This window comes from Miscanthus floridulus, chromosome 12 (genome assembly GCF_019320115.1).
Source record: "Miscanthus floridulus cultivar M001 chromosome 12, ASM1932011v1, whole genome shotgun sequence".
Classification (NCBI taxonomy): domain Eukaryota; kingdom Viridiplantae; phylum Streptophyta; class Magnoliopsida; order Poales; family Poaceae; genus Miscanthus; species Miscanthus floridulus.
The window spans coordinates 49,067,278-49,211,456 of NC_089591.1; the positions used below are offsets into that span (position 1 = coordinate 49,067,278).

Sequence of the window (144,179 nt, forward strand, 5' to 3'; positions counted from 1 at the left end):
TATCAGCAGGAGCCTAGCAAGTCCCTATGGGATTACATCCATAGGTTCTCCCAATGATGCAACTCCCTCCTTGATATCGTTGATGCGGACGTCATCAGCGCATTCCTCTCTGAAATAACCTGCGAGTCCTTATTCCACAAGCTTGGCTACCTAAAGTCCCATACCACCTGCGACCTGCTCGACGTCGCCACAAACCACGCCTCCGGTGAGGTGGCGGTTGGAGCGGTCTTCAACGAAGGCCGGGACAAAGGCAAGGCCAAGCGCGAGGACCAAGATGAGGGCCCCTCCATGTAGAGGGGCAAGAAGAATAAAAAGGATCTACACTGACTGGCCAACACCATGTTGGTCGCCACAGCTGATCATGCGGGCAAGCAGCCCTAGCAGGGCTTGCCTGACCACTTCAACAAGCTTATGGATAGCCCATGCACCAACCACGCCTGCCCTATCAAGCACCTCTATAAGGACTATAAGCTCCTCAAACATTTCCTACGATAGGCCGGTGGGCCGAAAGAAGGAGACAACAAAAAGGCGGTAGCCAAGAAAGGAGGCATGGCGAGCAAGGATGGGGACAACTTCCCCGACCCCGAGGAATGCAACATGATCTTCGGGGGATCCGACGCCATCTGCTCCAAGCACCAGCACAAGGTACACTATAGAGAGGCATGCGCCACCGAGATGACCGTCCCCTCCTTCCTTAGCTGGTCGGAATCTCTGATCACCTTCGATCAGAGGGACCATCCTTCCCATGTCGCCAAACCAAGACTCTACCCGCTCGTTGTCAACCCCATCGTTTGTAGGAAGCGCCTCACCAAGGTGCTGATGGACGGAGGCAGCGACCTCAACATCCTCTATATCGACACCCTCAACGCCATGCGCATCCCCTGGTTGGAACTCCTCCCAATAGGCTCTCCCTTCCACGGCATGATCCTGGGAGTGCAAGTGTACCTGCTCGGGCAGATCAACCTACCCATCACGTTTGGCAACCGAGCCAACTTTCGCTCAGAGGTCCTCACCTTTGAAGTGATGGACTTCCCATGGTCCTACCACACCTTCTTGGGGTGGCCATGCTATGCCAAATTCATGGCGATCCCCAACTACACCTACCTCAAGCTGAAGATGCTAGGAGCAAACAACGTCATCACCATGGATAGCGCCTTCTCACATGCCTTCACGTGCGACCACGAGCATTTTGAGCTCACCACCATGGTCATCAACTCATCCGAGCTCCCGCAGCTCAGGGAGTCATCGACCCTAGCAGTCCCGGACTGCAACAAACCAACCTCCTTGATGGCCTTGCGCCCACTCAATGAAACCAAGGCAGTGGGGATTGACCCCACTAACACAACCAAGATGGTGCGGATCGGGACCTAGCTCCTGGCCAAATAGGAATGCAAACTCGTCGACTTCCTATGCACTAATCACGATGTCTTCGCATGGAAGCCATCTAACATGATGGGCATATCGTAGGATGTTGCTGAGCATGCACTGCACCTCATCCTAGGCTTGAAGCCTGCTAAGCAATGCCTGTGTTGCTTCGACAATGAGAGGCGTAGGGCCATAGGTGAAGAGATCACCAAACTTCTGAAAGCTGGATTCATTAGAGAGGTATTCCACTCCAACTGGCTTGCCAATCCTGTTCTTATTATAAAGAAGACGGGGAAATAGAGAATGTGCATTGATTATACTGGCCTCAACAAAGCATGTCCAAAGGATCACTTTTCTTTGCCACATATAGACCAGATAGTCGACTCCACCTCAGGATGTGAGATCCTCTCCTTTCTAGATGCCTATTCTAGCTATCACCAGATTGCGATGAAAGAGTCTGATCAACTCACAACCTCATTCATCACCCTATATGGTTCATACTATTACGTAACCATGCTTTTTGGTCTAAAGAATGCTGGCATCACCTACCAAAGGTGCATGTAGCAATGCTTCGTCGACCAAATAGACCTGCTCGATCAGCCTGATCAAGCCGAGTAGCCGAAACCAACAATCACCATGTATGTTGATGACATAGTGGTAAAAAATACTCAAGCTTGCAACCTGATCGCAAACTTGGCCGCAACATTCATGAACCTCCAAAGGTTCAACATCAGATTGAATCCTGAGAAATGTGTTTTTGGGGTTCTAAAGGGAAAGCTGCTTGGATACATTGTGTCCGAGCGTGGCATCGACGCCAACCCCAAAAAGATCATGGCCATCTCCAACATGGGCCCTATATGCAACATCAAGGGTGTACAAAGGCTCACTGGCTGTCTACCCTGAGCCGATTCATCTCCCAGCTCGGCAAACAGGGGATGCCACTCTACAAGCTCCTCAAAAAGATGGACGACTTTGTTTGGACTAAGGAAGCTCAGCAGGCTCTAGAGAGCCTCAAAGCGCCACTGACATCGGCCTCAATCCTCATCACTTCTGAATAGGGAGAACCCCTCCTCCTCTACATCGCAGCAAGCAACCATGTGGTGAGCGCCACCCTAGTCATCGAAAGGGAAGAGCTAGGACACCACCTTAAGGTCCAGCGACCCGTATACTTCGTTGGAGAGGTACTCACCGACCCCAAGGTCTGGTACCCCTAGGTGCATACACTCCTATATGCTATGCTGATGGTAACCCAGAAGCTCTTGCACTAATTCACAGACCACGAAGTCGCGGTCGTCACTTCATACCCGCTCAAGGACATCGTCTACAACCGCGATGCCATGAGATGGATCTCCAAGTGGGCACTCAAACTCATGGGCCATGACATTAGGTATATTCCCCATACCGCTATTAAATCTCAGGCTCTCTGAAAGGTCCTAATGGCTAGAGGGGGGTGAATAGCCTAATAAAAATTTCTACAACAACACTTAACAAAATGGTTAGACAATTATGAGGCGAAGCAAGTATAGCGCTAGCCTACTCAAAATGCAAGCCACCTACCACAATTCTAGTTTGGATAGTATCTATTCACACAATAGCTATGACACTACCCTATGTTAGTGTGCTCTCAAAGGCTTACTAAAGAGCCACACCAACCAAGTAAGCAAGCTCTCAGAACTAGCTACACTAAAGAGCTTGACAACTAGTTTGCGGTAATGTAAAGAGAGTGATCAAGAAGATTATACCACCGTTTAGATGAAAGAACCAATCAATCACAAGGATCGATAACAATGAAGACCAATCCACCTTAGAATCAATGATGAACACAATGATTTTTACTGAGGTTCACTTGCTTGCCGGCAAGCTAGTCCTCGTTGTGATGATTCACTCACTTGGAGGTTCACACGCTAATTGGCTTCACACGCCAAACCCTCAATAGGGTGCCGCACAACCAACACAAGATGAGAATCACACAAGCCACGAGCAATCCACCTGAGTACCTTTTGACGCTCCACCAGGGAAAGGTTAAGAACCCCTCACAATCACCACGATCGGAGCCGAAGACAATCACCAACCTTCGCTCAACGATCCTCGCTACTCCAAGCCATCTAGGTGGCGGCAACCACCAAGAGTAACAAGCGAAATCCATAGTGAAACACTAACACCAAGTGTCTCTAGATGCAAACACTCAAGCAATGCACTTGGATTCACTCCCAATCTCACTATGATGATGAATCAATGATGGAGATGAGTGGGAGGGCTTTGGCTAAGCTCACAAGGTTGCTATGTCAATGAAAATGGCCAAAGGTGTGAGCTTCAATCGGCCATGGGGCGTAAATAGAAGCCCCCATGAAATAGAGCCGTTATACCCCTTCATTGGGCATAATGCGGGGTGACCGGACGCTTCAGTCCAACTAACCAGACGCAGCACCAGACACACCGATCGTGAATACCGGACGCGTCCGGTCAGCATACCAGATGTGTCTGGTAGCTCCCAGACTGCCATGCGTCCAGTTCAAAACAACATAGCCATTGCTGCATACTTTCATGTGATCGGACGCTCAGACCGAACGCAGAACTACAAATGACCGGACACTGAGCCACTGAGTCCGATCGAGTCCAGTAAGCCACCAGGCTGACCGGATGTGTCTGTTAGAAAATGACCGGACGCTGAGCCTCAGCATCCGGTGGAGTACAGTAAGCATCCATGCTCAACCGAACGCGTCCGGTGATACCGGACCGGACACTGCCAGCATCCGATCGACTGCTCTGCCGAACATGATGTTTTCTAATTCACACCGGACGTGTCTGGTGTGGCGACCGGATGCGTCCGGTCGCTGAGTTTGTCGCCAAAATACCGGACATGTCCGGTCACCATACCAGACGCGTCTGGTCACTCTATAACCAGCGCAACTAACTCTTTTTCAACTCTATCTTGTTCACCCTTGCTCAAATGTGCCAACCACCAAGTGTATCACCTTGTGCACATGTGTTAGCATATTTTCACAAACATTTTCAAGGGTGTTAGCACTCCACTAGATCCTAAATGCATATGCAATGAGTTAGAGCATCTAGTGGCACTTTGATAACCGCATTCCGATACGAGTTTCACCCCTCTTGATAGTACGGCTATCAAACCTAAATGTGATCACAATCTCTAAGTGTCTTGATCACCAAAACAAAATAGCTCCTATGGTTTATACCTTTGCCTTGAGCTTTTTGTTTTTCTCTTTCTTCTTTCCAAGTCCAAGCACTTGATCATCATCATGGCATCATCATCATGTTATGATCTTCATTTGCTTCACCACTTAGAATGTGCTACCTATCTCATGATCACTTGATAAACTAGGTTAGCACTTAGGGTTTCATCAATTCACCAAAACCAAACTAGAGCTTTCAATCTCCCCCTTTTTGGTAATTGATGACAACCCTTATACAAAGATATGAAATAAAATTCAATTGAATCCATGTTGCCTGCCTAAGCATATTTACCATGTGTAAAAGGATATGGATAAATTTCATGAACTCCAAATGGTAGCAATTGCTCCCCCTATATATGTGCTAAGAGTTTGGATTGTAGCTTGCACATATGCTTAGATAGGAAATATAGGAGACAATGTCTACCAAATGATGCTAAGGTATAAAAGATGGACCTTTAAAGCGTGATACCAATCAGAGTGCACCAATATACCATCCTTAGCACCATGGTTAGCTCAATACCACTTGGAAATATTTGGAAATGAAAGTTATCTAGTGATTTCATTTCATCATTCACTCTAACAACTAGCATACATCACACAAGGATGGATATTTTAAATTTAGAACTTATGCCATGCAAGCGAACATATGAAATGCACATTCAAATGCACCATACTAGTTCATGAGCTTGGTCCCCCTACTTGTGTGCTCAAAATTTTAATTGATCCCTTTCCTTTTTCACTTTTCTCCCCCTATGTCATATATCAAGATATCTTTATGTTTATCTCCTTTTATGATATTTCTTCCCCTTTTTCACTATCTTTACTACTATCTTTGTTTCTCTCCCCCTTTGTCATCAATGACCACAAAGGTTCTAAATATAGATAGTATTACTTGTAGGGTCGAGATTATCAATGTCAATTAATGGGGTGAGGATCATTTCCCTAAATTTGGCCCAATCTAGATCATTTGCCAAAGATATTTAACTCGGTTTGATCCAAGGACAAGCTTCTTCACACCTCCAAATAAGGGTTATCTTGTACCATGTTGAGTTAAACACTTAGAGCTCATTTTCTAGATCAAACACTAGGTTTACAAGCCCATAAACATGTCATGTGCTGCCACTAGATCAAGTCAAGCATAGAAGCAATAGTGATACCATATAGACATCAAAATTATTTGATTTTCATGAATGAGCCTAATAAAATAGAATCACTTGAAAGGTCCTAATAAAATTAAAAATGTGACTAGATGCACTAACCATGTCCTTAGCAAAGATGTATGTCATGCCAATCAACTTTTACCTTGGATTGCTCGAAGGAGATGCATGTCATGTAAATGGGAGGGGGGTGCATCAACACATATTTGAGAAATCTAATATGTTCAACTCATTCCTTAGCTTGCAAAACCTTTTCTCATCCAATGGCTTGGTGAATATGTTGGCAAGTTGATCTTCGGTGCCTACACTCTCAATGCAAATGTCCCTTTTTTGTTGGTGATCTCTTATGAAATGGTGGTGGACATCAATGTGCTTTGTTCTTGCATGTTGAACCGGATTGTTGGTTAGCTTGATTGCACTCTCGTTGTCACATAGCAATGGCACTTTCTTGAACTTGATTCTAAAGTCACTCAAAGTGGCCTTCATCCATGTGCAATAACTCAAATGATTTACTAGTGCTCATCATGCTTTTCTTAGGATGGGTGTTTCCAACTTGTTTGCCGGCTTGACAAGAGCTACAAAGCTTATCCTTTTCAAACACATCTTTTAAGCCTCTAACCAAGTCATGCTTGACCAATATATTCAATTATTTCATTCCAACATGACCAAGCCTTCTATACCATAACCAACCCATGCTAGACTTAGTGAACAAGCATGTAGATAATTTAGCTTCACTAGCATTGAAATCAACCAAATATAGATTTTCATATCTAAAACCTTTGAAGATCAAGTTAGAGCCATCTACACTTATGATCTCTACATCATCTACCCCAAATATGCATTTGAATCCAAGATCACACAATTGAGCCACGGATAGCAAATTGAAGTTCAAGCTCTCTACTAGCAACACATTGGAAATGCTCATGTCATTGGATATTGCAATCTTACCAAGCCCTTTGACCTTGCCTTTTCCATTGTCACCAAATGTGATACTATCATATCCATCATTGTCATTTGTGTTGATTGAGTTGAACATTCTTACATCTCCGGTCATGTGTTGAGTGCACCCACTATCAAGAACCCAATACCTTCCTCTGGCTTTGTAATTGACTTACAAAAGAAGATCAATTCTTTTTAGGTACCCAAACTTGCTTGGGTCCTTGAAGGTTAGTCACTAAGCTCTTTGGAACCCAAATGGCTTTCTTCTTTGAGCCCATCCATGGTTTACCAATGAACTTAGCCTTTACACCATTTGTACCCTTAGTAAGGATATAACATAAATCAAGCTTAAGGGAGGATACATTAGCATTTTTGCTCTTGTTGGTGCATTCATGCTCTTTATGACCAACTTGCTTGCAACTAGTGTAAAACCGACCATTATTCTTCACAAAACTAGTCTTGTGAGGAGTAAAGGCCGCCTTGCCTTTCTTAGGGGTATAGCCCAATCCCTCTTTATAGAGAGAAGATCTTTGGCTACCCAAGCACATAAGCAAGCGGTCCTCACCACCATAAGCCTTAGCTAAGGTGTGAGTGAGCTTAGTGACCTCCTTCTTGAGGTTCTCATTCTCAACCACTAGTGAGGCATCACAAGTGAGACCATCACTACTAGATGAGGTAGAAGTGGAAGTGCTACAAGAAGGGTTAGTAGGAGCAACAATGATAGGCATAGATAGTGATTCATCAATTATGTCACAAGTTAAACCTATATTGCAAGTTTCAACATACTTCTTTTTATTTTGCTCATCAAGAAAAGAGGAATGAGCATTTTCAAGCTTTTTGTGAGCTTTGCCAAGCTTCTCATGGGCTTCCTCTAGCCTCTCATGAGATGCATTGAGCTCATCAAAGGCTTGCTTAAGGTCTTTTAGTTCCTTACACAAGCTTTTGCATTCCCTTCTTTTGATGTCAAAGTGTTCTCTAGCATCTTCTAACATGTCAAATAATTCATCTTTAGTGGGTTCATCATTATCACTATCACTATCATTTTCATTTTCATGTTCATTTTCATCATCATGTTCTTCATCACTTTCATCATCACAAGATTGTACCTTAGTGGCCTTAGCCATGAAGCATGATGAAGATTCAAAGAGAAAAGGCTTCTCATTGATGGCAATGCTTGCAAGAACCTTCTTCTTGGTGGTCTTATTATCATCACTATCATCATCATCACTTGAGGAGGCATCACTATCCCAAGTGACTACATATGAACCACCTTTCTTCTTCTTAAATGCCATCTTGTCCTTCTTCTCTTTCTTTTCTTTCTTGTCCTTCTTCTTGTTCTTCTTGTTATCATCATCATTGTCACTATTGTATGGGCATTGAGCAACAAGATGATCTTTGCTTCCACACTTGAAGCACCTTCTTGACTCTTCTTTGTTCTTGGATGAAGACTTCTTTCTTCTAGCATGGTAGCCCTTCTTCACCATGAACTTGCCAAATCTCTTGACAAAGAGAGCCATCTTCTCATCATCATCATCATCATCCCAAGATTCATCTTCTTCACTTAATGTTTCTTGCTTAGCTTTGCCCTTGGATGATGTGGCTTTGAATGCCATGCTCTTCTTCTTGTCATCTTTCTTCTCCTTCTTTTCTTCCTTCTCATCATCATCTCTATAAGTATCATCGGTCATTATATCTCCCAACACTTGGTTTGGTGTCATGGTGTCCAAACTGCTTCTCACTAGAATGGTGACCAATGTACCAAATCTTGAAGGCAAGCATCTCAAGAACTTGTGGGAGAAGTTCTTGTCCTTCACCTCTTCTCCAAGTGATTTGAGATCATTGACAAGCACTTGAAGCCTATGGAACATCTCCAGCACACTCTCATCCTCCTTCATCTTGAAGCTTGCAAACTTCTCCTTGAGAATGTAAGCCTTTGCACCCTTCACGGCTTGAGTGCCCTCAAATGATTCTTTCAACTTCTTCCAAGCCTCATGAGCCATCTCAATATTCTTGATTTGCTCAAATGTTCTCTCATCAATTGCATCATGAATAGCACTTAGAGCAATGTTATTGTTTTGGAGAAGTACTTCTTCGGCCGCGGTGGGATTCTCCGGATCACCAATCTCAATTTTAGTTTCTACCACCTTCCACACCTTTCTATTGATTGACTTGATATGTGTGGTCATCTTTGACTTTCAATAAGGATAATTTGTGCTATCAAATTAGGGTGGCTTCTTGGTGTTGTTGATTTGAGCCATTTTTACACCGAAGGTTGTTAAGCCTCAAATCCCGATGACCTCGGCTCTGATACCACTTGAAAGGTCCTAATGGCTAGAGGGGGGGTGAATAGCCTAATAAAAATTTCTACAACAACACTTAACAAAATGGTTAGACAATTATGAGGCGAAGCAAGTGTAGCACTAGCCTACTCAAAATGCAAGCCACCTACCACAATTCTAGTTTGAATAGTATCTATTCACACAATAGCTATGACACTACCCTATGTTAGTGTGCTCTCAAAGGCTAACTAAAGAGCCACACCAACCAAGCAAGCAAGCTCTCACAACTAGCTACACTAAAGAGCTTGACAACTAGTTTGCGGTAATGTAAAGAGAGTGATCAAGAAGATTATACCGCCATGTAGATGAAGGAACCAATCAATTACAAGGATGAATAACAATGAAGACCAATCACCTTGAAATCAATGATGAACACAATGATTTTTTTACCGAGGTTCACTTGCTTGCCAGCAAGGTAGTCCTCATTGTGGCAATTCACTCACTTGGAGGTTTACGCGCTAATTGGCTTCACACGCTAAATCCTCAATAGGGTGCCACACAACCAACACAAGATGAGAATCACATAAGCCACGAGCAATCCACTAGAGTACCTTTTGGCGCTCCACCAGGGAAAGGTCAAGAACCCCTCACAATCATCATGATCAGAGCCGGAGACAATCACCAACCTCTGCTCAATGATCCTCGCTGCTCCAAGCTGTCTAGGTGGCGGCAACCACCAAGAGTAACAAGCAAAATCCACAGCGAAACACGAACACCAAGTGCCTCTAGATGCAAACACTCAAGCAATGCACTTGGATTCACTCACAATCTCACTATGATAATGAATCAATGATGGAGATGAGTGGGAGGGCTTTGGCTAAGCTCACAAGGTTGCTATGTCAATGAAAATGGCCAAAGGTGTAAGCTTCAACCAGCCATGGGGCTTAAATAGAAGCCCCATGAAATAGAGCCGTTATACCCCTTCATTGGGCATAATGCGGGGTGACCGGACGCTCTAGTCCAACTAACCGGACGCACCGGTCGTGAATACCGGACGCGTCCAGTTGGCATACCAGACGTGTCTGGTAGCTCCTAGACTGCCACGCGTCCAGTTCAAAATAACATAGCCATTGCTGCATACTTTCATGCGATCGGATGCTCAGACCGGACGTAGAACTACGAATGACCGGACGCTGAGCCACTGAGTTCGATTGAGTCCAATAAGCCACTAGGCTGACCGGACATGTCTGTTAGAAAATGACCGGATGCTGAGCCTTAGCGTCTGGTGGAGTACAGTAAGCATCCTTGCTCAACCGGACGCGTCCGGTGATACCGAACCGGACGCTGCCAGCATTCGATCGACTACTCTGCTGAACATGGTGTTTTCTGAGTCACACTGGACGTGTTCGATGTGGCGACCGGATGCGTCCGGTCGCTGAGTTTGTCGCCAAAATACCGGACATGTCTGGTCACCATACCAGACGCGTCCGGTCACTCTGTAACCAGCCCGACTAACTCTTTTTCAACTCTATCTTGTTCACCCTTGCTCAAATGTGCCAACCACCAAGTGTATCACCTTGTGCACATGTGTTAGCATATTTTCACAAACATTTTCAAGGGTGTTAGCACTCCACTAGATCCTAAATGCATATGCAATGAGTTAGAGCATCTAGTGGCACTTTGATAACCGCATTCCGATACGAGTTTCACCCCTCTTGATAGTACGGCTATCAAACCTAAATGTGATCACATTCTCTAAGTGTCTTGATCACCAAAACAAAATAGCTCCTATGGTTTATACCTTTGCCTTGAGCTTTTTGTTTTTCTCTTTCTTCTTTCTAAGTCCAAGCACTTGATCATCATCATGGCATCATCATCATGTTATGATCTTCATTTGCTTCACCACTTGGAATGTGCTACCTATCTCATGATCACTTGATAAACTAGGTTAGCACTTAGGGTTTCATCAATTCACCAAAACAAAACTAGAGCTTTCACTCTCGCGCATTTTGTCGCCGAATTGATGGAGGTCCATCTACCGACCCCGGACATCACCCACGAGTACTGGACAATGTACTTTGAGGGGTCCATAATGGAGCTCAGCGCTATGTGACACTGTCCGTGGCAACTCGGAGTTGGTCGTTGACCAAGTCATGAAGGTGTCCTCCTGTAAAAACCCCCTCATGGCAGCGTACTGCCAAGAGGTGCGTAAGCTTGAGGACAAATTCTAGGAGATCGAGCTACATCATGCCCCCCTTAAGGACAACGATGCCACTGATTTTCTCATAAAATTGGCTGCTAGGAGGGATCCATCTCTAAGCGGGATCTTCATCAACGGTCTCCATGAGCCGTCCGCTCACATCCTAGAAGGTCCAAGCCAGACACACCCTAATGCCAACCTAGCGCTCGGGGGCTTTGACCCCGATGCCAAGTCAATGCTTGGGGGCTCCGACCCAGTGCCTCCATGATGACATCGCCCGTCGACGTCACCATGTTGCCACTCGATCAAACCGATTGGAGAGCACCACTACTCGCCTACCTCCTCGAGGAGGTTCTCCCACCTAAAAGGACTGAAGCTCGATAGATCACTCGATGCTCCATGACCTTCATCGTGCTCGGTGACAAACTCTACAAATGGAGTCCAACAGGGGTGCTCAAGAAGTGCATCCCTACCAACCAGGGGAAGCAGAGCCTCCTCGAGCTCCATGCTAAGATCTACAGACATCACGTGGCCCCGAGGTTGTTGGTTGGAAAAGCCTTTCGCTAAGGTTTTTATTGACCCACCGCATTATGAGATGCAGAGGTGGTTGTCCACAAGTGTGAGGGATGCCAATTCTATGCTCAGCAAACTCATTTGCCGGCACAGGAGCTTCAAACCATCCCCATCACTTGGCTGTTCGCGGTCTAGGGTCTTGTCATGGTAGGACCCCTCAAAAAGGGCCTGAGCGGCTTCACTCACCTACTCATAGCGGTCGACAAGTTCACCAAGTGGATAGAGGCCAAGCCCATCACCAACATCCGCTCAGAAGAGGCAGTCAAATTCTTCCTCGACATCATCTACCGGTTCGGCGTTCCTAACTATATCATCACTGACCATGGGACTAACTTCACCGGGAAGAAGTTCCTAGACTTCAGTGATGGATACGACATCAGGATCGACTGGGCCTCGGTCGAACATCCATGTACTTACGGTTAGGTTGAGCATGCCAATGGCATGGTCCTCCAAGGACTTAAGCCATGCATCTTTGACCGACTCAACAAGTACATAGGGCGATGGGTTGTAGAGGTCCCAGTGATCCTCTAGAGCCTGAGAACAACCCCGAACCGATCCATAGGATTCACACCCTTCTTCCTGGTCTACGAAGCTGAAGCAGTGCGACCCTCCGACCTCGACAACGATGCCCAAGAGTGAAGGATTTTGACCACGATCGAGCCACAAAGGCTCAACAAGACACAATCGACCTACTTAAGGAGGCCTGTGAGACGACCGTCGTCCGCTCTGCTCGCTACCAGCAAACTCTCCACAGGTACCACGAAAGGAAGATTAGGGGGAAGATCCTTGAAGTCAGTGATCTCGTACTCTAGAGGACCCAATCAACGAAGGAGAAGCACAAACTCTCTCCATCATGGGAAGGTCCCCATATGGTGACTGAGGTGATCCGACCGGGCACCTACTGACTGAAGGACGATAACAGTAACATTCTCACCAACACCTAGAACATTGAACGGCTACATCATTTTTTCCCTAAATTTGATCTTACTGCTTTTATTCAACACTTGCTCCTGTAAAGCACCCTAGCCTGAACACTTTTAGCCTGGGTCGCTCGGGGGCTCCATGAGGGTACAATACTCCATGAGGGTATAATACTAAATACTACCTCTCTTTTTAGTATCACATGGTAAAAACTTTCTACCCGAACAAAGGGGCGTTGCCCAAGCAAAAGGGCATTCCATTCCTTTGATTACCCGATGTGACTTTGTTTTTACTCCTGACCGAGCGCACCCTGCCATGACCTATGGTTATGAGTAGCCAAGCCTCACGGGCCATGCCTAGGTTCTTAAAGTTGAAGCCTACAGAACAAACGGGCAGGTGCGAAAAAAGGATAAAAACAAAGCTATGCTAGGAACGGATAGTGATTCTATCACAAAGCAGAACTAATGTATTCATTGATACAAAAACTATTCACATAGGGGCTCCCCCACAAACTTAACAGTTACATTTGCTGACTACTTCTACTCCAAATACTACTATGGCCGCTCGGCGGCATCGGCTGATACCAAAGGTAAGGGCACGATACATGCCACCGGACATAACCACCACCGCAAGGGCCCCGCCTGGTTCTGCTCCCTCAACTTCGGTGAGCGCAATGGGTACCTCAAGGGTGTCGCACCCATAGATGCTCAGCAGAAGAACATGGAGCTCCGGGCCTTCTCATGCTATCGAGGCAGCTCCTGGACAGGGACGCTACCCGCCAAAGTATGGCCACTGTGGCTAAAGGATGCCTCATCAAACTTGATGAACTAGCCGACCTGAGCAACTGCAAGGGCAAAACCCCCCACCAGCGTAGTCCTAAGCGGTTTCCCCTCTAACAAAACTTGCCTAGAGAAGATTTGTTGGAAGGAGTCCACGTGTGGCTCCATCCCAATGAAAGCCTCATAGATGGTGACGAAGCCAGCGATGTGTAGTACCCTCCAGCACACCACCTCCTTCAGCAGTAGCAGCCCCTTCTCGGTGAAGGCGGCCAGCACCACCTCATCTATGCTGGATGACCTCTAGCTTGACATCGCACTCCAAAATCATGAATGGGTCTATGAGTTCTCCTTTCCCTCTCCCTTCCCCTATTTAAAGAAGAAGCAGAGCAGTTGAGGAAAGGCGAAAGGATTAGGGCAAGAAACCCACTCCCTTTCCCCATTCAATGCGGATGGGAAATGACAGGACGCATCCTAACCGATGGAAAGCACCCTGCCTGGTCAAACAGGATGTGGCCTGGGTATGGCCCACCACTACCGCACATCGGGCGCAAGAAACAAAGTGCTACCATGCGCAAATGGCCCCTTGCCTTCCCAGGTGGGACTTGGAAAGTCCCAACTACGAGATCTCTGCCCAGGAGAGACCATCGGGCTTCCTAAGTCGATCGGACAGCTCAGACAAACACCGAGAGATAGGTGAGGAGCAGAGGGACGCCCTATGTGGGCCATGCTGACTCTATCACGAACGACAAGCGTAGATCTCGGTCAGACATTTCTGAATGAAGATCCTCAAACCCCATCACTCGAGTCATCAAGGTAACATTATCAACCCCCACTGTTTCTTTATATAATCATTCATTCATCTGTTGTCATTCACTCATCTATACATGTATTCATTCATTCCATACATCTTAGGCATCGCATATGCAGTTAAATGCATCATAACGCTCTATGTTGCGTCATGAAGCAGTAGTTGTCTCATTCAAAAATGAGTAACGACTGACCAGGGTTTGAAGGCTGGCCCACGAAGGGCTTGAGGCCGCCTCGAGTGAAACAGAGCTAGAGGAGAAAACACAGATGAGCCCCAAGTGGCCCTCGCCTAGTCTGCCCTAAAGCAGATAGGGTCATCTCAATCTTCTTGTTCGATCCTAACCTCGAGCCAAACTCATAGAATCTCCATCGAGGGGAGGCCAGCGGGCCACCTGGGTCAGTCTCCGGAATGACCCAGGCATCTACCGAGTTGTGGGTTAAGGAGCAGTGGAATGTCATATGAGGGCTATGCTGACCCCGTCATGAACGATGGACCCGTATTTCACTCGAACATGCCTGTTAGTGAGCTCACCGAGCACATCACTTGAGCCATCGAGGCAAGTGATGTTAGCCTAGCCCCTCTGGTTGAAAAAAAACCATGGACAGGGTAACGCACGAAAACTCCCACTCAAACCTGACTCCTATCAAACCCAATAGGGCTTGGGGCTCAGAACGCCTAGCACCTCTAAAAATGCCTTAGCTGCGCCCGACACCAGGCTCTGCGACTCCATCTCGCTCGATCCCTAAAACGGCCTCGGCTACGCCTGACGCTAGGATCCGTGACTCCATCTCGCCCGATCCCTAAACTGCCTCGTCTATGCCCAACACTAGGATCTGTGACTCTATCTCGCCTAATGCCTAAAACTGCCTCGGCTATGCCCGATGCTAGGATCCACGACTTCATCTCACCCGATCCCTAAACTGCCACGGCTATGCCCGACGCTAGGATCCGCAACTCCATCTCGCCCGATCCCTAAACTGCCATGGCTGCGCTCGACGCTAGGATCTGCGACTGTCTCGCTCAATCCTTAAACTGCCTTGGTTGCGCCCGATGCTAGGATCCGCGACTCCATCTCACCCAATCCCTAAACTACCTCGGCAACGCCTAACACTAGGATGTATACTCTCTCCCTCTCGCTTGTAAGACCGTTCCCTTCATCTATAAAAGGGGATGCGCTCTCTCCCAATAGATAGATCCTAGAGTTCACTCACACACAACAGCAGAACCACTAGGTTCAAACCTCGAGCACACGCTCAAACACTTAGCACATAGCGGAGCTCCCATCACTCTCGGCCCTTCAGACCAGAGTCCGACCGGACCTCTTGTACCCCCCATCTTTATCCCTTCTGTTTATAACTCCACAACAAACTTTGAGCACCTGGGCTTAGGAATAAAGTCATCGACCGACTCATACTAAACGTAGGGCACGTTGCTTGAACCAGTATAAACCATGTGTCATTGAGTGCTAGGCCACATCCGATCACAACGTATGGCAAAACTATAAATATTTACGTGTTGGTCACTTTCTGCACCGACACAAAAAGACTAATTAATACCATTTACTTACATTACAAAGCATTAATATTATATATAAAAGGACCAGTAGTTACCTATGTTTGTCTGGTTTGTCAAGTCTTTAAATAGTGTGCGGCAACCATGATTTTCAACGGGTTACATGTACCTAAGAATGACTAAAACATAAAAAGATGAATCAGGTCTAAAGCTTCTCGATATCTTAAGAAACTTTTCCAACCCTGAAACTTTGAGATATGCAGCATGCCTGTCTTTTAACTATTTTTGGTAGCAACAGAAGTACATCAAAACATAAATATAAAATCATCTATGAGTTTTTGGTAGCAACAGGAATATCTGGAATGAAGTCATTTCCTATTAAGAAACAAATAAATATGAAATCATCTATAAGCTTCTCGATATCTATTTTGACAACTGGGTTTGGTATCCTCAAATTAAGCTCCAGGTACTCCCTTTGAACCCATATTATGATAAAAAACTGCAAGAAGGTGGTGTTATAAAAAATTCAAAAATAGAAAGACCCTGTTATCATCTCAGAGGAACAAACTTGATAAGGTTTCTTGGGAGACTGTCCCTAGGAGTTGTTTCAGTTACTCGTGGGAACCATCCTCTACATTTTCTTGAGGAATCTACATTTTTTAACGGTTCACACTTGTTCAAGTTAACAAAAGGAGTATCTTGAACTCAATATTTACAAAATTCTGCAACTACATTTAACATCAATACACTATTGCTTGCTAAATGCAGTTAAATAAATGTGGTTTGCCAAAAACCATCATAGTATGGATGAATCCATGAGTTGACAATGAGGATGGATTAATAGACTTCACGCAAAATCGAAAAGTGAAGTTCATTTGATGCCAAAGCGAGCATTATTAGGTACGCATCCTGTACTAATATTCAGTGTGTAAAAGAGACACAAAAAAGAGAACAATTAGAAGATCAGTGATGTAGAAAATTATTCAAATATTTAGTTAGTCCGTATACCAATCCATACAAGCAGTGCCTTGTGTTTGGATCATAGTTCTCCCACTGCACATTGCACTCTTGTAGCGCATTAGTAGATATCTAGTGTAAGCAGCTGGCATCACGCATAAGCTAACTTCAATAATAAGCATATCAGTTAGAAATATAATTGCATAGCTTCGAAAGACCTTAACATTTCATGGCTTTATTTCAGGAAGCTATGAAGATAGTAAAATTCCTGACAATACTATATTCAAAACTGAAACAATGTCTGATTAAGAATTTAAGAAGATGAGATCACACTGGCAAATTTTTCAAAAAAAATATGCTACCATTATAGATACCCATGTCTGATTAATCTCTATGAAAAAAGATCGTGCACATCAAAATAGTAATTGATAAGATAATATGGCTTGACTGGAACTTACATAAAATAAAAAGTCTACATAAACATTCATTTAATTAGAACCACATATAATTTTCCCTTGCTTTCTTAGTTCTCTAGAATTTTAAAAATTGAGTAACATAAATTGCCCGTGCTAACAAAAATTGAGTAACACAATATTTTAACCAAATTGGATCAAGGTACATTGAAAATGCAAAGTGCTTCTTACAGTTTAGATCTTACTTTCGAACTAATTGGTCGTCCCTAAGTTCGTAGGCTCCAAGAAAGTATCAGAATGCTTTTTCAGACATGAATGGTTGAAAAAAACAAAGTTAAATATATTTTCTTTAAATACATCTATGCATAGTGCTCGCAGTTTCTAACAAACTAATTCTGCAATGTTATGTCTCCCACATTGTCACACCCAATTTTAAGGATAAAATTGAATGCACTAAACTCGTGTGTGCCCAGGATTCAATCACACACACAAGCTGACAAATTACAATAGTATCATCACAGTGTCACATACATCAGAGTTATAATCGAACTTAGTCTCATACATCACAGCGGAATAATAAAAATAGAATAAACTCTCATGGCAGTCATCACAGGGAAGGTCAACTGGTTGACCACAAGCCTAATAATCCTCCGGGAAATCCTCATACCCGTTGTCATCTGTTACCCATCCGGGATTTTTATCCAAGTAAAGAAAATAAACAAGTGTAAGTACATTCCGTACTTAGCAAGCTAACATGGGGTTATGAAGCTCAAAAGGATAGACTCTGGTTTACTGCAGTTAGCATTTTTAGTAGGTCAAACTTTTATTCTCAAGTATTATCAAGTTATGCTTAAGCTCCCAATTAATTCCCATAAGAACATATAGCGGGGTCAAGATTACCATAATTCATCATAGAACAACTTAATTGATCGTCATCAAGCATCCAATTATTCTGTGAGTTTTCCGGGCCGCTCGTAACCGTGAGCACGGCTGTTATAACAGTTTGTTACCCTCTGCAGAGGTGGTGCACATTCACCGCGAGTCGTGATCCCCATATGCCCGGGTTAATTACTCCCATGTCACTTCCAAGGTGAACGGGCAGGGTACACTATGAAGCCATTTCATAGGTTTCCCTAACAAGTTAGGGCCGCTAGGTTTCCTTGGCAGGCAGATGTAGGGACCCCCCTTTCCTATGGCACAAATCCATCGCGGCTATACTCATAGGAACAGAGGCAGCCCTATACCCAAAGTGGCAAGCCCCATTTGCGCCAAAAAGGTAACCTCTAACTAGTTAGGAAAGATCCTATTACTGAGCTAAAGTCAGAGCCATATGACTCTCCCGGTTGCACTGTCAGTCCCAGCTTTTGCCGACAGATAAGTCCTTATGGAGGGCCGGGAGCAACATGAACAAAGGTCATTTGCACTTTCGCCCTATGGAACAGTTGTTATAATTCATGTTACTCACTTTGTTCCATAGTATCATTCATCAATATGTATATCATGTTCAGTTAGAGCACTAGCCATCTACCCATATGCATTTAACCCATAGGAGACAAGAAATAGGATAACAATCACTAGGATGTCCTTACGGGTATCAAATTTAGACACATGCAATGGGTAATTGATTAAAGTGAAATAGGACATCAAGGAAGGCCCATGTTATACTTGCCTTGGTTCACAAACTCGTGCTGGTCCTGCTGGTCGTCGAAGAGTTCTTGGTCTCCAACGTTTTCCTCACCGTCTGAACGCGACCAACACGGCAACATACAACATTCCAAAAGCATTCATGCAAGGCAAACACTCCTATCATTAGAACAGTACACCAACAGTATTGAAATCAAAATAAAATGTTTGTAAAACTAATCTACGTTTCGCTACGATCACGTCAACGCGAAGTTCACGAAAAACGGAGCTAAAATGCGAAAGTTATGATTAAAACGGTTTTTTTCCAAAAGCCCTATATTTAATTAATTCTAATCATGAAATTAAAAAGTTCCAAACTTGACTAACAGTAGCTCCAACATGTAGCTTATGAAATTACGAAGCTAACGCGATTTGAATGGATCAATTCGGAGTTAAAACGACAATTCTATAAGCGAAACAGTTCGAATGGCATTTCTGTAAATACTGAAAGCGTACTTTTGACTTAAACAGTGAAGTTTACGCTTTCTAAACGGGTTTGCGCATTCGGAGAAATACGCTAAGGACGGCGGGTTAGGACTTAGAAAAATCCAGGGACTCTTTAGCAAATTTACCCCCGAAGGGGTATCTTCTATTTCCGGCCGTTGATCGCGCGATGGACGGTTCGGATTAGCCTGGGGGTTTCGGCCGGCCGGAACAGTGACTCCGGCGAGGCAAGCCATGGCCGGCGGCGTGAAGCTCACTGGCGCGCGCGGTAAGGGCGCTAAAAAGCCACGAAACTCAAAAAGAAATGCATGGGGAGAGAGAGGGGACCACGGTGAGCTCACCACGGGCGAAAAACGGAGGCGGTGACGGCTCGGAGACGACGACGACGCGGACGGCGAGGACGGTGGTCGGCGGGGCTCCTCCGTGCGGCAGTTACGGCCGGGACGAGGCGAAAATGGAGCGGGGGCAGCAGGAGGGCGCGCGAGGGGGGCTCGGCTGCCTTTTAACGAGGCCGAGGGAGCGGGGGCGCGCCCACGACGCGCGTCATGGCGACGGTTCCGCCTTGACCGGGAGCGGGCGCTGGATGCGGGAGGTTGGGGGCGGCACCGACAGATGGGGCCCTAGCGTCAGCGGCTGGGCGCGGCAGTTGCCGGGCCGGCGCGGAGCGCGCGGCTGCTGGGCTGGGCTGAGCGCGTGGCTGGGCCGAGCGGGGAAGGGAAGGTGAGCTGGGCTGCTGGCTGCGGTGCTAGGCCGCGGGAAGGAGAAAAGCCAGCGGGCCGAATCTGAGGAAGGGAGGAATGGAAGGAAATTTTCCTTTTTCTTTTTATAAATAACATTTTCAAACTCAATTTCAAAAGGTTTTTAAAATCTTTTAGCATTTGAATAAAACACCCGTCACAGAAATAAATACGCAATAGCATGAATGCATCACATGTTTCTATTCTTGCATTTTCTTTAATTTTATAAAAGAAATATTACTTCCTAATTTGAATTGCACATATAATTGCATATTTAAATCAAATTTACTATTTTTAAAAGAATTCAAATTTTAGGGTGTTACAATTCTACCCCCCTTAAGATGAATCTCGTCCTCGAGATTCGGGTGATTGCTTACTCAAACAGTTGGGGATAGGTCTTCCTCAGATCCTCTTCTCTTTCCCAAGTAGCCTCATCCTCTGTGTAACGATTCCACTGCACCTTGCACATCTTTACTGTTCGGCTTCTCGTAACTCTTTCGGCAGTTTCCAAGATCTTTATCGGATACTCCTCATAAGTAAGATCTTCCTTGACAACAAGTTCTTCCAAAGGAATTTGTTCTTCTGGTACCCTCAGACACTTTTTCAACTGGGAAACATGGAACACGTCGTGCACACCAGACAAGCTCTCAGGCAGTTCCAACTGATAAGCTACTTCTCCACGTCTCTCTAGGATCTTAAAAGGTCCTATATACCTTGGGGCTAACTTTCCTTTCATATTGAATCTTCTCACACTTCTCATTGGTGACACTTTCAGGTACACATAATCACCAATCTCGAAAGTCAGCTCTCTTCTGTGGTTATCAGCGTAACTCTTCTGTCGAGACTGAGCTACTCTCAAATTGTCTCTAATCATTCTCACTTGTTCTTCCGCGTCTCTAAGGACATCGGGACCAAACACTTGAGTTTCTCCAGTCTGATTCCAGAACAAAGGCGTTCTACACTTACGTCCATACAATGCCTCGAAAGGTGCCATCTTGAGGCTCTTTTGATAACTGTTGTTGTACGAGAACTCTGCGTAAGGCAGACTCTTATCCCAACTATCACCATACTGAAGTGCACAGGCTCTCAACATATCTTCCAAAATCTGGTTGATCCTTTCCGTCTGTCCATCAGTTTGCGGGTGGTAAGCAGAACTGAAATTCAACTTTGTTCCCAAAGATCTATGTACTTTATGCCAGAATTGCGATGTAAATTGGGTGCCTCTATCCGACACAATTTTCTTGGGAACACCATGCAAGCACACTATTCGTTCCATGTATAACTCTGCTAATCTTGCACCATTATAAGTAGTCTTGACTGGTAAAAAGTGAGCGACCTTGGTGAGTCGATCCACTATTACCCATATTGAATCATAACCTCTTTGAGTGCGGGGTAATCCTACAATAAAATCCATGCCCACTTCTTCCCATTTCCATTCAGGGATCTTCATTGGTTGTAGTAACCCTGCAGGTCTTTGATGCTCAGCTTTCACTCTTTGGCAAGTGTCACACAAAGCCACATATTCTGCCACATCTCTCTTCAAACCATACCACCAATACTTTTCTTTGAGAGCCAAGTACATTTTGGTACTTCCGGGATGTATAGAATAAGCAGACTCATGGGCCTCTTGCAGAATTGCATCTCGGATAGCTTTCACTTCCGGTACACATATCCTTTTCCCAAACCAAAGGGTTCCATTCTCATCCATTCTGAATCCGGGTGCCTTTCCAAGCACTACATTCTCTGCTATCTCTTTAAGTTTTTCATCCTCCAATTGACCTTTGCGTATCTCCTGCTCTAGAGTAGGCTCTATCACCAATTCCATTGCATTAGTGACCAGACTCAAGTTGAGATACTCCATTTCAGCACACAACTCTACTGACATAGATGTTGTCTGAATACCATTGGCATAACTCTTTCTGCTAAGTGCATCAGCTACGACGTTTGCCTTTCCTGGGTGATAATGCACTTCCAAATCATAGTCTTTGATCAATTCCAACCAACGACGTTGTCTTAGATTCAGATCTGATTGGGTGAATATATACTTCAAACTCTTATGATCAGTATAGATATCACTCTTATGTCCAATCAGATAATGTCTCCAGATCTTCAAAGCATGAACCACCGCTGCCAATTCCAAGTCATGAGTAGGATAATTCAACTCATGCTTCCTTAGTTGTCTAGATGCATATGCAACCACTCTTCCTTCTTGCATAAGCACACATCCAAGACCCAAACGGGATGCATCACAATATATAGAGAAGTTCTTGTTTAAATCGGGCAAAATTAATACTGGAGCTGTAGTCAATCTCTTCTTTAGCTCTTCAAAGTTTGCCTGGCATTTATCCGACCATACATACTTAGCATTCTTTTCCAACAGAGCTGTCATAGGCTTGGCTAGCTTAGAAAAGCCTTCAATGAACCTTCGGTAATAACCAGCCAATCCCAAAAAGCTTCGAATCTCACTTACAGTAGTTGGTGGTTTCCAATTCAGTACATCTTGCACTTTGCCTGGATCCACTGCTATTCCACCGTTGGAGACAACATGACCTAGAAAAGAGACTTCCTTTAACCAAAACTCACACTTGCTCCGTTTAGCGTACAACTTATGTTCTCTAAGCTTTTGCAAAACCATCCTTATGTGTTCCACATGTTCTTCTTCAGTCTTGGAGAATATTAGTATGTCATCTATGAATACTACCACAAATTTATCCAGAAACTCCATGAACACCTTATTCATCAAATACATGAAGTATGCAGGTGCATTGGTCAATCCAAAAGACATAACGGTGTACTCATATAATCCATACCGTGTTGTAAATGCTGTCTTGGGTATATCCGAGTTCCGAATCTTAAGCTGATGATAACCAGATCGGAGATCAATCTTGGAGAACACATGAGCTCCTCTCAACTGATCAAACAAATCATCTATCCTAGGCAAAGGGTATTTATTCTTGATGGTAACCTCATTAAGTGAGCGGTAATCCACACACATCCGTTGACTACCATCCTTCTTATCCACAAAGATCACAGGTGCCCCCCACAGGGAAGAACTGGGGCGTATGAAACCTTTTTCTTGCAACTCTTTTAGTTGTTTCTTAAGCTCTTCTAATTCATTAACTCCCATTCTATATGGACGTTTAGCTATTGGTGCAGTTCCAGGTAATAATTCAATAATGAATTCAATGTCTCGGTCAGGTGGCATACCTGGCAAGTCATCGGGGAAGACATCCGGAAATTCCTCCACGACACGATCTTGTTCATTGATTTCACCATCTAGCTGATTCACTGTGGCTGTAGGCTGAGCTTGCACTACTACTTCTACACAGATTCTATCCCCATTGAGTGATGTCACAACCACAGATTTCTCCTGACACTGTATCACTGCCCGGTGTTGTTTCATCCAATCCATTCCCAGGATAAGGTCAATTCCCGCCGTTCTCAAAACAATAGGCTTCACCTTGAAGTCTACCCCCCTTAAGGAAATGCTAGTTGAGGGGCTCCAATAAGAAGCGGGCATACTACCTCCCGGGGAATTCACTAGTATTGGGTTTTTCATGGCACACAAAGGTATGCTATGCATTCTAACAAAAGCTTGGGAGATAAAAGAATGCGAAGCACCAGAATCAAAAAGTACGGTAGCAGAAATAGAGTTGACACTGAACGTACCCAACATGACCTCAGGCGTCTCCTGAGCTGCATCAGATGACACATAGTTCACCTTCGCTGTGAGAGGTGGTCGGGCGTTGAACTTCTGATTGTTGGCCTGGTTCTGAGGTGCTTGTTGGTTCTGCTTCTTAGGACACTAATGAGCATAGTGACCTACTTCTCCACATCGGTAACAGGCATTGGGATTGTTGGGTGCACCACTCTTCACAGGAGCATTGTTAGGCACTCCCTGGCATGTTGCAGGATTGCCAGTCTATTGCGGGGGACGCTGATTTCCAAACTGTTGCTGAAACTGAGGGCATTGCTGGAACTGGTTCCGCTGAGGATACTGACCATGGTTTCCCTGATGAGTTGGTCCTTGATTCCTCTGCTGGAAACCTTGCTGGGGATAAGCACGCGGGCGAGTGTTGCTTCCAGAAGCTTGCCCTTGGAGCCTTCTCTTCTTAGCTTCCATCTCCTTGCGCTTATCATCAATCACGATTGCGCGATTCACCAAAGACTGGAAGTTAGGATAAGTATTAGACATCAGCTGGAGCTGCAGTCCATCATAGAGTCCCTTGAGGAAACGGCGCTGCTTATCCTTGTCATCTGCCACATCATTAGGAGCGTAGCGAGATAGTTGTGCAAACTTGTCCCGATATTCCGCCACAGTCATTGATCCTTGCTTGAGAGATCTGAATTCTTCCTGCTTCAGTTCCACTAGTCCATCAGAAATATGGTATGATCGGAAACTGTCCTTAAATTCCTGCCAAGTGATATCAGGAGCATTGTTGGGATGTCCAAACTGAAATGATTCCCACCAATCCTGAGCAGCTCCTTGGAGTTGCCCGGAAGCATACAACACTTTCTCCAGGTCATTGCATTGTGCTATGTTCAGTTGTTTCTCCACAGCACGCAACTAGTCATCGGCCTCCATAGGGTCTGTGGCATGTGTGAACACCGGTGGACGACCTTTCATAAACTCTCCACGCTTATCTCTAACCTGGACAGACGGTGGACCTCTTGCAGGTTCATTGTCCAAGCGCTGCATCATAGCTTGCATCAGCTGCGCTTGCATTCCCAAAATCTGCTCCATGGTCACAGGTGGCGGTGGTGGATTCATAAGAGCATCACGCCCACGACCACGGCCTCTGCCCCTTCCTCCTCTTGCGGCCATCTGTTTTCCAACAAATGTGCAAAATTTAGGGATTTTTCCAATTATAGAGAACTTACAAGAGATAAGAAACAATGCTGAAAATTTTCTGGGCAAGATTCAAACTCAGCAGTTCAGTAAAACTGTTATAACTCGAGTTTCAGAGATCCAACAGAGGTGCACCAAGATTCGTTAGAAAGCTTAGGACATCAGCTACAACTTTCATTTAGACCATTTTTACAGATTCGAACTCACACATAGTCAAAAATAGAGCTAAACCGAAACTGTTCTGAGTTCCAGACAGCGCAGGAACATCAACTTGTGCCAATTATATCTCCCAAACCTGAATAGCTATTGACGTGATTCCAAAGACACTTGAGAGATACAGAGGTCTAGTTATCTCCACAAAAATTTCAGAATTTTTATCATCCCAGATTTCGAGTTACCAGATAAAGAACACAGGCTGCTCCAGAAGTCAGCACAGCAGAGATAAGATAAAATGATACTTCTGCATTAAGATTTCATTCTAAAATTTAAAGTTCCAATCTAAGGAAGTTGTGGACATGCCCACAAACTTCCAGCAATCAAGCAAAATACCAACTCAACCAAGTTCACAAATCAAACATCTAAACAACCAAGTTCACAAGACCAACAAGACTAAATAAGGACACGAACTAACGACGTGATAATCTAGATCAAGGCACCTAACACCTATGGAGCGGTGTCAATCATGGTGAAAGAACGGCGCTTCTTCTTGTAGATTGAAGGCTGTCCCAGCTGTGCTCGAAGTTCATCCACTTGTTTCTGAAGACGTCTCTGCGCCCTCTGAGATGCACATAGTTCTCCTTTGACCTCATCATCCACTCCCTGCATAGCGTGGACATGCTGCACCGTTGCCTCCAAAGTGGGGTCATTCTCTGGTGGAGCCAAAACTTGCCAAACACCCTCATGATCATTTCGAGGAAGGAACCTGAAGCGATCCTCCCTCATGGCCTCGAAGCGACGACCATGGTAGTGGATGTAGGCATTCTGTGCTGCATCCTCCATGCCATCCAAAGCATGGGCTCTCCTGGCAGGGGCACTGTGGACAGTCTCCACCTCATGTCCATTGATGATATCATTCCATGTGGTGACCACTAGCTCTACCTTCCAGAAGGTAGCCTCCAGTGGGTGCTTGTACTCGGCGCAGTGATAGCTGATGGAGGCGTGCAAGTCGGGGAAGTAGTCGTCCAGCACGTGGGTGAGAAGAGTGTGGTAGTAGGCTGTCTTTGGAGCTGGCTTGAAGTAGTACTTGCACTTCCAGCCAATCTCCTCGTCCTCCACGGGGGCAGCTGGGGCGGGTGCAGGTGTGGGGGAAGTAGCCGTCGACTCCTCAGGTGTAGCTACCACGGGGTAGATGGGCACAGCGACTGGTGTAGGAGTAGGTGTAGGCGTCGGTGTAGCCATCTCCTCATCGTCGGAGATGATCACAATCTCCCTCTCCGCTGGTGGGGCACGTGGGGTGAACATGGCACGATAGCCGGCGGTGCTGAGTCGAGCAGTCTTTGGATTATGAGACATCTATAGATTTAAAGTGAGATAGAAATTAGAATCAACAATTTTAAATAATAGATTAAGGTATGAAAAACATAAATGTTTTAATCAAATAGCAAGGATAAGTCAGTAAGCAAGAAACCAGAGGAGCAAAGCTGCTAAAACGACCATTTTCTAACTAGGCTTGCGTCCTACAGTCAACACGGCTCTGATACCAATTTGTCACACCCAATTTTAAGGATAAAATTGAATGCACTAAACTCGTGTGTGCCCAGGATTCAATCACACACACAAGCTGACAAATTACAATAGTATCATCACAGTGTCACATACATCAGAGTTATAATCGAACTTAGTCTCATACATCACAGCAGAATAATAAAAATAGAATAAACTCTCATGGCAGTCATCACAGGGAAGGTCAACTGGTTGACCACAAGCCTAATAATCCTCTGGGAAATCCTCATACCCGTTGTCATCTGTTACCCATCCGGGATTTTTATCCAAGTAAAGAAAATAAACAAGTGTAAGTACATTCCGTACTTAGCAAGCTAACATGGGGTTATGAAGCTCAAAAGGATAGACTCTGGTTTACTGCAGTTAGCATTTTTAGTAGGTCAAACTTTTATTCTCAAGTATTATCAAGTTATGCTTAAGCTCCCAATTAATTCCCATAAGAACATATAACGGGGTCAAGATTACCATAATTCATCATAGAACAACTTAATTGATCGTCATCAAGCATCCAATTATTCTGTGAGTTTTCCGGGCCGCTCGTAACCGTGAGCACGGCTGTTATAACAGTTTGTTACCCTCTGCAGAGGTGGTGCACATTCATCGCGAGTCGTGATCCCCATATGCCCGGGTTAATTACTCCCATGTCACTTCCAAGGTGAACGGGCAGGGTACACTATGAAGCCATTTCATAGGTTTCCCTAACAAGTTAGGGCCGCTAGGTTTCCTTGGTAGGCAGATGTAGGGACCCCCCCTTTCCTATGGCACAAATCCATCGCGGCTATACTCATAGGAACAGAGGCAGCCCTATACCCAAAGTGGCAAGCCCCATTTGCGCCAAAAAGGTAACCTCTAACTAGTTAGGAAAGATCCTATTACTGAGCTAAAGTCAGAGCCATATGACTCTCCCGGTTGCACTGTCAGTCCCAGCTTTTGCCGACAGATAAGTCCTTATGGAGGGCCGGGAGCAACATGAACAAAGGTCATTTGCACTTTCGCCCTATGGAACAGTTGTTATAATTCATGTTACTCACTTTGTTCCATAGTATCATTCATCAATATGTATATCATGTTCAGTTAGAGCACTAGCCATCTACCCATATGCATTTAACCCATAGGAGACAAGAAACAGGATAACAATCACTAGGATGTCCTTACGGGTATCAAATTTAGACACATGCAATGGGTAATTGATTAAAGTGAAATAGGACATCAAGGAAGGCCCATGTTATACTTGCCTTGGTTCACAAACTCGTGCTGGTCCTGCTGGTCGTCGAAGAGTTCTTGGTCTCCAACGTTTTCCTCACCGTCTGAACGCGACCAACACGGCAACATACAACATTCCAAAAGCATTCATGCAAGGCAAACACTCCTATCATTAGAACAGTACACCAACAGTATTGAAATCAAAATAAAATGTTTGTAAAACTGATCTACGTTTCGCTACGATCACGTCAACGCGAAGTTCACAAAAAACGGAGCTAAAATGCGAAAGTTATGATTAAAACGGTTTTTCCAAAAGCCCTATATTTAATTAATTCTAATCATGAAATTAAAAAGTTCCAAACTTGACTAACAGTAGCTCCAACATGTAGCTTATGAAATTACGAAGCTAACGCGATTTGAATGGATCAATTCGGAGTTAAAACGACAATTCTATAAGCGAAACAGTTCGAATGGCATTTCTGTAAATACTGAAAGCGTACTTTTGACTTAAACAGCGAAGTTTACGCTTTCTAAACGGGTTTGCGCATTCGGAGAAATACGCTAAGGACGGCGGGTTAGGACTTAGAAAAATCCAGGGACTCTTTAGCAAATTTACCCCCGAAGGGGTATCTTCTATTTCCGGCCGTTGATCGCGCGATGGACGGTTCGGATTAGCCTGGGGGTTTCGGCCGGCCGGAACAGTGACTCCGGCGAGGCAAGCCATGGCCGGCGGCGTGAAGCTCACTGGCGCGCGCGGTAAGGGCGCTAAAAAGCCACGAAACTCGAAAAGAAATGCATGGGGAGAGAGAGGGGACCACGACGAGCTCACCACGGGCGAAAAACGGAGGCGGTGACGGCTCGGAGACGACGGCGACGCGGACGGCGAGGACGGTGGTCGGCGGGGCTCCTCCGTGCGGCAGTTACGGCCGGGACGAGGCGAAAATGGAGCGGGGGCAGCAGGAGGGCGCGCGAGGGGGGCTCGGCTGCCTTTTAACGAGGCCGAGGGAGCGGGGGCGCGCCCACGACGCGCGTCATGGCGATGGTTCCGCCTTGACCGGGAGCGGGCGCTGGATGCGGGAGGTTGGGGGCGGCGCCGACAGATGGGGCCCTGGCGTCAGCGGCTGGGCGCGGCAGTTGCCGGGCCGGCGCGGCAGTTGCCGGGCCGGCGCGGAGCGCGCGGCTGCTGGGCTGGGCTGAGCGCGTGGCTGGGCCGAGCGGGGAAGGGAAGGTGAGCTGGGCTGCTGGCTGCGGTGCTGGGCCGCGGGAAGGAGAAAAGCCAGCGGGCCGAATCTGAGGAAGGGAGGAATGGAAGGAAATTTTCCTTTTTCTTTTTATAAATAACATTTTCAAACTCAATTTCAAAAGGTTTTTAAAATCTTTTAGCATTTGAATAAAACACCCGTCACAGAAATAAATACGCAATAGCATGAATGCATCACATGTTTCTATTCTTGCATTTTCTTTTAATTTTATAAAAGAAATATTACTTCCTAATTTGAATTGCACATATAATTGTATATTTAAATCAAATTTACTATTTTTAAAAGAATTCAAATTTTAGGGTGTTACACACATGCAATTGCATTAGTTAAAAGAACTGCAAAGGTGCCAATTAAGAATAGTAAGTTGATCTCCAGGTGATCTAAATGGGTTTAAAATAAAATTAATTTCTCCAGTACCTTTTACCTGTAATTTCACAGTGACTCTTTCTAGTGCTTATGCGCCAAGGCCATCTCCAATCTGTTGTGCTTTGCCTTTCATTTCGTCCATATATGTATTTGATTCCACGCCACCCAAGCACCCGCAGTTCCGCACAATCCAATCAGGCTCCATCCATCCAAGCATATTCTTTATATGGAAGCAGCAATTAATTAACTATAAGCCACCAGGGCAACAAATCAGAAGCAAAATGAATGAATAGAAAACCGACAGATTGGATTAGATTTTCGTCCATGGAGAAATCAACTACACCCTAAGCGGACGGATTTAGGAGCTACGGGGAGGGAGGGAGAGAGAACGGACCTGGATCTAGATCGCACAACAGGGATGGAGAGCCGCGGCGACGGGGATGTCGTGCACGATTGCGTCCGTCGCGCTCCGAGCCCACACCACGCTCCCCGTCCCACGCGCCTCCGGGTGTGGTCGCGCGCCCTCCCGCACGCCGCTAGGGTGTGGCCGCACGCGCGCAGGGGCTCCCATGTTGTGCCACCGTTTTTCGCTCTCCTTCTCATGGATGATTGAAACCCTAGCTCCTGTGCCTTCGTATCGGTGGGGGTTGGATCTGAGGCGGAGGCGCTCCATCGCCTGGTGGTCTCGGGGCCGACGGCCCGGCGTCGCCCTCGCTTGGGTGGCCGGCGGCGGCCTGGAAGGTGCCCTTGCCCCGCCTGTTGGCCGACGCCCTCGCCCTGGTGGCTTGCCTCGCTTGCGTTGTACTTGCTGGCCTTCTCGGAGCTCCTGCCTACGGCAAGCGCCTCCACCTCGGCTATGCCGACCCGTCGACGGTGGCGTGAGCGTGGAAGCGCACGAGGGGAGAGGGCGACAGTGGTGCGGGGTGCAGGGATGGGGATGGGGAGCGGCACGCGCAGCGGCGGCCCGTGGGATCCAGCGGGGTGTGGGATCAGCGAGGACGACGGCGTCGAGGTAGGGTGGGGATGGATCCATCGCGGGGGGAGGGGGTGCGTTGATTGCGGCTTTTCATTTTTAAAGCGACTTGCGCGTGAACAGGAGGTGGGGATCGCTGGGGAGAGACAGACCTGAAATAAATATCACACTAAAAAATATCTATATTTTATTCTTTTTAATTGTAGGAGATATGAGACGACTGAAATATAACGCCTCCCTTATTAAATATCGAAATTTCTCGTCGTGGTTGAGACAAGGGCTACGCTGCGCACCTTCACGACATTCAATGGTTCTTGCATGCAAGTTCGTGGCCTCACGTCCTCGCCCATACGGTGGCGTTAATCCAAGCGGACAGCGGCGCACACGGTGCAGACTGGGGATCGAGTCAGCAGGCCACCTGTTCGAAGCTTGTCACAGAGCAGAGGAGTAACACAGCACTGAAAGCAAGCAACAAACCATGGAATTCAGGGCAGGGCGTGGTAGTATTCACCTTCACCACATCACATGACACGTACGACGCGGTTACATTCACTGGTCCTCACGTACCCATGGGGAAAAAAAAGAAAGACTGCGATACTAGTACACACACATGCCCGTCTCTATTAACGTTACGTACGGTACATGCACTGCTGCATGGTCGGCTGCACGCGGCGCTCCGGCAGACCAACAGATCAACGCAGCGTGCCCGGCGTGTATGCAATGCATGCATCTTCATCCTCCAGCTCGATGCTGGTTCACTTCGCACTGACAAACGCCGCGATCCTGCCGAGGAGCTCCTTGGCCTCCTCCATCTCGGGATCCAGCAGGAAGAAGACGTGACCGACCCCCTCCGACTCCAACACCTCCACAGCCGCCGCCGGCGACTCGCCAACCTTCTTCGCCCGCGCCACGGCGTCCGCGTACGCCTTACCGCGCCACCGGAGGTGGTCTCCCTCGGCCACGCACACCATCACCTTCTCGCACGCCAGGCTCTCCAGCGCCGGCGCGCCCGGCGCCGTCGGGTTCATCCGGGGGTCGTCCACGCCGTCGACCGCGCCGGGGCACACGAACTCCCACATGTGCTTCTTCCTCCCGTGGCCCTCCGCCTCGGCGCGCTTCGCCCGGGGCCTCCGGTGCTCCTGCTCCCCGCCGATGGGCTCCTTGCCCCAGAACCACGGGTGGATGAGCACGATGCCCTTTAGGCCGCCCGACGCGCCCTGCTTGACGTCCGGGTGCATGGCCAGGTGGTGGCAGATGTTGCCGCCGGCGCTGTCGCCGACCAGGAACACGCGGGCGAGGTCGCCGTGCGTCGCCAGCCACGTGTCCGCTGCAGAGAGCACCCACTTGAGAGCCGCCAGGGAGTCCTCGTACGCGGCGGGGAGCATGTGCTCCGGCGCGAGGCGGTAGTCGACAGAGACGGCCACGGCGGGGCAGGCGGCGACGAGGTCGTTGACGAAGTGGTGGTACACGCAGGAGCCCGCCGAACCCATCACGAAGCCGCCGCCGTGGAAGTAGACGACGACGGGGAGCTTGGTGGCCTTCTTCTTCTCAACGTCGTCGTCGCCTGAGCTAGTGGCTTCGGGCGGGAGGTACAGCCGCACGAAGGTGGAGGGCGAGAGGGGCACGTCCTTGGACTCCACGCCTGTGGCGGCGTCGTGGCCGGGCTGGTCGAACGGCATGATGAGGGGCCGCTCGAGGCGGCCGCTCTTGTAAACCAGGAGGAGCGGGGAGAAGTCGTGGACTACCTCGTTGTCGCCGTTGGTTCCCGTGGCGCCCGGCATTGTGTGTGCAAGGGTGACAACTCGCCGGAGTGTCTGCTGGTTTGTTTCGTGGCTTCAGACTTTCTCCAGTAACCGCTACGTACTTGTAAGCTCAGAAGCGATATGGACCTTCATGGCGACGCATGTGCTGGGTGGGCAGGCCGCAGGCGGCTGTTGTGGGATTGGTGAGCCATGAATGTCCTCAATTCGTCGGTTCCATTTCCATGTCAGGCTGCTGTCAGCCCCGAGCGGACGATATCAATATACATCCTGTTCGGGCTTATACGGTCGTATACGATCATTTTTCTCTTACACCAAACCAGCCATCTATTACACTAAATCAACCAAACCAACCAGCAGTAAATAATCTACGATCATTTACGACGAAACGAACATGCTGATAATGTTTGAGACTAGATATTGTTTGTCTTGTAATAATGTATATATTCTGATTTGGTTGTTATTTGCATTTTATTGCTGGATGTACATATAACATGCTACATCCTTACAAACATATACACGTACTCCCTTGTACTCCCTTCGTCTAAAAAAAAGTTATTCTCGCTTCCCGAAAAGTCAATAACTTTTAACATTGACCAATATATTTAACAAAATATTAATATCTATAGCACATAATTAGTATCATTACGTAGATTGTTGAATATATTTTCGTAATAAATTTATTTGGAGATATAAATGTTGCATTTATTTTCTATAAACCTAGTCAAAGTTGAGAAAGTTTGGCCAGCGTGATTTCCATAGCGACTCTTTTTAGGGAAGGAGGGAGTACACTATATGCACATACACTATACCTATATTTCAGAGTTGGGCCAAAAGTTTTGAAATGGGCGTGTTTGGGACTGCTTCATGAACTCTGCTCCACAAATTACATCGTGGAGTAGCTCCATAAAAACCTAGAGTTTGTGAAGCATCACTTTAGGTGCTCGCACAGCTTCATCTTTTTTTTCAGCAGAGCTACGTAGCACACTGGAGCTGAACCTGTTTGGCTAAAAAACATAGAGTGGGGCAATCCCAAACACCCCCTAACGAAGTTAACACAAGTGTCTTGCTATTGAAGGATCAGCTCTACTACTAGAAAGATTCCATTTAACATGGGTTTTCGCTTTGTTATTGAATTCCATGTTTACAAATATAAATATTTATTATGAGCTTGTTTTAAGTCAAGGTATTGCAATTGTAACCTTCTAAGCTAAACTATTCTAAAGGCTGGCTTCGGCTCCTCCGAAAAAGGCTTCGCTCTAGAAGTTTTGTCAAATGAGCCCCAATTTTAGCAAAATTCATATAGAACAATCATAGCATCTAGCACATCAAAGAAACTAAACTACGAAAGTCCTTTTCATGTAGTTCTAATGACGACGCTTTGTTTAATTTTACTCAAACTTGGATTGTTTGACGTAGAAGTTAGAACTTACTTTGAGCTTGTATATAGACCTCAAAAAATACATGGACGACACCGTGCTCGAATCTTGGTACAGTCCCACAGTGGCGTCCAGGAGTTGGTAACTTCGTTCTCAATGCTAAACGATCGTGGATTATTTATTGCTGGTTGGTTTGGTGTAAGAAAAAAACACTATTCCTAGCTAGAAATTTACGATCGTTTACGAGCAAACGAACAGGCTGATAACGGTTACGATCCTTTCACAAGGACACAACCTCTGGGCTCTGCCTGCTCGTCAATTCGTATGCATGTTATGTGATGTCACTGTCACCCACTACCTAAAAAATGATTTTTAGCAACGATTTGAATTTTTTGTAGGGGCGGCTAGTGATAGAGCCGCCCCTATATTGGCGTGTTCGGGTGTCCAGACACTAGCCGCCCCTACAAATAGAACAGCAGGGGCAACTGGTGATACGAGCCGCCCCTGTAAATAGGGTTTGATTTGTAGGGACGACTCAATCACCAGCTACCTCCGGAGTTGTTATTTGTAGGGGCGGCTGGTGATTGAGCCTCCCCTACAAATACCCCTTATAAATAGCTCCGATTTGTAGGGGCGGCTCAATCATCAGCCGTCCCTACAAATGACCCACATATAAAATAACTGCAACACATTCTTTCTCCTCGAGTCACTCACTTCAACCCGTGAAAGAAAGGTGTGGAGGTCTTGGGCACCTCCAAAAATTATTCTACTAAGAGGGGAGGGTTTTCGTCTCAAATCCTTTGGTGGAGAGGTTGTAGAAGGTAAAAAAATGCTATTCCACACTTTTTTTTTAAGTTTTAATGGTTGGTTAGTGAGTAATTAGAGTTTTGTTTTTCTCTCTCTTCTATGGTGCTTTAGCTACTTATGAACAAATTAGATCCAAGTTTTAAATGTACTAAGGTAAATTAGAGAGGGGAACAAGATCATACCCTTACTTGGTCCATGTTTCTTGATTTTAGTGAACAATTAGTTAGTTTTATGCATGTTTTATGTGCATGTAGATCTAGATCTAGGGTTTGATTTTTTTATTAATTTTGTTTTTGTAAATTTATGTTTGATAAAATTGGACTAGGGTTTGTATGAAAAATATTGGGTAAAGTATAATTGTTGCTAATTGTTGTCTTTGAAATTGTTTATTATAATCAATAAATATGTATTTTAATTATTTATGGATAAATGGATCATTAATTAATTTTCCTCTACCATGGTGTGTTTGTATGCTTCATGTAATTATATTAGATTTATATTCATATATATCTGAAGTATATACAATTATTCTCAAGTAATTATTAATTTGATTCACTTTTATATATATCTGAATAAGTAGTCCTTCAATGTTTGTTTTGTTGTTGTCATAAAAGATGGAGTACAGGAACTCTTGGATGTATGGTTCGTTAAGGTTCAAGGCAGGTTTCTATGAAGAGGTGGATAAATTTATTGAAGCCGCAAAGAAGCATGCAACGACATTGAAAGAGAATAAGGATATAATTATTTGCCCCTATAAAGATTGCAAAAATCGTATGGCATGGACAGATGTGACTATCATCAGATCATATTTGATTATGCGAGGATTTGTTGAGGACTATACAGTGTGGATTCATCAGGGTGAAACGGTTATTGTTAACGACGAGGATGAGGAGGAATACGATGACGAAACCATAGAATCCCTGTCCCAATATTCAGCAGAGCTTGATGCACGAATGGATTTTGAGTTTGGCAATAAACAAGGTGGTAATACTGGTGGTTGGGATAGTAACGACAAAGGTGGTGCCAATAACGATGGTAGAGCACAGGTCAGGGATGAAGATGATTTGAAGGACATGATTCGAGCCCTTGGACCAGAGATTTTACTAAATAGCCCGAAAGATCTAGAAAATTTAGAAAGGGTGACAAAAGCATCGAAGGAGACTGTGTATGGTGTTAAAAAGGGCTGTCCGACACATTGGACATTGCTACGTTTTGTGCTTGAGCTGCTCATCCTGAAGGCTAAGTATAGCTGGTTAGACTATAGTTTCAATGATCCATTGCATTTCCTGTCATGGGTGCTGCCACAACCAAACTCAGTTCCCGCCAACACATACCAAGCGAAGAAGGTCATAAGTCCATTGACAATGGGGGCTAAAAAATCCATGCATGCCCCAACCACTGTATACTTTTTCGTGGCGAAACATTCAAGTCACTCGATAAATGTCCTCGGTGTGGGGCCGGGCATAAAGATGGCAATGGACCCCCGATACCCGACGGGTATTTGATCCATTAGGGGACGAGGATGGGATTATATCTTTACCCGTGGGCATCTAAATGGGCAAGAATCCATCTCCGACGGGTATAGCGGGTACAGGAACGTTCCCTGTTTACCCGTCCCCATTACCCATTGGGGAACCCGACTATTTGAGCTGTCATGCGAGTATTAGGCCCAAAGAAGCTCAACATAGGTATTTTGGCCCAAATCTGAACAATCATATATATAGTTTGTGTGTTCTAGGAACCCTAGTTTAATTTTTCCTTACCATCTCCACTAGCAGCACAAGCACGCCTACCTCATGAGCGCTTGTGCCCCTCGCTTTCTCAATTTGGTCTCTCTGCCACCTTTGCTCGTCCTCCTCGCAACCTCGCTCCTTCTCCTCGGCATCTCTAAGACTCCGACACTTATACCCGAGTGAAGAAGAAACAGCTCTAATTGCAAAGCTATGACCCCAAGTGTCCTTGTTTATCGAGTATGCAGTACACATCGGGTATCTATTACCCGATTGATGCCCGATGGGTACGGGGATGGGCAAGAATCTATACCCGAGATAGTTAATGGGGACGAGGATGGGATGAATTCTCCATAGCGGGGAAGAGAACGTTTCGGCGATACCCGACGGGTACATCCCTGTTGCCATCCCTTAGGGCCGGCCGGTATAAGAACAATGACCTTTACGGTGGGGACGAAGCCTCCATGGGGAAAAAGAGGAATAAGAAGGGTACAAAAAAGGTGATACAAGAATCTCAGCTCCTAGAGGACACTCCATTAGGCAACGATGCAAAGCAGAGAAGAATTCATGCCTTGGTAATGTGGTACCTGCTAGTGACCGACCGCTTGAGACATATCTTCCTAAACCCTAAAGAAGCCGCACTCATGACATGGTGGGATAATGAGCGCAAGGTGGATGATGATAAGATTGCACACCTAGCTGATTGTAGTCAGTGGCAAAGGTTTGATGAGAAGCACAAAGAATTCAGCGATGACCCAAGGAATGTATGGTTTGGCTTGAGCACCGATGGAATAAATCCCTTCAATGAGAGGATGAGCGACCACAGCACTTGGCCAGTGATCTTGACCATGTACAACATACCAACATGGTTGTGTCAGAAGAGAAAGTACCACCTCCTCACTATTCTTATTTCTGGCCCTAAACAATCAGACATTGATATAGACGTGTTCCTCGAGCCTTTGATGCAAGAAATGGAGAGACTATGGAGGCATAGGGAGTAGATGTATGATGCGTTTCGAAAGAAGGACTTCATACGTAGAGCAATAATATTTGTTACTACCAATGATTACCCCGCACTATTTGCTTTGTCTGGACAGATCAAAGGGAAGACGGGATGCTTGGTTTGCTTGGATGGTACTACATGGGTGTACCTGGATGCATCCAAGAAAATAGTTTACCTAAGGAACTGACGCTTCTTAAAGACAAGACACAAGTACCGCAACAAATTGTTCTTTAGATTTTATGACAACACCCCGAAGATTGAACCCCCTTCGGAGAGACATCATAACGGAGAACACGTATACAGAATAGTGAAAAACATACACGTTGTCTATGGAAAAAAGGATCTAAATGGGACTAACAGAGATAGAAGCACAACTCCTATCGAAGGCGTACCTTTCAAGAAATAATCGATCTTCTTTCAGTACCTACCTTATTGGCCAGACATGGAGGTCCCCTATGCCATTGATGCTATGCACGTGTAGAAGAATGTCTTTGAGAGTCTCATTGCTACCTTAATGGAGACAGGCAAGTCAAAGGATGGTCTAAAAGCACGGAAAGACATGGTGCAGCTAAACATGATGCCACAGCTTCACCCGGTACCTGATGCTAATGGAAAATACACTCTGCCCATGGCGTGCTTCAACCTAACACTAGACGAGAAGAGAGCTATATGCACTTTCCTGAGGGGGTCAAAGTCCCGACTAAGTTTTCAGCAAATATGAAGAAGCTAGTGTCGATGAAGGACTTGTCAATAACACACTGTAAGGCTCACGATTGCCATGTGATGCTGACAGTGTTTCTACCTATTGCAATCAGGGCTATAAAGCCAGAGTTCTTGAAAATGGCCATCACCCACATGTGCTACTTCTTTTCGAAGATCTCATAGAAGACGATTGGCAAGCAAGAGTTGAGTGACCTACATAAATTTGTGGTGGAGACACAAAACCAACTAGAGATGTGTTTACCTCCTGCTTTTTTTGATATAATGCCACATCTCATGATTCACATGGTTCATCAAATATAGGCGCTAGGCCCTTGCTACTTGCATGAAATGTGGTCCTATGAGCGGTTCATGTCGGTTCTAAGTCGATACGTGCATAATCGAGCATACCCAGAGAGCTCCATGATAGAGGGTTACAGTACTGAAGAAGTCATCGAATGCTGTCAAAAGTACCTAAAAGTACAGAAAGGGATTGGTAAACCCGATTCTCGTCATAAGGGTAGGCTGGCTAGGAAGGGCACCAGTGGTAGAAAAGTGTTCATCGGCCATGATTATAAAGAGGTGAGTCGGGCGCATTATAGTATCTTGCAGAGTACACAACTGATGCAACCGTACATTGATGAACACTTGGCAATCATTATGGCGAAGAAAAATGGCTGTTTGAATGATTGGGTCATGAAACAACACAAGCAATGACCAACTACATGGTTGAAGGACCAAAACATACCGCCTAGAGAAACCATAGACTCTATTACCATCAGTAGGTTGGCAGAGGGGCCATCGAGACAAGTGATATCTTGGAATGCTTATGACATCAATGGGTATACGTACTATACCCACGCAAAGGATAGTAAATATATGAACCAAAATAGCGGCATTCGAATAGAAGCTCTCGATGGATTGGGACGAAAGATCCAATACTTTGGCATCATTGAAGAGATATGGGAACTTGACTATGGAAGGGATATAATGGTGGCCCTATTTCGATACCACTAGATCAAACAACACCAACTGGACGAGATCGGATTGAGAGTCCTGGACCTCGAGAATCTAGGCTACCAAGATGACCCTTGGGTGCTCGCTTCACATGTCTCACAAGTTTTCTATATGTCTAACCCACAAAGTAACCTCCCCCCGAAGAAGAAGACAAAGCACGTGGTTGTCTCCGGGAAACAACACATTATTGGAGTTGATGGCGTGGACGATGTTGAAGCTTACAATAACTACGATGAGATGTCGCTATTCACAGACTTTCCTAAGAAGATCAGTGTTGTAGAAAAGAACCTCCCCAAAGACATATTGCCATGGGAACGAAAAGGTGTCAAGGGGAAAGTCGTTACAACGGGCTAGCTAGTTGTTGAACGTGGAGTGTTTATGTAAGTGTATGTTTGTAAGACTTCATTTATGCATGCGTGTGAGACTATATATTTATGTACGTGTGTAAGACTACATATTTTTGTATGTGTGTGAGACTACACTTATGCTTGTGTGTGAGACTACCCTTTGCAACATCCAGATGACTACCCTTTGCAACATTGTTCACAAATCAACATGTTTCTCGTATAGTTTATGAAACTATGAGTCATATGTGAATTTATGAATAATGTTTACTAATACTTTGTCACATGAAGAAGTGACCAAAATAAAAGTTATAGGTAGTGATGAGTTCAACAACTTTTATGTTCACAACTTTTATTGTTGAAATCATTTAAGGTTTCAAAATCTTGTTTGAATTTGCCATTTATTGAAATTCAAAATTTCAACTATTCAAATTTGGTCAAATGAAAATATTATCAAAATAAAAGTTGTAGATATTGATGAGTTCTACAACTTTGGTATTCATGAGTTTTTCATCTGAAATCATTTACTCTTTCAAAATATTATTTTAAGTTGAAATTGTTTGAATTTCAAAATTTGAATCGTTCAAACAAAGTCACATGACAAGATGACCAAAATAAAAGTTGTAAATGTTGATGAGTTATACAACTTTTATGTTTACAATATTTTCATTTTATTTCATTTAATGTCATAAAATTGTAGTTGAAGTTTTAAAATTCAAATTTTTAATTTTTGTTTTTTTGTTTTCTATATTGTTTTGACTACAATTGTTTATATATATATTTCTTCATATATAGAATAATACAAAATATTATATTTGTGCATATACACAATTGTTTTTATATTACTTTGTGTTTTTATGAGATAAAAAATATAGAATTAATAATTTAAAAAATAGAAAATATTTGTAGGGGCGGTTGGATCAGAAACTACCCCTACAAATGTATTTTTAGGGACGGCTGGATCAGGAACCTCCCCTAGAAATCATCCGAGTATAAATACAAGGGCGCACGGGTGTTAGCCTATTGGGCGCTATCTTCTTCCTCCGACGCCGTTAGGCTACCCCGCCGACGCCACCTCCTGGACCTGTCCCGATGCCCGCGCCCCCTCCCCGCACCCACGCGCCTGCTCCTCGCCCTAGGGTTTTCGACCGGCCGGCGGCGCTAGGGTTTCCGACCTTGAGGTGCCGCGGCGCACCCGGCCTCCTGGTCTCCTACAACTCTTATTACTACTACTTGCTACTCCTACTACTACTCTACAACTATATTGTCCTCCTGCTCTTCTCCTACTACTCTACCACTCCTCTTCTCCTACTACTCTCCTCTACTCCACTCTACTCCCCTCCTCTCCTAAGCAGTTGTTGCTTTATTTGCTACTTCTACTATTTCTACTACTTCCATACTACTACTGTTTACTACTTCTACTTCTGTCTTCTATCGACTACTTGTACTTCTATCAACTACTTCTATTACTTCCCTACTACTACTGTCTACTACTTCTGATTGTCCGATCTGCCTATCAGGTTCAGAAGATATTAAGCATATGATGTTCATGTGTGATCGAGCAAAGTCAGTATGGCAGCTGTTGCTTCTTTTGGGAAGCAGCACCAGCTTTTTTTTGCCAAATCTCCCCTCTCCTCTATTTTGCCACCTTTCCTATCCTTTATATTTGGGAAGCAGCAGTTGCTTTTTTACACCTTTTTCTCTCTATGTTTGTTAAGCAGTTGTTGCTTTTTTTGCCAAATCTCCCCTCTCCTCACCTCTCCTTTATTTTGCCGATGATGAAATTGTCCAAGTCCATACATTATATGGAATATGAGCTAATGATCAAGAACTTGTGAGGAACTTGGCATCATTAGCAGCCGCCCCTACATTACCTTCTCCTCTCTTCTCTCTTATGATGCCTTGATGCTCCAAGTTCAAGATCAGATAATAATTGACATGTTTCTGAGGCCTCTACTACTGCTACTTCTCATTTTTTGATATATTATTGTTTTATAGGACTACTTTGGTTTATAGACCTTTTTTATTTCTTATACCTTCTCGTGTACCTAAAGCACACTTTCTTGCATCTATTAGAACAAAGCACAAAATAATGTCATGGACACCAGACAGTGTAGCCCAATGCCCCGAGTATGATGAGCAGCCAACCTATGAGGAGCAAGCACTAGAGAACTAGCTTACTCAGGAACAGTTTGATAACGAGGTAGAAAAGGATCTAGAAGTGATGCTTACTTAGGAGCAGTGTGACGAGGAGGAAGGGGGAGCAGAAGGAAGAGCAGGAGAGGCTGCTGAAGGCAAAGAAGTTGATGATGATGATGAGAAGGACTCAAAAGAGGGATATGTAAGTCCCGAGAATCCTTTCCCACGTGAAGCCAGAAGGAGGCCAACGGAGGAAGATTTGGACAAGGATTTTGACCCGAACAAGGACGTAGGGAAAAGCCTTAGCTTGTAAATTTTACTAAAGCTTTGGCTATGTTACCTCGGCTAACACTTTGACCTGTCGTATATATAGGTCCCTCCTAAAACTCAGAAAAGATGACATCGATGTCCGTGACATTTCGTTGGATAAGACGGAGTAGAGGAAAGGAGAGTAGAGGCAACAGCCATAGAGACGGATCACGATGCCTCTGCTCCATAACCTCAAGACACAACCACGACTACCAAGCCTAAGAGGAAACGAGGGGATAGAAAAGGAAATCTATATCTAGATAAGGCATGCTATGTGATAATGGAGGTCGGGCCAGCAGGGGAGATCCTTGAGCCGAAGGAATTAAGAGGACGATTCTGTAATGCGATCGGGGCCCTAGTAAGAGATAAATTGAACCCAGCAATCCCTAACTGGGAACATTTGGAAGCCCAATGAGCATAGATCTCCCAACGAGCATAGATCTCATACAAGTATGCTTCCTCACCGGCACATTTGGAAGCCCATCTAGGAAAATTGTCTTTGACTTCAATGACATGCACACATGCTTTCACCTGGGAGAAAAGGAGATGAATCTAATTCGCACGTGGTGCCTATAAGTCATTGTCCTCCCGATATGATATGAATGTAATCTTTGAATTTTGTTGTAACTAACCCATGCCATGATTTGTAGAATGCAAGTGCACATTGTCAAACAAATGCTAAGTGTGAAAGCCGGGTATCTAGACCCTCAAGCTATAGCCCAAATAAATTTTAATTACCCTAAATAGTGGACACTAGATGCCAAAGAGCTAGCTGCTGCAAAGACTCTTTGGGAGAAAGAGCACATTCGTATGGCGAAACTAAGGGAAGAGTCCCTTAAGGTTGCGGCATACATTGCCCTGGCTTTCAAAAATCTCCAACAACACTCTACTATATGGCTACCATACAACTTCGAGTAAGTTCAACTCTATACTTAAAGCTTTGTTCGATATATTTTATTTGATGCAAAAGAGCTTATCTAGTTCTATGATTAAATCCATACAGCAACCACTGGATTTGTATAGTCGTCAATGTCGAGAGGAGCATGGCATGGGTCTTTAATTCAATAGATAGGGACCCGGTGACATATAAAGACTTCATATCGATTCTCAAGATGTATACATATCGACAATCCTCATTAGCTTATATGTTTGTATACATACTTGTAACGTTCACTTTTGGATACTAACAAGTTGTATTTGCTAAAATAATTCGAACAGGGCATTTAGGTTCTATGTCACTAATCATCATAGAAGGCATGATCTAGCAAGGAAGGAAAAGCTAGCTATAAAAACACTATGTAACTTACTTCTTTAGTACTCTGTTACATGGTTGTCAAAAGTATTACTTAACATTTTCATATGCAAAACAAACAGTGCCCCAAGCAGAAGCCTGGGAGTGTATATTGTGGATACTATATATGTTCTATGATGAGTAACACCGGTGCCTACAGGAGACACCCCTTAAGGGTAAGTTTGAACCTCTTCACCCGTAGTATAAAAACTTCATACATGGTATGAAATACTAAACCAAAACTTATTCTCTTGTAGTGGAAAGAAGAGAAAGGAATGAAAAGAGACCCATACAAGGATGACCAACTCTTAGAGCTCATCGGCGACCTTTGCAATTCATATTGGACTAGATTGTACACGTCAGAGGCGCCTACCATGACCGAGAGTCTAACTTAGGTAGAAATCCTCAGTACCAACACCTTCGTGAGACAAAGGCTAGCTCTAGAATGTTGATAACAATGTGTATGGAATTTGTATATTTAATGATGGATTGTATATATTCTTGTGAATTGGACTTATAATTATAGTTTATATAATACTCTTGTGCTTGTAGTCACGGTCGCGGGGCGTGCGGCAACGCGAACGCGGTTCGGAACGCTGGTCGTGGGGCGTTCGGCAACATGAACGTGGTTTGGAACGCTGATCGTGGGGCGTTCAGCAACACGAATGTGGTTCAGAACATTGGTCATGGGACATTCGACAATGTGAATGTGGTTCAGAATGTTGGTCATGGGGCGTTCGGCAACGCGAACACGGTTCGGAATGTTGGTCGCGGAGTGTTCGACAACGCGATTTTGAATTGTAAATTTGATTTTTTGCAGGAAAACGTACTGTAGGGGCGGTTCTAGATTGAGCCGCCCCTACAAATAGGTATTTATAGGGGTGGCTGGTAAGACAAGCCACCCTTACAAATTAATTTGTAGGGGCGGCCTGGGAACCGCCCCTACAAATGCATGATTTATAGAGACGGTTTGGTAGGGGTAGCTGGCCAAACTGCCCCCACAAAGGGTCAGGAGCCGCCCTAAAAATCGATTCTGTAGTAGTGACCGGTGTTGTGAACTGTGTGATATGGTACGTGTGACTTCCATGTATTTTTTATTTCTTTTGCCGTTCCATCGTACGTGCATTTTTATCCTAATCCCAGGTATGTAAAACACACACCGCTCGCATGTACCGTACGTAACGCTGTGTACATATATATACCACACCACTATGCTAGATTTGGACATCACTGCCAGCCTCATCACTGCCGAATTTGTGAGAACCGGCAGTGATGTACCTTCACTACCGGTTATGAGCTTGAAAATAAGAAAATGATTGGGGCTAGGATAAAACCGGTAGTGAAGCACCACATCACTGTCGGTTTGTGGCTTGAACCGGCAGTATTTTGGCGGCCACTAATCACTACCGGTTGAAGCCACAAATCGGCAGTGATTAGGCTCTATCACTATCGGTTCTAGCCAAGAACCGACAGTGATAAGCCTACAGCATAAAAAGGCTACAACTGTCCTCTTCTTCCTCCTCTCTTCCATCCCGAGAACAGAGGCACGTGTTTGGGCCCTTCCCTCCATTGTTGCGGCTGCTCTTCACCATGAAGCTAGCGCTTGGATTTTGAAGAATGGCATGATCTTTTTGCTTTAAGGTTAGTAACAAACATCCACTCCTTTGATTTAGTTGCTTAAATAGCTTCGTTTTGATGGCTACATTGCTTGATTTTCATTCTAGTACTTTCTCCATTCTAGAGAGCACTTTTCCAATTGGACATTTGTGCAAGGCTCAAAAATGTGGTGAATCTATCATCCAAACGGTTGGTGTCAATGAACACATTTAAATTCATGGCTAATTATTCCATGGTGGTCAAGATCATAATTGTTAGTATGTGATGCTATAATTAGTTCTTAGAAGTAGAGTAGAATAATTGTTCTTCAATATTGTGCAATAATTGATTTTTACTATGATTTTCAATTTACAGGGCCGGGGCTACCAACTTCAATTTTCCAATAATTAGTGTACAATAATGTTTTCCAAAAATGGTACTTTCGAGCTACAATTATTGTTCATGAAGCTTGATTTCTTATTAATTCTTTGTAATTACTGTCTTAGTATTTTTTGTGTAGAGATGGATCGAGAGTGGATGCATCTATCCCGAACAGACAAGCGGTACATGCATGTCGTCAGCCAGTTTATCACCGATGCCAAAGCCCATGCTAGGAATGGGAACCCTATCTTCTGCCCATGCAAAGATTGCAAGAATCAAAGAAACTTTCGTCAAATTGAGTCTATACGATCACACTTGATTACCAGGGGATTCATGCCAAACTATATGATATAGACCATGCATGGCGAGGTTGGTGGGAATGTTCTGCAGGAAAACGATGATGATGTGGACATGCCTGACGTAGCCATCCACGATGGTGACGAGGAACCCGGTGTCAACATGGAACCTATGCCCACAGTTAATAATGTGTTTAGGAACATGCTAGCTGACGACACCGAGGATAACGATGGCATTTCTTAGCTGCTACATAATGTAGAGACCGGATGTCTTAGTGAAAGACAACTGAGAAAGCTAGAGAAAATAAGATAAGATGGCAAAACACCATTGTATAGGGATTGTCCAATGAGCAAACTAGAAGCCAACATCATGCTATTAGAGTTCAAATCGACAAACGGATTGAGCGATAAAGTCTTCGATCAGTTGTTAGGTATAATAAGGAAAATGCTCCCAGAAAAAAATGAGTTGCTAGAAAAGACATACTTGGCCAAGCAAATGATCTGCCCCATCGACCTCGAGGTTGATAAAATCCATGGGTGTTCCAATGATTGCATGTTGTACCATGGAGAAAAATACAAAGACTTGAACAAGTGCCCCAAGTGTGGAGCTCCACGGTACAAGGAAGGGCCATCAGATGAGGGTATCAAGACTAGAGGAGGTCCCATAAAGATCATTTGGTATTTCCCTATAGCTCCCCAGGTGCATAGGTTGTTTGCATGTGCAAAGTCAGCCAAGTTGCTGCGCTGGCATGACAAAGAGCATAACAAAGATACAATGATGAGGCACCCCGCCGATGGGCATGACTGGAGGACTGTTAATACTATGTTCTATAAGGACATCGGTGGAGAGATATGGCACCTTTGGTTTGCTTTGAGCATAGATGGGATGAATCCTTTCGACCAGGTTAAAAGCAATCATAGCACCTAGCCAGTGATGCTTTGTATATACAACATTCCACCTTAGGTCCGTATGAAGCGGTCATACATCCAGATGCCACTACTGATCCAAGGGCCAAGACAACCTAGGAATGACATCGATGTGTTTCTAGAACCAGTGATCGATGAACTAGTGGAGATGTTTGAAAAGGGTGTGCCGGATGTTTGGGATGAGTACAAAAAGGAACATGTCACGATCAAGGCAGTACTTATCGCTACAATCACCGACCTGCCAGGTCAAGGTTCGTTCTCTAGAGAGAAGACAAAAGGCTATACTGGATATGTCGAGTGCTTGGACGACACCGATGCGGTAAATGTGCCAAATAACTCAAAGATAGTTTATATGGGACACCATAGGTTCCTACCTAAGGATCACCCTTACCGTAGGAATAGAAAAGATTTCAACAATACTATTGAGAAACGCTTAGCTCCAAAATATCAAGACGGGCCTGTGATACTTCGAGAACTCAACAAACTAGAGGTTATCCTTGGGAAGGGGGACAATGCAGTAGCAGCGCTGATGGGAGTGTTTGGAAGAAAAAAATGGTTTTCTAGAAACTACCTTATTGGCTATTTCTGAGTGTATGACACTGTCTTGATCCCATGCACATCACTAAAAACGTGAGCGCTAACACTCTTAACACCTTGATGGACACCGGGGGGACATCAAAGGATTCACTAGCCACATGCCTACACATGCAACACTGGGGAATCAGGAAGGAGCTGCATCTCATGGAGCTAGAGAATGGCCAGTTCGAACTTCTAGTTGTGTCATGGACATTGAAGAAGGAAGAAAAGTGTGTGCTTATTTCTTTCTTTAATGAACTCAAAGTCCCAATAGGCTACTATGTGAACCCGAAGAGGGTAGTGAACATGAGAGAACTCAAGTTCAACTATGGCCCTATGAAGGCCCATGAATGTCATGTCATTATGACTCAGCTACTCCCTATTGCCCTGCGTGGTATCCTCCCCCAAAGGTCCGCACAACAATCATAAAGCTTTGCTCGTTCTTCAACGCGATCTCAAAAAAGGTCATTGATGTGCCCACGCTAGAGCAGCTGCAGCGGGACATAGCTGAAACTCTCATTAGACTTGAGATGCATTTCCTACCAACTTACTTTGATATCTCATTGCATCTGCTCATTCATCATATTGACCAAATTAGAGCCTTTGGCCTAATGTACCTGCATCAGATGTTCCCTTTTGAAAGATTAATGAAAGTTTTCAGGAGGTATGTTAGGAATAGATTCAGGCCAGAAGGGGGCATGGTTGAAGGATGGTCAATGGAGGAGGCCATTGAGTTTTGCACATATTATCTAGACATCAAAAGGGTCAGAGTTCTAGAATCTCATCACGAGGGAAGACTACGTGGCAAAAGAACAATCGGGGAGAAATCTGTTACAGTAGATGACCCTATTTATTTTAGACAGGCACAGTTCGCTGTTCTCCAACAAACCGAGGGTGTGATGCCATACATTGACGAGCGCAGGCAATCGCTGCAAACTCTGTATCCGAGCAGGTCATAGGCTTGGCTGGATAAAAAATATAAGGAGGAATTTATCAGCTGGTTGCGTGTCGCTTGCTTGGAATAAAGTTAAGTAATCAACTGGATGCCTTAGCCAAGGGGCCTTCGAGTACATATCTTAAGTACCAAGGGTATGAGATCAATGGATTCACATTTTACACAAAAAAAACAAGATAGAAAGAGCACATACCAAAATTGTGATGTTCGTTTTGATGCTCACGATGAAAATGGCAATGTGCAGGCGACATACTATGGTTTCATAGAGAAGATATGGGAGCTAGCCTACGGTCCATTGAAGGCAGGTCTTTTTCACTGTGAGTGGGTCCGGCTTGAGGAAATCAACACTGACAGCGAAGGGTTCACTACCGTTGATCTCACTAAGACCGCATATAGAGACGACCCCTTCGTCCTTGTAAGAGATGTTATGCAAGTCTTCTATGCAAGGGACAACAAGACAAAAGGAAGGCTAAAAGTAGTCCTAGATGAGAAAAGAAAGATTGTTGGTGTCGATGTAGTGACGGACGAAGAAGACTACAGGGGCTATCAGGAAATGCATCCATTCGGTGCGAACATACCCCTACCTACTTACGTACAAATTGATCACAATGAGGCCCTCATTGTTGATGCATGAAAAGATAGTTAGATTATTGCTAACTATGTAATCATTATGCTAACGTTATATTAGTAATTCGCACTGAATATGTAATTTATATTTTATGCGCATCTCTACAATTTAATTATTGACTATGTAATCAAATATTAAGATGATGTTCATAAACACTATTATTTGATAATTATATACCATTAATTAATTATCATAGAATTAAATAATCAAGACACAAATTTTTGTGTTATTTTAGAATATAAACTAACTGCATTATTTCTATTAATAAATAAATAAAGAAAAGCAAACTAACTAAACTCCCTATCCTAGCTCAACGGTTAAGGCCGCGCACTCTGTACTCTGAGACCCGCGCTCGAATCCCGGGCAGGCCAAACTTTTTTGATTTTGCATTTATTATTTAGTAGTGCATTACGATGGGATAAAAGAAAAAAATAAAACCATTCTAACCGAACTCCCAATCCTAACTCAGCGATTAAGGCCGCGCACTCTCGACCCCACGACCCACGCTCGAATCTCAGACGGACCATATTTTTTTATATTTTTTACAAAAAGATGGCGGCAGGGCCCTTCGCTGCCGATTTTGGTTTTAAAACCAGCAGTGATAGCTTCTATCATAGTCGGTTGCTTAAACCAACACAGAAGGCCCAATTCACTGTCGGTTTTTAAACTAAAATCAAAAGTGATGTGTAGATGCTCCTCACATGCCAATAGTGCTCCCATGACCACAACAGTTGGAATACTGCTCCTACCTACCCCAATAACTTTAGTTCAGAAATCAAAATGTACCACAACTGCTAGCCCGTATAAAATGGCCCTCGGCTAGGAGCTAGCCTCTCCATGCATGTTGATTTCAGCCAGGCCTTATCAGCCATGATACAATGTTTTTCTCTCACAACAAACCAACAGTGATGTCCATGCCCCTCTATATAAAACAAACTGCTGGCCACATATATCTATCCCACCCACCCACGAACTCTCTCAGTCTCATTTCTCATATTTCACTCTCACTTCTCAAGACATCCACTCTCTCTACATGATTTGGTCATGGCTCCTGCATTTTTCAATGGTATTGATATGTTGTCTTCTCTAATGTTCTATCTATATTTATTTGATCTATATTTATATTCATGTTTCTTTGCATTCTACATTTATATATATTCTTATTCCTTGCATTCGATCTATATTTAATTATGTTGCCACATTTTACTTGGAAGAATTTTTTGTGCATATATTTTATGTTCATATTTTTTTGCATTTTATCGATCAGGTGGTATGAACAACGGACCTCCCCCACCACAAGAACCAAGTTTCCACCCTGGCGATGAGCCATTCGCTCCTAATGTAGCCATTTCACGGTTCCCTGTTCCAGCTATTGTATGAAATATTTTCCAATATCTTTTGTTTTTATGCTAACAAATAAGTGTAATTAGTTTAATATTATTGTTGCATGCATATATGTCACAGACTATATCCCCAATAGATTGGCTGCAAACAATACTTAGCTGGTTCTTTATCTCGAACATCATCGAGAACATGACATCTAATGCAAGTGGTCGGCTATGGACGTGTGAACTCAGTTTTTCCATCCCTGTGAGGAGTTCAAATCATCGGAACCATATCCACGGGATGGGAATACAAAGCCCGGACGTGATAAACGCCCAATTAAGTGTCGTGCGCATCTGTTTAGAGGCACTACGACGTATTTGCTATGATGTGCCTGATTTCCCGCACTTTAAGGCACTTGCTTTGAATGCCGGTGATATCCCCATCCCGCAAGCAAGCGAATGGTTTGCGAGCTACAACCATGCGGATGTGGTAAAATGGTCACTTATACCTGAGTCGTGGTTATTTATTGTTTATTATTGTAATAACATTCTCTAATTTTTTTCCCCGCATATAGATTGCACTCTAGGACCTTACCTATGCTGCATGTGGCTTGTGGGCCGTTCTAGACCAAGCTACGGAGCAACTCGGGTACGATTGGGACTTCTGCAATGAAAACCTCGACCAGCTCATTATAGAAGGACGCCAGTATTGCATAAGGATTACTAACAGGGGCAGTGGTCGTTCAGTAGGTTACATCTATGACCGACCATTCTTTCGGTATTGTGAGGCACGAGAGAGTACACTCATACGAGCATTGGACTTCATCGATACAAGCGGATACATAATTCGTGACATCAATTACCATATATGGCTATAGAGGTATGTTAGTGTGCGTGGCCTGATCGATCCCGGCAGTGATTCCGATAGTAATTAATATTTATTTAGCTAGGTTTTCAAGGTCGTATTTTAATTTGGTTCTAATTTTAATATATACAGCTTTGTGTGTTTAATTATTGTCATGCATGTAATTCGTGTAACTTTTGTTGGGTAACTAGAAATATACATTCCAATGTCGTATTAATCTCAAAATTATTCTCAAGCTTGCACGTGCCACGTGTGAAGGAAACACCAAGTTTGGGATTTTTTGGAGATGGTTTGCTTCGCGAAACGACACCGTTTAATTATAGGTTGAACGGAGTCTACTCACGAAAAGATCCGAAATGGTGTCAAACTTTTACACAGGCTCTAATGTGCCCTAGGGATAAGAATTTTGTGGAGGTGTATAAAAAAATCTATTGGGTCCAAGATGAAATTCACCCTCGTTTGTCTCATTCGGCATAGAGAAAAATATAATAAATAAATAAAAAAGATCAGAAAAACCTTAGATTCTCTGTGGGGTCTTAATTTGGGTGTACATGCTTGTCAAAAAAATTCAAGCCACTTCGGCATAGGCAGAGTATACATGCTTCACAGAGGTACACGTGCACTTTCATTGAACCATGACTATACACATACGTTATCAAGGTTTCTATGGTTCATAGGCATTCTGGTGTTGTATTCGTCTCAAACTTTTTCTTAGGCTTTCACATGCCACGTGTGAAGGAAACACCAGGTTTGAGATTTTCCGAAGATGGTTTGCTACTTTCTGAGGTTTAATTGAATTTCTGCTCGACGACACCGATTAATTATAGGTTGAACTGAGTCTACCCACGAAAAGATTTAGAATGGTGCCAAACTTTTACACAGTCTCTAATGTGCCCTAGGGATAAGAATTTTGTGGAGGTGGATAAAAAATTTATTGGGTCCAAGATGAAATTCACCCTCTTTTGTCACATTCAGCACACAGAAAAATATAATAAATAAAAAAACTAATTAGAAAAACCTAAGATCTTGTGTGGAGTCTTAATTTGGGTGTACAAGCTTGCAAAAAAATTTCAAGCCATTTTGACATAAGAATACATATGCTTCTATTTATTCAGTATATAAAAGAAATCTTTTAATATATATAAACATCACTGTCGGTTTCAAAAAACCGATATTGATGAGAATAAACCGATAGTGATACTCGTTATCACTATCGGTTTATTTTTGAAAACCGGTAGTGATATATAAAAAAATAAAAAAAATTATGCCAGTCCTCGGGTTCGAGCACGGGTCTCGGGCTGCAGAGTTCAGAGATTTAATCGCTGCGCTAGTATAGGATGTGTGCCATAGGTTATTAACTTTTTCCTTTTGACATTTAGGCCGCTTAAAAAATTATAAAATAGAACAAAAAAATTTAGGCCGCCTGGGACTCGAACACGGGTCTCGAGGGCTAACTTGAGGGGTCTTAACCGTTGCGCTAGTAGGAGTTCGAAAGAAAACAAAAACTTATCCTACTTAACACCTAAGTTAACACTCGACTGCTACACAACATCATTGTCAGTTTGGGGAGTGACCCGGCAGTGATCTACCCCATCACTGTCGGTTTACAAGCAGAATCGGTAGTGATGAGCTATTTCCCAAAATAAATTAATAATTTATAAAATAGAACAAAAAAAATTGGCCCGCCTAGGACTCAAACACGGGTCTCAGGGGCTAAGTTGAGGGGTCTTAACCGTTGCGCCAGTAGGAGGAGTTCAAAAGAAAATAGAAACTTATCCTACTTAACACCTAACTTAACACATAACAGCTACAACACATCACTGGCGGTTTGGGTAGTGACCCGGCATTGATGTGCCCCATCACTGTCGGTTTACAAGCAGAACCGATAGTGATAGGCTACTGCTATAAAAGTGGCGCGGGTTGAAATTATCCCAATTCATTTCAACCCCGCGTCGGAGCATCGCCCCACGTCATCCACCGCCCCATGCCAGAGCACCGCGCCCCCCACGCCACCGGAGCACCACCCCGCGTCGGAGCACCGCCCCATGCCATCCACCACCCCATGCCAGAGCACCGCCCCATGCCATCCATCGCCCCAAGCCGGAGCACCGCACCGTCCGGAGCACCGCGCCATCCGTCCCACCACCGAGGCCTTTAGGAGTGCGTGGACAGCTGCTTTCCCACCCCCATGGTGAGTGCGTGGCTCACTGCCCGCTACGTGTCTAATGAAATGTCCCACAGTTGCTTACTTGAATCAGTTTGATCATACAGTGTGTGCTGTCGTACAGTTTGATCATGCAGCTGTGAATGCTAGAACCTAGGTTTGCCACACAGTTGAAAGGTCCTTGTGTGGTTTTGGTAATTGAGTGACAACCTAGGTGGACTAATTGTGTTTATGTGAGATACACAGGTGATTAGTCCACAGGTACATATGTGTGAGCAACATATGCCATGAAGATGAAAAGGGCTTAGAGATGTTGCAAAGCTCACACATGTGATGATGAAGGAGCTCATTGCACATGAGACATGACACTGAGTCATGTGATCAAGGTGGAGAAGATCAAGACAAGACTTGGCTTGATGGACCGGTTGCAAGCGTGAAGGGCAAGTCGGAGGCTTTGGAGTGATGGACCGCGTGGCGGTGAAGCTTGAGCAAGACTTGGCGCCGATGGATGAAGGCAACGGTGAAAAGCAAGTGATGTCAAGATCGATGAACCAATATGATCACGTGATGATATGAAGTGGATCATATCATTGTTGATTATGTTGATGCATGTGTTGCATCAACATTGGAGGAGATGGAATGGAATGCGCAAGGCAAAGGTATAACCTAGGGTATTTTATTTCACCAGTCATAGGTGTGTAGAGAAGTTTATGACTGGGTTTAGGATAGATGGTTGTACTATCAAGAGGGGCAAACTTGTTTGCATATCGGTCATCTAGTGCCACTCGAGTGATTTAATTTTGCATCATCGCTAGGATTGAGTGGCGTGGCAAGTTGAGTGGCTAATCCTTTGAAAAATGACTATGAAAATGCTAACACACATACACATGGTGGTGTACACTTGGTGGTGTTGGCACATTTACAAAGGAGATGAAGTTGGAGTTGATGTGGATCAACTCAGCGATGAAACGGAGGCGAGAAGGGTTAGAAACTCCACCGGTGGAGTATCCGCTCGTAGAGTGCGGACAGTCCGATGGTGCCACCAGCGCCCTAGAAAGAAAAGATAGAGGTCACTGTAAGTGACTAGACGCTGGTCTCGGTTGGACTAGTGCGTCCAGTCAGTGGCGGCAGAGAGCATGCAGGCGTCGGTCTTCGATCGGACGCTGGCGCTGAATGAGACCGGACGCTGGCAGGGTGTGTCCGGTCAGAGCTAACATATGGTGACACAGGTAGAGCAGAAGCTAGAGAGTGACCGGACGCTGATGCTGCGTCCGATTGCGACTGACCGGACACGTCCGGTCATGTCTAGTACCTTACTAGAAACGACTGGACGCTGGGGTTGCTGAGTCCGATCAGTTCAAGCTGCTACGTCCGGTCGACAGATGACCGTTGAGATTAGGTGAATAGTATTTGAAGAAGGGGACACGTGGCGTGCATCGCACGACCAGACACTAAGGTCCAGCATCCGGTCGATCGGATCAGAGCGTCCGATCATCCCGAGTTTTGCCTAGTGAAGGGGTAACGGCTCTATTTGTTCGGGGGGTTATAAATAGAAGCCATGGTCAGCCTTGGGCCACAAGCTAAGCACACTAGAGCCTTGGTGGCTTGTGTAGTAGTGCTTGGGAGCCCTCCATCTCACATACACTTGATAGTGATTATTAGATTGTGTGAGAGAGCGATTCTAGTGCGATTGCATCGAGTGGCACTAGGTGATCAACTTGCAAGCCGGTGGTGCTTGTTACTCTTGGAGGTTGCCACCTCCTAGACGGCTTGATGGTGGTCTCCGTCGAAGCCCGCAAGAAGCATGTGCGGTGCTCTAGAGAAGAGCTTTGTGAGGGGCATGGTGCTCGCCCCGCGGGAGCTATGAAGAGCAACTCTAGTTGAGCGTATCATTGAGCTACCCTCACTTTTGGGGTAGGTTCTTGCGGTGCCCGATGTGCGGGCTTGACGGGTGATGCCAATTAGCCACCGAACCACCAAGTGAGCGGTCGACACAACGGGGACATAACATGTTGGCAAACACGTGAACCTCGGGAGAAAAATCACCGTGTCAACCTTGTTCTTCCCGTCGGTTTGCATCCTCGTTACACAAGCTTGTAATTACTTTCATATGCATTGTGCTTGTGTAGTTGCTCTTGTAATTAGTTAGTTTGTGTAGCTTACTAGTTACCTTCTTGCTTATGTGGAATAGAAGTAGCTCCCTTGCGTGGCTAATTTGGTTTGTGTAACCTTGTTAGTCACTTTGCTTAGTTTGTATAGATAAGTATTTGTGCTCTCTAATTTGGCATTGGTTGCCTTATTATTGAGCATTGCTAGTAAGCATTAGGTGGCTTTGTGCTTTTGCTTACTAGCATGTGTAGGAGCTCTCTTGTTGCTTAAAGTACTAGTGGCACAGGTTTGTGTGACCTTGCTCCTAGATTTGGTTAGGTGAGCTCTAGCTAGCCTGGCACCTTTGTTGCTTGATTAGTATCTTTGGAAGGTACTAGAGAACATAGATAGAGGGGTGTAGTCTTGGCTAGACCGATTGTTTTAATTCCACACTTGTCTCGGTTAGCCGACACGATTAATTTTAGAAAAGACTATTCACCCTCCCTCTAGTCTGACACCTCGACCCTATAATAGTGTGTGCTATCTGTTTCTTTGTGTTTCTGGATGCATTGCTAGTAAGTAGTACATTGTTACTTAGTAGCACGTTGCTCAGCTCTATTCATCAGTATACTGATAAGAACAAAAGCATAATTTTAGTTTTGTTTACCAGGATAAACATAGCAAGGACTCATAATACTTGACAGAAATTGCTCTCTGAACGTTAATGGTAGTTTGTTTTCGGAGTACTTGCATTTTCTCTGTGAAACAAACTTACCTTTTCTCTATGAAACCATCTTGTGCATCATTGGAGCTTGGCTGGATACATATGTGAAACCAATGGCTGGCCTCACCTCGTAGCTTGCAATTGCAACTACGCTCCCATCAGGCGTAAATGTTTTTAGAACTGTGCCACCAATGCTCAATGTTTTTGGATGTGAGGATGGAGTATATATACTTTAGACCTATAGAACTAATATATGTCCAAACTTGTCATGGAATTCTTCATGCTATCAGCATAAAGATGTATAATTATTAACTATGTAAGATTACAAGTAATACATAGTTATGTAGCCTTGTGCATTAAACTAGGAATATTTTCCAATAATCCTATTTTATTATGAGTTTTTGCATGTCACTTTCCTAGGATAGTATGAGATGCATATTTGTCCCTACCAACCATGTAAGTTTCAGATCAAAGTATCACTAATTCGGAAAGATGCTTACCTGCACTGATACTTGTGAAAGAACCTCGTGCCGATGGTTGGGGGATTTATAGTGAGACTGAAGACTCTGAGACATCTCTAGGAGTATATCCAAAAGTCTTAAACTGGCTCTCTAAATCATCATTTGGTTTTTAATGAATAAAAAATATTCTTTATATCTTTCCTACATCTAACAACTATTACTAAGGCACGTGAATAGCTATTTTCCAAACACTCCTATCTATGTAAGGGTTGTGTGTTATTCATAAATATATTAAATTGTATAAGAATACATTATGTTTGAATAACAACCTAATTTACTTAAATGTATAGGCAACCATGGCATGGTATGTAGTGCATGTTGGTCACATGCCTAGGATTTATCGAACCTATAAAGATTGTAATGCTCAAGTCAATCGCTACCCGGGTAATTTACACAAAAAATACAACACAGAAGCTAAAGCTTTGAGGGCCTACTATAGTCATCCAGCCTACCTTGCAAACCATGGGCAACCGGCCTACTATGGTCCAATGAATGCAAACCATGGCCATCCGCTGACACTAGAGATCGAAGAGAAGCCACCCGCCGGAGATGTGAAGATTAGGAGAAATGCTCCTTAGTCTTGGAAAGATGTCATGCTTTTATTTATGACTATGGTCATCGCTTTTGTTATTTGAAAGTTGATGTAGGCTTAGTTTCATATAACAGTAGGTGAACTTTGTTGTATGTGGTAAATCAAACAATGAATTTGTTCTAGGTGAACATATGCTATTATTTGACTTTGTTGTATGTGGACTTATTATTAGACTTTGCATTAAACATATTATATATATATGAACATATGCTATTAGTAGTTGTCCGTGGCCAAAACTAACCATGATCGTGTCATAGCCATGACTCATCGTCGCCTATTACCCCATCGCCGAAGAACAGATCGACAACAAGAAGCGGCTGATATCGCTGGGACAGGAGAGACGTATGATCCAACAAATGGTGATGGTGTCAATCAGGTTGGTGAGAACGAGCAGCCATGGACCCCGTCCGGCCTGCTCGATCTGGGTCAAAATGACCAAGATGGCCAGGTAACTTTGGTATCATGTGACTATGTAGCCACACACGCTAATCAATTGAGAGGGTCATAGCTTACTTGGTGTCTCTAGCAGGAGCCTCCGTCGGCCGAGGAGCCAGAGGGTTCAGGTAGCAGGAAGGCTAGATCCAAGCAAGGCGTGTCAAAGATTCCTGTTGGTAGGAATGTACACAGGCACATTACTGAGTTCGATGAATTTGGGGATCTATTCTCACCCCCTATAGCTTTGACCAAATACAAGACTATCCTCGGGTTACTTGTTAGTGACTTCATCCCGATTAGGTATAGGAAGTGGATTGGGAAAGATGATGACCCATGGAGGGTTCCCAAAAGTGAGAAGGATTACATATGGGATGTCAAGATCCCAGAGTATTTCACTTTCCCAACCGAGTATGACAGGGAGTTAGTCAAGAAAAAAGCAAAAGAAATTATGGGGACATGCTTCAAGAATTTCAAGGAGACATTGTACAAGAATTTTGTCCTCCAAAATAAAGAGCCAGATTTCGATGGTGGACAGTTTAGCAAGCAGAAGGACTTCTAGCAGCATTTCAAGGAATACAGGTTATCCAAGGAGTACTTAGCACTGAGCAGGAAGAATAAGGAGAACTCGTAGAAAGCGATGAATCCTCATCATCTCGGCTCTTGTGGCTACGCCAAAAAGATGTCATAATTTGAAGCAGAACTTCAAAAGATGGATCGCCTTGCTGAGGAAGGCGTTCAGGTTGAGACAGCCGATTGAGAGCCAGGTCGGTATTATACTATATGGGGAGGAATGTACAGCACGCCGAGGATGGGAGCTTTAGCTCCACAAATGAACCCATGAGCGAACTCATCCAGATGATCTCCTAGGTAACTAAGGAGGTGAGGCAAAGGACTCGCACTTCTAATAGGAAGAAAGACGTGCTCACCCAAGCACTCGGAACCAAGGAACACCCTAGTCGCACTAGAGGAACCGGTGTTATTTCTTAGAAACTAGCATTCCTCCAAGAATCCAACACTTACTAGAGCCGCTCGAGGGGTAGAGTGAAATAGGAGGTAGAGTATTTGAGGTGACTAAAAGAGATGGAAGACAGAATAGAAGCACGGATTGAGGCAACTATTGAAGCACGAGTTGAGTAAATTTTGCTATCTAAGGGGTCAGGAGAACCACAAAACCCTACTCCTACTGCCTTTAGCCCATAGTTTAGGGGTTGCAGTAGCTGCGGATCGACCCCGCTCAACGAAGAAGAGGTGAATGTGCCTCATCCGGTGGACGACGTCACTGAATCCGTCAATATCAAGTTGTACATCCGTCAGGAATGGACAAAGGACAAGGTGGCACTTGGCCAGGTCTAGCCTACGGGAGATGGGACAATTAATGGCCGCCCAATTTCATAGGGGTACGCTCGCGTCACCATTGACAGAATACTTGATAAGAAGTTTAACAAGATACCCATTGAGTATTCCATAGCAGAAGACAGGCTGAAACATGGTCAAAACAAGGGCTCTCAAGTGGCCTAGCGCAAGCGCTTCATTAAGCTTGACCATCAATTGTCCTCTGATGATGAGGACGATTGCGAGTCTTCGCCCACCCATGATGATCACTCACCATCTCTCAACAGAGATCACTCCCCTCCTCACCCAGAGCCATCACCCCCAAGAAGACAAAGGTCTCCTTCTATTTCTCCTCGTCCGACTCCGTCTTCATCAGGCCCGAGAAAAGAGACTCCTCCTCTATCTTCATCAGCGCCGGGAAAACAGAATTCTCGTCGTCGTCCTCCTCCTCCTCCACCTCAGCCTAAAACAAGATCAAGGACATCCTCGCGGTCATAGAAAAGGTTCTTGGATTCGGTCGCTAATGCTCCCAAAGTGGACCAATAGAAAAGAAAAAGGCTGTTCAGTGGCAGCGTTACCACTTTGATGAAAGAAAAATTTATAGCACACATCTCGAAGAAAGATTGTGTTAGTTTCTTCAATCTCTGTGCCTCACTGCCTTCGTATTTGTTGAAGTCTGAATTCAAAAGGCAAACACAGAATAAATATGCTACAACAAGAGACGAATAAATACACAATAAAGATTTAAAGAACATATAGAAGTACGTCAAAGACAACCCAGGATTAACCATGGAAGAGGCCACGAACATCTATTATGACGTACAAGGGACGAGAACACCGACAATGAAGTATGAAAGGGGCAATCTTTTGGTTCCCGATGACGAGTATAAAAATTTGACAATATATATGCGCCAGTTGCATGAATATTACATAGCTCAAACAATAGAGACGGACGACTTTGGTTTTGAGGTTATTATCTGTTCGCCACATGTTTTCCATTATTCTGAAGGAGAGAAGTTTGATGTCGAGTGGGAGTGCTTGTTCCAGCTATGCCAGAAACGCTCTCTCGATGTTCAAATGTTGACGTTGTGGACTATGTAAGTACTCTACACGCACGATATTACAATTAACTACTCTCTCGAGATAAATTTTTAACTTTTGAGCACTTTCCATGATTTTATGTAGGTGTATAGCAAAATTTTGCATTGTAAAAAGCAAATGAGATTATATAGGCTTCTTGGACCCCTTGCGAGTCAATGAGAGGACATGTCTAGACCTCTATGGATGTGACGTGGAAGACCTGAAATAGAGATTGATTGCTGTTTTCGATGAATTCACGATGAAGAAGAAAACCCACATACTTCTAGCCTACAACTGCGAGTATGTGTTCTTGACTTTTAATTTTATGCTTCTTTTTTTGTTAAGATTATTCGATAATTAGGATTCTGTGATTGTAGCAACCATTTCGTCTTCATTTGTGTCAATCTTGCCAAAAATCTGATTGAGGTGTGGGACTCGAAGAAAAAATCATTTCATCATCTAGATGCACTGGTGACTGTGCTAAATTAGTAAGCGATCCTAATAACATATTATTTTCTATTCACACATACCGCTTTCTAATGTTTCTCCCTTTAATGTTGCTCAGTGTCCGAAGAAGACATATCGGTGGGACGCCGGTCCCATTCAAGGTTGTCGAAATGGAGGGGAAGTACCTGTCACAGCCGGCGGGAAACAATGAATACGGGTTTTATGTAATGTGGGCAATGCTTCGCTACATCGGTGGGAAATTGAAAGAAACCGATAAGTTGGTGTGTATAATCCTCATTTCATTTATGTCTATTAATAATTCAACAAAATAATTTACTGTTCCTCTTTGGATATCATCTTTTTTGAACGACAGCGCAAGAAATATAACCACCAAAGGCTGTTAGACATGGAGATCGTCGCACTACAATCGGAGCTCGCAAAATTCATCTTAGCTGAGGTATTGGAAAAAAAATGGAGTATTTTCCATTGCACAATCCGTGAGGTACAAGGGCCAGTATGGCTCAGAGTGGCTCGCCAGATTATTGTAAGAAGTCCGAGAAGCATTGTACAATCTGTGAAGTCCGAAAACATTTCTTTTTTATTTTGAGAGATCGAGATCTGGATAAGAACATTTGAACTGTAACCGTAACATTTGTAATGTTTAATATTGATGGACTTGTCGTCTACGTAGCGAATATAAAGCGAAACCCGATTTCACAAAAAAAAATATAAATTAAAATTAATTATAAAACAATAAAATATAAATAGGCCATCACTGCCGATTAGCAACGAACCGACAGTGTTGTCTTGTAAAACACTACCGGTTATCAACAAACCGATAGTGTTGTTTTGCAAAACACTGTCGGCTTGAGCCATGAACCGACAGTGTTGTCTTGCTCAACACTGCCGGTTTGAACCATCAACCGACAGTGTTGGCTAACTCAACACTGCCGACTTAAACCATGAACCGACAATGTAGACTTAGCTCAATACTGTTGGCTTGAGTCAAGAACCGACACTCTTAAAGTAATCATTATTGTCGGTTAGAACTACGAATCGACAGTGTTGTTCAACTAGACACACGGGTCCACCACCAACGCGTCATCCTGCTCACTCCGTACTGACAAACGCCGCGATCCTGTCCAGCAGCTCCCTGGCCTTCTCTTGCGCGGGCTCCAGCAGGTAGAACACATGCCCGACTCCTTGGGACTCGAACAGCTCCGCGTCCTTTCTGGCCCGCGCCGCCTCCTCCGCGTACAGCTTCCCGCGCCACCGAAGGACGTCGCCCTCGGCCACGCACACCATCACCTTCCGGCACTGCAGGTTCTCCAGCCCCGGCGCGCCGGGCGCCGTCGGGTTCATCCGCGGGTCGTCCACGCCGTCCACCGCGCCGGGGCACACGAACTCCCACAGGCCCTTCTGCTGCTGTTGTTTCGAGGGGCTCCGCGGCTCCCCGGCGATGGGGTCCTTGCCCCAGAACCAGGGGTGGATGAGCACGACGCCCTTGAGCTTGAGGCCAGCAGCGTCGTCTCGGATGTCCGGGTGCATGGCGAGGTGGTGGCAGATGTTGCCTCCCGCGCTGTCGCCGGCGAGGAACACGCGGGCGGGGTCGCCGTGCGCCGCGAGCCACGGGTCGGCCTCGGCCTCGGCCACGGACGACGACGACAGCGCCCACTTGAGCGCCGCGAGGGAGTCCTCGTACGCGGCGGGGACCGGGTGCTCCGGCGCGAGGCGGTAGTCCACGGAGACGGCCACGGCCGGGCAGGAGGCGGCGAGGTCGTTGATGCAGCGGTGGTACGCGGCCGACCCGGCCGATCCGATCACGAAGCCGCCGCCGTGGAAGTAGACGACCACGGGGAGCTTCCTCTCGGCCGTAGCGGCGGCGGGCGGGAGGTACAGGCGCACGAAGGAGTGCGGCGAGAGGGCCACGTCCTTGGACACGACGCCCGTGGCGGCGTCGCGGCCGGGTGGGATCGGCGGCATCGCGAGTGGCCGCTCCAGGCGGCCGCTCTTGTACACCAGGAGTTGCGGGGCGAAGTCGTGCACGACCTCGTCGTCGTCCCCTTCAGCGGCCGTCGTGGCGCTCGACATTGTGTGTTGCCCGGCTGTGCGCGTCCGGTGCGGCGCGATCGAGAGAGAGCATGCGCCGTCGGTTCCGCTATTTGTAGACGACGACTCGCTGGCGAGGACGACTGCGAGGAGATGCGCGAGTTGTGTGCCGGCACGCGTGGCTGGGTAAACTAGGGTGTTGGCGAGCAGGTAGGTGAGTCACACGAATGCTGTAACTTTGCCATGGCCGGTAGATCATGCGTTTTTGTGTTGTTCTTCGCTGGTTTCCTTGTGCGCCGCGCGGGTTGGATCGGAGATGCCCTCCACAGGTCCAATATGCCCTACCGGACGATGCCTTGCTCCGTTGAAGGTTTTATGGGAATTTGAGGCGACAGTACATTACTAAAAATTTGAGGCCCTGTACTTCTCAAAATTTAAGCCTGTCTGCCCCAGGCCTGGTTTAGATTGAGGTTAGGAATCAGTATTTGGCACTGTAGCACTTTCATTTGTATTTGACAATTATTGTCCAATCATGGCCTAACTAGGCTCAAAAGATTCGTCTCGTAATTTATAATTAAACTGTGTAATTAGTTATTTTTTTATCTACATTTAATACTCCATGCATGTGTCCAAAGATTTGATGTGATGGAGAGAGAGTAAAAAAACTTGCAATTTAAACAAGGCCCCAATTTGAGTACTTTCCAAATTTTAAGCCTGTCTGCCCCAATTTATGCCTTGTACTACATAAAACCAAATGCCTCAATTTGAGTACTTTTCGAATTTTAAGCCTGTCTGCTCCAATTTAAGCCTTGCACTACATAAAACCAGATGCCTCACTTTGAGTACTTTTCAAAATTTATTAAGCCTGTCTGCCCCGCTACTATGCAAGCCAGAATTGAGGCCCATGGAATAGGATAGAAAAATAACGCAATGAACTCCTCATATTGGGCCTTGCTTCCTTTATGCTCTGTATATAATGTTCTAGGAATTGTTTGACCCGCGTCATTGAGAAATGTTGTAAGTGATGGCTCTGTTCGGCTGCTCGTAAAGCCGCTTGTGCTGATTTGTACGGCTGATTTGTTGAGAGGGGGAAATATTATACTATGACTTATAAACCGGCTTATAATGGCAGTCGAACACTCCCGATAATTTCTCTCTCAATGTCCTTGCGAGGTTTCAAAAAACAAAAAAATCTCTCTCTCATAACTCAATAGTCATATAATCTTGAGATAGTTGATGTTCGTCTAGAACTGAGAAATTCAATCGAGTTGGGTGTCCTTTTAGGGACGCATTACCGCATTGGTTTCAATTTAGACCCAGTTGCTGTGCAAGGATATATATGCTACGAAAGAGAAGATAGTTATAGTATGCCAATCATTATTAGAGGCAAAAGTCGTGCCGTTCAATTGATGTCCTTTTATTTTCGCATCAGTATTGCTTGAACTCTTAGTGAGCTTGCTAGCAACTAGTGTTGGCAGTGGCGGATCCAGAAAAAAAAATTTAGGAGGGCTAGGTCAAAGAGAGCTAGACCAACTTAACTCAATTATATCCCATACAAAGCTAACATATAGCAGTTTTAAACCTTTTACATGACAACTTAGATAAACAATTGAAAGTGCATCATAAAACGCATAAGAAGAAGTAAAAGATACAATTTTTATAACTAACCAACAAAAGATCGATAGATGATGACACATTCACGCTGCCATATTCTTCATGAATCATTAGAAGTAATCTATATACAAGAAGAAAAAAATTAGTGACAAATTTCAAGTATTTAACATCAAAGTTTTGAAGGTAGACGAGAACGTATATCATACCACTAAATTGTTCCGAGGCACTAACATATACCGGGTTTTCATCTCTTCAAATCGTTTTATGATTTTGTCATTCTTGATGCTTCTAAATATCTTCTTCTTAGTGTAGCATATCATTAAGTCATCAAGCCTTTCATCACTGATTTTGTTACGCAAATCTGTCTTTACAATAGACATAGCAGAAAAATATCCTCTAAACTGAAGGTGTTGCCACCGGAAGAATTAATATCGAGATATCATTGTGCAATTTTTTTGCACCTTTATCATATGCATCCTTAACAATCTCAACTTTATCTTTGTACCGATCAACCATCTCTCCGAATGTACCCTTGTTGTTGGAAGTAGAGGACTCATTGTGTCCACGGAAAGCATCACCTTGCATTATGAAAAATCTTGCTACATCTAAAGAAGATGTCAAGCAAATCTCATATATTTTCTCTTCCTCCTTGCTAATTGCATCAATTTTTCTAGCCACATTTGTTCTTTGCTTCATAAAGTTATCACACTTTAGCCTAGCATCATTGTGGGTCTTGCAAGTAGTGTGACGATTAAAAGTTTCCTTAGCTTTTTTCTATTTATTATAACCTTTCATCGCAAGCACGGAACAACCAATTTTTTCAGGCTTTCTCGGATCAAAGAAAAATAACAATATAAGCATCGCAATATGCTGCATCCTTGCACTCACTATACTCAAGCCAATCAAACTTGTCAAATCAAGTTTGTTGAAATGATCTCCATTGACCACTTTGCCATTTAGAAACAAAGGTAAGATTATGAGGTTGGGTTGGACCTCTCAAAGCATATGCCCTTCTTACTTGGTCTCTAATTTCATGTACATATTCTTCAATTGATTTGCGATTTCTAGGATCACCAACTACATCGGATTGACTAAACTCCACTCTACGTATGTTTGGTTGATTTCTGTTGTCATTCACTACGGGAAACAAAGTCTTTGCCGAGTGCAAACTGCTTTGCCGAGTGTCAAAAATCGGACACTCGGCAAAGGACTTATTTGCCGAGTGCCAGGGTCTCGGCAAAATCTCGGCACTCGGCATAGGTTGCCCCGCGTAATGGTGTTCGGTCATGTCCTTCTTTGTCGAGTGCCTGCTGTTAGGCACTCAGCAAAGATTTTTTTTAAAAAAAATACTTTGTCGAGTGCCCCTGACACGGCGCTCGGCAAAGATTCAATATTTTTTTTCGAAATGTCTTTGCCGAGTGCCTAACAGCTTTGGCACTCGGTAAAGGGAGGAATTAAAAAAATACTTTTTTTTAAATACCTTTGCCGAGTGCCCCTGTGAAGGCACTCGGCAAAGACCCCCTTTGCCGAGTGCCATGCCCCGGCACTCGGCAAAGTTTTTTTTTGTTTTTGGCCTCTAAATTTTTTTGCAGCCCTTCTAAAGTATCAGAAACTCCTAATTAGAATTTGGAGATTTTTTGTGCCTTTTTGATATATTTAGTTACTTTATTTTGTTTACTTGAATTTTTTCAAAAAATATAAATTTGAACTGCACGTGGTACGAATAATAGAATTTAATGATTCAAAAATTGATAGCCATGTTAGTGAGTGTAGTGTGAGGCCGTATCCAGGAACGGACTCGAAATTTCGAACATCTTGTTCACGAAACATGACCGCGAACTTGCATGCGAAGTGTTTTTAAATTCTATAAAAAGCAAACGAAATCCGAAAATCATAAAACTTGTTGAGATGTCGTGATATCGTATGTGGAGGCTATGATAAAAATTTCAGAAGATTTCATGCATGTTGTCACGTACGTACAAAAAAAAATAAAAAAACTTTGCCGAGTGCCGGGGCATGGCACTCGACAAAGGGGGTCTTTGCCGAGTGCCAAGAATAAGGCGCTCGACAAAGAGGTTTTTGAATTTTTTTAGAAATTTCCTCTTTTCCGAGTGCCTTCACAGGGGCACTCGGCAAAGGCATTTCAAAAAAAAAAATTTGTCGATGGTCGGATCGGGGCACTCGGCAAAGTTGCCTCCTTTGCCGAGTGCCTCCCTGATCCGGTGTTCGGCAAAGCGGCGGGTGGGGCACTTAGGTGATTTCGGTCGGCCGGGCAGTCCAAGCCTCAGACAGCCAGCCAGCCCCCGCCGGCCCGCCCCCGCGCCGCGCGCCGCAATCCGCGCCCACGCCAGCCCACCCCCGCCCCCACGCCGCGCGCTGCCATCCGCGCCCACGTCGGCCCGCCTCCGCCCCCGAGCCGCGCGCTGCCGTCCCCTCCCTGTGCGCCGCCCCCGCGCTCGCCAGTCACTGGGCCACGCGCCGGCGCCTGCCCCCGCCCCCGCACCCGCGTGTGGCCGAGCGTGGCCAACTCTCCCACGCCGGCCCACCAACGCCGAGGAGCCGGCCCTGCCCCCGGCCGCGCCCCGTGGACCGCCCGCCCCGACGCCGCCCGTGCCCGACCCCGTTCTCGACTCCGGCGACCCCGACCCCAACCCCGACACCGCCCGCCCCTACCCGCGGCGCCCATCAGGTATGCCCTCTCTCTTCTTGTTGTCGTGGTAGTGATAGTTGTAGTAGTATTAGTTGTAGTAGTAGTGCTAGTGGTAGTAGTAGTAGTAGAACTAGTGGTAGTAGTAGAAGTAGTGGTAGTAGTAGCAGTACAACTAGTGGTAGTAGTAGTAGTAGAAGTAGTGGAAGTAGTAGTAGAAGTAATGGTACTACTTGGATATATTCTTCTGCATGGATTGATATCCAAACTACATGGCTTCTCTTGAGACATATGTGCTTGTCGGCCATCGTGCCGCTGTTTTTTGCAGGTTTTGGAAACCTCACCGTGCAGAGGAGGTTCTACCGAATTTTTTTTAAATGACAGTATTTTGTTCCATTTTTGTAGAGAAGAGCCCGTCGGAGCCAAGTCGAAGTTCCTGTCGCTGTGCCGGTCTGCCTACACCGCGTCGCCTCGCCACTACACCGACCCGCCATGGCCCCGCTAGCCTAACTCCGCCGCCACCCTAGGTATAACCCCTCTTTCCGTATCATGGTCGTAGATCGCGTAACCCTGTTAGGCGTCTCCCGTTCAAAAGAGATACGATTGGAGGTATGCAGATCTTTGCATATCTATGACCGTATCTGTTTCGGATTGTCCACGTTTTTTGGACAGCCTACGGATGCGTAGATGAGTTAGTTTCCATGGTCTGCTCTGGTTCGAGACAGACTTTCGGCATCACCTCCCTGTTGTTCTCCGGATACGCACTCTTCTTTGGCAGGACGTGTATCTAGAGAACAGCGGGGAAGTGCTGCCGAAATTCTGTCTTGGATAGGAGTAGAGCATGGAAACTAACCTCATCTACGCATCAAGGCACAGGGATGCCTGGGACCATCGTTTGCAGATGCAAGGTCCAGCACACCATCAAGGCAGCCGCAGACTCGCCGGATACAAATAAGCATGGGTACGCGAATTCATTTATCTATTGTGACGCTCAGTTCTGCCTGATTTGTAATCATCGTGCTGTCTTTCTCGCAGTCGGCATCACATAGTGACCAGGCTTGCTCGGACTTTTAGGCATGGTGTATGGCCTACAAGGGCAAGGCGACGTCCGACATCTCCTTCAACCTGGAGGACCCGCCCAAGGCATACACGAACCCGAGCGTCCACTCCCGCATCAGTGAGTACACTGAGGTGGCAAGGTCGCTCCATGGGCCAGACCACGATCCGAGCACCTAGGACTTCGATGGAGAGGCCGTCATGAGGGCGGGGCAAGGCAAAAAGCATGTGCGGTTCTGGCTTGGCGACGGCGTCATCGACACGGCCTCTACTCCCTCTCTCTCCCAGATCCGAGCACGGAGCATGAGCGAGAGCCCGACCATTCGCACATGGCCGACCGCTGCATAGCACCAGGTTGACGCACTCGAGTTTATTCATGTTTTACTCATCATACATTGATCTATACACACCTTAATTAGCTTTGCATTACTGAAACATTGGAGTGAAATATTGCATGCCCGGCTGAAATAAGAAATGAGGCAACGCCAGGAGCTAGAGGCCGGGCACCAGAGGACTAGGCGTAGATGCCGACGGACATTACGAAGTTCCTACAAGGACTTGGGCAACGTGTGGGCTTCTCTCTATCACCTGGGCTGTTGGTTCCACCTCCCCCTCCGCGTCCTGCAACTCCAGCTACTCCTGTGAGTATGAAAGTTTTTTTTACTTTCGCTTGTGCTTTGCTTGTATGGCCTCTACCTTCCTAGATTAGCTATCCAAATAATCTTGTCTCATATGCAATCTTTTCTCCTTTGTGCAGTCTCCATCTGACGGTGGTTCGAATAATCCACCTCATGCACCTCTGAATGATGGAGCCGGACCTTCACCACAGTCGCAGTGGCCGAGATGAGTGCACGTTGTATTTTTTTATTTGTTGTTCACTTGGTGATGGACTTGTGATATACTTGTGATGCACTTGTGGACTTTGATGAACTTGTGAATTTATTTAGATGGACTTGAGCATTTATTATTATATATGAGATATATATGTGATAGACGACATATATATGTGATGAATGAGATATATATGTGATATATGTTTGTATGAATTTATTTATCATGATGGAATGTAAAAAAAATTAAAAATTACCGTTTTGGGTCACTTTGCCGAGTGTTGCACTCGGCAAAGGACCCCATTGCCGAGTGCCATGGTCACAACACTCGGCAAAGCTGGAAAAATGGGCGCTCAGAAAACCATTTTTCCAGCTTTGCCGAGTGCGACCATGGCACTCGGCAAAGAAATTTTTTTTAAAAAAAAATAAACTTTGCCGAGTGCCGGCCAGAGGGCACTCGGCAAAGAATTTTTTTAAAAAAAATGCAAACTTTGCCGAGTGCCGGCTAGAGGGCACTCGGCAAAGATTTTTTTTAAAAAAAAATTCAAACTTTACCGAGCGCCGGCAAGGGGACACTCGGCAAAGAAATTTTAGAAAAAAAAATAAAACATCTTTGCAGAGGGCCGGATAGAGGGCACTCGGCAAAGATTTTTTTTTAAAAAAAATAAAAAATCTTTGCCGAGTGCCTGCAGGGTTGGCACTCGGCAAAGCGACCGTCAACGGGGCCGGCGCCATGACGGTCACTTTTCTTTGCCGAGTGCCCGATAAAAAACACTCGGCAAAGAGGGTTTTGCCGATCAATTTTTTGTCGTGTGTTCTTTGCCGAGTGCCGCACTCGGCAAAGGCTTTGTCGAGTGCAATTTGGCCTCAGGCACTCGGCAAAAAACCTGAATCCAGTAGTGATTAGTGCCCGAAATTATTGATGTACCACTTGAACTACAAAAATATGTGTGCAATGTTTTTTTTTTGGACATTTTGAATAATCTGCAATTTATTCTTAATCAAAATTTGAACAATTAGTTATGTGTAAAAAAGTCAAATCTAAATATCAGAAAATGAAGAATATACCTTATGGACTACTGCCTTTTGCTGCCTAATGCCTGCCTGCGTCCTGCGGGCTGCGGCTGTGGCCTCTGGCCTGCTTGCTGTCTGGATCACGACAATCACATGTCAACACACCTTATTGTTGTTAACCTGTGGGCAACCACAACAATCGTCCTGCGGACGATCAATCGATCAAGGGCTTCTTGAACGATACTCTCTGAACCGGCATCGAGTGCACTAGTGGCCTCATCTAGTAGCAGGAGTTTTGGATTCTTCAGCATGCACGAGCAATGGCAATGGCAGTACATTGCTTCTAACCTCCAGAGAGCTGAAGTCCCCTCTCTCCCACCTGTGTTCAGCAAAGGGTTTGCATTCAAGAAGTCAGTATTAGCTACCATAAATAAAATAGCGATAAAGAAGACAAAACCAACTGGACTATTTTGTTACAGGAAAAAATAATTGCAAATGTGTTTAAGAGAATTGCAAAACAAGAAATGAAGTGCAGATGTCATTAGCATTTAGAATATAAATAGAATTAGAGCCCACATGAGTGTTGTAGCCACTAGGAAGAAGAGCAATGAAGCTATGGGCATTGGCTGAAGTAGCCGCAGCCTCAAGCTCCGCCATTGTGGCATCAGGCTTGCCATAAAGAATGTTCTCAAGAATTGTAGCTGCAAAAACTGCAGGTTCCTGATTCACCAAACTAATCTGGTCCCTGAGCCACTTCAATTGCAGCGTCTTGATGTTCACATTATCCAACAAAACTTGCCCAACACCAATAATCATGACCACTTATTATAAAAATTAAATAGACTGACAAGTGACAACAACATAAGGTGAACAGTTCATTTGCTCACCCTGATTAGGATAGTAAAAACCACTCAATGAGAGCAACAACCGTGCTCTTTCTAAACCCACTGCCTCCAACGACCGCTGCAGTCTTTCCAGCGGGGAAGAAGAGAGAAAAAAATGTGGAAAATCATGACATCCGGGCGGGAAGGATAGATGAAGGCCACTTTCTTGAACTCTATGTTGCCACCAACTTCATCAAGGCACCTCCCATCAGCTGTGACCTGAACTATCGTTGGCCTCTGCCTTATCACCTCCACTAGCTTGTAGCTGGCAATCTTCCCTTTGCTGAATGCTCCAAGGTCTAAAAATGACTGCCGTCATTAGTGCCTCGTCTTTAACCTCCACTTAGACAAGTGTTTCAGGTCTCCAGCCCCTCCTTCCCTACCTCCGTTGCCATATTTTATGGGGGCTGAGGGGGCTCTACAGACATGGCCAGGGTAGAGGAGCTTGAGCCCCTCCAGCCTCGATGGCAGATTCGCCCCTGCTTCTGCACTGCACTTCCTCCTTCCTTCTGCTCTATGGCAGAAGACTCATCAGGAGACCCAAATCTAAAATGGTTCTCTAGCATAATACCTATAGTCTCTAACAGAGTACCTATATAGAAGATCTATTTTTTATGTCACGAGAGGTATAACCCAAATCTGAGTATCCTCTCTCCTGTAAACCCATTTGCAGAAAGGGTTCTTTTTTTTTTTAGTCTTGTTGTTGGAGAAAACAAAAAAAAATAGGTATTAAACCATTTGTCTGTAGCACTACACAAGCATGGAATGGGTTCTTGTATTTTGGGTAACGATTGTAAGAGACAGTCTGAGACATGGGAAACATACTGAGCTCCTTAAACATCAATGTGCCAGCGGCGACAGCTATCGTCTGTGGTGTAGTCTGCGTCAGAGCACTGGTTGTTATCGCTCTCGGCACCTGCAATGAGAGGGTCGACAAGGGGCCAGGTTAGATCCGCGACCTGGAGGCGGGAGGCATGCCGGCACCGGTCGCGGGAGGTAGCGTGGTGCCGGCGACCGGCGGCGTCCATGTGGTGAAGGAAGTGGCATGGGCAGGGTGAACAAGCACGGAAACCCGAAGAAGGGGGCTATTTGGGCTCCGATCCCTCCGTCGGTCAGCGTGTCCTTGTATCAGTACTTTCTTGGCTGATTGGAAGGGGGGATCCAGTGCTGCCAAATGTGTTTGTGTGTAATCTTTCTAGGCTAATGACCTTTTTACCACAAAAGGTCCGAGAACTTCTCTATTACCTCTAAAAACGATGTCTATTTCTAACAGCAGCGTTGATGAAGCCGTGATTTTGGTCATGCTCGTCTCCCAGAACAGAGGTCCATGGGCTAGGCTGGAGAATAAGGACCCAAGACTTTGCTTCTAATTTTGCACCTCGATTAGGGCGTCCATCAGTGCCACTTCAGCTAGCTCATAGGATAGGAATCCATGTCATCATTTTTCTGATGTGAAAGAGAGAAGATAGAAAAGAGAATAGACTAATCTTTTATCTTAACACTTATCTCGCTCATAAAGAATGAGAGAAGGAGGGGAGAAGATACAGAATAAAAAATCATTTATACGTGAGGTTCACATGATGAAATGGTAACGATATGTCATGTATATGAGCTAGCAGCTGCAGTCTAGTACCGTTGAGGACGCCCTTATCTCGTTCGTGCCACGTTTCACTCATGTGTGTCAGTTTTGGTTCGTCTGCGAAGTCGGCGATGACTCTTCTGCATGACCGGGACAGGAGTTGCCTGCTCGGTTGCACACACCTGCTAGTCTGCTACCAGGTGGCGTACAGTGACCCTATGTTCTCTCCACCGCACTGACAAACTGTTGGTGCGCCGTGCGCATCTAGAACCTTGGCGGCACCGGGCTTCTGGACGCACTTCGACGGGCCGGCATCCTTGATCCTTCACGCGTCCCGTGTCTGCATACGCATGCGGGTCCGCGGGGCCCAGGGTGATGGGCTTTCAGATGCGCGCATCATGTACACAGTCCACACCTGGCCAGCTGGCCTCTCTCCCGATCTTTTGTTTGCGAATTGCGATCGATCACACATGCCCTGACAGTACGTCTTACACGGCGGGTGCCGGGTCTTGAACGGTCGAACTGTCGGAAGCATGAGTGAACTGTCGGATGCACACACCCTGACACCCGTGTTCGTTCGTTCTCGTCGCATGCAGTCGCCGCCCGGGCAAGCAGCTGCCAGGTAGAGAGGATGGATACCTGTACTCTTCACAAAGGGTTTACTTTAATCTCACATTCTCAACCAAACCCAACAAAGTCAGCAGCTCCCACCCTCTTCTCTCCATCATTTGCGTCTCAAGCTTCTGCGTGCAGGGCGAATCAGGAGATGTTTCCGTGGAAGAAGCTTCTGCGCAATTGGGAGATTTCTTCCTGCCTGTGAGTTGTGACAGGAGGAGCAGCCGGAGAAATTTCCAATTGGTCTACTAGTGCTAAGTACATACTCCTATCCGTTAATTTGTTGGTTACGCGAGCGAACCGTTTGTTTGTTGTCGTTGTTGTCGTCGTTGTTGGGGCTCATTCTCTCTGTCTGTGCTGTCGTCGCCGGCAGTTTATTTTTATCCGGAACTAACTGACTGGTGGTGACGCTGCGGAGGCTTGACTTCCACGGAGAGGGACCAAAAAAAAATGCTCTCGACAGTAGCCAATCAGCACATGTGACCATGTGAGATATGACGATCACATACACTCTGATGGCAGCCAGGAGATAGTACTATATATATGTTTACAGTTTACTTGCAGTTTTTTTTATGAAGGAATATGCTACATGCGGTTTATTTGAGTTTAACATTTTGCAACAAAACCTTTTGAGGCTCCAATCGGCCTTGTTCCCGCTAGTAAAATTTACTTATGCAGCCTCATGACCAGGCCTAGTCCCTGACTAGTGACTTCTCCGTCGTGATGGAGGCATGCTCATGCTGCAGCTCCAGCTCGGCAGGAGGAGTGCAGGTACTGTCCGGTTCGTTTGACTCGTAAGTCATGATTGAAAATATGGCTAACTGAAAAATACTATGATCCTGTTTAGATTCCACCTAAAATTCAAAAATTTTCAAGATTCTCCGTCACATCAAATCTTGTGGTATATGTATGGAGCATTAAATGTAGATAAAAAGAATAACTAATTGCACAGTTTACTTGTAATTAGCGAGACGAATCTTTTAAGCCTAAATAGTCCATATTTAAATAATTTTTGTCAAATACAAACAAAAATGATACGGTAGCCAAAAGCCAAAAATTTTGGCATCTCAACCGGGCCTATGGAAAAAATGCGAACAGCGCTTACAGCAGCACGGACGCGCAGCATGTTCCAAGCCGCAGTGGTCGGAGCCAAAAAGGCTGTGCACGTGTCGGCCGATTGTGGGGAAGGCACGAGGAGCACTGGGCACTGGAGCAAGGGCCAGCAGCACCACTGCCCTTGCCCTGCAACACAGCACCAGCACCTGGTCGCGGAAGCGGAGGCTGACACACAGCCAGAGTCGCAGAGAGCCCAGGGTGCGAGGCCAGGACAAACCGGTCTCCAAGGACACGGGCGCGGGGTGGCGAGCCGGACGTGCCGCCTGACGCCGTTACCCGCTACCGCCGGCGCGCTGATGAGATTGCCGCGGGCCCCGGGCTGCGTTAATGACAATTGACAAAGCAACCACTCGCTGTTACGGCCTCGTTTAGTTTCTCCCTAAGGTTTACTTCTCATGGAATGCTTACACATGCATAGAGTATTAAATATAGACTAAAAAATAACTAATTGTATAGTTTGCGACTAATTTGCGAGACGAATCTTTTAAGACTAATTAATCTATTATTTGAGAATTTGTGCTACAGTAACATATGTGCTAATGATGGATTAATTAGGCTTAATAAATTCGGCGCGTGGATTACTTGCGGATTCTGTAATTTGTTTTTTTATTAATATCCGAACACCCCATACGACATCCAATGTGATATCTAAAAACTTTACACCCTGGATTTAAACAATGTCGTACTCCCTCCGTCCAGAAAAACATATAATTCTAGCACAGTGTCATGATTTAGTATCTCAAGTTTGATTAATTATAGATAAAAAATTATCAATATTTATGATGTTAAATAAATATCATTAGATTAATTACGAAATATATTTTTAATAAATTAATTTGGAATAATAAATATGAATAGTATTTACTAGAAATTTGATCAAATCTAAACAACTTTTGCCGGCACGCAACTCGTAGTTGCATGTTTTCTTGACAGAGGGAGTATATTATATCGGCACCGTTCGCTTCGCTGAAAAAATAAACCGAAACAATATTCCGACAGATTTGTTGGGAGAAAAAAAAAATTGTTTCCGTTAAAAAAACTAACTAAAAAAGACGGATTATAACGAACAGGGCCATCTACTGATTGTTGATGAGGGCATTATGCTATCAACCTACGGCACAAGAGTAGTTCGATCGGGAGATGTATTTGACGGGCTGACGACGGTTGATCAGGTATAAACGAGACAAATACGTGAGTCGAGCAGCTGGCCAACTGGCGGACAAGTCAATGTAACGTTAAGATTTGAAAATGTACGGATCGCAAAAATACTAGCACCGGTAGTACTGACCAATTTTGGCTACTACTCGAAGACTGATTGATTGATTATACGCGACAGAGCTGGCGCAACAGTTGGCATAAAAGGACTAGCTAGGGGAGTGATGGTGTGGTACTCGAGACAAAATAACACCAGAAATGCGTGACACAACGTTTGACAGCAACTGGGACGAGTTTTCGTGGCAAACGTAGCTGCATGCTTCATATCGATCACACTCCACGTATATATAATACTCCCTCCGTTCCTTAATGTTCCTTAATATAAGACATATAGATTTCTAAATTTTTTTTTAAAATATAGATACATATCAGCTCCCACGCCGATTAGTTTAGAAACATTTCCATCGTACATAGTACATGCCCCAACCAATCCCTTAGATTTAGGAAGCAATCTGATTGGGAGAGAGAATATGACCTGATTTTTCTTTTTTTCTCGGTCTCACATCCTTCCGCAAGCCATGCGTTAATATTGGTGTTAAAAACTATATGGCTTATATTAAAGAACGGAGGGAGTAATAAGTCACCCATTGGATCATTAGTGGTAAATAATTAAGTTGGATACTCGCGCTACTTTTAGTAGTGATGGTGTTGCGGTGATTTTTTTCAAGCTCTTCAAATTATTATTAGGACATGTCTATACAATCAGCATGTTCGCTTGTTGGTTTTAGTCAGGGCTTATCAGCCAATTTTTTTATAATTTGACTCTTTTTTGAAAGTTTCTCACAAATAGACCCCTGACGAAAAGAATTCAAAAAATGGACCCTTAGCTCGGCGCCATTGATGTTGGCGTCGAGCTTGGCGCCAGCGTCTCTGGCGTCGAGCTCCTAGGCACGGTCCATGACCTGCCAGGGGGCTCGGTGCCAGAGTGACTGACGCTGAGCTCGGCGCCGTAGATCTTGGCGCCGAGCTCGGTGCCGTAGATCTTGCCGCCGAGCTCGGTGCAGTAGTGCTTGGCGGCGAGCTCTCTGCATTTAACTTCGGCCCAACCTTCTTGCCCGAGCGTTCTTCCTCTTCTTTCTCCTCCCTCTCGGGTTTTTATCTCTCCACTTCATCCTACCTCACGAATCGACATATTGGACCTTAAAAACCTTGATTTGATCCGTAGATCTTCGAGAGCAAGGTATCCTCGCTCCCCTCCTTATTTTTTTCACATCGATTCGGTATATATTAGTCAAATTTTTGAACCTAAGGATCGTCATCACTTAGGGTTTCATTGCATCCCTCAATATATGTATTATGCAACCGTAGGTTGATTCCAAGGCGTGGAAAAAGCTAGCAAACCTAGGCACATGTAGTTATGTTATGGATTCATTGTTGTGGATCAAATGAGAAACCCTAGGTTTAGGGTTTAATGTTAACTGCTTTTGGTTCTTAGAACAAAATTGGTTGTATTGTAGTTATGGTTCACATTGATATTTATTCGTAATGTTTTGATTTATGTTTGTTAAATTACATCATTTTGTTAGATGCAAGAAATGTTTCGGGAGGAGTTTTGGCGAAAACGGGGTCGTCCTCGAGAATTATACCCCGACTCGTCTAGCAAAGATGCCTTCATCCCTCCTGACCTCCCTGTCCCTAACTGTGACTGTGGTTTCCCGACCCATGTTTCTCAATCGAAACATCCGGACACAGCGCCGTGTTGCTTCTACACATGTAGTCGGTTTAATGTAAGAAATTATTTGCACTATTCTTTTTCTTTATTTGTGTAAGTATGCTACTAATATTTTGTTGGAATCTCGTTGTGTAGGACCATGAGAGGTGCTTTTTCTTTTAGTGGATCGATGGTGCAGACAAGTTTGATCCTAGATACCTCTTTTTCGACGATTGGTTTAGAGGGAGACATCCACGTGAGCACTTCAAGCGGTGGGTTCCACCCTCCCTAACCCTCCGCTAATGACGGCTAAGGAGAAGCACCTAGCCACAGTTAGACGACTTGAGGAACCTCCTCTGTGCGATTGCGGAGACCGAGCTGTGATAAACTCTGATAATACGTTAGAGTTTGTGTGTCCAAACAAGCATGAAGTAAGTGCAAAGTGTATGTGTTAAAATCTTGAGCTATATATGTTCATGTACTAATGTCTCATTATTTAGGTGTTTTCAATGGTGAAGTGTCATTTCAAGGAGTGGTTGTATGGTCCTAAGAACCAATGGCCGGAAGAACCACAGAGGGTTAAGGAAAAGAAGAAAGAAAGGGTAATCTACAAAGCACCTCGTGTCATGTGCGAATGTGGTGTAAAATTCAACTATGGCCTAGTCCCTTCAGAGCTTGGAATAGGCCATTATTGCGGCCATATGATTGAGTATGATGAGGTTCGTTATTTTTCTGGTAAACATAAAATCATATTTTACTTGTTTTGCTAAGACATATATGATATAATATTTCTTTTGAACAGAGCACTAGGAAATGCAGTTGGGAATGTTATGATGGTCAAGCTAAGTTCTTGGATGAACTAAAGAAGAGGCAACTAATTGCACAGAAGAGGGGATATGGACCTGACTATGTTAACCTATTCGTTAAACATCACAAAAAAAGATGTGTGAGTTTGCTAGACAGCGCGGTATTTGTAACCCAATCGATGTTGGGTTTAACAAATGGAGATTGGAGAGGCGGATGACGTTAGAGGAGGAGAGGGCAAGGAATGAGGCAAGGGAGGAGACAAGAGTACAGATGCAGGTCTTGAACGAGCATGTTGCTACATTATGTGCCAGTGAGTGCTTGAAAACCTTTTTTTTCGTTGTCTGATTTTAAATGTAATATAATCGCGTTGGTAACTGATTGTATTTTATACATGAAGGGATTGGTTGCAGCGGGGAACAAGCTATAGAGGTGGCTCGTGCAAGGTATGTGTCGATAGAATATCGTCGGCAGTCCACCGAGGGGTATGCTGCGATGGTAGATTTGTCGGTGGGGGTGCGCGTAATCAGGAACCGGATGGTGACACAAGACGCAGAGACAGCGATTTAGATAGGTTTGGGCCGTTTGATCGACGTAATACCCTATATCCTGTGTCTTTGGTGTATTGTATTGAGATGTAGTAGATAGATCTTGATATATCTTGATGTATCGTGCCCGCTAGGGGACCCCTGCCTCTCCTTATATAGTCTAGAAGGACAGGGTTACAAGTATTCTATTTGATACTATACAATAGCTTGTGGTGCACGCCGAGCAGCGTCGTGCACGCCTTGATCTTGTGGGCCGGACCACCTCTGATGGTGTGGCCCATGTCTTATCTTGTGGATACCGGGGGCCATACCCCCACAGTATGAGAAGAAGTTAAATGACCATAGATCGCGAGCTAGTCGCACTGTTCAATCACCGATTATGTTGTCTGATGAGGGAGACGAGGATAAGGATGACACTGCCAGACTGAGTGAGCTCATTGATGTAGTAGAGGCAAGCATGCAGGCGCAGGAGGCTGAGGACGACACTGGCAGACTTAGCGAGCACCAAGGAGTCCCTAGCGTTGTTGGCGATGACCGAGCACCAAGGAGTCCTTGGTGTCGCTGGCGATGACCGAGCACCGAGGAGTAAGGAGTCCCCGACATCGCTGGTGATGACCGAGCGCCGAGGAGCGAGGAGTCGCTAGCGATGACCGAGTACCGAGGAGTCCTCGGCGTCGCTGGCGATGACCGAGCATCGAGGAGTCCCCGGCGTAGGTGGCAATGTCCGAGCGTCGAGGAGCGAGGAGTCCCTGGCATCGCTGGCGATGACCAAGCACCAAGGAGCGAGGAGTCCCCGGCATCGCTGGCGATGATCGAGCACCGAGGAGCGAGGAGTCCCTGGCGTCGTTGGCGATGACCAAGCACTGAGGAGCAAGTAGTCCCCGATATCGCTGGCAATGACCGAGCACCGAGGAGCGAGGAGTCCCCGGTGTAGGTGGTGATGTCCGAGCGCCGAGGAGCGAGGAGTCCCTAATGTTGCTGGCGATGACCGAGCACCGAGGAGTCCCCGGTGTCGCTGGCGATGACCCAGCACCGAGGAGCAAGGAGTCCCGGTGTCGCTGGCGATGACTGAGCATCGAGGAGTCCCCGGCATAGGCGGCGATGTCCGAGCGACGAGGAGCGAGGAGTCCCCGGCGTCGCTGGAGATGACCGAGCACCGAGGAGTCCCCGGCGTAGGCGGCGATGTCCGAGCGTTGAGGAGCAAGGAGTCCTCGGCGTCGCTGGCGATGACCGAACACCGAGGAGCGAGGAGTCCCTGGCATAGGCGGTGATGTCCGAGCATCAAGGAGCAAGGAGTCCCCGGTGTCGCTGGCGATGACCGAGCACCAAGGAGCGAGGAGTCCCTGGCATTGCCGGTGATGACCGAGCACCGAGGAGCGAGGAGTCTCCGGCGTCGCTGGCGATGACCGAGCACCGAGGAGCGAGGAGTCCCTAGCGTCGCTGGCGATGACCAAGCACCATGGAGCGAGTAGTCCCCGGTGTCCCTGGTGATGACCGAGGAGCAAGGAGTCCTTGGCGTCGCTGGCGATGACCGAGCACCGAGGAGCGAGGAGTCCCCGACATAGGCGGCGATGTCTAAGCACCGAGGAACAAGGAGTCCTCGGCATAGGCGATGAGGTCTGAGCACTGACATAGCTGACGACGTCCGTGCGGTGAAGTGTGCCCACTTAGTCCTCGAGCATGAAGAATCTGAGCGCTAAGGAGTAACCGGCGTAGCTGGCGATGAAGCACGAGCGGCGAACAGTCTGATCAACTGGTCGGTGGTGAAGTGAGCATTGAGTAGAAGTGATCGGTGATGGAGTCCATGAACCGAGTGGTCTGACCAGTTGATCAGTGGAGAAGCCCAAGCACCAGGTGATCCGATCACTTGGACGATGATCCTGCAATACAAACATGTAGAACGAGTAGTACATGATGTAAAAATAGATAAACTCTAGAGAAAAATTAGCAATGGTGATGAAACGGCGTATGTAGTTAGACGATTAGTTAGCATGAAAATATATTTATGTTTAATATAAACCGCTCGACCAGTTAGTGTGTAGCTGAGTCTCTAGCCCGAGCTAGCCCATAGCCCATAACATCGAGCGCAGAGCCCGTGCACGTGTAGGAGGAACAGACGTCACCAAGGAACCGCTACCGACCACCCATAACGTAGAGCGTGGAGCCTGTAGCACGCGTAGGGAGGAGCCAGAGACAGGGCTGTCTCTGGAGGCGTCCGAGCATCAATGTGACTATTCGAGGGTTCGAAAAATCGTTTGGAGAGCAAATATGGAGAAAACGGCTCGGAAAAACATTATGGCGATTAACAAAGATCAGAGCATATTTAAAAGAATATTAAAGCATGACTTAGCTTTAGACAGAGCGTCTGGTCAGTGGCATATGGTGTTATCTGGTCGGTGACGCGGGCAGATTAGATACGGAGAGATCGTTGTCATAGCTGCATTCAATCTGGTCGGAGAAGCGATGTTGCATGGCACTTTGATAGACGGTCGAGCAGAGTACTCAGCGTGTCACGATGTCTAAGTAGATGGATATGGCTCGGATGGCTTGATGCGTGCGTCATCTTTGTAGTCGCCGCTGGAGTAGATAAATCCATGGCCCTGACGCTGAGTACATGCAACGTATATGCATGAATACATGCAACTCCTGATTGCCTTTTGAGACCAGACGAGCATGCAAGTATATTGTTTTTTCCAATCGATTTGCACGTGGTGCTGTCGTCAAAGCCTTGGAAGTGGATCTTGAACCAATGATTGGGAGTGCTAAAGAGATGGAGATCGGCTCCCATAATGAGGAGCAGCACCCCGTGGATGTCCGGGACTCCAGGGAGCCTCCGCGGGCTTGAGGTTGGAAAACGCATCCGAATCATGCGTGAAACAGCAGCACCATAGGAGACACCCACATGGACGCCGCCGGTGACCTTTGAATCAGAGATGAGGGCCCTGAGCATGATCCAGCCACATGATCATTAGGAAGCTCTTCTAGATCGGATCATGCAGCGAGCTTGCTGTGTTCGGTCACCTCCCTAGCGGAAGCACACACGAACGATTGGATGCACCGGGCCGTCACCGAGAACGTGTCGTTGATCTTGAGATACGCCATCTAGTTTGCCAAGGATCAGTGCACACCCCTACCTGGCATACCAACTATCGACAGAATATTATTGGCAGTCCACTAAGGGGTATCCCGTGATGGTAGATTTGTCAGTGGGGGTGCGTGTAATCAGGAACCGGATGGTGACACAAGACGCAGAGACAGTGATTTAGACAGGTTTGAGCCATCTGATCGACATAATACCCTATGTCCTGTGTCATTGGTGTATTGTATTGAGATGTAGTAGATAGATCTTGATGTATCATGCCCGCTAGGGGACCCCTACCTCTTCTTATATAGTCTGGAAGGGCAGGGTTACAAGTAAAGTATTCTATTTGGTACTATACAATAGTTTGCGGTGCACACCGAGCAGCGCCGTTCATGCCTTGATCTTATGGGCTAGACCACCTCTGATGGTGCGGCCCATGTCTTATCTTGTGGATATCGGGGGCCATACCCCCATAGTATGAGAAGAAGTTAGATGACCATAGATCGCGAGCTAGTCGCACTGTTTAATCACCAATTATGTTGTCTAATGAGGGAGACGAGGATGAGGACAATACTGCCAGACTGAGTGAGCTCATTGCTCTAGGTAGGCATGTAGGCACAGGAGGCTGAGGACGACACTGGCAGACTTAGCGAGCTCATCACTCTAGTAGAGGCTGGCATGCAGATGCTGGAGGCTGAGGACGACACTGGCAGACTGAGCGAGCTCATCGCTCTAGCAGAGGCGGGCTTACAGGTGGAGGAGGATGACGATGCGTTCTTCACTCCGGCCACAACGGCCATAGATGAAGCGGAGGCCGCTTACTACAAGCGACAAGAAGGTCAGAGCAACGTAGTTGAGCCTAGCCATAGCAACAGGGTTGTAGTAGAGGACTGGTACTCGGATGATGAGTAGCTTACTCAGTACATTTCAGACTGAGGATTTGGAAGTGCATTTGCCCCTATGTCTACTGTCAGCACGTAGTTGTAGTATTAATATGTTGTGTAATATGGCATAGTATTGAACTTTTCATTATGTGGTTGTTTTCATTATCTATGGTCTTAATATTCCGCTTAATAATACAGACGTATTGAAATGTGAACACGTGCTGCAAAAAAACCTAACGACGTACGACATTATATAAATCAACACACAAAACACATTAAATGGCATGTGACTACATGTACCGAACCTGGGTACAGAGTTTCCTTCGACTGAACCTAATATACCTTAGGCAATTAAACAATGCCTTAGGTAATTAAACCTAATATGCCTTAGGTAATTAAACCTGGGTACATGTGAAAAAGATAAAGTTATCCTAGTAATGTGGCCGCATAGCAAATTGTGTTGCACCTTCTCCATAGTAGCCTCACATTGTTGGTGGTGGTGGTGGCGGGGGTGACGGGGGAGGCCCCTTGTTCTTAGGGTTAGGGCAGGTGCAATATGGATCATTACAGAGTGCCTCCTGTGAATCGGCACCATTGTTGTTGTCATCCTGTCCATCGTCCTTATTAGTGATCCATGTGCCTCTTCACCTCAGCCCTTAGAGTGAGTGGTTATTTATAGGTTGAGAGAAGGAATGGAGGCCTCTCAATATGCCATATCAGTGATCCGTGTGCCTCTTCATCTCAGCCCTTGGATCAAACAGTCATAAGATGGATGGTGGAGATAGAGTGGAGTTGTGCTTCCTTGCATACCAGTACTATATCAGTGATGTGATAATTCGATGTTGTCCGTGTATCTGAAAAGTCTATGTTTATTGTCTAAAAAGTATAGATTCGTTCACTATTGCTTGGTAATCCTAGATTCATCTACAAAGCATATGTACAATACATTTGGATTATACACATTCTAATAAATTTATAGTCAATTTGTGTACTACATTTGTGCCTTTGTAGAAGTGTAGTATGATTAAAGGTTCACAGGAAAAATTCGCAAGATACGGTCTTATTTTAGGAGCATCCACAGTTACAAACATAGACATCAATATATATTCCAAACATTTAATCATCCAAGGAGCATAATGCAACCACAATGAATATCACAACCAACATAATATATCATGCAAAGTCCAAATAGTCCACAATGTCCATATAGTCCCAAATAGTTACAGAAAAGTAAATACAAAATCCATAATAGTTCATACTAACACCTACCACATCTCTCACTACCTCCTACTCTTGCCCTTACCCTTGTGACCCAGAGCGCTAGAGCCTAGAGTGTAAGGGTCACGCGGATGGCGTCGCCTAGTGCCTAGAGGCGGTGTAGGATGAGTCGAGGGAGCATCATAGAGCTGAGAGGGGCCAAGCTCATCGTGCCTCTTGTCCACATCATCGTCGTCGTCCTCCTCCTCGTCCTCGTCCCCATCCCCTATAGCTGCTTGACTAGAGGAACCCAAGCCTCCTCTTCCTATGGAAGGAACATACACGTCTTGCGTCGTGTCTATCCTGCAACCACAACGACTAGCCACACGACGTAGACGATGTGATAGCCTCTGTTGTATAAAACTATGTTAACTGAAAGAATATAACATGTTAATGATATGTTTGAAAGAATATTTTTAATCTTACATCCAGGAAGCCAAGTATGTAGTCGTCATTGACTCTCGGTCGAACGCGCTCGATCTCTTCAACTGAGCATTTCAGTGTATTGCTCTGCAACAAAGTTCTCAATAATAATACTTCTGAACATATAGAAATAGGTTTTGTTTTCTTTTGTACAAGAATCTAACGTATTATAAAGGTTATACGGCTCGAAGGTTGCACTAACTACAATAGATAACTCCTAATGTCAGTCCAAGAACGCCTAATGTATTGTTATGCAACTTAACGTACAAAAATAAGGCAATTGGCTTACCACTCTATCCAAGATCGATCCTGCCTCCACCTGCCTTCCTGCACGAGTCTACTAGTCATACGCCATGTCTTCATCGTCGGAGGACTCGATGTCGGCGTAGTCAGCTTTAGTCCACTGTAGCCTCAGCCTGCACCGTGTCGCACGTTGGTACCAAGCTTGGTACCGCCTGAACTCACGGTTCGTGTGCGGCTCATTGTTGTCATCCATGTTGTCGTGCATCTCCTCCTATTCCTCAATGAAGGACTGGTGGTGCCTCTCCTAGTCAAAAATCTTCTTGTTCCTCTGACGATCCAACCTGCACGTATGTCATCGTTACATGAATCCATGTATGTGTCACCATATTAATAGAAATGGACCATCATCATGAGACATTTAAAATATCAAAACACTTACTTATGTAAGTCAACGCTAGTCAAGAACAGAGCCGTAGGCCAAAGCTGTCTCACTCCAAATTGGCGTGCAACCCTATCTGGCAGGTGGAACTCAACAACATAGAAGCAGATTAGAGGGCACCTCATCCTATAGAAGTCATCGTTGGCCCGACAAACGTTGCTCAGCTGAAAAGGAAGTGTGTCCTCTCCACCATACAGCTTCCACTCCACCTGCAACATGTCCAAATAAGATGTTAGATGGTATACTAATCCTTTTCAAAGCAGCACGGAAAATAAAATTTACTTACACTAGACGACGTCAGCGTATCTAGCTCGTTCGTGTACTCAATGTACGCTCGGTCTATCCTCATGTGCAGAACCCTAACCTGGTCCCAAAAGTACGCCCACGTCAGCTGGTGACTTAGAGGCTAACCTTAGAACCACTCACAATGATCTAGAACCTCTGGATGGCTAACTGGAAGACGAGCCCACATCCACAGCTGTAACAGGTACACGCATCCTCCAAGTGACGGGTTGGACGAAGACCGACGACACCCCTCGCACAGCTACCAGTATAGAAAACACAAGACTATAGAGCCCCAGCTGTACTGACCCGCCTGGTCCCAGTCACTGAGGCAGTGGATCCACATCCAGGGCGCACTGTCACCCGTGGCATCGGGAAAGAGAACGCAGGCAAAAAGGTGTAGGATCCACGCCCGACAGTAGTATCCAACCGTCTCCTCGTCTGCCTCCTTAGGGCACTGTGTGAACTCTACATGTAGCCAAGAGATGGAAACTCCAGAAGTGCGAGCCCCTTGCTCGCCAAGCTCACGCCCAAAGAAGGCCTCCACTCGTGCTCTCTAGCCCTCTGACCTGCACTACCCGGGGACTGGGTTGCCATGAATCCTTAGGCCTAGCATCTTCTAACAGTCCTTGAGCGAGACTATCATCTCCCTAAAAGGTAGGTGGAAGCTGTGAGTCTTCGGTCGCCACCTATATTTAAGACAAAGCAAGATTACTTGTCAAAAAGTTAATCGCATGAACAAATGGCCATGAATGGAGGCAATGATTCACTTTAATACCTGTCTACCAACACAGTTATCGCCGCTGAGTTGAACTTGGGCAGCCCATGATGAACCTAAAAAGAGATGACATCTAGGTCAGCTCTTTGTAGGAAAGGAGTGTACCTGTCGTCGTACCGAATGTCCAAGAACCCACTGTGGGTTCTAGGATGAAGGTGCGGAAGGTCCTGCATCGAATAAAACATAGTCTCCTATTACTTCACGAACACATGTATGAATAAAACTTATAGATTATTACCTGCCCCAGCGCAACAAGACATCCTCGGTGGGTCGCCTCGTACGTCGGGTCGCCTCGTACGTCGGGTCGAGCAGGTGGAATTGCTCCATCCTACAAAAAAGTGAATGAATTAGAATTCTAATATACAATGAAACATGAACTTAGAAATGTATAAGTAATTGACACAAATACAAGCATAAATTGAGACATGCATAATTAAATATATGAATATGACAAATATAAAATAATAATAATATAAACCAATAGTCCTACCTCACTAATCTACCAATGGCAACTTCGTGAGTTGTGGCCAAGTCTACCGCACTTGCCGCACTCGTACCACTCGGGATCAGTAACAAATGGAGTTCCTCTCCCACGCCTAGTTCTTCTAGGTATCTAATCCATAACCATCATATGCCTCGTCCTCTGCCTTGATCCACGCTTGTTCCAATGGTAAGCTAGATCCGTAATGTACTTTGGCCCATCATATGGAGGCCACTCTCCAGGGTCCCAAAAAGGCACAAAGCGGGGGCTCCATGTGTTCACAAGCGTGTCGACACTGAACTCGTGAGGTATCCTCCTCTCGATATTATAGTTGCGATGCCTAGCTGCTGCCACCAAATGAGAACATGCAAAGTGGTATTGCCTTGGTTTACCACAAGTGCACTTGAAATCTTGGAGGACAACCACATGTATCCTCGACTCTCAGACCTCGCCGTCGAACATTGTATCGCCCCTATGCTTGACCTGATAAGTCCCTATGGCATGGTCAAAGCATGCAACCTCATGTGTGCCAACCCTTTCTCTTGCCTTCTCTAGGTGTGCCTTTGGTTTCGAAGCCCATATCTCTCCATCACTCTGCAACTATAATGCATGGGCATATCTATCGTTGAACTAGGCAATAAGCTTATAGAAGGTGAATTAAACGATTGCATTCATGGGCATACCACGTATCCCCAATATCAACTTATTGAATGACTCTGCCATGTTGCTGTACTGAAACTCGTACCTCTAGCCACTGGCGTCGTGAGCTCTTGTCTATTTCTCCAAATCCCTCATCAAACCTATGAGCCATTGTCTACCTTCTACATTTGATGCGGTTCTAACCTGCTCCAACTTTTCCTTAAAGTACTTGTCCTCAAGCTGTCGAGCAGCCTCCTGGAACAGATCAAAGTTACCCTTGACACCATCCTTCCGGAGTAGATTCTCGGCAAGGTGCCGAGTACACCAACGATGGTGCAACAGTGTATACCCCTCTATCTGCTCTCGCACGGCATTAAGTATGCCCTAATGCCTATCAGATATGATGCCAACCTCCCTATCAGGCCCAACCATGTGTATCCGGACTAGCCTCAAGAACCATCCCCAATTGCCATTGTTCTCCTTCTCAACCAAGGCAAATGCCAAAGGAACCAACTGGTTGTTCATATCATAGGATATGGCTATAAGAAGTGTGCCATGATATTTGCCAATCAAGAATGTACTATTAATGGAGAAGACGGGATGACAGTGCCTAAAGGCCTCGACACACTGAGGGAAGCACCAGAAGGCACGGAAGAATATCTGCCTCCCATCCTTCCATGCATTAGGTTTTGGGATGTACTCATAATGCATGCCTAGATTCACCGCTTTGATTGCATTGAAAAGAACCGGTAGCTGCTCATACCCATCTTCCTAGTTCCTATATATCATCTTCCATGCTCACTGTTTAGCCCTCTATGCTTTACCATAAGTTATCACATATCCTCCATACAACGCTTCAACGGTCCTGATAATTGTCATCACCTTCATGTTGGGTTCTCCCTGCAAAATTCCCATCAACCGCTTGGCAATGAGGGTAGATGTCAACTGCCGATGCCTCAGTGTTAGCTCATGGTCAGCACAATTGTGTGGCCCGACAACTTTTGTGATCTTCTATTTTTCAGTTACCTATTGCTTCCTTACACAAACTCTCCATGGGTAGCGTTCCTTGTCACACACAACTGTGTAACGGCTCTCCACATATGAATGCAATACCCTATAAGGCCTCTTTCGTATCACTGCAAAAGCCTGCAACCATCTCTTCAAAGCAGGAAGGTCATTGAACACCCTCCCATTCTCAATTACCATGTTAGGACCGGCCTCAGGAGCTTTTAGGAGCTCATCATCACATCCTTCTGCAAACGCCTGATCGGAATGAGCAAGATCGCTGAACTCATGAACTCTAGAATCACGGCGGCCAGGAAAGATATGCCTCATCATCACAACACCACTCTCCATCAGCTCTCCAACAGGGCAATCATCATCAGAATCAAGAGCCCTAGCCATCTCATATGGCTCTGAATCATGCATAATTTCAACATTATTTAACCCATGGAATCTATCTCCAAAGTGCACTTGCGCAGCAACAGGGGGCACATCTATATTCTTAAGAATGTCTCCTGCAATATCATTACAGAAATGAGAAAAGAATGAAAGAAATAGATGTAAGGAACAGGGTAAGCTCCCAAAAACCATGCGGTTAAGACACTTACTCGGATGATTCTATGTCAAAGGGATCTCATAAGGAGGATCTACCATGGAAAAATGAGTCTGACAACCATCTCCAAATACCGCATTAGGGGCAGATTGAGCATCGAGAACCGTAGGTGCAATCTACACATGCAGGTAAGGTTCCGGAATGAGAGGGTCGATGTATGCCTAATGATCCATTGCTGGGTAAACCCATAAGGGATGGGATTAACTAACACTCGACGCACAACCACATCCAAACATTGTAGCTGGCTCTTCATAGCCGATCTTACATAGTTCTCCCACTGATCCACACAACCAATTGAGATCATTCACTTGAAGATGTTTAGAGAACAACCTAGGTGCAGTACACCATCAACTGCAATGCCATCATCTCCAAGGCAATGTAGCTCCTCCCAAGCCCTTGCAACCATGTTACTAAATGAAGGCCTATCATTGAATAGCACAGGCACGCTTTGCATGTCAAGAAACTCAACATATCCATAGCGATCGCTTTCAACAGTGCCTCCATGATATATGGTCACTAGGTTGTCCATCTAATTCAAACACGTAACGAAACACATGTCCTTTAGTCCAAATTAGACGATAGATAGTACCTAACAAGTACTTTCTAACTACAAACTAAGTAATCAAGATAATAACTACGTATATATTTACAGTGTACTCACTAAATAGTAAGATCATATGTAGATAACTAAAAATGTAACTATATATCTAAGTAGCTATCTAACTATATCTAAGTGTCTATGTTTCTATCTATCTACATATATATCTCACTAGATCACTAACTAAATCAACTACCTGAGTCATCACATTAACTAATAAATAACAAATACAAACTAAGTAGGTACATTGCATATTTATAATTTTTACCTTTTCGGGCCGGCGGACGATGGGCGTGGGTCAGGCCGAAGATCCGGGCCGGCGGTGGTGCGGCAGACGACAGCGGTGGCGCGCGGCGGTGCACGGCGGGCGCGGGATGCCTAGGGCTACGCGCGGCGAGTCTGGCTCGACGGGCGCGGCCTCAGGCCGACGATGGAGGGCAAGGCAAGGACGACGGTGGAGGGCGGTGGAGGCGTCGCGATGCAGAGCGGCGGCCAACCACGGGTGACAGCGCAGCGCTACAGCATGCCAAGGCGCGGCGCGGCGCGGGGCGGGAGGGCAGCCTCGGCGCGGCACGGGGCGGGGGGGGCGCGTGCACAGCCTCGGGCGCGGGAGCAGGCGTGGCCTCAGCGCGGGGCGGGGGGGGGGTGGCCTCGGCGCGGTGAGGGAGCGGGCGCGGCGGCACGGGCTCGGCGGCGCGGTAGCGGGCGCGGGCGCAGTGGCGCGGCGGCGCGTGCTCGGTGTGGTGGCGTGGCGCGGGCGCGGCGGTGGCGCGGGCAAGGGCGGCGGCAGCGGTGGGGCTAGGGCGCGAGAGAAAGAAGAAGAAGAGAGGAAAAGCGTGGGCTCGTTAGATATTTCCGAGCTCGGCGCCAAGATCTACGGCGCCACTCACTCTGGCGCCGAGCCTCCTGGCAGGTCATCGACCGTGCCCAGTAGTTCGACGCCAGCATCAATGGCACCGAGCTAAGGATCCATTTCCTAAATTCTTTCCGTCAGGGGTCTATTTGTGAGAAACTTTCAAAAAAAGGGCCAAATTATAAAAAAATCGTGCTTATCAGCCAGCCAACAGTGTTTTCCTCTCACAACAAACCAGCACCAGTCGGACTTATCAGCTCAGAAACCAACCAGCGAACAGATCGAATATAAAATAATATAGTAAATGAGAATCATGTGTGGGTCCTTCCAATCTTAGAGGCTTCTTTTAGCGAGCTATGATTCTAGTTCCACGCACCAAAATGATTATTTTCTTGCCAAGACAAGAAAAGAGCACCATTTCGATTGGAAAATGTGAGTACTATGTTTTAGACCGTTCATTATCCAACTCCCTCTACGAAAAGATCAAGTCATTTAAGAAGCTTTTTACTCCCATGTAGACATTAAGGCCTTGTTTAGTTCCCAAAAAGTTTTCTAAAAAGTGCTACAGTAGTCATCACATCGAATCTTGTGATACGTGTATGGAGCATTAAATATAGACGAAAAAAACTAATTGCACAGTTTGGTTGGAAATCGCGAGACGAACGTTTTGAGCCTAATTAGTCCATGATTGAACACTAATTGCCAAATAAAAATGAAAGTACTACAGTAGTCAAATTCCCAAATTTCGCCCATGGCCTAATTTGCTACCTGCTATTTTCCCTCAAAGCACGAGGGAACAAGGCTATGCCTCAATGCCCTAACACATGCTCATTGAAGTTCTTGGTTCCGTAGCTCAGCTATCTGCTCCCTCTATCCTAAAATACAATATATTCAAACAATTTAGGACCAAATAAAGAGTATGATAAAAGATTAGGTTATCTCTCACTAATTAGTCTGGTCACCAACTTGCTTAGTTTTCTAGTAACACATAATTTAACAGGTATGCATGCATGTCACTGATTTTGGCTACCAATCATAGGAGTCATTTTGCACAAAATGTTATTTAAACACATGCATGTATGAGGTTTAAAAGACAGATAGGCATGCATAGGTTGAGCAATACATAATACCTTATAATTATGATAAGATTCGAACATTTGATCATGACAGTAGGGTTCTAGTGGGACGTTTTATCCACTTGGATCTTGTTTTAGGTTGGATAGGGAATTGAAAATTACTACATATAGATTCTCTTGGATTTCAAGGTCTTTTCAAATCTATAACATACTTCATCCATCCCTAAATAACTAAACATCTCGTTTCTAAAAAAAGTATTTTTATTTAAAAAATGACTAGGCATATATAAAATAATATCAGTATTTGAATTTTTCAAATAAGTTTATTATGAAAAAATATATTCCACGATCAATCTTGTGATACTTATCACATATCATAAATATTAGTGCATTCCGTATATATTTGGTCAAACTTCAAAAGAATTTGGCTAAAGTATTTGAGAATGATATGTTATATTATTTTGGGATGGTGAGAGCATCGGATTAGATAGGGATTTTTTTTAATAAACGCCCTGTTCTCCGATAATTTAATGTCAATTTTGGCAGAAAACATGTATGCGTACGTGCGTGCGTTCAGTGGTACAATACGTGCTTTGTACTCCTGCTTCGACCGTTCGATGTGTGATACGGAGTAGGACACACTCATACAGGTACACAAGGCAAGTGTCCGTATAGTGTGCATGTACACCGGTGTGCACCCTATAAAGAAAATCCCTCACTTTCGTCAACGTTTTAGATGCAGTGAATATTATTAGGAGAATTTAGAAGAGTATTAGGGCCTTGTTCACTTTGCAAATTTTTTAAACCTGATGAATAGTACTATTTTCGTCCTATTTGGCAAATATTGTTCAATCGTGGACCAACTAGGCTCAAAAAATTCATCTCGTGATTTTCAACTAAACTGTGTAATTAGTTATTTTTTTACCTACATTTAGTACTCCATACAAGTGGCTAAAAATTAATGTGATAAAGAGAATGAAAAAACTTAGAATTTGAATGCATCTAAACCATGTCTAGAAACAAAGATTAATCCCAGCACGCATTTATGAGTTGCCTGTCACTTCACCCATCGCTTGCGGATAAACCCTGGCGATGATGGTGTCAGGCGTCATCCCGTCAGTCACACAGGGCCCACCGAGGGCACAGACAAAAAAAACTACGCAGCCCAAGCCAAAAGGTTGCTTGCAGCTTGGCAACAGAAAAACAATCCGAAAAAAAAGAGAGGCAAAAGCGAAAACCCCTCCCCCTCCTCCTTCGCCCGCAAGAACTCGAGCGGGAGTGTGGCCACGGCAGCCGGGTTGACCCGCCCGCGAGCTTATAAGCCGTTTCTCCGGGAACGTCGTCTTGTCGCGCAAGTCGCTCTAGTTTTCCCGCGCCGGCCGCCTCTGCCTGCTTGCTCGGTCTCAGATTCCCGCGCGCGAAAGAGAGGACCGGACGGCCGGCGGAGTACGCTTCTTTCTTTCTTTCTTTCCCTGTCCTTGTCTCTCGTGCTCTCCGTCCGTTCCGGCAAAAGCGGCGCGCGAAGATAGTCTGGGAATCGCTGTTCGTTTCTTGATTCCGGCGGCGGCGGAGGCAGTGCATGTGAGGGAGGCGCCGCGCGCAGCCTCGGATTCGGACAGAGCGTCCGTCGCCCGACCCCGACGGCGGCGGCGGCGGCGGCCGACCGATGGAGTCGGTGAAGGGGTGGGTGGCGGCCAACTACGCGGAGGCCATGGCGTCGATACAGCACTCGCTGCGCGTCGCCTACGTGGTCTTCTCCTTCTGCGCCGCCTTCTTCCTCGGCGGCATCAAAGGCACGCCCTTTCTTGTAATCAATCGCGTCTTGCCATCTTCTGATTTTGGAGCCTTGCTTTGCTTGGGGGTTCTGCGCCCACGTGTTCTTACTTCCCTCAAATGGATGTTCAGCGATGGTGGTCGGACCCGTTGCCGCCGCGCTGATGATAGTGGGCAACGTCGGCGTCATACTCGTGCTTTTCCCGGCGCACGTTTGGTGGACAATCTACTCGCTCATCAAGTAAGCCGCCCAGCAACTAGTCATTGTATTCTTGCTTTTATTCACCCGTTCGCTTATTGGTTTCAGCCAGTCTTATTCAACCAGCCAATAATATTTTTCTATTACAATAAATCAGCATCAGTCAGCTTAAACCAGCCCAGAAACCAACCAGCGAATATTTTTTTCCGTTCGATACTTCTTGTGAATAATGAATTTGATCTTCTTGCACCTTTATTTCTTTCCAAAATTCCTTCTGTCGCCAATTGCACCTTCTCGAGATCAATAGATGGTCATACATACTGTTTGACTGATCGTTGCTGCTCTGCAATCTGCATTCGCAATCCAGGACTGACCGTGTCAACGCGGGCCTGAAATTAGCCGTGCTCTTGGCGCTGCCCGTGCTGTTCGGCCTCTGGCTGGGGCTCGGCATCTTCGGCAGCGCGCTGGTGGCTCTCGGGTACGGCTTCTTCACGCCGTGGATCTCCACCTTCGAGGCGTTCCGGCAGGAAAGCGAGGCCAAGAAGTTCGTGCACGGCATTGTGGTAAGACAGATCAGAGCATCTCCTGCACGACGCAGGTCAAAAGATTCAGGTCCCCGCAGCTGTTAACCATGCCTCCCAACAACACTGTCTGAGATGGTTCTGGTTTGAGCAGGACGGGACGTGGGGCACGATCAAGGGCAGCTGCACGGTGGTTAGGGACTTCGCCGACATATGCTTCCACTCCTACCCGGTCTACCTCAAGGAGCTGCGCGAGAGCTGCCAGAATCGTGAGCCCCATTCGATAAGGTATCTGTCCTCCCACTAACTACCATTCGTTTGGTTGTTTTAGGATTAGCTCTGTGCTGTGTAATTTTTTTTTGAACGCAACTGTGCTGTGTAATCCTTGTGACAAGGATGGGATTGTCATGACAAGGACGTGATTAGCCTTTTGCCATAAAATACCCTGCTTCTGGCAGTGTGTCATGTGTCGTGTTAGTGTTACTTAAGTATATTCTCTACAAATTCTATCATTATGAATTTTTTTTTGGCATGATCTCACACTGCAGTTGCTTGAAATTGAAATTTAACATTGTAATTGTTAGATTACCAAAATAAAAGAAAATGTACTGCTGGTTGTGGATGCTATTTTTTTCAAAAGGATGGCAAGAGATCACTGTGAATTATATTAGAGTCTTATGGTATAACAATCTTCTTAATGTTGTTCTTGTAGGTTGCTTGATGTGCCCTCATGTATAGTTGTTGCTCTCCTGGGGCTAGTCGTCGACATACCGCTTTACACAGTGATTGCGCTGATCAAGAGCCCCTATATGCTCTTCAAAGGCTGGCAGAGGCTGCTGCATGACCTTATAAGCCGAGAAGGCCCGTTCCTTGAAACAGTTTGCGTGCCAATCGCTGGCCTGGCTATCCTTTTCTGGCCACTGGTGGTGGTTGGGAGCGTTTTGTTGGCTATCGTCTCAAGCATTTTCGTGGGGCTCTACGGAGCAGTCATTGTTTTCCAGGTTGCTAGATTATTAACAATTTGCTAAACTCACAATGTTTGTGTGAATGATTTTATGATGCAAGTACTTACAATTTTTGTACCTTACTGTCGCAGGAGAAGTCCTTCCAAAGGGGAGTTTCATATGTTGTGGCCATGGTTGCGGAGTTTGATGAGTACACCAATGACTGGCTTTACCTCCGCGAAGGAACAGTTCTCCCAAAGTACTGCATTTCCCCTTGATTGTTCCAATCTGACAATCCTGATGTCCTTTATCATGTGCTGCTTCCTCTCTGTGCAATTGTTTAACCTTTTGTGTTTTGGAAAAAAAAAACAGGCCGTCCTATAGAAAGAGAAAATCATCCAACTCCACAGAATTCTCAGTCAGAACAAATGCCTCTGTCAAAGGAACTGGTCCCAGTGAAGCACCGGCAATGTTGGTTCCGAATTTGGCTCCTGCAAGATCAGTAAGAGAGGCTATACAGGAAGTCAAAATGGTCCAGGTATGTTCCTTTCATGTCATTCCATTTCCCAGCTTGTCTACAGTCTGCATGAAAAATTTTCAGACACATCCTTGTTTCGCACTTTCACGTTAGAAAAAATTGTAATACTCACTGCAAACTTGGAAAAAACGCATGTTCCATGTCCTCCTGTGTAACTATCCGGTAGTTGTATTTCAGTCATTTTATGACTAGTGAGTTAACATATTCAGTAGTCCTCCAGCGTATTTTGAAGAGGGAAATGCTCCAACCCTTTCAATGTTTCCCCTGTCTTCAGAGTAAAGACAGTGCTGACAGATTTCAAAGGGCACATTCCTTATTTCCTTCTGCAGTACTTTATGTGTGTTAAGACACAAAATAAAGACACACCCTTTTTTCTAGCTGTGTCCATGCTATCTTCTGTATGCAAGAAAGTTATTTTCATGAATGGAACTATAATGCTCCAAGTAGGGGATAGCAAGACAAATTTGCGTTGCTGTTGTCACGCTTTCTTCAGTAGGTGAGCCAGTTCTAGTTCAGGAAATGGGATAAATGATATGGGCATGCAAAGAGTAGGTACACGTAGACAGTTTAATTGTTGCATTGAAGGTACCATAGAGTATAGATTAGGCGAGCTAGTTCTAAGTGAAGCAATATCATGATTCACCAATGAAAGGAACCTCACAAGAGATGCAACTGCTGTGCATTTTATATGCGTGTTTGCTTTATACTGTAGCTAACTGTAAAGAACTGTAACAAGCACTTTGGGTTACTCTACATAAAGATAGACAATCACACAGTCAATCTACAATTCCACGTCGTGCTTCGCCTGGAATTTCATGAGTTAAAAGACGCCTGAAGTCCTAATTTGGTTCCTTGCTTTGCAGATATGGGAAAACCTGATGAAGTCATGCGAACAGAGGGGCAGGGACCTTCTGAACCTGAATGTCATAACAACCGCCGGCCTGACCGAGTGGTTAAGGGCAAAGGAGAGCGGCCACGAGACCATAAGTCTGGGCCTGCCTTCGTACAACCTGCTGTGCACCGTGCTGCAATCAATCAAGGCCGGCTCCGGTGGGCTGGTGCTGGGCAACTTCGAGGTCAACCAGCACAACAGGCCCCAGGACCGGCTGCTGGACTGGTTCTTCCACCCTGTGCTGGTCCTGAAAGAGCAGATACAGGCGCTGAAGATGACCGAGGAGGAAGTGAGGTTCCTGGAGAAGCTGACCGTTTTCGTTGGCAACGCCGCGAGCGCTGGTGGGTGGGATAATGGCGCCGAGATGCCCCAGGATCCTGTGAGGTTGGCACAGATTCAGGCCATCAGTAGAAGGTATGCATGCTGCATCTTCTGAATGACGACAATGGTTTCTGCTCATTTCAGTAGAACTGTTCACATCCACTTCTTCATGACACTGTGTGCCTGAAGTTTGTGCCATTTCTCCATGTTTTAAATGCTGCCGGTTTCTTTTGCAGGCTGGTTGGAATTGTGAGGAGCCTGTCGAAGTTCCCGACGTACAGGAGGAGATACAGGCACGTCGTGAAGCTGCTCATTGCCTACTCCATCGAGAGGGAAAGCTCGTCGGCTTCAGGGCACTCGGCTTCTTACTTCGAGATAACACAGCTGGACGTGTAATTTGGGAAGCAAGCAATCTCCAGTTGTAATTAAGCTGTTTCTAGAATCAGGTAGCTCCGGTTGCTTTTCTTTTTCTCCCCCCTTCATTCAGTAAATATGTTTCGCACACCGTTGTCAGTGCCTTCTTGTGTTTCAAGCCTAGTGAGGTTTTTTGTAGAACACTAGTCGTCGTTACAGGAGATAGGCGCTCCATTGCAGATGCTGATCAGGCAGTGCCGCTGCACTGCACAATTGTACACATTTGCCATGTTTTATTGCAGCTTATTCTCCCTCCTATAACACTATTGAATTAGTCGAAATCAACCGGTTTATGTACGAAACCAGTCGGTCCAATGCACATGTGCTGTTCTTTTCTCTCTTCCAAAGCTGTGCAGCCTTTTGTCACACGGTTCGTCGAGTCCCTGTCGAAAGCTGGCACGGTGGCACCTGGCATTACAGCAGCAAGCGAGAATTCGTAAGTAGGCCTGGTTCACTTTGCAAATTTTTTTTAACCCGATAAATAGTACCACTTTCGTCTTATTTGGTAAATATTGTCTAATCGTGGACCAACTAGGCTCAAAAGATTCATCTCGTGATTTCCAACTAAACTGTGTAATTAGTTATTTTTTTTACCTATATTTAATACTTCATACAAGCGGCTAAAAATTGATGTGATGGAAAGAGAGTGAAAAAACTTTGAATTTGGACTGATCAAGCAGTGCCGCTGCACTGCACAATTGTACACATTTGCCATGTTTTATTGCAGCTTATTCTCCCTCCTATAATACTATTGAATTAGTCGAAATCAACCGGCTTATGTACGAAACCAGTCGGTCCAATGCACATGTGCTGTTCTTTTCTCTCCCAAAGCTGTGCAGCCTTTTGTCACACGGTTCGTCGAGTCCCTGTCGAAAGCTGGCACGGTGGCACCTGGCATTACAGCAGCAAGCGAGAATTCGTAAGTAGGCCTTGTTCACTTTTGTAAAAAATTTTTAACCTTATGAATAGTATCACTTTCGTCTTATTTGGTAAATATTGTCTAATCGTGGATCAACTAAGCTCAAAAGATTCATCTCGTGATTTACAACTAAACTATGTAATTAGTTATTTTTTTTACCTACATTTAATATTCCATGCAAGCGGCTAAAAATTGATGTGATGAAAAGATAGTGAAAAAACTTTGAATTTGGATGACATCTAAACAAGGCCGTAGTCGTAGAGTCTGCTGTCTGCCGGCTGCCGGTGCCGAAACCAAACAGAAATCTTGGGCATGTGCAAACGTGCCCCGACTTGGATGTAAGAGGGTGTTTAGTTACCCCAAATTTCAGAATTTGATACTATGCAAAAAGAAGATTCTTCGTCACATCAAACTTGCGGTACATGCATTGAGTATTAAATGTTGACGAAATCAAAAACTAATTATACAGTTTGGTTGTACTTTGCGAGACGAACGTTTTGAGCCTAATTAATCAACGTTTGGACAATTATTATCAAATAAAAACGAAACGCTACTGTAGCTACTGTATCTACAGCAGACTCGGCGGCGCCGAATTCGGACGCAACTAAACGAGGGCTAATCCAGCTCAGCTGCCATCCAGAGGTCCAACAACCGATCAGCCAGCCTCATCCGTTCGTCCTGGCTATAAAGTATAAACACCCAGATTTTCTCCTCCTCTCGGCTAATCCGGGCGAGATTCACGGGGGATTAAGCCCGTCTGTCTTTCGGCCGTTCGCTGGTCGGTTTCTGACTGGTTTGGGCTGGCTGATGTTGGTTTGTTGTGAGTGAAAAATACTATTGGTTGACTAGTTTAAACTGACTAAAACCAATAAGTGAACAGGGTGTTAGCATAATTTTCTTGTGTGCCCCGGCCCGGCCATTTGGAGGTGTCAGGTGTGTACCAGCTGCGTTGCTGATACCAGCTGGACCTGCTGCAGTCACTAATAAATGCGTTTCAGTCGAGACCGTCGCTTCGCCTGAAACTCCAACGAAATTCCTAGCGCATAGCGTTATCAACAGCTCGGTGACAGTAGGCGACGAGGTCTCGTGACTCTCGTCGGTCGTCACATCCATCGGAGCAAGGTGGCAGGCAGCGCGACTCCCAAATGTTTGCCCATACTGCCGCAGTCGTTGCAGTCGGCGGCCGGCCTCTGACGCCACGGGCTCCGTGGTCTCTCCACCCACCATGGAGAACAACCACCAAGTCATATAAATAAGAGTAAAATACACCGGAGGTACATTAACTTTCGGTAAAGTGTCATCTAGGTCCATCAACTTTGAAACTGCATGTTTGGGTTCATTAATTTTCGTTTTGTGTCATCTAGGTCCATCAACTTTGACTCATGCATTTTTGGTCCATGACCTTTTAAAATGGTTCACTGCAGGTCCACGCATGCATGCACGCACGTTGACTTTTTATGTCGGTGGAGCCATGCCTGCACTCGCCGCCGTCGCTCGTCTGCTGAGCATGCATGTGTGTTTTTCTGCTCGAATCATGGCAGGGCCGCTTAGCCGGGCCGAAATGCACTAACCCTACCGTATAGGACCATGCATTAACGAACACCATCGTCTATCCAACATACCATGAAAATGGAAGCTCCGACCCTACCATGGCTCATCTGCAGCGTAGCACTCTCCACCTGCGTCCTCTACAAACTGCTCGTTTCCACCAAAAAACGAACCGAAGAGGAGGATCTCCGGCAAGGCAGCACGGCGGCCGCCAGGCCCCGCGGCGCTGCCATTTCTCGGCAACATACACAACCTCAACGGCGAGCTGCATCAGGTGCTCTCCCGGCTCGCGGAGACGCACGGCCCCGTCATGTCCCTGCGGCTCGGCAGCAGCACCCACGTCGTCGTGGCCTCCACCGCCGCGGCCGCGCACGACGTGCTGCACAGGTACGACCACCTCCTGGCGGGGCGGTCGGTCACTGACGCCACGCGCGCGCTCGGGAACCACGAGCGCTCCATCCTGTGGCTCCCCGGCACCAGCCCGCTCTGGAGGCGGCTCCGCGCCGTGTGCACCAACCACCTCTTCTCCGCGCGCGGGCTCAGCGCGACGCGCGCCGTGGGGGAGGAGAAGGTTCGCGAGCTCGTCCGCTGCCTCAGCCGCCGCGCCGGGCGTGTGGCGCATGTTGTTCTCGGGAGTACTCAACCTCGTGTCCAACGTGCTCTTCTCCAAGGACATAGTGGACCTGAGCTCCGACCGCGTGCAGGAGCTGGAGACGCTGGTCAGGAACACCGTGGAGGAAGTCGTGAAGCCCAACCTGTCGGACCTCTTCCCTGCACTCTCCGTGCTTTACTTGCAGGGCCGCCGCCGGCGCACCGCCGAGCACGTCAGGAAGTTCTACGACTTCTTCGACCCTATCATCGGCCGCCGTCTGAGCGCAGGCGACGGCGACAGGAAAAATGATTTCCTGGATGTGTTGCTTCAGCTTCACTCGGCGGATCAACTCAGCCTTGAAACGATCAAATCTTTTCTTTTGGTACGTGAGCAATCAGCTCGCTTGGAATGATACTCTCAACTAATCAGCCAGGAGCATTTATTTTACTTTTCCATCCACGCGCAGGATCTCTTCGCCGCCGGGACGGACACAAACACGATCTCGGTGGAGTGGACGATGGCCGAGCTGCTCCGGCACCCGACCGTGATGGCCAAGGTCCATGAAGAGCTGCGGGACGCGCTGGTCTCCAAGCCTCACCTGGACGAGTCGAACATCGACAGGCTACCGTACCTCCGAGCCGTAGTGATGGAGTACATGCGCCTGCACCCGCCGAGCCCGCTGCTGATGCCGCACGAGGCCATGGCCGACGGCGCGGAGGTGGGCGGCTTCGCGGTGCCCGTCGGCACCAAGGTGATCATCAATCTGTGGGCGATCATGCGCGACCCAGGGGCGTGGCCACGGCCCGAGGAGTTCGTGCCGGAGCGGTTTGTGGGCACGGACGTGGACTTCCGTAGCAAGGACGGGCGGCTGGAGTTCATGCCGTTCGGGGCCGGGCGGAGGGAGTGCCCGGGCCTGCCCATGGCGACAAGGGTAGTGACGCTGCTCCTGGCCTCTATGCTGCACGCCTTCGAGTGGAGGCTACCCGAGGGGATGCAGCCGGCCGACGTGGACGTCACGGACCGGTTCGGCACGTCGCTTAGCATGGTCACGCCGCTCAAGGCCGTGCAAGCACTAACCCTGTCATGATTCGAGCAGGAAAACACACATGCATGCCCGGTAGACGAGCGACGGCGGCGAGTGCAGGCATGGCTCCACCGACGCAAAAAGTCGATGTGTGTGCATGCATGCGTGGACCTACAGTGAACCATTTTAAAAGTTCATGGACCAAAAATGCATGAGTCAAAGTTGATGGACCTAGATGACACAAAACGAAAGTTAATGGACCCAAACATGCAGTTTCAAAGTTGATGGACCTAGATGACACTTCACCGAAAATTAATGGACCTCCGGTGTATTTTACTCTATAAACAAACAGAGACACCAAACAAGAACTCAGAACTGGTAGTATGTATATAAAACACAGCAGGGCCCTTTCATCTTGGAAGAACATACAAGAGGGTTTTAATCAGTCCCGAGCTCGAAAGTGAGGTGACAGGAATGGCACAAAAACGTTGCTGTTTTGGATCGAGTCATCGGTCATGGAGGCAGCAGCTCGCGTCGATCCCGCCAAATTGACGCGAGGCAGGAAACAAGGAGGAGTCAGTCTCGGTTGGTTGCATCCACTGCTAGCTCACAAAGAAAGCCGAACGAAAGCTAGCTCTTCTTGATTACCCTTTGCTTTCAAGTCTTAGAATAAATCAGGAAATATTTCCCGTTGACGCTGGCTTTCATCCTTAACAGTTCTAACTTTTAAGAAAAGTTTTCTCCTTTGCATGTCACGTCGAATCCCTAACACTACTTGTCATCGTTCCTATTTCACACTCTCTATTCATGTTAAGGATCTAGATAAAAGGAATAACGGTGCTTCAAACTGCAACCTAGTTCACAGGTGCTGAATTTTCTTTATCAATAAACTAGTCATATATCTTTCTTAAAATCTGTATTGTTTATAACTGAATTATCAAAGCACATATGTTATGATTTTTTAGTCGAAATACAATAAATCTATGTGTAGAAGCAACTAAGATACTTCATTACCACCCTTTGTCCCAAATTATAGGTTGTTTTGGCTTTTCTAGATACTAGTTTTTTTTATGTACCTAGATATATAATACGTCTAGATACATAATAAAAGTTGTGTATTTGAAAAGCCACAACGACCTATAGATTAGAACAGAGGGAGTAATAAGATGCAACATCATTGCTACTGTTATTTAATATGTAAATCATTCAGAAAACATCTATCGTGTTTGCTGAATAAAGGAAATTCAAATTGACATGTTCATTTCTCTCCCATGCATGTATATCTGGTCTATTTGGTGGAAGGCATCGTATATGTATACCAAACATACTCATACATATACTTTCTTATTATGTATTACATCTAGTTGTGATAGACTTTAGTAACCATTTACTCTATGCGATTTTCCATCCCTATATATAGTTTTTCCCTTTCCATGGCACCTCCATGTGTGTTGACATATGTTTAGTTGAAACTTTAGTTTGAGCTACGTGTTTTTATTTTTTTATGAAAACCAATATGCCCATTGCTTCATGCATACACATGTATACAAGGACGTTGTGACAAGCATCAAGCACGTACACTTTGGCTTTAGTTTTCTCTCTATATATATTGGCAGTGGGAGATGTGTGTTATATATAAGCATGTGTAGAGTACTTTAGGATATATATTTTACAAATATAAGAGGTAGACAATGCATATCTGGGGTTCTTCTAGGCTATTTTTAAGGGAACGTATTAGGTGCAAACCAACCACTCCGTGCAACTTTGGAAACTACAAATCAGGGCTGCAAGATACTAATCCAATGGACAGGGTTAGAGGTGGAATTATTTTGCGCTTAAGCCCCCCCATCAGCCGGCCACTTTTCCAACCAGAAACGGACGCGAGCGGGCAGGGGGGTATTGGAAAAGTGGCCGGCTGGTAAGGGGCCTTAAGCGCAAAATAATCCCACCTTTAGCCCTGTCCATTGGATTAGTATCTTGTGGCCCTGATTCGTAGTTTCCAAGGTTGCACGGGGTGGTTGGTTTGCGCCAGATACGTTCCCATTTTTAAGAACCATTGTGCTAGAGAGAAACAAATTGTTGGATTGTAGCAATTATTGGGATATGGATTGTTACAATCTACAACCAATTTGCTTCATTTGGCAGATTGTAGCAACCTACAAAAGTGCAAATATGCAAAGTAAAACAACAAAGGTCTAATAATTGCCAGATCCTGCTAATTTAGAAATGACAGAACGAGTACATAATTTAGATGTTGATTTAGGATTTACCTTTAAGTTAATTTTTAATGGTTAGATACAAGCTATAACTGCTTTAGGTTATTTTTATGATGGAAGACACTCTAGATCCAAATTTAGAAAACTAGTTTAATTTTAATAATAACATATGTGTGTAATTTAAATGCAAGTTAGAGCGTTACTGAGTTATGACAGTGGCACTAACAATAGTGGCGAACGAAGTGGGATACCCCGCTTCATCTGAATGTGTGGTTGTGAGACACAGAAGGGTTATCCTCTAAGGGAATAGGGTGTGTTAAGTAGGGATCTGATTCTTCTAAAAACGAGCAAATCCAAATTCTCTCTATAAACGTTTCTCTATTGAAATAGAATTACATGACAAGAATAAATGAAACCATTTGCCTATCGATCAAGATTCTTCTTGAATTGGACTATAATCACTGTAAAACATCTATCTGGATAATTCCCATTCCTAATTCAAAACACAGAAACATTTATACCATGGGTGTTCAACAAAGAATCGCTTCACTAAATAGAGTGTTTGATAGGGATTCATGAGGTTCGCTTAAGGATCTAAAACATTTCTAACGTCTAACCGCACTCTTAATATCTTCTAACCAAACACAAACTAGTGACGGATTCGTATGCCCTCATTAAACATTGAGATGGGACAATCTTATTGCCAAAATTAAGGGCAAAACCATTCCTCCTTTGTCAATCTCCAAACTAAGGTCCTTTTCATGTGTTTTTCTGTAAAAATGAACTGGTTTGTATAAAATTTCTCTATATTTTTGCGCACCTAAAGTTGCTTCTCAAATACAAATCAGTTCTTCTCTCTCCTCAGCTTATGTCGGCTTGTCCAGTGATGTTGGGTGGTTTGAGGATGCCATGTCGGTTAGTCTGTGCATCGGGCAGTGGAGAAGGCCCACGCCAACGCTATCGTTGGACTCTGGAAAAATGGTTTCGGGAATCTAAATGCACATCTGATCCTGCCATGCAGGACAGTAATGCTTTCACTACCACATGCTAAGGCTGACCCATTGCAAAACCTAAACCTAAAATGGAGCTCTAACACAATACATATAGTCTCCAACATAGTATTTATATGAAAGACCCATTTTAGGTGCCAAGAAAGACATAACTGTAACACCCTAAATTTTGCAATATTTTAAAATAAAAAAATTTGATTTATTATACATTTTTGTGAGCATTTGAATTTAGGAAAATAATAATTTTGTTAAAACTAAAATCAAATATAAGGTTACCTATATGCATGTGCATTCATGCTGCTGCATAGTATTTTTGAATTGTGTGATTGAAATCAAATTTCAAATTGTATTGGATTTGCATTCAAAACTTGTTTGGAAATTAGTTTAGAAAATGGAAAAGTATTTGTTTCTCTTCTTTCGCCTGAATTCGGCCCACAGTAGCTGGTTGGCCTGCTTTCCTCGGCCTGCTGGCCAGCCGCTCCCTTTCTCCTCCCCGCTCAGGCCGAAGCCGCGCCGGCCCATCTTCCGCGCCGCCCGCTCCGCAGTGGCCCAGCCGAACGCGCCGGCCTAGCCAGACGTCGCGCCGTGCTTCCTCTCCCCGCTCCGCTGATAGCGCTAGCCTACCTGTCAGGTCTTCTTCCTCCTCCGTCTCGTGTTCACTTTGGACACCTCCATGTCGCCGCCGTCCGTGTACGTTACGCGCGGGTGCCGTGTCACCCACGTCACCGCGCCCTTAAATAGTCGCCCGAGCTTGTGCCGCCTCCCTATCCGACCTTGCAGCGAGATTTTTGTCCCCGCACAAGCTCGTAGCAGCCTAACCTAAGCGCCACCATGAGAGCCGACCGCCATGTCGAGCCCCGCGCCCACCGTTCCTTCTCCGCCGCCGAGGTAACCCTAGGTGAGACCGACGTCGCCCCCTCTCTCTCCCGGACCGTCCCGTTCAAAAAACCGTGCTCCGTACACCCTAAATGAATGTCGCCGGCGAGCTTCCTATGTCCAGCCATGGCACCGCTGTCACCCACCTCGCCGCCAGCCACCTTCACCTGCCCGATCCAATCACGGCCATCCAACTCTAATCCAACGGCCCAAGATCAAAGTTACCCCTTCGCTACGAGATTTACAAAAACCCCCTTATAAATATTTGAGGCTTAACCCGCAGTCCAAAACGTCTTTCCCGATTTTGTTTTCTTCTTTTGAAAGCGTACTTTGTTTCGGTTAGATTGAAAATATGTTTTCAGCTATTTACAGTTTTGCTACTAGATTTGTTAAGGCCATAACTTTTTCGTTTTAACTCCGATTTGATCCGTTCAACTTGTGTTAGGTTCATAATTTCATAATCTACATGTTCATACTACCGTTAAGTAGGTTTTCAACTTTTAAAATTCAAGGTTAGATTTAATCTGTTATTTTACTATAGGAAATCTTGTTTAATTCATAACTACTTTGTTTTAGCTCCGATTTTTATGATCTTCGCGTCTGTGTGGTCGTAGCGAGACGTAGATTCATTTTACAAACTTTTTATATTGATTTTATGTTGATTGGTGTACTGTTCTAATCTATAGCTTTTGTTTGCTATGCATGATTATATGGATGCCTGTGTGGTGCTGTTTGACCTCGAATAGACAATGAATTTTGTGTTGGTGATTTGGAGCAACTCTGTGAAGATCAAGACCAGCGGTGATACTTTGAATTAAGGCAAGTATAATATGAGGCTCCTTGTTACCTATTCACTTTAATGCAATCTCAATTCATATGCATATGTTAATGAACCGCTTGGAGTCTACTTGCCTTGATAATGATTATCTTGTGCTTGATTTACCTATGGGTTTTGCATGTGGGTAGTATGCTCAGTTTGCTCCAACTAATATTGATTAAAGAATCCAATTAAAGATATATGCAACATGGTATTAAAAGATGCTTTTTAGCAACATGGAACCAAGGGGGCTAAAGCATTGGGCCTTTTTCTTATGGTGCTCTTGTTTCTCTGCATAAGGACTCATCTTTAAGTGACAACCCAGGACTTACAGTACAACTTTGAGGACCACATGGCTCTGGTCTTAGTCTAGTACCTTGCTATTTCTAGTTTGTAGCAGTTTATCGAAAGGGCAAGAGGGGCATACCAGGCTAGGTATGGGCCTCATCCCCAGGGTGTGTACTATGCTGCGTGTATAAGAGCCACTTTTGGAGATGACTCCATAACACTTGTGAGATGGAATCCTTAGCGGCTGCTCCTTATTAGAACGACTGGGGAAAAGTTTCATAGTGTACCCTGCCTGCTCACCTTGGAAGTGTTTTGGGAGTAATTAACCCAGGCAACACGACTCGTGCTGAAAGTGTACAACCTTTGTAGAGTGTAAAACTGGTATATCAACCATGTTCACGGTCACGAACGGCCTAGATCCTTACTAAATAGTTTTTTACTTAGATGGTTTGTGTTATGATTAAAATAGCTGATATCTCTAATTATTCATATTTGGGAGCTTAAGCATAACTTAGCAACTTATGATTAATAATAAAATATGACCAACTAAAAGTGCTTACCGTAGTTCAGTCGTGTCCAGCCTTTTGAGACTGCATCCCCTCATGTTATGCTTGCTAAGCGGTAGTAGCTTATGCTTGTTTCTTTTTAATACTTTGGCAAAATTCTGGATGGGTACCAGATGAAGGTTCTTCAGTGGAGTTTTTCAAGAGGTGTTAGGCTTGTGATCAACCAGTTTTTGATTCCTGTGGTGTTAGAGGCCTCGCCAGAAGATCAGAGTTATAGTATACACTGTAAAGTAAGACTACATCTTTTATAACAAATATTTGTGCGCTAAGTATTTAAGGCATTGTCTTTGATATTACCCCTTTATTTGTAGCTATATGTGTGAATTGCATTCATGGGCACACATATGGTGTGTATCTAGTTTTATCCTTAAAATCAGGTGCTACAAAGTAGTATCAGAGCTATGTCGACTGTAGGATGCAAGCCTAGTTAGAAAATGGTCGTTTTAAGGTTCAAAATTTGCTATGAAATCCTTGGTCTATAAACCTTGCTATTTTCTCTTATACTATATTCTTATCATTGTTGTTCATCTCCTCCTTGTTGCTATAAATTTTGTCCCTATCTTCACCCTTGCTTTAAATTGCTTTTAGAGCTATCACTTACCACATTCTTGCACAAAATGATGGTGAAGCTATAGAGTTTTGAGCCCTTGATACAACAAGAATGCTAGTAACGTGAGTAGTGTCATTCAGTCCTAATGCTTGAATTGTGAACCTATAATGTTTGAATGGTTGTCTTGATGTTCATGCTTGATTTGGATCTTTGTAATGATTGCAATGATTTTGTGGGTTATGCTCACAATTTCATTTAGTTTACATGATAAGGCATAAGCACTAATGGTTAGATAGTTGGATTGGTTTTTTCTCATCTCTGCGCATGCTGTTTTCTGAGCAATCAATGTTCATCGGGTTATATCTCCAAAGGTAGACGCCCAAAAGTCATGAAAGTTTTATGGATTGGGAGTTAGGACCTCTACAAGTTGAAGTTGTTGCATTGTCTAGGAGTCAAAATAGTTTCGGTTGTGCCCTGTTTCTGAGTAACTTAACCACAAAATCTGGCAAGGTGGTCTATACCAAAAGTTATAGAGAATTTCATAAGCTTTCTAGCCAAATAAGGAACGCCTTCCTATGATTTCTAGAACTTAAGATATGGCTGTCTTTCTGAACTGCTACTAGTAGTTCTCGTTTAGAAAATTTTAGATTGATTGTTTTACCATGTGAACTACTTTCGGATCATGGATTACAACCAATAATCGTGCTAAATGTTGTAAACGGATGGTTTCTATCAGGAGAAGTGCTTCACGTGATGCTAGAAGAAATGCCCCTAATGCTAATCCACCGCCACCAAATCCTCCAACTATAGAGCAATCTATGATGACACGGACTCAATTATTATAGACCTATGTTCAGAATGTATGCATCGACCCACATCAAGCACCACCAAGGGACAAGCGTGGTGAATTTATGAAGGGACATCCGCAGACATTCTCTCATGCAAGCGACCCACTAGAAGTTGATGACTAGCTTAGGGCCATGGAGCGACAACTTAACATAGCTTAGTGTAATGACCATCAAAAAGTACTTTATGCATCCGGTCAACTTCAAGGAGCAGCTTCCGACTGGTGGGAATTATTTCAGGTTGGGAAATATGTAAATCAGATTTGTTAGGAAGATTTCAAGACTGCTTTTAGATCTTACCATGTTACAGAAGCTTTGGTGGAGATCAAGGAGGAGGAGTTCCTCAACTTGAAACAAGGTTCCATGACAGTGCATGAGTATCATAACAAATTCACTCAGCTATCATGTTATGCTCCAGGAGAGGTGGTTAGTGATGCTAAGAAACATAAATGCTTCTTGAAAGGATTAAATGATGGACTTCAACTGCAGATGATGACTGTTGACTATCCTATGAATAGGGCCATTTTGATTGAGAACAAGCGTCGAGAAATAGAAGAGAAGAAAAGGAGAATCCAAAGCCAATCTATAGGTAGCAACACATGCCCTCGCTACACTCCCCAGTAAGAATTTTAGCAGAGGTACCAGGAACCAACTAGTCAGCGGGATTTTGATCCTTCTCAACAACTCCCTCAACCCTAGCAAGAGCAACAGTATGTGAACCAGAGTCCACCCCAAGAACCTCTCGTCAACTCCCTAATGAAGGATAGTGTGCCCAACACCCCCTCTTCATGCAAGAAGTGCTACTGCTGTGGTGAGCCCAGTCACTATGCAAGTCAGTGTCCAAAGAAGCCGAACAAGCAACAATCCCGCAATGGAAACCATAAACAATGGACTCATGTGCAAGGCAGAGTCAATTATGTGATGATAGAATCTACACAAGAAGCCCCACATGTTGTGTTTGGCACGTGTCTAGTCAACTCTAGCCCTGCATCAGTTTTGTTTGATTCGGGAGCTTCACATTCCTTCATTGCACATCGTTTTGTTAAGGAGCACAACATACCAAAGTGTCCTATGAAGAAACAGATGTTAGTTGACTCACCTTGTGGGGATATGCAAGCTATTCTAATGTGTCCCAGTGTAAGAGTTGAAATAAGGGGGATAGAGTTTTTGGCAAATCCGATAGTGTTGAAGTCTTCAAGCATAGATGTAATTCTTGGAATGGATTGGCTAAATCCATGAAAGGCTATTATCCAATGTGAGAATGGTACAGTACACTTGACATCCAAGTCAGGAGAAGAAGTTGTATGCAAGGCAACTACAACAACAAGAGAGGTGTGCAGTGTCAATCAGATGGAAGGTGCAACCATAGATAAGACCAAGGTTGTTAATGAGTTTCTAGATGTTTTTCCTGATGATTTGCCGAGTATGCCGCCAGGTCATGATATTGAGTTTATTATTGAGATTTTACCTGGAACTGTACCTATAGCCAAGAGGCCATATCGGATGGGAGTCAATGAGCTAGAGGAGCTTAAGAAGCAGTTAAAGGAGCTACAGGATAAATGTTTCATACGTCCTAGTTCTTCACCATTGGGAGCCCTAGTTATATTTGTTGAGAAGAAAGATGGTACGTAGATGATGTGTGTAGATAATCGCTCTCTCAATGAGGTAACCATCAAGAACAAGTATCCTTTGCCTAGAATTGATGATCTATTTGATCAATTACGAGGTGCTTGTGTGTTCTCCAAGATTGATCTTCGCTCTGGTTATCATCAGTTAAGGATTCATTCATCGGACATTCCCAAGACTGCTTTTACTACTCGGTATGGATTATATGAGTATATAGTTATGTCTTTTGAATTGACTAATGCCCCTACATACTTCATGTATATGATGAATAAGGTGTTTATGGAATATCTCGATAAGTTTGTTGTCGTCTTCATTGATGATATTCTAGTCTTCTTCAAAACAGAAGCAGAACATGAAGAGCATCTAAGATTAGTTCTACAGAAACTTAGAGAACATCAACTGTATGCTAAACTAAGCAAGTGTGAGTTTTGGTTAAAGGAAGTCTTTTTTCTTGGGCATGTTGTCTCTAATGGTGGAGTAGTTGTGGATCCTAAGAAGGTTAGTGATGTGTTGAGTTGGAATCCGCCTCAGGATGTAGGTGAAGTCCAGAGTTTCCTAGGAATTATTGAATATTATCGAAGGTTCATTGAAGGTTTTTCTAAGATTGCCAAGCCTATGACATCGCTACTTGAGAAGAATGCTAAGTTTGTATGGACTAAGCAATGCCAAGCAAGTTTTGAAGAGTTGAAGAAAGGGTTGACTACAACTCTGGTGCTAGTACTACCAGATCTGAACAAGAGTTTCTCCATCTACTATGATGCATCTCGACTTGGTCTGGGTTGTGTTCTTATGCAAGAAGGATGAGTAGTGGCTTATGCATCTAGGCAACTAAAGAAGCATGAACTAAATTGTAGGGGACTGTGACGCCTAAGAGGGGGGGTGAATTAGGCAACTTAAAATTCTAACTCTAAACTATAGCCTCTTTTTCTAACCCTAGCAAAACCTATATAAAAAATAAACTATATAAATATGCAACTATAGTTTTGCTAGTGTATTGCTATCTCTACCGCAAAAGGAGTAATGTAATCAATGTAAATGCAGAAGCTAAAGAACAAGGTAGAGATATATAAACTCCCGTCGATGACTTTGGTATTTTTACTGAGGTATCAAGAAGCGCGCAAACTTCTCCCTAGTCCTCATTGGAGCCCCTCACAAGGGCCAAGCTCCTGGTCGGGTAACTCCGCGGATAGCCTCGGGCCTTCCCCATGTGCAAGTGCGTCTCTGACGTGCCTTTTGGCAAGCCTCTCCCGGATGCTCCCCGCCGTCTTCACTATCAAGCTTCCGGCTAAAACGCCGTGGCCTTGTTCCCTCCTATACACGGTGGCAGTCACACCACAAACATGGTTGGTGTGATCTTGCAAGACTATAAGCCCCTTCGATGTACCATAATGGTGCGCGCAAGCACTGAGTGGTAAGAGGTATGCAAACCTCACTAAACACTAGGCCTAAACCTAGAGCAAGCACATAAGCGGTGGTCTAATCAACCTAAGCACTTCGCAAAGCACCTACGCTAATTACCTAATAAAACACTAAGCACTGTGCATGTGGAGATCACTCAAATGATGTATCAACACCCTAGATATGTTTCCTCATCTCCACACTACTTATTTGATCGGTTGGGGGTTGTATTTATAAGCCCCACTGAGAAAGTAGCCGTTGGAGACGAAATCCCGCTTTTCTGCTACTGACTGGATGCTGATTGCATCCTGACCGAACGTGTCCGGTCGTCCTGACCATTAAAGTCGCAATCAATTGATTGGACACTGCCAACATCCGGTCACATGCCACCGGACGCATCCGGTCGCAATTTTGCTGCTCTAGAACCTTTCTGTACTCGATCGGACATTGTAGTCCTGCGTCCATTTAATTTGCCACCAGCGTGCGGTCAGTACAGAATATGTTGCCGGTGATGATGAATAGTACCATCGGTGCGTTCGGTCGATTTCAGTACTCAGCGTTCGGTCGCTGCTGCTGACGTCTGCTGTTGCCGAGCCTCTTGGTCGGAGCATCTGGTCCAGCGTCCGGTCACCTTTGTGAGCTCATTTCTTCACGATCTTGCATACGACTTGGTTCCTATATTCGTGCTTGGACTTTGCTTGATATGTTGGGTCTTCTCTTGTGCTCTTAGGGTCTTGCTTATGGTGTTGATCATTGGATCATCACGTCGCCTTCGTCCAAGTCACGTCTTGCACCCTATTGAACTATAAAACAATCACTTGCAAATTTATTAGTCCAACTTGGTTATGTTGGTCATCAAACACAAAAATACAAAGTAAATGGGCCTAAGGTCCATTTTCCTTACAATCTTCCCCTTTTTGTGATTGATGACAACACGACCAAAGCAAGCAAATAATAGAATTTTGAAATTTGAAAACTACCTACTTGCTAGGATGCAATGCAAGGGGCAAGGTTATATGATGCTAAAAGATACTACTTGTAAAACTAAAGGATACCACATAAAAACTTATCTTGCCCTTGCAAATGTCCCCATGTGGCATTATGGATTTAAGCCTTGCTTCCTACAAACTCTTCGCATTACATAGACTAATTCATAATCCACTATCCTCCCTTTCTCGGACCATTACCACTTGTAGACCATTACCACTTGTCAATTATTATGATCTAGCTTTTGTTCTACAAATTAATGCTTGCTTTTGGTCCTCTAAATTCTTCCCCTTTGGAATTAAACACCGAAAAGGAAGACATTAGTAGCACAACGGAGGGTCAAACTTTGTGATCCTTTATGTGTAGAGTGGAATAGGTCACAAAATTTGACTCTCACATTATATAGATTAAGCTCCCCCTAAATATATGCATACATATGGTAGAAGGCAAAGCATATGCATAATTGGCAAATTATTGCTCAGGGGAATTTAATCTATATAATGCATGGAGAAAGCATATAAATATCAAAATGAAATCAACATGATGATATTGGTTTAGAAATACCACATGTGGAAACCAATTTTGATTTCTACCACTTGCAATAGGTGGTGGATATTTGAAGTATGATGCTTAACTCTGGGGACTCCATTTTTCTTGCAACGAGACTACTACACACATGATAAGCTTGAAGAGGTGTTAGTCTCAAAGCATCCAACTTACAGAGTATCCTCCCCCTAAATTTATGCATACAAGTATAGAATACTTGTAGGAAACATGCACATTGATTTTAGAATAAAAAATACCACTTGAAAGATGACATCACATGAATGTGAGTCATTTTCGAGGGCGATATTCAGGAGAAATTATCTACAATTTGGACTTTGACACATATTAGATGAACAATCGAAAGACAAACTATATGCCGTGCTCCTAAGAAATTTTAAACCATGTAGGATTGCTACAAGGGATAAGAATGAAACCGAGCAAGCCTACCATAAGATATACCTAGTGTATGCATGACAAAATATATAAGCATACAAATGCAAATCTAGGCATGAAGAGTAACTAGATGCTTAAAGATGCCACTTGAAGGAGATTAAATCTAGTATCACTTGAAGCAAATTGAATCTAGTTACCTAACATGGGAAGAGGAATTTAGGTCTTTAGTATTTACTAACCCACTTGGCAATGATTTTGTCCATCATGATGCACCCCATAAAATGCATCCATACTTTACCAAGTCTCCAAATTCTCCGAAGTCCATTGGACTTCTCACTTTCCTTTCAGGATCCAAACCTTCTTGGTGCTCTTCATGTTGGAAATAATTTCCTTTGGCACCCAAAAGCGTTTGACCCCATTTTGGCTTGCTTGTTCACCTTGATGGCCACCACCTTGTCATTTTTCTTCTTCTTCAAGAGATAATGTGTGGATGCCTTCTTGTCCACCTTATTGGTGTAGGTGTTGGAGAGCTTGCTTGTTTGCTTTTTCTCTTTCTTCTTCGCTCCTCCCCCATTCTTCACCTTGCACTCATAGGACTTGTGACCTTCCTTGTGACACACATAGCAAACCACAGTTTGTCCTTCATCAAGCTTCTTCACTCTCTTGATGGTGTTATTTTGATGAAGTTGGGCTTGCTTTGCCTTGCCTTTCTCTTGAGTCAAGTCCTTGGTGAGGCGAGCCACTTCTTGCTTGAGTTGCTCATTCTCCTTTGCAACCTCTTATGTGTGTGTATCTACAACAACTTTCTCAACACAAACTTGGTTGCACAAGGGTGAGTCTAAATATAAATCATTACAAGAAGTAGAAGCATCCTTTTAGGCATGCTAAAGATAGAACTTTTCTTTTTATATGCCTTGGTGGGGGTTGTACTGACGGCTTCAAGATTATCAACTTTATTAGTTAGATTATCACAATGTTTGCACATGGTTTCCATTTTAGCAAGCAAACTTTTATAAGCATCTTGTGATCTAACTAACTTTTCTTTTAATTTTTTATTTTTCTTTACAAGTTGCTCGTCATTGATTGTGCATGCATTTGTTATTGCACTAGTCTCAAGTTGCTCAATTTTAGTAGATAGTTCAACATTGAGATTAACAAAGTTCTTATATTGTTCAAGCAAAGTTTTGTATGCTTCTTGTGAACTATCTAGCTTTTCTTTTATTTTTTCGAGCTTCTTTTGTTGACTAGTGCAAACTTTAGCATAATTAAGATTTTGTTGCACAATTTCATCATAAGAAGGCATTTCATCATCACTATCACTCTCACTAGAGAATGAGCTTTCGTTACCTCATGCCATAAGGCACATACGAGAAGAGCTTGATGATGAGTGCATGCGGCCTTGGTTTTTGTGATGGTGTTCTTCACTTGAAGAATCATCCCATGACCTTATTGATGTGAGGGCTTGGTTCTTGTATGTCTTCTTCTTTGTCTTAGGTGTGGGCTTGTTTGGACAAACTTCCACAAAGTGCCCCAACTTGCCGCATCCATAGCATCCTCTCTTTCTTTGCTCATTTATTTGATTGGTGAAAATGAGATCTTGAATTTGGATGGGCACACCCTTGACATTGAGCCTTTGGATCATCTTCTCCACCTTGTTGATTAGTTTGATTGATTCTTCATCAAGGTCAGAGGTGGAGGAGGAAGATTTATCATCATCACTTGAATCTTCATCATCATCATCATCCTTATCCTCATCCTCTTCTTCATCTTCACTTAAGGAGCTTGAGCTTGAGCTTTATCTCAACTTGCTTGCCCTTCATCTTCTTTTCTCGCTATATGCGAGAGCTTTGCCTTTGCTTGATGAAGAGGCTTCTTCTTAACCCATCTTGCGTGACATTTCAAATGCCACTATCTTGCCGATGACTATGGCCGGGGTCATGGTACTCAAGTCCTCTATGTTGTGAAGGATGGTGATGATGCTTGCATATTTCTTTTATGGAAGCACAAAGATAATCTTTCTCATGATGTCCGCATCATCTAGCTTTGTTAATCCTATTGAATGGAGCTCATTGACAATTTGATTCAAACAAGAATACATATCACGAACAAGCTCATCATTATTCATTGTAAAGGAATCATAATTTTGTTTAGCTAGACAATATTTTTGCTCATGAACATTAGATGTGCTATCATGGAGCTCTTGAAGTTTTAACCAAATTTCATGTGCCATATTTAAAGTGAACATTTGGTTAAACACATCCATGCTAAATAATTCAAACAAGTAATTCTTAGCTCTAGCATTGAAATGCATTTCCTTTTCTTCACTCTTTATGGGTTTATCGGGATTCTTAATGGGTTTCATCCCATCACGAGTGACTCTCCAAACACCCAAATCAACCGCCTCAAGGTGACAAGCCATTCTAGCTTTATAGTAAGGGAAGTTAGCGCCATCAAAGCGCGGAGGCCTAGAGGTTCCATTCCAACCACTCTAAATAGCGTCGACTCAACGATGGTTAAGCCAAAGGTCCAAATTGAGCCAACTGTCTCTGATACCACTTATAGGGGACCGTGACACCTAAAAGGGGGGTGAATTAGGTAACTTAAAATTCTAACTCTAAATTATGGCATCTTTTTCTAACCCTAGCAAAACCTATGCAGAAGATAAATTATCTAAATATGCAACTACGGTTTTGCTAGTGTATTGCTATCTCTACCGCAAAAGGAGTAATGTAATCAATGTAAATGCGGAAGCTAGAGAGCAAGGTAGAGATATGCAAACTCCCGTCGATGACTCCAGTATTTTTATCGATGTATCAAGAAGCGCACAAGCTTCCCCCTAGTCCTCGTTGGAGCTCCTCGCAAGGGCCAAGCTCCCAGTCGGGTAACTCCGTGGATAGCCTCGGGCCTTCTCCACGTGCAAGTGGGTCTCTGACGTGCCTTTTGGCAAGCCTCCCTCGGATGCTCCCTACTGTCTTCACTATCAAGCTTCCAGACGAAACACCGTGGGCCTTATTCTCTCTGGTACACGATGGCGGCCACACCACAAACATAGTTGGTGTGATCTTGTAAGACTACAAGCCCCTCCGATGTACAACAATGGTGCGCGCAAGCACCAAGTGGTAAGAGGTATGCAAACCTCACTAAACACTAGGCCTAAACCTAGAGCAAGCGCATAAGCGGTGGTCTAATCAACCTAAGCACTTCACAAAGCACCTACGCTAATCACCTAATGAAACACTAAGCACTATGCATGTGGAGATCACTCAAATGATGTATCAACACCCTAGATATATTTCCTTAGCTCCACATTACTCATTTGGCCGGTTGAGGGTTGTATTTATAATCCCCACTAAGAAAGTAGCCGTTGGAGATGAAGTCTTGGTTTTCTACTACTGATCGGACGTGTCCGGTCGTCACAACCGTTAGAGCTACGATCAATTGATCGGACGCTACTAGTGTCTGGCCATATGCCACCGGACGTGTCCGATCATAATTTCGTTGCTCTAGAACCTTTTTGTACTAGATCGGACGCTGTAGTCTTGCGTCCGGTCGATTTGCCGCTAGTGTTCGGTTAGTACTGAATATGTTGCTGGTGATGATGAACAGTACCATCAGTGCGTCCGGTCGATTTTAGTACTCAGCATCCGATCGCTGCTGCTGACGCCTGCTGTTGCTGAGCCTCTTGATCGGAGCGTCTGATCACTTTCCGCCAGCGTCCGGTCACCTTTGTGAGCTCGTTTCTTCGCAATCTTGCGTACAACTTGGTTCCTATCTTTGTGCTTGAACTTTGCTTGATATGTTGGGTCTTCTCTTGTGCTCTTAGGGTCTTGCTTATAGTGTTGATCATCGGATCATTACGTCGCCTTCGTCCAAGTCACGTCATGCACCCTATTGAACTACAAAACAATCACTTACAAATTCATTAGTCTAACTTGGTTGTGTTGGTCATCAAACACCAAAATACAAAGTAAATGGGCCTAGGGTCCATTTTCCTTACATAAATTATCCCACCCATGATTTGGAGTTAGCAGTTGTGGTTCATGCATTGAAGATTTAGAGACATTATCTTATTGGACATAAGTGTGACATTTATACGGAACATAAGAGTTTAAAAGTATATTTTCACTCAGTCAGATTTGAAGTTGAGGCAACGTCGTTGGTTAGAGCTAATCAAGGACTATGATTTGGAGGTACACTATCACCCTGGCAAGGCAAATGTTGTAGTTGATGCTTTGAGCCAAAGGAGCTATGGTAATGCAGCTCTAGTGACACAGTTACCTAAGGAGTTATGTGCTGAATTTGAGCATCTTAATTTGGGAATAGTTGCTAATGCGATGGAATTGGAAGTGAAACCTACACTTGAACAAGAGATCTGCAAGGGTCAGTTGGAAGATGAGAAAATCAAGGAGATAGCAGAACTTATCACAATTGGTAAAGCACCGGGTTTTTGATTGGATGATCAGAGAACAGTGTGGTTCGGAAAGAGAATATGTGTGCCAGAGATAAAGTCCATTAGAGAGATGATTCTAAGAGAAGCCCATGACTCAGCATACTCTATCCATCTAGGTAGTACTAAGATGTACCTAGATCTAAAGGAGAAGTATTGATGGTATGGTTTGAAAAGAGATGTGGCCGAGTATGTAGCAATATGTGACACATGTCAGCGAGTTAAGGCAGAACATTAAAGACTAGCAAGTTTACTTCAACCTATGAAGATACCCGAGTAGAAGTGGGAAGAAGTTGGTATGGATTTCATTGTTGGATTACCACGCACTCAAAGTGGTTATGACTCAATTTGGGTAATAGTAGATCAGTTGACTAAGGTTGCTCACTTCATACCGGTCAAGACTACATATACGGGTGCAAAGTTGGCAAAATTATACATGCAACGGATAGTATGTTTGCATGGAGTTCCTAAGAAGATTGTGTCGGATAAAGGTACTCAATTTACATCACACTTTTGGAAGAAATTGCATGAGTCTATGGGCACTAAGTTGAACTTAAGCTCAGCTTATCATCCACAAACTGATGGACAAACAGAGAGAACCAATCAGATCTTAAAGGATATGTTGAGAGCTTGTGCTTTGCAATATGGTATAAGTTGGGATAAGAGTTTGTGTTACGCTGAGTTCTCCTACAACAATAGTTACCAGAAGAGTCTCAAGATGGCACCATTCGAGGCACTATATGGTAGAAAGTGTAGAACTCCATTGTTCTAGAATCAGACAAGAGAAAGTCAAGTGTTTGGACCTGGATCCTCAAGGATGCTGAAAGGCAAGTATAAACTATCAGGGAAAACTTGAGAGTGGCATAATCTAGACAGAAGAGTTATGCTGACACTCGAAGAAGGGAATTGATTTTTGAAATAGGGGATTATGTTTATCTAAAGGTGTCACCTATGAGAAGTGTGAGAAGGTTTAACATGAAAGGAAAATTAGCACCAAGGTATATTGGACCTTTCAAGATTTTAGAGAGACGTGGAGAAGTAGCTTATCAGTTGAAATTGCCTGAGAGTTTGTCAGGTGTACATACTGTTCTATGTGCCTCAATTAAAGAAGTATTTGCGTGTACCAAAGGAGCAGATACCATTGGAAGAGCTTATAGTTAAGGAAGATCTTACATATGAGGAATTTCTGATAAAGATTTTGGAGACGGCAGAAAGAGTTATAAGGAGCCGAGTTATAAAAATGTGTAAGGTTCAGTGGAATTGGTATACAGAAGATGAGGCTACTTAGGAAAGAGAAGAGGATCTGAGAAAAACATACCCACAACTTTTTGAGTAAGCATCGTTCGAATCTCGAGGACGAGATTTATTTTAAGGGAGGTAGAATTGTAACACCCTAAAATTTGCAATATTTTAAAATAGGAGAATTTGATTTATTATACATTTTTGTGGGCATTTGAATTTAGGAAAATAATAATTTAAAAAAATCAAATATAAGGTTACCTATATGCATGTGTATTCATGCTGCTGCATAGTATTTTTGAATTGTGTGATTGAAATCAAATTTCAAATTATTTTGGATTTGCATTCAAAACTTGTTTGAAAATTAGTTTAGAAAATGGAAAAGTATTTTTTTCTCTTCTTTCCCCTGAATTCGGCCCGCCGTAGCTGGTTGTCTTGCTTTCCTTGGCCTGCTGGCCAGTCGCTCCTTTTCTCCTCCCCGCTAGGGCCGAAGCCGCGCCGACCCATCTTTCGCGCCGCCCGCTCTGCAGTGGCTCAGCCGAACGCACCAGCCCAGCTAGACGTCGTGCCGCGCTTCCTCTCCCTGCTCCGCTGATAGCGCTGGCCCCCCTGTTAGGTCTTCTTCCTCCTCTATCTTGTGTTCACCTCGGACACCTCCGCATCGCCGCCGTTCATGTTCGTTATGCGTGGGTGCCGTGTCGCCCACGTCTCCGCGCCCTTAAATAGTCGCCCGAGCTTGCGCCGCCTCCCTATCCCACCTTGCAGCGAGATTTTCGTCCCTACGCAAGCTCACAACCGCCTAACCTAAGCACCACCATGTGAGCTGGCCGCCTCGTCGAGCCCCGCACCTGTCGTTCCTTCTCCGCCACCGAGGTAACCCTAGGTGAGACCGTCGTCGCCCCCTCTTTCTCCCGGACCGTCCCATTCAAAAAAACATGCTCCGTAGGCCCTAAATGAATGTCATCGGCGAGCTTCCTATGTTCGCCCATGGCGTCGCCGTCACCCACCTCGCCGCCGGCCACCTTCCCCCGCCCGATCCAATCACGGCCGTCCAACTCTAATCCAACGGCCCAAGATCAAAGTTACCCCTTCGCTGCGAGATTTACAAAAAACCCCTTATAAATATTTGAGGCTTAACCCGCAGTCCAAACGTCTTTCCTGATTTCATTTTCTTCTTTTGAAAGCGTACTTTGTTTCGGTTAGATTGAAAATACGTTTTTAGCTATTTATAGTTTTGCCACTAGATTTGTTTAGGCCATAACTTTTTTGTTTTAACTCCGATTCGATCCGTTCAACTTGTGTTAGGTTCGTAATTTCATAACCTACATGTTCATACTACTGTTAAGTTGCTTTTCAACTTTTAAAATTCGAGGTTAGATTTAATCTATTATTTTACTATAGAAAATCTTGTTTAATTCATAACTACTTCGTTTTAGCTCTGATTTTTGTGATCTTCGCGTTTGTGTGGTCGTAGCGAGACGTAGATTCATTTTACAAACTTTTCGTCTTGATTTTATGCTGATTGGTGTATTATTCTGATCTATAGCTTTTGTTTGCTATGCATGATTGTATGGATGCCTGCGTGGTGCTGTTTGACCTCAAGTAGATAGTGAGTTTTGTGTTGGTGATCTAGAACAATTTTTTGAAGATCAAGACTAGCAACGATACTTTGAATTAAGGCAAGTATAATATGAGACTCCTTGTTATATATTTACTTTAATGCAATCTCTATTCATATGCATATGTTAATGAATTGCTTAGAGTCTACTTGCCTTGATAATGATTATCCTATCCTTGATTTACCTATGGGTTTTGCATGTGGGTAGTATGTTTAGTTTGCTTCAACCAATATTGATTAAAGAATACAATTAAAGATATATGCAATATGGTATTAAAAGATGCTTTTTAGCAATAGAAACCAAGGGGGCTAGAGCATTGGACCTTTTTCTTATGGTGCTCTAGTTTCTCTCTATAAGGACTCATCTTTAAGTGACAACCCAGGACTTACAATACAACCATGAGGACCATATGACTCTGATCTTAGTTCAGTACCTTGCTCTTTCTAGTTTGTATCAGTTTACCGAAAGGGCAAGAGGGGCATACCAGGCTTGATATGGGCCTCATCCCTAGGGTGTGTACTATGCTGCGTGTATAAGTGCCACTTTTGGAGATGACTCCATAACACTTGGGAGATGGAATCTTTAGCGGCTGCTCCTTATTAGAATGACTGATGAAAAGCTTCGTAGTGTACCTTGTCTACTCACCTTGAAAGTATTTTGGGAGTAATTAATCCAGGCATATGGGCAACATGTCTCGTGGTGAAAGTGTACAACCTATGTAGAGTGTAAAACTGGTATATTAGTCATGCACACGGTCACAAGCGGCATGAATCCTTATTGAATAGTTGGTTACTTGGATGGTTTGGGTTATAATTAAAATAGCTGATATCTCTAATTATTCATATTTGGGAGCTTAAGCATAGCTTAGAAACTTATGATTAATAATAAAATATGATCAACTAAAAGTGCTTACCATAGTTCAGCCGTGTCCAGCCTTTTGAGCCTGCATCCCCTCATGTTATGCTTGCTAAGCGGTAGTAGCTTACGCTTGTTTCTTTTCAATAATTTGGCAAAATCCCGGATGGGTTCCAGATGAAGGTTCTTTAGTGGAGTTTTTCAAGAGATGTTAGGCTTGTGATCAACCAGTTGATGATTCCTGTGGTGTTGGAGGCCTCGCCAAAAGATCAGAGTTATAGTATATACTGTAAAGTAAAACTACGTCTTTTGTAACAAATATTTGTGCGCTAAATATTTAAGGCATTGTCTTTGATATTACCCCTTTATTTGTAGTTATATGTGTGAATTGTATTTCTGGACACACATATGGTGTGTATCTGGTTTTATCCTTAAAACCAGGTGCTAGAATAACCCAAATCTAAGTATCCTCTCCTAGAGACTTATTCATAGAAAGAGTTGTTTTTTGGATTTTGTTATTGGAGAAGACCAAAAATACCCAAATGACAAATCTGTCTTTTTTATTTTAGGTCGCGGTTGTTGAAGACGGTCTAAGGAGACAGAAATTTCTTGTTGACGTACATCTACATGACACTGCCGAAGACCTGGACAACGGGCCACGTTTAGTTCCTTCCCCTAAAGTTTACTCCCTATTCCGTCGATTGTTTGGACACATGCGTGGAGTATTAAATATAGACTAAAAAATAACTAATTGCACAGTTTGTGATTAATTTACGAGACGAATCTTTTAAGCCTAATTAGTTTATGATTTGACAATGTGGTGCTACAGTAATACATGTGCTAATGACGGATTAATTAGGCTTAATAAATTCATCAAGTGGATTCTATAATTGATTTTTTATTAGTATCCAAACACCCCATACTCACATGTCACATCATATGACACCAAAAACTTTACGCCAAAACTTAAACAAGGCCTAGACGAACGAAGAGCCTTAAAAAAAATTTATCAATCAGCTTATCGGTTATAATCTACAGTATTTTTCTCTCATAATAAATCAACTTCAATCAATTTATCAGCCGCCTTTAATACTAGGTCAATAGACCGCCTTTATACAAGCCCAATAGACCCTTCGTCCACGGTAAGAGCAATAAAACGACTGGTGCTGCGCCCGCGCTCCCACTGCCCGGTCAGGTTCAGGTCAGGTGCCACCCTACCTGACCCACCCGCCTGCCGCAATGCCGCGTCCCGGCGTTAAAAACGCACAAGCGCCCCCGCCCAGTCATTAGTGCGCCGCGGCCGCGCGCTCCCTCCCCTCTTCGGTTCTTCCCTCCTGCCGCTCGCTTTTCGGGATTTCATTTCGTTTCGTTTCACTCGAGGGCGGGCGGCCGGGCGAGAGAGAGGCCGGCGCGCGTGGGAGCGGGGGCTGGATTTGCGCGTCGTGTACTGAGCGCCCCATGTGACAGGTCGCTCGCTTGCCCCCGCCGCTCCCTCCCTCCCTCCTCCCGCAAAGCAACCGCAACGCGCCGAGCGGGGTCCCCGGCCAGCCAAACCCTCCCTCCCACCCCAAAAAGCCGAGGCAGCGAGCGGGCGGGCGGAAAAGGCTAGTGCGCGCTCGTGCTCGTGCTCCCCGACCAGACTAGACTAGACCAGCGCCGCGCTAGCGGCAGCAAGGCGAGTGGCGAGGCGATGCTCGCCCGCCGATCTACTACTACAGCCGCTGCCGCCGCGGCCGTCGCCGCCGCCGCCGGGATCTGGCTGTGATTAATAAGGATGTCGTCGGCGTCGCGGAGCGGGAGGAGTCGGACCGGGAGCGTGGCGCTCGGGGACCTTCTGTGGCGGGAGGCGTCGGCGGAACGGGCTGCGCTGGGAGGCGGCGACGGCGAGCGGGAGCGGCGGCCCTCGGTCGCGGCGGGGCAGGCCTGCCGGGCGAAGAAGGGCGAGGACTTCGCGCTGCTCAAGCTCGCCTGCGAGCGGCGCCCCGGCGTGCCGTCCACCTCCTTCTCCGCCTTCGCCGTAAGCGCCCCCCACCCACCCACCTCCCTCCCTCGACCCGTCTTCCATGCCCCAATGGTTGGTAGTAGTATGCTACTGTGGTCCGGCTTCGTTCTGAGAGGGCGCGCCCCGCTGGTGTTTGGTCTCGTTCGCTCTCGCAGCTGTTCGATGGGCACAACGGGAGCGCCGCCGCGGTGTACGCCAAGGAGCACCTCCTCGGCAACGTGCTCGGCTGCGTCCCGACCGATCTGACCAGGGACGAGTGGCTCGCCGCGCTCCCAAGGGCGCTCGTCGCGGGGTTCGTCAAGACCGACAAGGATTTCCAAACGAAAGGTAACGGGAATTCCTTCCATTCATGGAACTAAATTGATTGGTGCCTGCCCTCCCTAGCAACTATAGCAAGTACTACTCCACCATACTACGAGTTGAGTAGAGTACCAGCACATCTGTTGCCCAACCTGGCATCTCTATGGCCAGGCGGTAGGTGATTGTTTCAAATTGACCGTGTAAAATGGTTCGGTGGTACACCTGCAGTAAGTTGGTACAAGAGCACGACTAGCTGAGTAGAGTACCAGCACATCTGTTGCTCAACCTGGCATCTCTATGGCCAGGCGTTAGGTGATTGTTTCAAATTGACCGTGTAAATGGTTTGGTGGTACACCTGCAGTAGTTGGTGGTACAAGGGCTGACCCGTTTGCCTGTTCCTTGTTCATTTTTCAGCTCATTCTTCCGGGACAACCGTGACGCTTGCGATAATTGATGGCTCCGTTGTAACTGTTGCATCCGTCGGTGATTCACGTTGTGTCCTTGAAGCTGAGGGATCCATCTACTATTTGTCGGCCGACCATCGCTTTGACGCTAATGAAGAGGAGTAAGACCGCTTTCTCATAGCATACTGTTGTTCTATAGTTGGTTACACGTTTGGCTCTTCTCACTTGTTAGTTTTTGATTTGTAGGGTTGGACGTGTAACCGAATGCGGAGGTGAAGTTGGAAGGCTAAATGTCGTTGGTGGTGCTGAGGTTGCTCTTTGCCTTTTCACTCACTCCAAAGTTTTCCATTTAATTTATGCAGCTGGTAGCCAAACAAAAAAGAGATTTCTTTATTATTGAAAAACAGCTAACGTGCTTTTTCCCCTTGTTTTTCGGTGCAATATTTAATACTATTTTTGTTAAAGTTCCTGAGGCTGTTAACTAAAGGTGTTTTTTTTTGTTCCGAAAAAAGGTTTTGGCAGTTTGCTGCCTGTCTGACTGATTTGGTGTATAGCAAGCTATTAGATGTATAGTATTTTCATTGGGTAAGTGGGGCTTTAAGTCGTGCTAGATGGCAGCTTAGCTGGATAGAGCTCTTGGATTGACTGAGAAATTATGCTTGTGTAACTAGCCACCAACTCCCAATTCTGCTTATTTTTATTATTTTAATTATGAGACTGATGTATCAAACTGTATGAGAGTACCAGCTTGAACATTTTAATACCTGTTGTATGTTGGACATCTTCCATAGGTTTTCCTGTAGAGTCCTATCTTTTGGTTTGTAGATGTGATTCACACCCTCTTTTGATCCTTAATTCGTTTTCTTATCCATCCAGATTGGTCCCCTTAGATGTTGGCCAGGTGGTCTATGCCTCTCAAGGTCGATTGGTGATCAGGACGTAGGTGAATTTATCATTCCGGTTCCTTATGTGAAGCAAATTAAGGTACACTGTTGGAAAGTCACTTTACACCATTTCTGGAGAAAACTGAATTGTAAACTCTCACTGTAGCGATATCACATTCAAGTACCAGAAGTTGTGCTGTTTGAATATTCTCATTATCATAATCATCTGAATTTTCTGTCGTTATATGAGCCTACCCTTGTAAACTAGCTCTAATGTTTGAGGCCAAACTGTATTATATACTGTACCTGTTACCTGACTATTCAGATGATACATCACTTTGTCTAGACATATATTTTCCAGTATTTATAAACTGACTGCCAGATTTCGTTCTTATTTCCTTTGTTTGCAAAGTTTGCTCATTGTTATACGCAACTATAGTTATGTTTTCTTTTCTTTTCTGAGAGGATTATTCTGTGATTTTCTCTGAAATGATTCTTTGTTCATTTTAATCTGATCATATTTTGAAAAATAATGTTGTATTGCAATGCTTGTAGCTGTCTAATGCTGGAGGCCGTCTTATTATTTCAAGTGACGGTGTTTGGGATGCTTTGACTGCGGAAGTGGCTTTTAGATGTGCACGAGGGCTTCCTCCTGAGGCTGCAGCTGAGCAAATTGTTAAAGTACAATACTAATACCCTTCCCCACCCATCTTAACACAAGGTCTGAAACCCTCAGTTGTACTGTTCCTAATTGGTGTACTGTTTGCAGGAAGCAGTTGAATCAAAAGGATTGAGAGATGATACAACTTGCATTGTCATTGACGTAATACCACCAGAGAAACCAAAATGCACTATAGAATCTCCAAAAACGCCAGGAAAAGGCCTTGTACTTCTAAAAAAATTCTTTTTAAGGAAAACATTATCTGACTCGTTGTCTCTCGCTGATAAGGATAATTATCCTGAGCCAGATTTAGTGGAGGAGGTCTTTGAGGACGGATGTCCGTCCCTTTCAAGGAGGTCTGTACCCTTACCTCATCTTGATTATGGATGCATAGTAGCTGGCAAATAATTATACTATAAACTTATGCTTTCCAATTAATAAATGTACTGTCATCTTGATACGGCGTGGACGTCTAGGAGAGCGCAGGGGTGAATGGAGTAGCAGCTGAGATTGGGAATTAGAACGCAGAGGGTAGCGAGGCAAGGGCGGTGGGGAGCTATCGTCGGCAGCTACGGCAGAACTGCGCGTAGCCACCATCGAAGGGGTAAACCCCACTCGCCTAAGGGAGGTTTATTTCCTTCTTCGATGCCTATTACAATCTCCTAAGGTGCCCCTTTATAGTCCAGGTGCACTTCCATAATAAAACCAATCTACTAATAAAACCAATCGACTAAACTCCTCCCTTTCTAATGAGCCAGCAGCCGAGCCTATTAGCCACGGTCTGGGCTGAGGCCTTGTTTGGGGCGACGCCTATACTGGCGGCCCACAAACGAGTCCACAACACTTCCCTCCTCCCGAACAAACAGCTAGTCCGCGAGCTGAAACTCAGGATAGCGATCCTTGAAATCTTCTACAGCCTCCCAAGTAGCATCAGCAGGAGCGCGGCCTTCCCAATGAACCAGAACCTGCCAGCGGCCGCGGTTGAGGCGAGTGCGGATTACAGCAGTCGGAGTAGGAACCACCCGACCATGGAGGATCGAAGGCAAATGAACCAAAGCAATAGGCGGCTCCCCCACAAATTTCTTCAAGAGAGCAACATGGAAGACGTCATGAATGCGTGCCTTAGGAGCGAGGTGCAGACGATATGCCACCGCTCCAATGCGCTCAATCACCTGATATGGCCCGAAGAAGCGAGGCCCGAGCTTGGATGGTGTAGCAGTAGTAATGCCCACAGCTGTACGATGATGGAGGCGCAACCAGACCCAATCGCCCACCGCAAACTCAACTGGCCGACGCTTTTGGTCTTGATGATCTTTCATCACATCCTGAGCCAACTGCAGCCTGTCACGGATCTCAGCCAAAAAGACATCCCGATCACGAAGCTGCCGATCCACCGCAGCCACCTTAGCCGAACCAGGAATATAGGACACCAGAGGCGGCGGTGGTCTGCCATAGACTACTTCAAAGGGAGTGGCACGGAGAGCAGACTGGAATGAAGTATTGTAACAAAACTCTGCCCATGGTAACCACTGAAGCCAAGAACGTGGTTGATCACCAGCTAAACACCGCAAGTACATCACGATGATGCGGTTAGTGACCTCAGACTGTCCATCGGTTTGTGGATGAAACGCCGAGCTGCGGAGTAACCGGACATTGGCCAATTTGAAGAGTTCTTCCCAAAAACTGCTGGTAAACACCGTGTCACGGTCACTCACAATGGAACAGGGAAACCCGTGAAGGCGCACAATATTGTTGAAGAAGGCACGGGCCACTGAACTCGCTGAGGCCCTGTTTGGTTGGGCTTTTGGCTTTGGCTTTTGGCCCCAAAAGCCAAAAGCCCAACCAAAGGGGCTGCTTTTGGAGGCTGCTTTTTCAGAAGCAACTGCTTTTCCGTAGTACATTTTTGAAAGCTGGTTTGATCCTGTTTTTGGCTTTTGGCTTTCTGCTTTTCAAAATTAGTGGAATAAAAAGCTCTTCTATAGTTGTTTCAAGAGAGATAAAGATAGAAGGTATATTTTATACCTGTTTAACCAAACAGCTTTCAGCTTTTCTACAGCTCACAACCCACAGCAGCTTTCCCACAGCTCACAGCCCACAGCAGCTTTTTTCCACAGCCACAGCTCAACCAAACAGGGCCTGAATATGGATGACTCAAGGCGATGAAATGAGCCATCTTGGAAAAACGATCGACCACAGTGAGGATTACCGACTTCCCGCCAACCCGGGGAAATCCCTCAACAAAATCCATGGCAATGTCACTCCACACATGTTCTGGAATGGGCCAAGGCTGCAGCAACCCTGCTGGACGTAGATGCTCTGTCTTGTTCCTTTGACAAATAGCACAGCCACAGACATAGTCGCGGACCAACCGATGAGCATGAGCATTGAAGAAGGATGCCCGAAACCGATGAAGAGTTTTCTGGGCGCCCTCATGGCTGCCATGCGCCTCCTGCAGCAGATGCGGCCAAATCAATGAGGCGTCTGGGACAAAAAGGCGCCCCCTGAACAGCAGCATGTCGTCCACCAGTGTCCATCCATTTGGCGCTATACCCGCTGCCAATTGCACCCGCAGCTCCTGGGCCTGCAGATCACTCAAGTGCTCCTCCCGCAGATCATTATAGAGGGCGAAAGTCGGGGCTGAAACTGCACGGACAGCAGGGATGTCGGAGTCGGCGGGACAGAGCATCCGCCACGGTGTTAAGCTTACCTGAATGGTACTCAACTGTGAGATCATAACCAAAGAGCTTAGTCACCCATGTGTGCTGAGGAATTGTCGTGAGGTGCTGGTCGAGGAGGTACTTGGGACTCCAGTGAGCTGTGCGAACTGTGAAAGCATGACCCCATAAATATGGTCGCCAGTGACGGACGGCCTTGACCAAGCCAATGAGCTCTCTTTCATAAGCCGGTAGCGTGTGAACAGTAACCGGCAGATTAGATTAGATTGATTTGGTTTGTTAGGAAAGGGATAAGTTAGATTGGTTCGGTTAGGATATTTCCTTAGGAGTCAAGTCAGTCATCTCTATTGTAATCAAGCAAGGAGAACCTAAGAAGTAGTCTACGGACGAAAGGGTTCTTCCTGCTACCCCAGTCAATCCATATCACATCTGTGGAGCACTGCTTCGATACTGGTTCTAAGATACTTGTATTTACTACTCCAATAAAAAAGTATGATGTTTCCCGCTACTAATGAGATGCCACTTGAGCCGGTAGTATTTTATCTTCATGCAGAAGTTGTGTGTGCTGAAATACAAAAGACATTAGACTGTTTGATAGTGCCGGACACCATACCTTGTCTACAAAAGTTTAATTCCTGATAGAGCATAATGAACGCTGTTGTCAAGTAGGAGTATATAACTCCTTAACAAAATATTGTTAAAAAACAGGGTATTGCATTCTTGGGATGAATTTCTATAGGGAAGTCAATAGTATTACAATTTGTGATTATGTGTTGTGCTTGTCCTTCACTAAGTGCATGCTGTTATGTTAACACTTAATCAACCATGTAGTTCCTTCACACAGTAATCAATTACCCTAGTCACAAATAAGTGACATTTTGGACATTGACCTGGTCTCCAAAACAATACTTTTACTAGTGTCCTTTCTTACAAAAGTATTTATATTCAACATAGTAATAGTAATACTTTTAGTAAACCACATTTCGAGACAATACTCATCATTTTTTCAAATATCCAAACTCAACACAGAGAGAGTAATATTCGATCAAATTTTGAAATGGTTGGCTTTTTTTTTTGACACCAAAATGGTTGACTTAGGACAACCCCAAAATGTAACTGCTTTCAGTTGTGTTTTCATTTAATGTCTCGAAATAGAAGTAGATGTTTGTTGGAAGGAACAATATCTCATCAAGAACTATCGATCATGGCAATATTGTGAGAAAGCCATGACATCATAAAATGTTGAAAACAAGCTTGTTTTGTCAAAATATGGACTTGGATTCTAGAAGCATCCAAAACTTTAGATCATGATGCTATGTCTGACATTTGATTTCCAATGGATGCAGGCTTAATTCTGAATATCCTGTCCGAGATATGTTCAAACTTTTTGCATGTGCAATTTGTCAAATTGACTTGGAATCTGGTCAAGGCATATCCATACACGAGGGTTTGTCAAAGCCAGGAAAGCTGCGTCCCTGGGATGGCCCTTTCCTTTGTCACAGTTGCCAGGAAAAGAAAGAGGCGATGGAGGGGAAGCGTCACTCACGAGGTATAAACCGTCCTAGTTCTATTTCTATAAACTGCCCTAGTTCTTTTTCATACAGCTTACCACATCCATAGTGCGTTAGTGACAAATCAAAAATTCTGTTCTTACATCTGCAGATTCCTCATCAAGAAATAGCGGGTCAAGTGAATAGTGACTGAAGCCAAGAGTCATCTTGAGGCAACCACCTAATGGTGTGACGAGCTAATTCTTGTTGCAGTTGTCATACATATTCTTGCAGCACTTCCTATATTACATGGATTGCCATTGGATGGAGACAGATGTTGGAAGGTGCCATGCCTACATATGTTGGAGTTATACGGTACTGGACCGTAGACCAAATTCAATGGCCTCTAGATACCAAACCGGTAAACCTGCGTCTTCGGCGGGGCTTGTGGCAGTAGCTCATGCAGGTAATGATGACAAGAGATTGTTAGTGAAGAATGTCGACAGTGGCCAATAGTCATGTAAATTATTCATCGTATAGAGGTGCAAGTGACAAATAGCCACGGTTTTGTAATTCTCGACTAGTATTAGGCATTGAGACCCTGTAATTCGTCTGGGCAGACCTCAAACTAGAGGTCAACAACGTAGCCTGGCCTATTGTAGAATGTATCTTGCCCTATACAATCTTCATGATTCAACGCTGTAATTAAATCTAAGATCTTTGCAGGCCGCCATGATTCTTTCAACACTGGAGTATATACTACAGTGTTAAAAGGAGCCTCACGTTTATCGAGAGGCTAGAAATTACAAGATACTGATCGATTTTATAATGATCTGTTTAGATTAGCCTAAAGAATCCATAAAAAATATGTACTCCGTAGTTTGATTATATCATACAAATAGCAAAGTAAAATATCTGAACAAAGAATCTATATATCAGAAACAAATAAATAGCTGAAATTGCAATAAGAATATACTCCCTCTATTTCAAATTATAAGTTGCTTTTGCTATGTATCTATTATTATATCTAAATATATAGTAAAATAGATGTACCAAAAAAGTTAAAACGATTTATAATTTAGAATGGAGAGAGTATTTATGGTAATTGGTGATTGTAAGGAAAATGGACCATATGCCCATTTACTTTGGATTTTGGTGTTTGATGACTAACACAACTAAATTGGACTAATAAATTTGCAAGTGTTTGTTTTGTAGTTTAATAGGGTGCAAGACGTAACTTGGACGAAGGCGACGTGATGATCTGATGATCAACACCTCAAGCAAGACCTTAGGAGCACAAGAGAAGACCCAAGAGATCAAGCAAAGTCCAAGCATGAAGATTGGAACCAAGCCGTATGCAAGAACGCGAAGAAATGATCTCACTGTGGTGACCGGATGCTGAACCGGACGCTGGACAAGCGACCGGACGCTGCGACTAGACGCTGGACAAGTGGCTCGACAGACAGGCGACCGGACGCTGGATCGGACGCTGGCGGCAACCGACCGGACGCTGGACAGCAGCGTCCGATCAAGTACAGTAAGGTTCCAGAGCGGCAAATCTGTGACCGGACACTGGCCAGCGTCCGATCAGCACATTGCCGGCTCAACGGTCGGGACGACCGGACGTGTTCGGTCAGGACGATTCAGCGTCCGGTCAGTAGCAGAATTACGGGAGTTCGACCCCAACGGCTACTTTCTCAGTGTGGCTTATAAATATAACCCCCAACCGGCCATTTGAGTATAGTGGAGCTGAGGAAACATACCAAGGGTGCTGATACACTATTCTAGTGATATCCACTTGTATAGTGTTTAATGATTCATCAGGTGATTAGCGTAGGTACTTTGCGAAGTGCTTAGGTTGATTAGACCACCGCTTATGCGTTTGCTCTAGGTTTAGGCCTAGTGTTTAGTGGGGTTTGCATACCTCCTGCTACCCCGTGCTTGCGAGCGCAAGTGTTGTACATCGGAGGGGCTTGAAGTCTTGCGAGATCACACCAACCGAGTTTGTGGTGTGGCCCCCACCGTGTACCAGAGGGAACAAGGCCCGCGGCGTTTCGGTCGAAAACTTGATAGTGAAGACGGCGGGGAGCATTCGGGAGAGGCTTGTCGGAAGGCACGTCGGAGACCCACTTGCGCATGGGGAAGGCCCGAGGCTATCCACGGAGTTACCCGACCGGGACCTTGGCCCTTGTGAGGGATTCCTTGTGAGGGGCCTAACGAGGACTAGGGGAAAGCTTGTGCATTTCTCGATACCTCGGTAAAAATACTAGAGTCGTCGACGGGAGTTTGTATATCTCTACTTTGCTCTTTAGCTTCCACACTTACATTGTTTACATTACTTGTTTCGCGGTAGAGATAGCAACTCACTAGCAAAATCATAGTTGCACATTTAGATAATTCATCTATTGCATAGGTTTTGCCAGAGTTAGAAAAAGAGGCCATAGTTTTGGAGTTAGAATTTTAAGTTGCATAATTCACCCCCCCTCTTAGGCGTCACGGTCCCTTTCAATTGGTATCAAAGCCGATTGGCTTATTTTGGACCTTTGGCTTAACCGCCGTTGAGCCGACGCTATTTAGAGTGATTGGGATGGATACCGCTAGGCCTCCACAATTTGACGGCACTAACTTCCCATACTATAAAGCTAGAATGGCTTGCCACCTTGAGGCGGTTGATTTGGGTGTATGGAGAGTCACTCGTGACGGGATGAAACCCATCAAAAATCCTGAAAAACCCACAAAGAGTGATAAAAAAGAAATGCACTTCAATGCTAGAGCTAAAAATTGCTTGTTTGAATCACTTAGTTTGGATGTTTTTAACCAAGTATTCACTTTAAATACGGCACATGAAATTTGGTTAAAACTCTAAGAGCTCCATGATGGCACAAGCAATGTCCGTGAGCAAAAACATTATCTAGCAAAGCAAAACTATGATTCCTTCACTATGAATGATGATGAACTTGTTCGTGATATGTATTCTCGTTTGAATCTAATTATCAATGAGCTCCATTATATAGGATTATTAAAGCTAGATGATGCGGACATCGTGAGGAAGATCATCTCTGTGCTACCATAAAAGAAATATGCAAGCATCATCACCATCCTTCACAACATGGAGAACTTGAGCAACATGACCTCGGGCATAGCCATTGGCAAGTTAGTGGCATATGAAATGTCACGTAAGATGGGTCAAGAAGAAGCTTCTTCATCAAGCAAAGGCAAAGCTCTCGCTTGTAGCGAGAAAAAGAAGATGAAGGGCAAGCAAGTTGAGACAAGCTCAAGCTTAAGTTCCTCAAGTGAAGATGAAGAAGAAGATGAGGACGATGATGATGATAATGAAGATTCAAGTGATGATCAATCTTCCTCCACCTCCGATCTTGATGAAGAATCAATTAAAGTGATCAACAAGGTGGAGAAGATGATCCAAAGGCTCAATGTCAAGGGTGTGCCCATCCAAATTCAAGATTTCATTTTCACAAATCAAAGAAAGGAGCAAAGAAAGAGAGGATGCTATGGATGCGGCGAGTTGGGGCACTTTGTGGAAGTTTGTCCAAACAAGTCTACACCCAAGACAAAGAAGAAGGCATGCAAGAACCAAGCCCTCACATCAATAAGATCATGGGATGATTCTTTAAGTGAAGAAGAACCCCATCACAAGAGGCAAGGCCGCAAGCACTCATCATCAAGCTCTTCTCGTGTGTGCCTTATAGCACGAGGTAACGAAAGCTCTTTCTCTAGTGAGAGTGATAGTGATGATGATATGCCTTCTTATCATGAACTTGTGCAAGAAAATCTTAATTATGCTAAAGCTTGCACTAGTCAACAAAAGAAGCTCAAAAGTTTAAAAGAAAAGCTAGATAGTTCACAAAAGGCATACAAAATCTTGCTTGAACAATATGAGAACTTTACTAATCTCAATGTTGAACTATCTACTAAAATTGATAAACTTAAGACTAGTGCAACAATAAATACATGCACAATCAATGATGAGCAACTCTTAAAGAAAAATGAAAAATTAAAAGATAAGTTAGCTAGCTCACAAGAAGCATATAATAGTTTGCTTGCTAAAATAGAAACTATGTGCAAACATTATGATGAGCTAGCTAATAAAGTTGCTAATCTTGAAGCCGTTAGCACAACCCCCACCAAGGCATCTAAAAAGAAAAGTTCTATCATTAACATGTTTAAAAAGGATGCCTCTACTTCTTGTAATGATTTATATTTAGACTCACCTTTGTGCAACCAAGTTTGTGTTGAGAAAGTTGTTGTAGATACATGCACACAAGAGGTTGCAAAGGAGAATGAGCAGCTCAAGCAAGAAGTAGCTCGCCTCACCAAGGACTTGACTCAAGTGAAAGGCAAGGCGGAGCAAACCCAACTTCATCAAGATAACACCATCAAGGGAGTGAAGAAGCTTGATGAAGGACAAACCATGGTTTGTTACATGTGCCACAAGGAAGGTCACAAGTCCTATGAGTGCAAGGTGAAAAATTGGGGAGGAGCAAAGAAGGAGAAAAAGCAAACAAGCAAGCTCTCCAACACCTACACCAACAAGGTGGACAAGAAGGCCTCCACACCTTATCTCTTGAAGAAGAAGAAAAATGACAAGGTGGTGGCCATCAAGGTGAACAAGAAAGCCAACTATAGGGTCAAATGTTTTTGGGTGCCAAAGGAAATCATTTCAAACATGAAGAGCACCAAGAAGGTTTGGATCCCGAAAAGAAAGTGAGAAGTCCGTCGGACGTCGGGGAATTTGGAGACTTGGTAAAGTATGTGTGCATTTCATGGAGTGCATCATGATGGACAAAATCATTGCCAAGTAGGTTAGTGAATACTATGGACCCAAATTTCCCTTCCCATGTTAGGTAACTAGATGTTATTACTTTTTAATTGGTACATCTTGCAATTAGATTTTCGTACAATTAGTATCTTTAAGCATCTAGTTACTCTTCATTTCTAGGTTTGCATTTGCATGCTTATATCTTTTGTCATGCATACACTAGGTATTTCATATGGTAGGCTTGCTCGGTTACATTCTTATTTCTTGGAGCAATCCCACATGGTTTAAAATTGTTTAGGAGCATGGCACATAGCTTGTCTTACTATTGTTCATCTAATATGTGCCAAAGTCTAAATTGTAGATAATCTCTCCCGGATATCTTTTTGAAAATGATTCTCACATTCATGAGATGTCATCTTTCAAGTGGTATTTTTGATTCTAAAATCAATGTGCATGATTTCTACAAAGTATTCTACATTTGTGTGCATATATTTAGGGGGAGTAATTCTACAACTTGGATGTTTTGAGACTAACACTTTTTCAAATGGTATCAATTTTTCAAATCTATCACATGTGTAGTAGTCTCATTGTAAGGAAATTGGAGTCCCCGGAGTTAAGCATCATTCTTCAATTGACATAATCATGTTGTTTTCATTTCATATTTATATGCTTTCTCCATGCATTATATAGATTAAACTCTCTTGTGTAATAAATTACTAATTATGCATATGCTTTGCTTTCTACCATATGTATGCATACATTTAGGGGGAGCTTAGTCTATATAATGTGAGAGTTAAATTTTGTGATCCATTTCACTCTATACACAAAGGATCACGAAATTTGACCCTCCCTTATGCTACTAATGTCTTCCTTTTCGGTGTTTGATGCCAAAGGGGGAGAATTTGAAGAACCAAAGGCAAGCATCAAGTTGATGTCTATAAGTGGCAATGGTCCAAGAAAGGGAGGAAAGTGGATTATGGATTAGTCTAAGTAATGGTAAAATTTGTAGGAATTTATAATGCCACATGGGGATTTTTACAAGGGCAAGATAACCTTTCATTTAGTTTTAATTGGTATCTTACAATTGATTTCAATTGGTATCTCTTAATATCATATATAATTTCAATTGGTATCTTTAAGTATCAAATAAACTTTCCCTTTGCATTGCATCATAGCAAGTAGGTAGTTTTTTACTTCCAAATTTTTATTATTTGCTTGCTTTGGTCGTGTTGGCATCAATCACCAAAAAGGGAGAGATTGTAAGGAAAATAGACCCTAGGCCCATTTACTTTAGATTTTAGTGTTTGATGACTAACACAATTAAATTGGACTAATGAATTTGTAAGTGTTTGTTTTGTAGTTTAATAGGGTGCAAGACGTAACTTGGACGAATATGACGTGAGGATCCGATGATCAACACCTCAAGCAAGACCTTAGGAGCACACGAGAAGACCTAAGAGATCAAGCAAAGTCCAAGCATAAAGATTGGAATCAAGCCGTATGTAAGATCACGAAGAAATGAGCTCACTGTGATGACCGAATGCTGGACTGGACGCTAGACAAGCGACCGGACGCTGCGACCAGACGCTGGGCAAGTGGCTCGGTAGACAGGCGACCGGACGCTTGCGGCAACCGACCGAACGTAGGACAGCAGCGTCCGATCAAGTACAGTAAGGTTCTAGAGCGGCAAATCTATGACCGGACGCGTCCGGTGGCAAGCGACCGGACGCTGGCCAGCGTCCGATCAGCACATTGTCAGCTCAACGGTCGGGACGACCAGACGCGTCCGGTCAGGACGATTCAGCGTCCGGTCAGTAGCAGAATTACGGGAGTTCGACCCCAACAGCTACTTTCTTAGTGGGGCTTATAAATACAACCCCCAACCGACCATTTGAGTACAGTGGAGCTGAGAAAACATACCATGGGTGTTGATACACCATTCTAGTGATCTCCACTTGCATAGTGCTTAGTGATTCATCAGGTGATTAGCGTAGGTACTTTGCGAAGTGCTTAGGTTGATTAGACCACCGCTTATGTGCTTGCTCTAGGTTTAGGCCTAGTGTTTAGTGAGGTTTGCATACCTCCTTCTACCTCGTGCTTGCGAGCACAAGTGTTGTACATCGGAGGGGCTTGAAGTCTTGCGAGATCACACCAACCGAGTTTGTGGTGTGGCCGCCACCGTGTACCAGAGGGAACAAGGCCCGCGGTGTTTCGGCCAGAAACTTGATAGTGAAGACGGTGGGGAGCATCCGGGAGAGGCTTGCTAGAAGGCACGTCGGAGACCCACTTGCGCGTGGGGAAGGCCTGAGGTTATCCACGGAGTTACCCGATCGAGAGCTTGGCCCTTGTGAGGGATTCCTTGTGAGGGGCTCCAATGAGGACTAGGGGGAAGCTTACGCGCTTCTCGATACCTCAGTAAAAATACTGGAGTCATCGACGGGAGTTTGCCTATCTCTACCTTGCTCTTTAGCTTCCGTACTTACATTATTTACATTACTTGTTTCGCGGTAGAGATAGCAACTCACTAGCAAAACCGTAGTTGCACATTTAGATAATTCATCTATTGCATAGGTTTTGCTAGAGTTAGAAAAAGAGGCCATAGTTTTGGAGTTAGAATTTTAAGTTGTCTAATTCACCCCCCTCTTAGGCATCACGGTCCTTTTCAGTGGTAAAGGATCATGCATGATGCAACCTCATATATATTAACCTGTGTTGCAATCTACACGCATACAAATTTAGATAGCAATATAAAGAAAGAGTCCCACGCGTGCCATGCAACTCATATACTGTGTTTGTACCTACACAAGAGCTAGTTCTCTAATAGTCAAGCATTTATTTACTTTAAAATTTACTCTCCAATGTTCTTTTATGAAATGGAGCACTTGATTGCATTTGGTCACGAGGAAGTGACGTGCCCCCTTAGAGAAGACTTCTGCCATCAAGTTATGGCTAACTGGCTACCGTGGGTGGCCAACATATGGAGCATACAGAGTCACATGGAGAGCATACTTTCATTGTTGACATAGTTGACCTCTCCGGTCATTTCTCCAATTTGGCACTCCCGACATCATTGATCCCCGCTTCTAGTGCGCAACTTGCACTAATGTGTGAATACTATTGATTCCTTCACACAAGACATTACCATAAGTATCTCTATTAAAGAAATTCACAGAGAGGCAAACAAGAGGATGCTTGGCACAAAACTTCACCAAAATATGTCCATGGAGCATGCCATTGAGGTGGTCTCTAGGTGTGGCAGAACTGCCCGAAATAACACGCTTTCGGAAGCGTTCGTCTTCCACTAGACACTAAGCACCCCGAAAGTTAGCTACATCGGAGAGTTCCATCGAGTACACCCCACGGGAGAACTCGAATCAATCCACGTTTGACATCCAGAATCCAATAATAAGTACGAGCTTACAATACTTAGTCCATTTTATACAACAAGAGTTCTTAAAAATTATTTATTACAATACTAGGGTTCAGAGTGCGATAATTAAACAGCGGAATAAAAATAAACATATAGCGGAAACGATACAAGGATCCGTCTGTGCCCACCGGAAGAGTCCTCCACACAAGAGTTACTCCTCAAGCTGCACCTACAATAGGATAAAATAAACCCTGAGTACACAATGTACTCACCAGACTTACCCGACTAGTGGGAATAGTTTTTCGACTCCAAGGGGTATGATAGGAAATATGGGTTTACTGTTTTTTATTTGCAAAAATCATTACTAGAAGTACGTCCTTAAGATCAAGTTTAATTAGGAGCCATGATTACTTCATTAGCTAACCATTCTAGATAAGCACATGTACTACCTTCAAGCAAGGGTTGAGCAATCAGAACCAATTTACCATCTTTCAGATTCCAGTTCTTACTATAGTGCTAGACCATAGCCAAGTCGTACCGTCTCATAGAAACGACGATTCGTGAACCAATGTATCCTAGCTGGGTACCCTAAAATACACGCCCTGTTTGTACCCCGAGCATAAACAAGACCAACCCATTCCACTCCTGTCACGGGGTCCAGGTCCCCGTCCAAACTTAGATTCCAAGCCCCCACACTTGAGACCCGGTCTCAATATGGTACTTAGACCTCCACCTTTCCTCGGCTACAATCAGTCGGTCCGGAAAGAGCCAGAACCCACGACAAGAGTGTAACGAGCCTTGCCGCTCCCATAAGCAAGTATGTGCTCAGGATAATAAGTCTATGACCTGACTACCATCCACAACAATAGACGGTTCTCAATCGACATGGACAGGAAAAATAGTGTAACCAAGCTAAGCCCCATAGTCGTGGGACACAACTCGTCACACCCACCATAACTCATACCATATCTCTGTCTGATCTCCATTTTTCTTTAATCATTTTATCATGAGAGTAAATATAATAACCACCTATTGTGAGTAACGGTAGGTTACTCACGCTACCAAAAATCTAAGCATAGCAGCTACTCGAACCTATACTAGTAGGACTTATAGGTAGATATATCTATGCATATGGTTTTCATAAAATTCCTATAACGTAAATGCACATCACATATATATACAGTAAATATAAAAAATAAGGGGTTATGCACTGGTGCTTGTCTTGGGCAGGCGTGGTATTAGCTGAGTCAGTCAGTGGTGGTTCTGGGACCTCCTCCTGGACGAGAATCTCCTCGTCGTACTCCTCGACGATCTCCTCGAACTCGTGATCGCCGGTGGCTATTATCTCCACAAACTCGTTCTCTACATGCATGCGATGATGATGCAACACTTAGCATTTAGGTAACAACAACTCTTAAAATAAGAATACGCATAAGCTAGCTCTAATGACTAAGGTACTAAGCTAACTACCATCTTCATCAAGCAAAGTGTTGGGTTTAACTAACAAACCCTTAACTTGGCAAATTAAGGATATATCTTTATTTCTACTAGTGATTTAATGTATATTGAAACAAAGAGCATTTAACTACCCTAATGCTTAGTCTATTCTAAGGCTAAAAAAATTACAGTGAGCACATAATAATACAATGAAGCTACTATAAAAATTTTAGGACTAAAGCTATCACCAATTTACCATAAAAATTCCTACAATGATTAATTTTAATAATATGAAACACTTTCAAACGATTTAATAGCTCCTGGTATCAACATCTATATATATGAACTAAATACACTAACAGGTAGATCACAATTTTAGGAACTTAAGAAAATTTGGTTTACAATTTTTTGACATCTACAAGATTTTATATTAATTAAACAATACTGGCTCTCGAATAAAAATATAAAGCTATTTCTAATTCTTTACGAAAAAGAGAAACCGAACTGGCCCAGCGCGCCCCACGGTGGGGAAAGCGGCCCATGGCGGGGACCCCGCGCGCATGGGCGTTTTAGCAGAAAAGCCCCCGCTCTTCCTACTATTAACGCGACCACTATGCGCCCTATTTCTTTAGTAAGCGATTATGCGCGAAGGCCCCGAAAAGACACATCTTCGCATCGGGGAGGTCCTCGAAGCCCTCGCGCTCACCGGTGCGGCATTTGCCGGCATGGAGCCACTGCGCCGACCAACTAGGACCCACATAGATCTAGCTAGGGGGTCGATGCTCTCCTACGGACTGACGTGCAACATTGGGCATTGGTTAGAAGACCAAAGACGAAGTAGGGCGACTTCTCCACGTCGGTGGGCAACCTACGGTGGCGATGACAAAGTTCTGGTGAGCCACGACGCTAAGGGAGCAGTAGAGGTAGTGGGTGAGCATCAGTGACTCACCAAGGACCTGGCCGAGGTGATGGTTCGACCGGAGACGCCCCAAGCAAGGCTGGCCGCATATGTGCGGCGAACTCGGCGACGAGCCACGACAGACACGACCGCGTCAGCAGCGTTGGGACAGTGGTAGGGGTACGACTCAGGTGCACATGGTGAGGAGGGGTTCAAGGCGAATCTAGTGGTGCAACCAATTTGGCCTGAGGTGGTCAGATGGGAGTTGCCCTCAGTGATGGGCGGACTCAGCCTTATCGGCACGGTGGTGGGGATAAGCTCCAAAATTGAAGCTCGGTCGGGCACCATTCAAGGCGGGGTGGGGAATGGTCAGCTAGGAGAATTGATGGCGGTGCCAGAGATGGAATGAAATGACCCGAGGTGACCTCTCCCTGCCGTATTTACTTTCGCGGCTTAGTCGGCCATGGTGGGAGAGAGAAAAGGGGGAAACTAGAGCTCGACGCGAGCTCGTCTTGGCAGGATGCGGCCAACACGACTAGGGTGACACGCGCGCTGATGCTATGGACAGCACACATGCGTCTTTGATTGAGCACTGCCTGCATGGCTGCAGCGCCATAAATGGCAAGGCGACGGTGCGGGCAGCAGGGGAGGGGGCAAGCCCTCGTGCGCACACCAAGGAGACGAGCAACAGCACGACACAGTACCAGCAGCAGCGGCATCACAACAGAGAGAGAGGTGGGGCGCGACTGGTGGGCTCAGCTCGGGCTCGCCTTGGAGGGACGTGGCCAGCGTGATCGGGGAGGCATGCGTGTAGACGCTATGGATAAGCGCGCGCGTCTACGACCGGCATGGCTCGTGCGGCCGCGGTGCCATAAATGGCATGGCGACGGCGACCTCGACCACGTGCGTACGACATCTAACCGGGCCAGTGGCGGGGTAAGGGTACAACGGATAGGCACGGACGCGACGACAGCGGCAGCGACTGCATCACGGCACGAGGCGGGTCGGCAATGCGACTGGGCAGGCGGCAGTGCTGCTCGGCCGTGCGAGCAGCAGGAGCGCATCACGGCGCCATGGTGACAGCAACCTCACGCGGCAGTGCACGTGCGCGCGTGGGGCGAGCCAGTGAGGCGACGTCGCGCTCCTAGGACATGGGGACCGTGCCCACCCGGCCAACCATCCCAAGAACGTGTCACGCACAAAATTTAAAGCGCCTATAACAACTAAACGGTTGCTCTTGAGCCTAAACCATATTCACCATGCTCTAGAGAGCATATCAGGCTTCCAACCCGAGCTAAAACACGACACCACCTCCTAACTCGATTTTACAAAATAAATCACCAAACATTGCATTGTCTTGTTGCTTATATATACTTAAATTATTCTAAGTTCTTGAGTTGAATTTGATTTCAAGTTTCATTTTTAGGCTATTAGAAATGTTGTCTAGCAATGTTATTTTTCCACGGTAAGTATTTCATTGTCACCTATAAAGTTCATATTTCAAACTTTATTTAAGCACCACATATATGTTCTATAGCATTTTTGTTCAATAAAAATTAGTTTTAAACCCTACTTGATACATATGAGTTATGGAATGGCTTATCATTTAATATTTTTATTGATCATCTGAAGTTACAAAAATGTTATCTTCACATTCCATCACATGCATTATCACATAAACATGATGCTCATGATAGGGTTTAGTAGTTTGTTTAGGGCGTAACACCGAGGGTGTTACACCAGGACCTCCACTGTTTAGATGATCAAACAGATTCTATCACATGGGTAACCTTTGTTGAGGATGTTGTTCTAGTGGAGGATGTATCTGATAAATAATGAAGGAGCTGCCTCAGATACACATGTGACAATTGAGGACTCCATCTTTCCCATCATAATTGAAGACATACCAACCCTTTCTACCGTTCTACCTTCTACGACACCGGTCAAGGCATAAGAGCAGTGTATAATTAAGGGTCCGCCGTTAAAGGCATCATCTTATCCGGAGTCCGGACAACACATCTAGGAAGGGTGAGGACCTTACATGTCCTCCTATATACCTCCTATTTGCTACCGACCACCACAGCAAGAGGTCGATGTAAATCCTACGAAGATCTTTGCTTCGTTGATGTGCCAGCCTTGCACGGTGTAGTGTGATAAAATATTTGGGTATTATTGGGAATGAGGGGAAGCTTAACAAGGACGCAATTCAAAACTATGCAAACCGCCTTAAAAAAATTATTGCTGCTGGAACTCCTCAAGCCACTCATAGTTTAAAAAGTCATGCCCTCTTGGACTTACTGTTTGAGGTTTCTTTGCCTCTCCGTTAGGTTGTCTTCAGTGTTGTTGTTGGCGCATGTTGCGAGCGTATTGTTGATACTAGACTTGTCTCAGTTAGTCATGATAGATGTTGTTTATCCATTGTTAACTTTTTCAAGGTTGTTGTTAGTCTAATTTAAACCTTTTTCTCGATCAATATAATTTGCAGCTCTCATGCTTAGTTCGTTAAAGAATGGTGTAGCTTCCCATTGCATTCTGTGGGCAGTTGTCAAAGAATCCGATCAACTTGATCATCAAATTACCATAGAATATGACATGAGGTAGGAAGGCCATTTGTAGGCCACGACAAGAAGCATATATTATCTTAGTATTTGTACAACAAAAAAACCATCATGGCTTAAAGATCATGAGATCAATAGAAAAATATGCTACAACGTTGGATTTCATGATAATCTATCAGCTTAGATTAAACCGAAGAGTCCATGCCTAATATAACTGTGAGATTGTAATCATAAAAAGAGCCTAAATTGTTGGATTTTATGATGGTCTAACAGTTTAGATTAAATCAAAGAGTCCATATCTAGTACAATTCCGAGATTAATCCAAAACAAAGAAGAAGAAAAAGACCCTACATCGTTGGATTTTATGATGATTTAACACCTTAGATTAGTCAAAGAGTCGATGCCTAATACAATTACATGACTAATCAAAAAAGGAATTACCTATGTTGTTAGATTTTAATCATTTACGATGTTTTCACGACTTAGATTAACAGAAAAAACTTCATGCCTAACACGATTAATAGAAAATAAATTCAAAATAATAAACAAATTAAGAAAACACTAATTTGATCATACGAGTTGAAAAGAAAAATACGTAAATATAGATTCACATAGAACACATTTGCTAAAGGCAAAAAGTTTAATAAAAATTATAAAAAGTTAACATTTTGATTTTCAAATGAACATAATGAAAAAAGAGTCCATATAAATTAGGTAAATAGCTAAACTAAAAACTAAAATTTGTAGGAAAAAATAATTTTCATATGTGAAAAAGTACCTAAATAGAAAATCATGTATTAATAAGTAAAACTATTAGTCTACCACATTTATTTTTATTGACATGGAGAAACAACCAAACATAATGTGTCAATTCTAGCAATCGTTACGCAAATCTCACAACTTTCATGGCAGTTACCTACTAGGGGCCTATGTGTGATTGTCATATCGATTCTATGATGCGTATGCGTGAGAAGTTCATAATAAAGAAATGAACATTATTGGTTTTTTCCCAAGAAACTGGTCACAAGTGAAAATAAATATGGTCATATTATGGTTGATAATAGCATGTTAGAGTGGCATGGCTGCATGGGCATAGTACACATGAAATAAACACATCACAAGTGGTACAGGGTGATCCAAAAATTAAATTCTAAAGAGGCCAAGGTGCTAAACAATCCGTGAGAGACTTGGACAAACAATTTTCTTTATTGAGAATGAGTAGAAACTGAAGCCTACATTGATTTGGCGCCTGTAGAAATTGTATGACCACATGGTAATATTGGAAAAAAAAATGTGGCTAGGAAATCTTCCTTTAAGTGAACATTATCCAGGTCTCTATTACATTGTGCATAGAAAACATGATATTGTAGCTCATATAATGAGCACAACTCCACTAAATATATCTTTCCCAAGAGCACTGTTGGGAAATAAGCTAGTGGCACGGCATGATTTGGTGGCAAAAATCGCTAATATTACTTTGAATGATCAAATTGATTCATTTAGATGGCTACAAACAAAAAAATAAACAATTTATAAAGGTCTCATTGACGATGTTGCAACGGCACAAAACCTGATTTTCTAGAGGCTGAAATTACCTTTAAAGGTTAATATTTTTATTTGGCTTTTAAATAAAGGGTTATTGTTACCAAGGATAACTTAATTCGAAGAACGTGGCAAGGAAGCAAACTTTGTTGTTTTTGTTTGGAGGATGAAACAATACAACATATTTTTTTTATTGTCCTTGTGCAAAATTCTTTTGGAGAATTGATTTTGTAACTTTTGGTTTACAACCTCCTTTTAATGTTGCACACATGTTCAGTTCTTGGCTAAATGGAGTAGAGAAAACGATAAAACACCAAATTTTGGTAGGCGTATGTGCTCTATGCTGGGCTTTATGGCTTAGCGGGAATGACATTGTGTTTGATAAACAAAGCTAAGGTACCATCTTTTATGCATGTTTTATTCATGGCCACATATTGGATAAGGTTATGGGCATTACTACAAAATGTGGAGAATCGAAACATTATGCGAAATGCTTGCCATGCTTTGAAGATCACCACAATGGATATATTTGTTAGACAAGGGTGGAGGTTTACACATAGATTATGTTAAAGGTGTTGGGTCTCATTTTGCGCTTTTGTTTGTTGAATTACGAGCTTGCTTTGCTGTGAGTGTAACTATTGTAATAAGGAATGGCTAAAGCATCCCCCTGATATGGAGGTTGGGATACTTTGTATTCCATTATATAAAAAAAGAGAGACAAAAATAGCTTTAATCTAAGAAATTCATTGACAATAGCCACATGGAGATCTTTTTTTTTTGAGAGATGCATGAAGAGAAAATCAATACAATATCAAACAAAAAAACAGAATTAGTTAAATGATATTTTCAAGTAAGAAAAAACTAATTGCTATAATGAGAAAATGCTAGCTACCTATATGCCATTTGCATGGCCCATTTGGCTAGTTGTAAATACGATATGTACAGGTGACATTAAGTTGTTTTGACCTTCTCCTGTCAACTGAATTTTTTCATACACTTATACTGTCTCGTACCTATATTTACACTGTCTTATTACTATATTTATAATGATTTTTTCAGTATAATTTATTGGTCAGAGTGGTATAATTTGAGGGTAATATAAATATATGCCTAAATTTTTAGAAAAAAAATATAAATTATTTCTATGGATCACAGTGTTCACAAATTTTAGAACAAATTACAAATTGTTCGCACATT

The 144,179-nt window shown here is 44.6% G+C and overlaps 6 protein-coding genes and 1 pseudogene across 7 annotated transcripts; 5 read left to right on the forward strand and 2 right to left on the reverse strand.

The window, feature by feature from the left end:
• Window positions 1-675: 675 nt before the first annotated feature.
• LOC136495832 (uncharacterized) lies at window positions 676-1,371 on the forward strand. The gene has a single exon (XM_066491649.1). The coding sequence runs from the start codon at window positions 676-678 to the stop codon at window positions 1,369-1,371; it is 696 nt and encodes a 231-aa protein (XP_066347746.1).
• Window positions 1,372-30,897: 29,526 nt separating this feature from the next.
• On the reverse strand, window positions 30,898-32,120 carry LOC136498594 (probable carboxylesterase 13). Its single transcript, XM_066494484.1, has one exon. The coding sequence runs from the start codon at window positions 32,118-32,120 to the stop codon at window positions 31,095-31,097; it is 1,026 nt and encodes a 341-aa protein (XP_066350581.1). The 3' UTR covers window positions 30,898-31,094.
• Window positions 32,121-60,859: 28,739 nt separating this feature from the next.
• On the reverse strand, window positions 60,860-61,840 carry LOC136495170 (tuliposide A-converting enzyme 1, chloroplastic-like). Its single transcript, XM_066491161.1, has one exon. It carries the CDS (start codon window positions 61,838-61,840, stop codon window positions 60,860-60,862), a length of 981 nt encoding a protein of 326 aa, XP_066347258.1.
• Window positions 61,841-65,575: 3,735 nt separating this feature from the next.
• Window positions 65,576-66,564, forward strand: LOC136495833 (predicted GPI-anchored protein 58). The gene is made up of 3 exons (XM_066491650.1): window positions 65,576-66,101; window positions 66,388-66,415; window positions 66,465-66,564. The coding sequence occupies exons 1-3, from the start codon at window positions 65,576-65,578 to the stop codon at window positions 66,562-66,564; spliced, it is 654 nt and encodes a 217-aa protein (XP_066347747.1).
• A 24,687-nt stretch (window positions 66,565-91,251) lies between these two features.
• LOC136497277 (uncharacterized membrane protein At3g27390-like) lies at window positions 91,252-95,889 on the forward strand. 2 transcript variants are annotated; one of them, XM_066493076.1, is made up of 9 exons: window positions 91,252-91,828; window positions 91,927-92,035; window positions 92,361-92,556; window positions 92,669-92,802; window positions 93,227-93,515; window positions 93,611-93,717; window positions 93,831-93,996; window positions 94,860-95,302; window positions 95,446-95,889. In XM_066493076.1, exons 2-9 carry the CDS (start codon window positions 91,929-91,931, stop codon window positions 95,603-95,605), a joined length of 1,602 nt encoding a protein of 533 aa, XP_066349173.1. In that variant the 5' UTR covers window positions 91,252-91,828; window positions 91,927-91,928; the 3' UTR covers window positions 95,606-95,889. The 2 variants fall into 2 exon arrangements, with proteins under 2 accessions (XP_066349173.1, XP_066349172.1); XM_066493075.1 differs by having other exon boundaries at window positions 91,252-91,814.
• Window positions 95,890-98,171: 2,282 nt separating this feature from the next.
• On the forward strand, window positions 98,172-99,769 carry LOC136495834 (cytochrome P450 76M5-like; annotated as a pseudogene).
• Window positions 99,770-121,266: 21,497 nt separating this feature from the next.
• LOC136495460 (probable protein phosphatase 2C 40) lies at window positions 121,267-129,115 on the forward strand. Its single transcript, XM_066491392.1, has 9 exons — window positions 121,267-122,001; window positions 122,142-122,313; window positions 122,701-122,851; window positions 122,937-123,000; window positions 123,567-123,674; window positions 124,130-124,255; window positions 124,344-124,591; window positions 128,257-128,459; window positions 128,573-129,115. Exons 1-9 carry the CDS (start codon window positions 121,759-121,761, stop codon window positions 128,605-128,607), a joined length of 1,350 nt encoding a protein of 449 aa, XP_066347489.1. The 5' UTR covers window positions 121,267-121,758; the 3' UTR covers window positions 128,608-129,115.
• Window positions 129,116-144,179: the final 15,064 nt, after the last annotated feature.

Excerpts from the sequence above, each read along its gene's own strand:
- LOC136495170 (XM_066491161.1), bottom strand. The coding sequence starts at position 61,840 with ATGTCGAGCGCCACGACGGCCGCTGAAGGGGACGACGACGAGGTCGTG.
- LOC136495460 (XM_066491392.1), top strand. The coding sequence starts at position 121,759 with ATGTCGTCGGCGTCGCGGAGCGGGAGGAGTCGGACCGGGAGCGTGGCG. Across the intron at positions 122,002-122,141 it reads CCTCCTTCTCCGCCTTCGCC|CTGTTCGATGGGCACAACGG; the intron begins GTAAGCGCCCCC and ends TCGCTCTCGCAG. Across the intron at positions 128,460-128,572 it reads GGGGAAGCGTCACTCACGAG|ATTCCTCATCAAGAAATAGC; the intron begins GTATAAACCGTC and ends TTACATCTGCAG.
- LOC136498594 (XM_066494484.1), bottom strand. The coding sequence starts at position 32,120 with ATGCCGGGCGCCACGGGAACCAACGGCGACAACGAGGTAGTCCACGAC.
- LOC136497277 (XM_066493075.1), top strand. The coding sequence starts at position 91,688 with ATGGAGTCGGTGAAGGGGTGGGTGGCGGCCAACTACGCGGAGGCCATG. Across the intron at positions 93,718-93,830 it reads GAAGGAACAGTTCTCCCAAA|GCCGTCCTATAGAAAGAGAA; the intron begins GTACTGCATTTC and ends AAAAAAAAACAG. Across the intron at positions 95,303-95,445 it reads ATTCAGGCCATCAGTAGAAG|GCTGGTTGGAATTGTGAGGA; the intron begins GTATGCATGCTG and ends TTTCTTTTGCAG.
- LOC136495832 (XM_066491649.1), top strand. The coding sequence starts at position 676 with ATGACCGTCCCCTCCTTCCTTAGCTGGTCGGAATCTCTGATCACCTTC.
- LOC136495833 (XM_066491650.1), top strand. The coding sequence starts at position 65,576 with ATGGTCGGATCGGGGCACTCGGCAAAGTTGCCTCCTTTGCCGAGTGCC. Across the intron at positions 66,102-66,387 it reads CTACCCGCGGCGCCCATCAG|GTTTTGGAAACCTCACCGTG; the intron begins GTATGCCCTCTC and ends TGTTTTTTGCAG. Across the intron at positions 66,416-66,464 it reads AACCTCACCGTGCAGAGGAG|AGAAGAGCCCGTCGGAGCCA; the intron begins GTTCTACCGAAT and ends CCATTTTTGTAG.